Source organism: Schistocerca americana, chromosome X (assembly GCF_021461395.2).
Source record: "Schistocerca americana isolate TAMUIC-IGC-003095 chromosome X, iqSchAmer2.1, whole genome shotgun sequence".
Lineage (NCBI taxonomy): Eukaryota > Metazoa > Arthropoda > Insecta > Orthoptera > Acrididae > Schistocerca > Schistocerca americana.
In genome coordinates, this window is record NC_060130.1 from 73,740,051 (window position 1) to 73,884,229 (window position 144,179).

Here is a 144,179-nt window from a genome sequence, read left to right on the forward strand (position 1 = left end):
TGCAATTTCTGTGTTTCATCGTCAATAAGAAGGTCCAAGGGATACAGTAATCCTGAAGTGAAGCATAGGAATCTAAAACTGGACTCACAGGAGAGGTTCGAATCATAGAAAGTGAGAGTGTCGGTCCTGTTGTACTTAAGTCGGCATTGTGCCTTTTGTATTGAATTCGGATGCATTTTCTGTGTTTCATCGTGAATAAGAAGGTCCAAGGGATACAGTAAACCTGAAGTGTAGCATCGGAATCTAAAACTGGACTCACAGGAGATGTTCAAATCATAGAAAGTTAGAGTGTAAGTCCTCCTGTACTTAAGTCGGCATTGTGCCTTTTGTATTAAATTCGGATGCAATTTCTGTGTTTCATCGTCTATAAGAAGGTCCATGGGATAGAGTAAACCTGAAGTGAAGCATCGGTATCTAAAACTGGACTCACAGGAGAGGTTAAAATCATAGAAAGTTAGAGTGTCGGTCCTTTTGTACTGAAGTCGGAATTGTGATTTTTGTATTAAATTCGGATACAATTTCTGTGGTACGTCTTCAATAAGAAGTTCCAAGGGATAAAGTAAACCTGAAGTGAGGCATCGGAATCTAAGACTGGACACACAGGAGCGGTTGAAATCATAGAAAGTTAGAGTGTCAGTCCTCTTGTACTTAAGTCGGCACTCTGCCTTTTGTATTAAATTCGGATGCAGTTTCTGTGTTTCATCGTCAATAAGAAGGTCCAAAGGATACAGTAATCCTGAAGTGAAGCATAGGAATCTAAAGCTGGACTCACAGGAGAGGTTCATATCATAGAAAGTTAGAGTGTCAGTCCTCTTGTACTTAAGTCGGCATTGTGCCTTTTCTATTGAATTCGGATGCAATTTCTCTGTTTCATCGTCAATAAGAAGGTCCAAGGGATACAGTAAACCTAAAGTGAAGCATCGGAATCTAAAACTGGACTCAATGGAGACGTTCAAATCATAGAAAGTTAGAGTGTCAGTCCTCTTGTACTTAAGTCGGCATTGTGCATTTTTGTTTTAAATTTGAATGCAATTTCTATGTTTCATCGTCAATAAGAAGGTCGAGGTGTACAGTAAACCTGAAGTGAAGCATCGGAATCTAAAACTGGACTCAAAGGAGAGACAGTTAGCGTGACAGTCCTCTTGTACTTAAAACGGCACTGTGCCGTTTGTATTAAATTCGGATGCAATTTCTGTGTATCATCGTCAATTAGAAGGTCCAAGGGATACAGTAAACCTGAAGTGAGGCATCGGAATCTAAAACTGGACACACAGGAGAGGTTCGAATCATTGAGAGTTAGAGTGTCAGTCCCCTTGTACTTAAGTCGGCATTGTGCCTTTTGTGTTAAATTCGGATGCAATTTCCGTGTTTCATCGTAAATAAGAAGGTCCAAGGCATAAAGTAAACCTGCTGTGAAGCATCGGAAGCTAAAACAGGACACACAGGAGAGGTTCAAATCATAGAAAGTTAGAGTGTCAGTCCTCTTGTACTTCAATCGGCATTGCGCCTTTTGTATTAAATTCGGATGCAATATCAGTATTTCATCGTCAATAAGAAGATCCAAGGGATACAGTAAACCTGAAGTGAAGCATCGGAATCTAAAACTGGACACACCGGAGAGGTTCAAATCATAGAGAGTTACAGTGTCAGTCCTCTTGTACTAAAGTAGGCATTGTGCATTTTGTATTAAATTGGGAAGCAATTTCTGCGTTTTATCGTCAATAAGAACGTCCAAGGTATACACTAAACCTGAAGTGAAGCATCGGAATCTAAAACTGGGTTCACAGGAGAGGTTCAAAATCATTGAAAGTTTGAGTGTCAGTCCTCTTGTACTTTAGTCGGCATTGTGCATTTTGTATAATATTCGGATGCAATTTCTGTGTTTCATCGTCAATAAGAAGGTCCAAGGTATACAGTTAACCTGAAGTGAAGCATCGGAATCTAAAACTGGACTCACAGGAGAGGTTCAATTCATAGACAGTTAGAGTGTCAGTCCTCTTGTACTTAAGTCCGCATTGTGCCTTTAGTATTAAATTCGGATGCAATTTCTGTGTTTCATCGTCAATAAGAAGGTCCGAGCGATACAGTAAACCTGAAGTAAAGCATCGGAATCTAAAACTGGACTCACAGGAGAGTTTCGATCATAGAAAGTTAGAGTGTCAGTCCTCTTGTACTTAAGTCGTCATTGTGCTTTTGTATTAAATTCGGATGCAATTTCTGTGTTTCATCGTCAGTAAGAAGGTCCAAGGGATACAGTAAACCTGAAGGGAAACATCGGAATCTAAAACTGGACTCTGAAGAGCGGTTCAAATCAAAGAAAGTTAGAGTGTCAGTGCTCATGTACTTAAGTCGGCATTGTGCCTATTGTACTAAATTCCGATGCAATTTATGTGTTTCATCTTCAATAAGAAGGTCCAAGGGATACATTAAAAATGAAGTGAAGTACGGAATCCAAAACTGGACTCACAGGAGAGGTTCAAATCATAGAGAGTTAGAGTGTCAGTCCTCTGGTTCTTACGCCGGCATTGTGCCTTTTGTATTAAATTTGGATGCAATTTCTGTGTGTCATCGTCAACAAGAAAGTCCAAAGGATTTAGTAAACATGAAGTGTAGCATCGGAATCTGAAACTTTACTCACAGGAGAGGTTCAAATCATAGAAAGTTAGAGTGTCAGTCCTCTTGTACTTAAGTAGGCATTGTGCCTTTTGTATTACATTCGGATGCAATTTCTCTGTTTCATCGTCAGTAAGAAGGTCCAAGGGATACAGTAAACCTGAAGTGAAGCACCGGAATCTAAAACTGGACTCTGAGCAGCGGTTCAAATGAAAGAAATTTAGTGTGTCAGTGCTCTTGTACTTAAGTCGGCATTGTACCTATTGTATTAAATTCGGATGCAATTTATGTGTTTCATCTTCAATAAGAAGGGCCAAAAGATACAGTAAACATGAAGTGAAGTACGGAATCAAAAACTGGACTCACAGCAGAGGTTCAAATCATACAGAGTTAGAGTGTCAGTCCTCTTGTACTTAAGTCGGCATTGTGACTTTTGTATTAAATTCGGATGCAATTCCTGTGTTTCATCGTCAATAAGAAAAGTCCAAGTGATACAGTAAACCAGTAGTGAAGCATCGGAATATAAAACTGGACTCACAGGAGAGGTTCGAATCATAGAGAGTTAGAGTGTCAGTCCTCTTTTACTTAAGTCGGCATTGTGCCTTTTGTATTAAATTCGGATGCAATTTCTGTGTTTCATCGTCAATAAGAAGGTCCAAGGGATACAAAAAACCTGAAATGAAGCATCGGAAGCTAAAACAGGACACAAAGGAGAGGTTCAAATCATAGAAAGTTAGAGTGTCAGTCCTCTTGTACTTGAGTCGTCATTGTGCCTTTTGTATTAAATTCGGATGCAATTTCTGTGTTTCGTCGTCAATAAGAAGGTCCAAGGGATACAGTAAACCTGAAGTGAGGCATCGGAATCTATAACTGGACTCACAGAGGAGGTTCAAATCATAGAGAGTTAGAGTGTCTGTCCTCTTGTTCTTAAGTCGGCTTTGTGCCTTTTGTATTAAATTGGGAAGCAATTTCTCTGTGTCATCGTCAATAAGAAGGTCCAAGGGATACAGTAAACATGAAGTGAAGCATCGGAATCTAAAACTTTCCTCACAGGAGAGGTTCAAATCATAGAAAGTTAGAGTGTCAGTCCTCTTGTACTTAAGTCGGCATTGTGCCTTTTGTATTGAATTCGGATGCAATTTCTGTGTTTCATCGTCAATAAGAAGGTCCAAGGGATACAGTAAACCTGAAGTGAAGCATCGGAATCTAAAACTGGACTCACAGGAGAGGTTCAAATCATAGAAAGTAAGTGTGTCAGTCCTCTTGTACTTAAGTCGGCATTGTGCCTTTTGTATTAAATTCGGATGCAATTTCTGTGTTTCATCGTCAATAAGATGGTCCAAGGGATACAGTAAACCTAAAGTGAAGCATCGGAATCTATAACTGGACTCACAGGAGAGGTTCAAATCATAGAAAGTGACAGTGTCAGTCCTCCTGTTCTTAAGTCGGAATTATGCTTTTGTATTAACTTCGGATGCTATTTCTGTGATTCTTCGTCAATAAGGAGGTCCAAGGGATACAGTACACCTGAAGTGAAGCATCGGAATCTAAAACTGGACTCACAGGGGACGTTCAAATCATAGAAAGTTAGAGTGTTAGTCCTCTTGTACTTAAGTCGGCATTGTGCATTTTGTTTTAAATTTGAATGCAATTTCTGTGTTTCATCGTCAATAAGAATGTCGAGGTATACTGTAAACCTGAAGTGAAGCATCGGAATCTAAAACTGGACTCACAGGAGAGAAAGTTAGAGTGTCAGTCCTCTTGTACTTAAGTCGGCATTGTGCCTTTTGTATTAAATTCGGATGCAATTTCTGTGTATAATCGTCAATTAGAAGGTCCAAGGGATACAGTAAACCTGAAGTGAAGCATCGGTATCTAAAACTGGACTCACAGGAGAGGTTAAAATCATAGAAAGTTAGAGTGTCGGTCCTTTTGTACTGAAGTCGGAATTGTGATTTTTGTATTAAATTCGGATACAATTTCTGTGGTACGTCTTCAATAAGAAGTTCCAAGGGATAAAGTAAACCTGAAGTGAGGCATCGGAATCTAAGACTGGACACACAGGAGCGGTTGAAATCATAGAAAGTTAGAGTGTCAGTCCTCTTGTACTTAAGTCGGCACTCTGCCTTTTGTATTAAATTCGGATGCAGTTTCTGTGTTTCATCGTCAATAAGAAGGTCCAAAGGATACAGTAATCCTGAAGTGAAGCATAGGAATCTAAAGCTGGACTCACAGGAGAGGTTCATATCATAGAAAGTTAGAGTGTCAGTCCTCTTGTACTTAAGTCGGCATTGTGCCTTTTCTATTGAATTCGGATGCAATTTCTCTGTTTCATCGTCAATAAGAAGGTCCAAGGGATACAGTAAACCTAAAGTGAAGCATCGGAATCTAAAACTGGACTCAATGGAGACGTTCAAATCATAGAAAGTTAGAGTGTCAGTCCTCTTGTACTTAAGTCGGCATTGTGCATTTTTGTTTTAAATTTGAATGCAATTTCTATGTTTCATCGTCAATAAGAAGGTCGAGGTGTACAGTAAACCTGAAGTGAAGCATCGGAATCTAAAACTGGACTCAAAGGAGAGACAGTTAGCGTGACAGTCCTCTTGTACTTAAGTCGGCACTGTGCCGTTTGTATTAAATTCGGATGCAATTTCTGTGTATCATCGTCAATTAGAAGGTCCAAGGGATACAGTAAACCTGAAGTGAGGCATCGGAATCTAAAACTGGACACACAGGAGAGGTTCGAATCATTGAGAGTTAGAGTGTCAGTCCCCTTGTACTTAAGTCGGCATTGTGCCTTTTGTGTTAAATTCGGATGCAATTTCCGTGTTTCATCGTAAATAAGAAGGTCCAAGGCATAAAGTAAACCTGCTGTGAAGCATCGGAAGCTAAAACAGGACACACAGGAGAGGTTCAAATCATAGAAAGTTAGAGTGTCAGTCCTCTTGTACTTCAATCGGCATTGCGCCTTTTGTATTAAATTCGGATGCAATATCAGTATTTCATCGTCAATAAGAAGATCCAAGGGATACAGTAAACCTGAAGTGAAGCATCGGAATCTAAAACTGGACACACCGGAGAGGTTCAAATCATAGAGAGTTACAGTGTCAGTCCTCTTGTACTAAAGTAGGCATTGTGCATTTTGTATTAAATTGGGAAGCAATTTCTGCGTTTTATCGTCAATAAGAACGTCCAAGGTATACACTAAACCTGAAGTGAAGCATCGGAATCTAAAACTGGGTTCACAGGAGAGGTTCAAAATCATTGAAAGTTTGAGTGTCAGTCCTCTTGTACTTTAGTCGGCATTGTGCATTTTGTATTATATTCGGATGCAATTTCTGTGTTTCATCGTCAATAAGAAGGTCCAAGGTATACAGTTAACCTGAAGTGAAGCATCGGAATCTAAAACTGGACTCACAGGAGAGGTTCAATTCATAGACAGTTAGAGTGTCAGTCCTCTTGTACTTAAGTCCGCATTGTGCCTTTAGTATTAAATTCGGATGCAATTTCTGTGTTTCATCGTCAATAAGAAGGTCCGAGCGATACAGTAAACCTGAAGTAAAGCATCGGAATCTAAAACTGGACTCACAGGAGAGTTTCGATCATAGAAAGTTAGAGTGTCAGTCCTCTTGTACTTAAGTCGGCATTGTGCCTTTTGTATTAAATTCGGATGCAATTTCTGTGTATAATCGTCAATTAGAAGGTCCAAGGGATACAGTAAACCTGAAGTGAAGCATCGGTATCTAAAACTGGACTCACAGGAGAGGTTAAAATCATAGAAAGTTAGAGTGTCGGTCCTTTTGTACTGAAGTCGGAATTGTGATTTTTGTATTAAATTCGGATACAATTTCTGTGGTACGTCTTCAATAAGAAGTTCCAAGGGATAAAGTAAACCTGAAGTGAGGCATCGGAATCTAAGACTGGACACACAGGAGCGGTTGAAATCATAGAAAGTTAGAGTGTCAGTCCTCTTGTACTTAAGTCGGCACTCTGCCTTTTGTATTAAATTCGGATGCAGTTTCTGTGTTTCATCGTCAATAAGAAGGTCCAAAGGATACAGTAATCCTGAAGTGAAGCATAGGAATCTAAAGCTGGACTCACAGGAGAGGTTCATATCATAGAAAGTTAGAGTGTCAGTCCTCTTGTACTTAAGTCGGCATTGTGCCTTTTCTATTGAATTCGGATGCAATTTCTCTGTTTCATCGTCAATAAGAAGGTCCAAGGGATACAGTAAACCTAAAGTGAAGCATCGGAATCTAAAACTGGACTCAATGGAGACGTTCAAATCATAGAAAGTTAGAGTGTCAGTCCTCTTGTACTTAAGTCGGCATTGTGCATTTTTGTTTTAAATTTGAATGCAATTTCTATGTTTCATCGTCAATAAGAAGGTCGAGGTGTACAGTAAACCTGAAGTGAAGCATCGGAATCTAAAACTGGACTCAAAGGAGAGACAGTTAGCGTGACAGTCCTCTTGTACTTAAGTCGGCACTGTGCCGTTTGTATTAAATTCGGATGCAATTTCTGTGTATCATCGTCAATTAGAAGGTCCAAGGGATACAGTAAACCTGAAGTGAGGCATCGGAATCTAAAACTGGACACACAGGAGAGGTTCGAATCATTGAGAGTTAGAGTGTCAGTCCCCTTGTACTTAAGTCGGCATTGTGCCTTTTGTGTTAAATTCGGATGCAATTTCCGTGTTTCATCGTAAATAAGAAGGTCCAAGGCATAAAGTAAACCTGCTGTGAAGCATCGGAAGCTAAAACAGGACACACAGGAGAGGTTCAAATCATAGAAAGTTAGAGTGTCAGTCCTCTTGTACTTCAATCGGCATTGCGCCTTTTGTATTAAATTCGGATGCAATATCAGTATTTCATCGTCAATAAGAAGATCCAAGGGATACAGTAAACCTGAAGTGAAGCATCGGAATCTAAAACTGGACACACCGGAGAGGTTCAAATCATAGAGAGTTACAGTGTCAGTCCTCTTGTACTAAAGTAGGCATTGTGCATTTTGTATTAAATTGGGAAGCAATTTCTGCGTTTTATCGTCAATAAGAACGTCCAAGGTATACACTAAACCTGAAGTGAAGCATCGGAATCTAAAACTGGGTTCACAGGAGAGGTTCAAAATCATTGAAAGTTTGAGTGTCAGTCCTCTTGTACTTTAGTCGGCATTGTGCATTTTGTATTATATTCGGATGCAATTTCTGTGTTTCATCGTCAATAAGAAGGTCCAAGGTATACAGTTAACCTGAAGTGAAGCATCGGAATCTAAAACTGGACTCACAGGAGAGGTTCAATTCATAGACAGTTAGAGTGTCAGTCCTCTTGTACTTAAGTCCGCATTGTGCCTTTAGTATTAAATTCGGATGCAATTTCTGTGTTTCATCGTCAATAAGAAGGTCCGAGCGATACAGTAAACCTGAAGTAAAGCATCGGAATCTAAAACTGGACTCACAGGAGAGTTTCGATCATAGAAAGTTAGAGTGTCAGTCCTCTTGTACTTAAGTCGTCATTGTGCTTTTGTATTAAATTCGGATGCAATTTCTGTGTTTCATCGTCAGTAAGAAGGTCCAAGGGATACAGTAAACCTGAAGGGAAACATCGGAATCTAAAACTGGACTCTGAAGAGCGGTTCAAATCAAAGAAAGTTAGAGTGTCAGTGCTCATGTACTTAAGTCGGCATTGTGCCTATTGTACTAAATTCCGATGCAATTTATGTGTTTCATCTTCAATAAGAAGGTCCAAGGGATACATTAAAAATGAAGTGAAGTACGGAATCCAAAACTGGACTCACAGGAGAGGTTCAAATCATAGAGAGTTAGAGTGTCAGTCCTCTGGTTCTTACGCCGGCATTGTGCCTTTTGTATTAAATTTGGATGCAATTTCTGTGTGTCATCGTCAACAAGAAAGTCCAAAGGATTTAGTAAACATGAAGTGTAGCATCGGAATCTGAAACTTTACTCACAGGAGAGGTTCAAATCATAGAAAGTTAGAGTGTCATCCCTCTTGTACTTAAGTAGGCATTGTGCCTTTTGTATTACATTCGGATGCAATTTCTCTGTTTCATCGTCAGTAAGAAGGTCCAAGGGATACAGTAAACCTGAAGTGAAGCACCGGAATCTAAAACTGGACTCTGAGCAGCGGTTCAAATGAAAGAAATTTAGTGTGTCAGTGCTCTTGTACTTAAGTCGGCATTGTACCTATTGTATTAAATTCGGATGCAATTTATGTGTTTCATCTTCAATAAGAAGGGCCAAAAGATACAGTAAACATGAAGTGAAGTACGGAATCAAAAACTGGACTCACAGCAGAGGTTCAAATCATACAGAGTTAGAGTGTCAGTCCTCTTGTACTTAAGTCGGCATTGTGACTTTTGTATTAAATTCGGATGCAATTCCTGTGTTTCATCGTCAATAAGAAAAGTCCAAGTGATACAGTAAACCAGTAGTGAAGCATCGGAATATAAAACTGGACTCACAGGAGAGGTTCGAATCATAGAGAGTTAGAGTGTCAGTCCTCTTTTACTTAAGTCGGCATTGTGCCTTTTGTATTAAATTCGGATGCAATTTCTGTGTTTCATCGTCAATAAGAAGGTCCAAGGGATACAAAAAACCTGAAATGAAGCATCGGAAGCAAAAACAGGACACAAAGGAGAGGTTCAAATCATAGAAAGTTAGAGTGTCAGTCCTCTTGTACTTGAGTCGTCATTGTGCCTTTTGTATTAAATTCGGATGCAATTTCTGTGTTTCGTCGTCAATAAGAAGGTCCAAGGGATACAGTAAACCTGAAGTGAGGCATCGGAATCTATAACTGGACTCACAGAGGAGGTTCAAATCATAGAGAGTTAGAGTGTCTGTCCTCTTGTTCTTAAGTCGGCATTGTGCCTTTTGTATTAAATTGGGAAGCAATTTCTCTGTGTCATCGTCAATAAGAAGGTCCAAGGGATACAGTAAACATGAAGTGAAGCATCGGAATCTAAAACTTTCCTCACAGGAGAGGTTCAAATCATAGAAAGTTAGAGTGTCAGTCCTCTTGTACTTAAGTCGGCATTGTGCCTTTTGTATTGAATTCGGATGCAATTTCTGTGTTTCATCGTCAATAAGAAGGTCCAAGGGATACAGTAAACCTGAAGTGAAGCATCGGAATCTAAAACTGGACTCACAGGAGAGGTTCAAATCATAGAAAGTAAGTGTGTCAGTCCTCTTGTACTTAAGTCGGCATTGTGCCTTTTGTATTAAATTCGGATGCAATTTCTGTGTTTCATCGTCAATAAGATGGTCCAAGGGATACAGTAAACCTAAAGTGAAGCATCGGAATCTATAACTGGACTCACAGGAGAGGTTCAAATCATAGAAAGTGACAGTGTCAGTCCTCCTGTTCTTAAGTCGGAATTATGCTTTTGTATTAAATTCGGATGCTATTTCTGTGATTCTTCGTCAATAAGGAGGTCCAAGGGATACAGTACACCTGAAGTGAAGCATCGGAATCTAAAACTGGACTCACAGGGGACGTTCAAATCATAGAAAGTTAGAGTGTTAGTCCTCTTGTACTTAAGTCGGCATTGTGCATTTTGTTTTAAATTTGAATGCAATTTCTGTGTTTCATCGTCAATAAGAATGTCGAGGTATACTGTAAACCTGAAGTGAAGCATCGGAATCTAAAACTGGACTCACAGGAGAGAAAGTTAGAGTGTCAGTCCTCTTGTACTTAAGTCGGCATTGTGCCTTTTGTATTAAATTCGGATGCAATTTCTGTGTATAATCGTCAATTAGAAGGTCCAAGGGATACAGTAAACCTGAAGTGAAGCATCGGAAACTAAAACTGGACTCACAGGAGAGAAAGTTAGAGTGACAGTCCTCCTGTACTTAAGTCGGCATTGTGCCTTTTGTATTACATTCGGATGCAATTTCTGTGTATAATCGTCAATTAGAAGGTCCAAGGGATACAGTAAACCTGAAGTGAAGCATGGGAATCTAAAACTGGACTCACAGGAGAGGTTAAAATCATAGAAAGTTAGAGTGTCAGTCCTCTTGTACTTAAGTCGGCATTGTGCCTTTTGTATTAAATTAGGATGCAATTTCTGTGTATAATCGTCAAGTAGAAGGTCCAAGGGATACAGTAAACCTGAAGTGAAGCATCGGAAACTAAAACTGGACTCACAGGAGAGGTTCAAATCATAGAAAGTTAGAGTGTCAGTCCTCTTGTACTTAAGTCAGCATTGTAAATTTTTTTTAAAATTCAGATGCAATTTCTGTGTTTCATCGTCAATAAGAAGGTCCAAGGGTTACAGTAAACCTGAAGTGAAGCATCGGAAGCTAAAACAGGGCACACAGGAGAGGTTCAAATCATAGAAAGTTAGAGTGTCAGTACTCTTGTACTCAAATTGGCATTGCGCCTTTTGTATTAAATTCTGATGCAATATCTGCATTTCAACGTCAATAAGAAGATCCAAGGGATACAGTAAACCTGAAGTGAAGCATCGGAAAATAAAACTGGACACACATTAGAGGTTCAAATCATAGAAAGTTACAGTGTCAGTCCTCTTGTACTTAAGTCGGCATTGTACATTTTGTATTAAAATGGGATGCAATTTCTTTGTTTTATCGTCAATAAGAAGGTCCAAGGTATACAGTAAACCTGAAGTGAAGCATCGGAATCTAAAACTGGCCTCACAGGAGAGGTTCAAATCATAGAAAGTTTGAGTGTCAGTCCTCTTGTACTTAAGTCGACATTGTGATATTTCTATTAAATTCGGATGCAATTTCTGTGTTTCATCGTCAATAAGAAGGTCTAAGTGATACAGTAAACCTGTAGTAAAGCATCGGAATCTAAAACTGTACTAACAGGAGAGGTTCGAATAATAGAGAGTTAAAGGGTCAGTCCTCTAGTACTTAAGTCAGCATTGTGCCTTTTGTATTCAATTCGGATGCAATTACTGTGTTTCATCGTCAATATGAAGGTCCAAGGGAGTCAGTAAACCTGAAGTGAAGCATCGGAAGCTAAAACAGGGCACACAGGAGAGGTTCAAATCATAGAAAGTTATAGTGTCAGTGCTCTTGTACTTAAGTCGGCATTGTGCCTTTTGTATTAAATTCGGATGCAATTTCTGTGTTTCATCTCCAATAACAAGGTCCAAGGGATACTGTAAACCTGAAGTGAAGCATTGGAATCTAATACTGGACTTACTGGACAGGATCAAATCATAGAGAGTTAGAGTGTCATTAGTCTTGTACTAAAGTTGGCATTGTGCCTTGTGTAGTAAATTCGGATGCAATTTCTGTGTTTCATCGTCAATAGGAAGGTCCAAGTGATTCAGTAAACAAGACGTGAAGCATCGGAATCTAAAACTGGACGCACTGCAGAGGTTCAAATCATAGAAAGTTAGAGTGTCAGTCCTCTTGTACTTAAGTCGGCATTGTGCCTTTTGTATTACATTCGAATGCAATTACTGTGTTTCATCGCCAATAGGAAGGTCCAAGGGATACAGTAAACCTGAAGTGAAGCATCGGAATCTAAAAGTTGACTCAAAGGAGAGGTTCAAATCATAGAAAGTTAGAGTGTCAGTCCTCTTGTACTTAAATCAGCATTGTGCATTTTGTATTAAATTCGGATGCAATTTCTGTGTTTCATCGTCAATAAGAAGGTCCAAGGGATACAGTAAACCTAAAGTGAAGCATCGGAAGCTAAAACAGGGCACACAGGAGGGGTTCAAATCATAGAAAGTTAGAGTGTCAGTCCTCTTGTACTTAAATCGGCATTGCGCCTTTTGTATTAAATTCGGTTGCAATATCTGTATTTCATCGTCAATAAGAAGATCCAAGGGATACAGTAAACCTGAAGTGAAGCATCGGAAAGTAAAACTGGACACACAGGAGAGGTTCAAATCATAGAAAGTTACAGTGTCAGTCCTCTTGTACTTAAGTCGGCATTGTGCTTTTGTATTAAATTCGGATGCAATTTCTGTGTTTCTTCGCCAGTAAGGAGGTCCAAGGGATAGAGTAAACCTGAAGTGAAGCATCGGAATCTAAAACTGGACTCACAGGAGACGTTCAAATCATAGAAAGTTAGAGTGTCAATCCTCTTGTACTTAAGTCGGCATTGTGCCTTTTGTATTAAATTCGGTTTCAATTTCTGTGTTTCATCGTCAATAAGAAGGTCCAAGGGATACAGTAAACCTGAAGTGAAGCATCGGAATCTAATACTGGACTCACAGGAGAGGTTCAAATCATAGAAAGTTAGAGTGTCAGTCCTCTTGTACTTAAGTCGGCATTGTGCCTTTTGTATTAAATTCAGATGCAATTTCTGTGTTTCATCGTCAATAAGAAGGTCCAAGGGATACAGTAAACCTGAAGTGAAGCATCGGTATCTAAAACTGGACTCACAGGAGAGGTTCATTTCATAGAAAGTTAGAGTGTCAGTCCTCCTGTACTTAAGTCGGCATTGTGCCTTTTGTATTAAATTCGGATGCAATTTCTGTGTTTCATCTTCAATAAGAAGGTCCAAGGGATACAGTAAACCTGAAGTGAGGCGTCGGAATCTAAAACTGGACACACAGGAGCGGTTGAAATCATAGAAAGTTAGAGTGTCAGTCCTCTTGTACTTAAGTCGCCACTGTGCCTTTTGTATGAAATTTGGATGCAATTTCTGTGTTTCATCGTCAATACGATGGTCCAAGGGTTACAGTAAACCTGAAGTGAAGCATCGGAATCTAAAACTGGACTCACAGGAGAGGTTCAAATCATAGGAAGTTAGAGTGTCAGTCCTCTTGTACTTAAGTCGGCATTGTGCCTTTTGTATGAAATTTGGATGCAATTTCTGTGTTTCATCGTCAATAAGATAGGTCCAAGGGATACAGGAAACCTAAAGTGAAGAATCGGAATCTAAAACTGGACTCACAGGAGAGGTTCAAATCATAGAAAGTGAGAGTGTCAGTCCTCTTGTTCTTAAGTCGGCATTGTGCTTTTGTATTAAATTCGGATGCAATTTCTGTGTTTCGTCGTCAATAAGGAGGTCCAAGGGATACAGTAAACCTGAAGTGAAGCATCGGAATCTAAATGTGGACTCACAGGAGACGTTCAAATCATAGAAAGTTAGAGTGTCAGTCCTCTTGTACTTAAGTCGGCATTGTGCCTTTTGTATTAAATTCGGATGCAATTTCTGTGTTTCATCGTCAATAAGAAGGACAAAGGGAAACAGAAAACCTGAAGTGAAGCATCGGATTCTAAAACTGGACTCACAGGAGAGGTTTAAATCATAGAAAGTTAGAGTGTCAGTCCTCTTGTACTTAAGTCGGCATTGTGCCTTTTGTAGTAAACTCGGATGCAATTTCTGTGTTTGATCGTCAATAAGAAAGTCCAAGGGATACAGTAAACCTGAAGTGAAGCATCGGTATCTAAAACTGGACTCACAGGAGAGGTTTGTTTCATAGAAAGTTAGAGTGTCAGTCCTCTTGTACTTAAGTCGGCATTGTGCCTTTTGTATTAAATTCGGATGCAATTTCTGTGTTTCATCTTCAATAAGAAGGTCCAAGGGATACAGTAAACCTGAAGTGAGGCATCGGAAACTAAAACTGGACACACAGGAGCGGTTGAAATCAAAGAAAGTTAGATTGTCAGTCCTCTTATTCTTACGTCGCCACTGTGCCTTTTGTATTAAATTCGGCCTTCCTCGGGCATGGATGTGTGTGATGTCCTTAGGTTAGTTAGGTTTAACTAGTTCTAGGGGACTAATGACCTCAGCAGTTGAGTCCCATAGTGCTCAGAGCCATTTGAACCATTATTAAATTCGGATGCAATTTCTGTGTTTCATCGTCAATAAGAAGGTCCAAGGGATACAATAATCCTGAAGTGAAGCATTGGAATCTAAAACTGGACTCACATGAGAAGTTCGAATCATAGAAAGTGAGTGTGTCAGTCCTCTTGTACTTAAGTCGGTATTGTGCCTTTTGTATTGAATTCGGATGCAATTTCTTTGTTTCATCGTCAATAATAAGGTCCAAGGGATACAGTAAACCTGAAGTGAAGCATCGGAATCTAAAACTGGACTCACAGGAGAGGTTCAAATAATAGAAAGTGAGAGTGTCAGTCCTCTTGTACTTAAGTCGGCATTGTGCATTTTGTTATAAATTTGAATGCAATTTCTGTGTTTCATCGTCTATAAGAAGGTCCAAGGGATACAGTAAACCTGAAGTGAAGCATCGGAAGCTAATACAGGGCACACAGGAGAGGTCCAATTCATAGAAAGTTAGAGTGTCAGTCCTCTTGTACTTAAATCGGCATTGCGCCTTTTGTATTAAATTCGGATGCAATATCTGTATTTCATCGTCAATAAGAGGATCCAAGGGATACAGTAAACATGAAGTGAGGCATCGGAATCCAAAACTGGACTCACAGAGGAGATTCAAATCATAGAGAGTTAGAGTGTCAGTCCTCTTGCTCTTATGTCGGTATTGTGCCTTTTGTATTAAATTCGGATGGAATTTCTGTGTGTCATCGTCAATAAGAAGGTCCAAGGGATACAGTAAACATGAAGTGAAGCATCGGAATCTAAAACTTTACTCACAGGAGAGTTTCAAATCATAGAATGTTAGAGTGTCAGTCCTCTTGTACTTATGTCGGCATTGTGCCTTTTGTATTACATTCGGATGCGAATTCTGTGTTTCATCGTCAGTAAAAAGGTCCAAGGGATACAGTAAACCTGAAGTGAAGCATCGGAATCTAAAACTGGACTCTGAGGAGAGGTTCAAATCAAAGACAGTTAGAGCGTCAGCGCTCTTGTACTTAAGTCGGCATTGTGCCTATTGTATTATATTCGGATGCAATTTATGTGTTTCATCTTCAATAAGAAGGTCCAAGGGATACAGTAAACATGAAGTGATGGACGGAATCTAAAACTGGACTCACAGGAGAGGTTCAAATCATAGAGAGTTAAAGGGTCAGTCCTCTTGTACTTATGTCGGCATTGTGCCTTTTGTATTCAATTCGGATGCAATTACTGTGTTTCTTCGACAATAAGAAGGTCCAAGGGATTCAGTAAAGCTGAAGTGAAGCATCGGAAGCTAAAACAGGGCACACGGGAGAGGTTCAAATCACAGACAGTTAGAGTGTCAGTCCTCTTGTACTTAAGTCGGCATTGTGCCTTTTGCATTAAATTCGGATGCAATTTCTGTGTTTCATCTCCAATAAGAAAGTCCAAGGGATACTGTAAACCTGAAGTGAAGCATTCGAATCTAATACTGGACTTACTGGAGAGGATCAAATCATAGAGAGTTAGAGTGTCATTCCTCTTGTACTAAAGTTGGCATTGTGCCTTGTGTAGTAAATTCGGATGCAATTTCTGTGTTTCATCGTCTATAGGAAGGTCCAAGTGATACAGTAAACCAGACGTGAAGCATCGGAATCTAAATCTGGACTCACAGGTGATGTTCAAATCATACAAAGTTACAGTGTCAGTCCTCTTGTACTTAAATCGGCATTGTGCCTATTGTATTAAATTCGGATGCAATTTCTGAGTTTCATCGACAATAAGAAGGTTTAAGGGATACAGTAAACCTGAAGTGAAACATCGGAATCTAAAACTGGACTCACAGGAGAGGTTCAAATCATAGAAAGTTAGAGTGTCAGTTCTCTTGTACTTAAGTCGGCATTGTGCCTTTTGTATTAAATTCGGATGCAATTTCTGTGTTTCATCGTCAATAAGAAGATCCAAGGGATACAGTAAACCTGAAGTGAAGCATCGGAATCTAAAACTGGACGTACCGCAGAGGTTCAAATCATAGAAAGTTAGAGCGTCAGTCCTCTTGTGCTTAAGTCGGCATTGTGCCTTTTGTATTAAATTCGGATGCAATTACTGAGTTTCATTGCCAATAGGAAGGTCCAAGGGATACAGTAAACCTGAAGTGAAGCATCGGAATCTAAAACTTGACCTCAAAGGAGAGGTTCAAATCATAGAAAGTTAGAGTGTCAGTCCTCTTGTACTTAAGTCAGCATTGTAAATTTTTTTTTAAATTCAGATGCAATTTCTGTGTTTCATCGTCAATAAGAAGGTCCAAGGGTTACAGTAAACCTGAAGTGAAGCATCGGAAGCTAAAACAGGGCACACAGGAGAGGTTCAAATCATAGAAAGTTAGAGTGTCAGTACTCTTGTACTCAAATCGGCATTGCGCCTTTTGTATTAAATTCTGATGCAATATCTGCATTTCAACGTCAATAAGAAGATCCAAGGGATACAGTAAACCTGAAGTGAAGCATCGGAAAATAAAACTGGACACACATTAGAGGTTCAAATCATAGAAAGTTACAGTGTCAGTCCTCTTGTACTTAAGTCGGCATTGTACATTTTGTATTAAAATGGGATGCAATTTCTTTGTTTTATCGTCAATAAGAAGGTCCAAGGTATACAGTAAACCTGAAGTGAAGCATCGGAATCTAAAACTGGCCTCACAGGAGAGGTTCAAATCATAGAAAGTTTGAGTGTCAGTCCTCTTGTACTTAAGTCGGCATTGTGCCTTTTGTATTAAATTCGGATGCAATTCCTGTGTTTCATCTCCAATAACAAGGTCCAAGGGATACTGTAAACCTGAAGTGAAGCATTGGAATCTAATACTGGACTTACTGGACAGGATCAAATCATAGAGAGTTAGAGTGTCATTAGTCTTGTACTAAAGTTGGCATTGTGCCTTGTGTAGTAAATTCGGATGCAATTTCTGTGTTTCATCGTCAATAGGAAGGTCCAAGTGATTCAGTAAACAAGACGTGAAGCATCGGAATCTAAAACTGGACGCACTGCAGAGGTTCAAATCATAGAAAGTTAGAGTGTCAGTCCTCTTGTACTTAAGTCGGCATTGTGCCTTTTGTATTACATTCGAATGCAATTACTGTGTTTCATCGCCAATAGGAAGGTCCAAGGGATACAGTAAACCTGAAGTGAAGCATCGGAATCTAAAAGTTGACTCAAAGGAGAGGTTCAAATCATAGAAAGTTAGAGTGTCAGTCCTCTTGTACTTAAATCAGCATTGTGCATTTTGTATTAAATTCGGATGCAATTTCTGTGTTTCATCGTCAATAAGAAGGTCCAAGGGATACAGTAAACCTAAAGTGAAGCATCGGAAGCTAAAACAGGGCACACAGGAGGGGTTCAAATCATAGAAAGTTAGAGTGTCAGTCCTCTTGTACTTAAATCGGCATTGCGCCTTTTGTATTAAATTCGGTTGCAATATCTGTATTTCATCGTCAATAAGAAGATCCAAGGGATACAGTAAACCTGAAGTGAAGCATCGGAAAGTAAACTGGACACACAGGAGAGGTTCAAATCATAGAAAGTTACAGTGTCAGTCCTCTTGTACTTAAGTCGGCATTGTACATTTTGTATTAAATTGGGATGCAATGTCTTTGTTTTATCGTCAATAAGCAGGTCCAAGGTATACAGTAAACCTGAAGTGAAGCATCGGAAGCTAAAACAGGGCACACAGGAGAGGTTCAAATCATAGAAAGTTAGAGTGTCAGTCCTCTTGTACTTAAGTCGGCATTGTGCCTTTTGTATTAAATTCGGATGCAATTTCTGTGTTTCATCTCCAATAAGAAGGTCCAAGGGATACTGTAAACCTGATGTGAAGCGTTGGAATCTAATACTTGACTTACTGGAGAGGATCAAATCATAGAGAGTTAGAGTGTCATTCCTCTTGTACTTAAGTCGGCATTGTGCCTTTTGTAGTAAATTCGGATGCAAATTCTGCGTTTCATCGTCAATAAGAAGGTCCAAGTGATACAGTAAACCTGACGTGAAGCATCGGAATCTAAAACTGGACTCACAGGAGAGGTTCAAATCATAGTAAGTTAGAGTGTCAGTCCTCTTGTACTTAAGTCGGCATTGTGCCTTTTGTATTAAATTCGGATGCAATTTCTGAGTTTCATCGTCAATCAGAAGGTTTAAGGGATACAGTAAACCTGAAGTGAAACATCGGAATACAAAACTGCACTCACAGGAGAGGTTCAAATCATAGAAAGTTAGAGTGCCAGTGCTCTTGTGCTTAATTCGGCATTATGCCTTTTGTATTAAATTCGGATGCAATTTCTGTGTTTCATCGTCAATAAGAAGATCCGAGGGATACAGTAAACCTGAAGTGAAGCATCGGAATCTAAAACTGGACTCACCGCAGAGGTTCAAATCATAGAAAGTTAGAGTGTCAGTCCTCTTGTACTTAAGTCGCCATTGTGCCTTTTATATTAAATTCGGATGCAATTACTGTGTTTCATCGCCAATAGGAAAGTCCAAGGTATACAGTAAACCTGAAGTGAAGCATCGGAATCTAAAACTGGCCTCACAGGAGTGGTTCAAATCATAGAAAGCTTGAGTGTCAGTCCTCTTGTACTTAAGTCGACACTGTGCCTTTTCTATTAAATTCGGATGCAATGTCTGTGTTTCTTCGTCAATAAGACGGTCCAAGGGAAACCTGAAGTGAAGCATCGGAATCTAATACTGGTCTCACAGGAAAGGTTCAAAACAAAGAGAGTAACAAGAGTCGGTCTTTTCGTACTTAATTCGGCATTGTGCCTTTTGTATTAAATTCGGATGCAATTTCTGTGTTTCATCGTCAATAAGAAGGTCCAAGGGATACAGTAAACCTGAAGTGAAGCATCGGAATCTAAAACTGGACTCACAGGAGAGGTTCAAATCATAGAAATTTAGAGTGTCAGTTCTCTTGTACTTAAGTCGGCATTGTGCCTTTTGAATTTTATTCCGATGCAATTTCTGTGCTTCATCGACAATAAGAAGGTCCAAGGGATACAGTAAACCGGAAGTGAAGCATCGGAATCTAAAACTTGACTCACGGTAGAGGTTCGATGATAGTAATTTAGAGTGTCAGTCCTCTTGTACTTAAGTCGTCATTGTGCCTTTTGTATTAAATTCGGATGCTATTTCTGTGTTGCGTCGTCAATAAGAAGGTCCAAGGGATACAGTAAACATGAAGTGAGGCATCGGAATCTAAAACGGGACTCACAGAGGAGATTCAAATCATTGAGAGTTAGAGTGTCAGTCCTCTTGTTCTTATGTCAGTATTGTGCCTTTTGTATTAAATTCGGATGGAATTTCTGTGTGTCATCGTCAATAAGAAGGTCCAAGGGATACAGTAACCATGAAGTGAAGCATCGGAATCAAAAACTTTACTCACAGGAGAGGTTCAAATCATAGAATGTTAGAGTGTCAGTCCTCTTGTACTTATGTCGGCATTGTGCCTTTTGTATTACATTCTGATGCGATTTCTGTGTTTCATCGTCAGTAAGAAGGTACAAGGGATACAGTTAACCAGAAGTGAAGCATCGGAATCTAAAACTGGACTCTGAGGAGAGGTTCAAATCAAAGAAAGTTAGAGTGTCAGCGCTCTTGTTCTTAAGTCGGCAATGTGCCTATTGCATTATATTCGGATGCAATTTATGTGTTTCATCTTCAATAAGAAGGTCCAAGGGATACCGTAAACATGAAGTGAAGCACGGAATCTAAAACTGGACTCACAGGAGAGGTTCAAATCATAGAGAGTTAGAGTGTCAGTCCTATTGTACTTAAGTCGGCATTGTGCCTTTGTATTAAATTCGGATGCAATTTCTGTGTTTCATCGTCAATAAGTAGGTCCAAGTGATATAGTGAACCTGTAGTAAAGCATCGGAATCTAAAACTGTACTAACAGGAGAGGTTCGACTCATAGAGAGTTAAAGGGTGAATCCTCTTGTACGTAAGTCGGCATTGTGCCTTTTGTATTCAATGCGGATGCAATTACTGTGTTTCATCGTCAATAAGAAGGTCCAAGGGATTCAGTGAACCTGAAGTGAAGCATCGGAAGCTAAAACAGGGCACACAGGAGAGGTTCAAATCATAGAAAGTTAGAGTGTCAGTGCTCTTGTACTTCAGTCGGCATTGTGCCTTTTGTATTAAATTCGGATGCAATTTCTGTGTTTCATCTCCAATAAGAAGGTCCAGCGGATACTGTAAACCTGAAGTGAAGCATTGGAATCTAATACTGGACTTACTGGAGAGGATCAAATCATAGAGAGTTAGAGTGTCATTCCTCTTGTACTAAAGTTGGCATTGTGCCTTTTGTAGTAAATTCGGATGCAATTTCTGTGTTTCATCGTCAATAGGAAGGTACAAGTGATACAGTAAACCAGACGTGAAGCATCGGAATCTAAATCTGGACTCACAGGTGAGGTTCACATCATAGAAAGTTAGAGTGTCAGTTCTCTTGTACTTAAGTCGGCATTGTACCTTTTGTATTAAATTCGGATGCAATTTCTGTGTTTCATCGTCAATAAGAAGATCCAAGGGATACAGTAAACCTGAAGTGAAGCATCGGAATCTAAAACTGGACGCACCGCAGAGGTTCAAATCATAGATAGTTAGAGTGTCAGTCCTCTTGTACTTAAGTCGGCATTGTGCCTTTTGTATTAAATTCGGAAGCAATTACTGTGTTTCATCGCCAATAGGAAGGTCCAAGGGATACAGTACACCAGAAGTGAAGCATCGGAATCTAAAACTTGACTCTTAGGAGAGGTTCAAATCATAGAAAGTTAGAGCGTCAGTCCTCTTGTACTTAAGTCAGCATTGTGCATTTTGAATTAAATTTGGTTGCAATTTCTGTGTTTCATCGTCAATAAGAAGGTCCAAGGGATACAGTAAACCTGAAGTGAAGCATCGGAAGCTAAAATAGGGCACACAGGAGAGGTTCAAATCATAGAACGTTAGAGTGTCAGTCCTCTTGTACTTCAATCGGCATTGCGCCTTTTGTATTAAATTCGGATGCAATATCTGTATTTCATCGTCAATAAGAAGATCCAAGGGATACAGTAAACCTGAAGTGAAGCATCGGAAAATAAAACTGGACACACAGGAGAGGTTCAAATCATAGAAAGTTACAGTGTCAGTCCTCTTGTACTTAAGTCGGCATTGTACATTTTGTATTAAATTGGGATGCAATTTCTTTGTTTTATCGTCAATAAGAAGGTCCAAGGTATACAGTAAACCTGAAGTGAAGCATCGGAATCTAAAACTGGACTCACAGGAGAGGTTCAAATCATAGAAAGTTTGAGTGTCAGTCCTCTTGTACTTAAGTCGGCATTGTGCCTCTTCTATTAAATTCGGATGCAATGTCTGTGTTCCATCGTCAATAAGAAGGTCCAAGGGAAACCTGAAGTGAAGCATCGGAATCTAAAACTGGTCTCACAGGAAAGGTTGAAAACAAGGAGAGTAAGAAGAGTCGGTCTTTTCGTACTTAATTCGGCATTGTGTAATTTTTTTGTATTAAATTCGGATGCAATTTCTGTGTTTCATCGTCAATAAGAAGGTCTAAGGGATACAGTAAACCTGAAGTGAAGCATTGGAATCTAAAACTGGACTCACGGGTGAGGTTCAAATCATAGAAAGTTAGAGTGGCAGTCCTCTTGTACTTAAGTGGGCATTGTGCTTTTGTATTAAATTCGGATGTAATTTCTGAATTCCATCGTCAATAAGAAGGTCCAAGGGATACAGTAAACCTGATGTGAAGCATCGGAATCTAACACTGGACTCACAGGAGAGGTTCAAATCATAGAGAGTTAGAGTGTCAGTCCCCTTGTACTTAAGTGGGCATTGTGCCTTTTGTATTAAATTCGGATGCAATTTCTGTGTTTCATCGTCAATAAGAAGGGCCAAGGGATACAGTTAACCTGAAGTGAAGCATCGGATTGAAAAACTGGACTCACTGGAGTGGTTCAAATTATAGAAAGTTAGAGTGTCAGTCCTCTTGCACTTGAGTCGGCATTGCGCCTTTTGCTTTAAATTCGGATGCAATTTCTGTGTTTCATCGTCAATAAGAAGGTGCAAGGGATTCAGGAAACCTGAAGTGAAGCATCGGAATCTAAAACTGGACCTACAGGAGAGGTTCAAATCATAGAGAGTTAGATTGTCAGTCCTCTTGTACTTAGGTCGGCATTGTGACTTTTGTATTAAATTCGGGTGCGCATTCAGTGTTTCATCGTCAATAAGAAGGTCCAAGGGATACAGTAAACCTGAAGTGAAGCATCGGAATCTAAAACTGGACTCACAGGAGAGGTTCAAATCACAGAGATTTAGTGTGTCGGTCCTCTTGTACTTAAGTCGGCATTGTGCCTTTTGTATTAAATTCGGATGCAATTTCTGTGTTTCATCGTAAATAAGAAAGTCCAAGGGATACAGTAAACCTGAAGTGAAGCTTCGGAATCTAATACGGGACTCACAGGTGAGGTTCAAATCATAGAAAGTTAGAGTGTCAGTGCTCTTGTACTTAAGTCGGCATTGTGCCTTTTGTATTAAACTCGGATGCAATTTCTGTGTTTCATCTCCAATAAGAAAGTCCAAGGGATACTGTAAACCCGAAGTGAAGCATTCGAATCTAATACTCGACTTACTGGAGAGGATCAAATCATAGAGAGTTAGAGTGTCATTCCTCTTGCACTTAAGTCGGCATTGTGCCTTTTGTAGTAAATTCGGATGCAATTTCTGTGTTTCATTGTCAATAAGAAGGTCCAAGCGATACAGTAAACCTGACGTGAAGCATCGGAATCTAAAACTGGACTCACAGGAGAGGTTCAAATCATAGAATGTTAGAGTGTCAGTCCTCTTGTACTTAAGTCGGCATTGTGCCTTTTGTATTAAATTCGGATGCAATTTCTGAGTTTCATCGTCAATAAGAACGTTTAAGGGATACAGTAAACCTGACGTGAAGCATCGGAATCTAAAACTGGACTCACAGGAGAGGTTCAAATCATAGAAAGTTAGAGTGTCAGTCCTCTTGTACTTAAGTTGGCATTGTGCCTTTTGAATTAAATTCGGATGCAATTTCTGAGTTTCATCGTCAATAAGAAGGTCCATGGGATACACTAAACCTGAAGTGAAGCATCGGAAGCTAAAACAGGGCACGCAGGAGAGGTTCAAATAATAGAAAGTTAGAGTGTCAGTCCTATTGTACTTAAATCGGCATTGCGATTTTTGTATTAAATTCGGATGCAATATCTGTATTTCATCGTCAATAAGAAGATCCATGGGATACACTAAACCTGAAGTGAAGCATCGGAATATAAAACTGGACACATAGGAGAGGTTCAAATCATAGAAAGTTACAGTGTCAGTCCTCTTGTACTTAAGTCGGCATTGTACATTTTGTATTAAATTAGGATGCAATTTCTTTGTTTTATCGTCAATAAAAAGCTAATAGGTATACAGTAAACCTAAAGTGAAGCATCGGAATCTGAAACTGCACTCACAGGAGAGGTTCAAATCATAGAAAGGTTGAGTGTCAGTCCTCTTGTACTTAAGTCGACATTACGCCTTTTCTATTAAATTCGGATGCAATGTCTGTGTTTCATCGTCAATAAGAAGGTCCAAGGGAAACCTGAAGTGAAGCATCAGAATCTAATACTGGTCTCACATCAAAGGTTCAAAACAAGGAGAGTAAGAAGAGTCGGTCTTTTCGTACTTAATCCGGCATTGTGCCTTTTGTATTAAATTCGGATGCAATTTCTGTGTTTCATCGACAATAAGAAGGTCTAAGGGATACAGTAAACCTGAAGTGAAGCATTGGAATCTAAAACTGGACTCACAGGTAAGGTTCTAATCATAGAAAGTTAGAGTGTCAGTCCTCTTGTACTTAGGTCGGCATTGTGCTTTTGTATTAAATTCGGATGCAATTTCTGTGTTTCATCGTCAATAAGAAGGTCCAAGGGATACAGTAAACCTGAAGTGATGCATCGGAATCTAAAACTGGACTCACATGAGAGGTTCAAATCATACAAATTTAGAGTGCCAGTTCTCTTGTATTTAAGTCGGCATTGTGCCTTTTGAATTTAATTCCGATGCAATTTCTGTGCTTCATCGTCAATAAGAAGGTCCATGGGATACAGTAAACCTGAAGTAAAGCATCGGAATCTATAACTGGACTCACAGGAGAGGTTCAAAATAGAAAGTTAAAGTGTCAGTCCTCTTGTACTTAACTCCGCATTGTGCCTTTTGTATTAAATTCGGATGTAATTTCTGTGTTTCATCGTCAATAAGAAGGTCGAAGCGCTACAGTAAACCTGAAGTGAAGTATCGGAATCTAAAACTGGACTCAAAGGAGAGGTTCAAATCATAGAAAGTTAGAGTGTCAGTCCTCTTGTACTTAAGTCAGGATTGTGCCTTTTGTATTAAATTCAGATGCAATTTCTGTGTTTCATCGTCAATAAGAAGGTCCAAGGGATACAGTAAACCTGAAGTGAAGCATCGGAATCTGAAACTGGACTCACAGGAGAGGTTCGATGATAGTAATTTAGAGTGTCAGTCCTCTTGTACTTAAGTCATCATTGTGCCTTTTGTATTAAATTCGGATGCTATTTCTGTGTTTCGTCGTCAATAAGAAGGTCCAAGGGATACAGTAAACCTGAAGTGAGGCATCGGAATCTAAAACTGGACTCACAGAGGAGATTCAAATCATAGAGAGTTAGAGTGTCAGTCCTCTTGTACTTAAGTCGGCATTGTGCCTTTTGAATTATATTCGGATGCAATTTCTGTGTTTCATCGTCAATAAGAAGGTGAAAGGGATTCAGGAAACCTGAAGTGAAGCATCGGAATCTAAAACTGGACTCACAGGAGAGGTTCAAATCATAGAGAGTTAGATTGTCAGTCCTCTTGTACTTAGGTCGGCATTGTACATTTTGTATTAAATTCGGGTGCGCATTCAGTGTTTCATCGTCAATAAGAAGGTCCAAGGGATACAGTAAACCTGAAGTGAAGCATCGGAATCTAAAACTGGACTCACAGGAGAGGTTCAAATCACAGAGATTTAGTGTGTCGGTACTCTTGTACTTAAGTCGGCATTGTGCCTTTTGTATTAAATTCGGATGCAATTTCTGTGTTTCATCGTAAATACGAAAGTCCAAGGGTAACAGTAAACCTGAAGTGAAGCTTCGGAATCGAAAACGGGACTCACAGGTGAGGTTCAAATCATAGAAAGTTAGAGTGTCAGTGCTCTTGTACTTAAGTCGGCATTGTGCCTTTTGTATTAAATTCGGATGTAATTTCTGTGTTTCATCTCCAATAAGAAAGTCCAAGGGATACTGTAAACCTGAAGTGAAGCATTCGAATCTAATACTCGACTTACTGGAGAGGATCAAATCATAGAGAGTTAGAGTGTCATTCCTCTTGCACTTAAGTCGGCATTGTGCCTTTTGTAGTAAATACGGATGCAATTTCTGTGTTTCATCGTCAATAAGAAGGTCCAAGTGATACGGTAAAACTGACGTGAAGCATCGGAATCTAAAACTGGACTCACAGGAGAGGTTCAAATCATAGAAAGTTAGAGTGTCAGTCCTCTTGTACTTAAGTCGGCATTGTGCCTTTTGTATTAAATTCGGATGCAATTTCTGAGTTTCATCGTCAATAAGAAGGTTTAAGGGATACAGTAAACCTGAAGTGAAACATCGCGATCTAAAACTGCACTCACAGGAGAGGTTCAAATCATAGAAAGTTAGAATGTCAGTCCTCTTGTACTTAAGTTGGCATTGTGCCTTTTGAATTAAATTCGGATGCAATTTCTGTGTTTCATCGTCAATAGGAAGATCCATGGGATACAGTTAACCTGAAGTGAAGCATCGGAATCTAAAACTGGACTCACCGCAGAGGTTTAAATCATAGAAAGTTAGAGTGTCAGTCCTCTTGTACTTAAGTCGGCATTGTGCCTTTTGTATTAAATTCGGATGCAATTACTGTGTTTCATCGCCAATAGGAAGGTCCAAGGGATACAGTAAACCTGAAGTGAAGCATCGGAATCTAAAACTGGACTCAAAGCAGAGGTTCAAATCATAGAAAGTTAGAGTGTCTGTATTCTTGTACTTAAGTCAGCATTGTGCATTTTGTATTAAATTCGGATGCAATTTCTGTGTTTCATCGTCAATAAGAAGGTCCATGGGATACAGTAAACCTGAAGTGAAGCATCGGAAGCTAAAACAGGGCACACAGGAGAGGTTCAAATAATAGAAAGTTAGAGTGTCAGTCCTATTGTACTTAAATCGGCATTGCGCCTTTTGTATTAAATTCGGATGCAATATCTGTATTCCATCGTCAATAAGAAGATCCATGGGATACAGTAAACCTGAAGTGAAGCATCGGAATATAAAACTGGACACGTAGGAGAGGTTCAAATCATAGAAAGTTACAGTGTCAGTCCTCTTGTACTTAAGTCGGCATTGTACATTTTGTATTAAATTGGGATGCAATTTCTTTGTTTTATCGTCAATAAGAAGCTAACAGGTATACAGTAAACCTAAAGTAAAGCATCGGAATCTAAGACTGGACTCACAGGAGAGGTTCAAATCATAGAAAGTTTGAGTGTCAGTCCTCTTGTACTTAAGTCGACATTACGCCTTTTCTATTAAATTCGGATGCAATGTCTGTGTTTCATCGTCAATAAGAAGGTCCAAGGGAAACCTGAAGTGAAGCATCAGAATCTAATACTGGTCTCACAGCAAAGGTTCAGAACAAGGAGAGTAAGAAGAGTCGGTCTTTTCGTACTTATTCCGACATTGTGCCTTTTGTATTAAATTCGGATGCAATTTCTGTGTTTCATCGACAATAAGAAGGTCTAAGGGATACAGTAAACCTGAAGTGAAGCATTGGAATCTAAAACTGGACTCACAGGTGAGGTTCAAATCATAGAAAGTTAGAATGTCAGTCCTCTTGTAATTAGGTCGGCATTGTGCTTTTGTATTAAATTCGGATGCAATTTCTGTGTTTCATCGTCAATAAGAAGGTCCAAGGGATACAGTTAACCTGAAGTGATGCATCGGAATCTAAAACTGGACTCACAGGAGAGGTTCAAATCATACAAATTTAGAGTGCCAGTTCTCTTGTATTTAAGTCGGCATTGTGCCTTTTGAATTTAATTCCGATGCAATTTCTGTGCTTCATCGTCAATAAGAAGGTCCAAGGGATACAGTAAACCTGAAGTAAAGCATCGGAATCTATAACTGGACTCACAGGAGAGGCTCAAATCATAGAAAGTTAAAGTGTCAGTCCTCTTGTACTTAAGTCCGCATTGTGCCGTTGGTATTAAATTCGGATGCAATTTCTGTGTTTCATCGTCAATAAGAAGGTCCAAGCGATACAGTAAACCTGAAGTGAAGTATCGGAATCTAAAACTGGACTCAAAGGAGAGGTTCAAATCATAGAAAGTTAGAGTGTCAGTCCTCTTGTACTTAAGTCAGGATTGTGCCTTTTGTATTAAATTCAGATGCAATTTCTGTGTTTCATCGTCAATAAGAAGGTCCAGGGGATACAGTAAACCTGAAGTGAAGCATCGGAATCTGAAACTGGGCTCACAGGAGAGGTTCGATGATTGTAATTTAGAGTGTCAGTCCTCTTGTACTTAAGTCGTCATTGTGCCTTTTGTATTAAATTCGGATGCTATTTCTGTGTTTCGTCGTCAATAAGAAGGTCCAAGGGATACAGTAAACCTGAAGTGAGGCATCGGAATCTAAAACTGGACTCACAGAGGAGATTCAAATCATAGAGAGTTAGAGTGTCAGTCCTCTTGTACTTAAGTCGGCATTGTGCCTTTTGTATTAAATTCGGATGCAATTTCTGTGTTTCATCGTCAATAAGAAGGTGCAAGGGATTCAGGAAACCTGAAGTGAAGCATCGGAATCTAAAACTGGACTCACAGGAGAGGTTCAAATCATAGAGACTTAGATTCTCAGTCCTCTTGTACTTAGGTCGGCATTGTGCCTTTTGTATTAAATTCGGGTGCGCATTCAGTGTTTCATCGTCAATAAGAAGGTCCAAGGGATACAGTAAACCTGAAGTGAAGCATCGGAATCTAAAACTGGACTTACAGGAGAGGTTCAAATCACAGAGATTTAGTGTGTCGGTCCTCTTGTACTTAAGTCGGCATTGTGCCTTTTGTATTAAATTCGGATGCAATTTCTGTGTTTCATCGCAAATAAGAAAGTCCAAGGGATACAGTAAACCTGAAGTGAAGCTTTGGAATCTAAAACGGGACTCACAGGTGAGGTTCAAATCATAGAAAGTTAGAGGGTCAGTGCTCTTGTACTTAAGTCGGCATTGTGCCTTTTGTATTAAATTCGGATGCAATTTCTGTGTTTCATCTCCAATAAGAAAGTCCAAGGGATACTGTAAACCTGAAGTGAAGCATTCGAATCTAATACTCGACTTACTGGTGAGGATCAAATCATAGAGAGTTAGAGTGTCATTCTTCTTGCACTTAAGTCGGCATTGTGCCTTTTGTAGTAAATTCGGATGCAATTTCTGTGTTTCATCGTCAATAAGAAGGTCCAAGTGATACAGTAAACCTGACGTGAAGCATCGGAATCTAAATCTGGACTCACAGGAGAGGTTCAAATCATAGAAAGTTAGATTGTCAGTCCTCTTGTACTTAAGTCGGCATTGTGCCTTTTGTATTAAATTCGGATGCAATTTCTGAGTTTCATCGTCAATAAGAAGGTTTAAGGGATACAGTAAACCTGATGTGAAACATCGGAATCTAAAACTGCACTCACAGGAGAGGTTCAAATCATAGAAAGTTAGAGTGTCAGTCCTCTTGTACTTAAGTTGGCATTGTGCATTTTGAATTAAATTCGGATGCAATTTCTGTGTTTCATCGTCAATAAGAAGATCCATGGGATACAGTAAACCTGAAGTGAAGCATCGGAATCTAAAACTGGACTCACCGCAGAGGTTTAAATCATAGAAAGTTAGAGTGTCAGTCCTCTTGTACTTAAGTCGGCATTGTGCCTTTTGTATTAAATTCGGATGCAATTACTGTGTTTCATCGCCATTAGGAAGGTCCAAGGGATACAGTAAACCTGAAGTGAAGCATCGGAATCTAAAACTGGACTCAAAGGAGAGGTTCAAATCATAGAAAGTTAGAGTGTCAGTCCTCTTGTACTTAAGTCAGCATTGTGCATTTTGTATTAAATTCGGATGCAATTTCTGTGTTTCATCGTCAATAAGAAGGTCCAAGGGATACAGTAAACCAGAAGTGAAGCATCGGAAGCTAAAACAGGGCACACAGGAGAGGTTCAAATAATAGAAAGTTAGAGTGTCAGTCCTATTGTACTTAAATCGGCATTGCGTCTTTTGTATTAAATTCGGATGCAATATCTGTATTTCATCGTCAATAAGAAGATCCATGGGATACAGTAAACTTGAAGTGAAGCATCGGAATATAAAACTGGACACATAGGAGAGGTTCAAATCATAGAAAGTTACAGTGTCAGTACTCTTGTACTTAAGTCGGCATTGTACATTTTGTATTAAATTAGGATGCAATTTCTTTGTTTTATCGTCAATAAGAAGCTAATAGGTATACAGTAAACCTAAAGTGAAGCATCGGAATCTAAAACTGGACTCACAGGAGAGGTTCAAATCATAGAATGTTAAAGTGTCAGTCCTCTTGTACTTAAGTCCGCATTGTGCCTTTTGTATTAAATTCGGATGCAATTTCTGTGTTTCATCGTCAATAAGAAGGTCCAAGCGATACAGTAAACCTGAAGTGAAGTATCGGAATCTAAAACTGGACTCAAAGGAGAGGTTCAAATCATAGAAAGTTAGAGTGTCAGTCCTCTTGTACTTAAGTCAGGATTGTGCCTTTTGTATTAAATTCAGATGCAATTTCTGTGTTTCATCGTCAATAAGAAGGTCCAAGGGATACAGTAAACCTGAAGTGAAGCATCGGAATCTGAAACTGGACTCACAGGAGAGGTTCGATGATAGTAATTTAGAGTGTCATTCCTCTTGTACTTAAGTCGTCATTGTGCCTTTTGTATTAAATTCGGATGCTATTTCTGTGTTTCGTCGGCAATAAGAAGGTCCAAGGGATACAGTAAACCTGAAGTGAGGCATCGGAATCTAAAACTGGACTCACAGAGAAGATTCAAATCATAGAGAGTTAGAGTGTCAGTCCTCTTGTACTTAAGTCGGCAATGTGCCTTTTGTATTAAATTCGGATGCAATTTCTGTGTTTCATCGTCAATAAGAAGGTCCAAGTGATACAGTAAACCTGTAGTAAAGCATCGGAATCTAGAATTGGACTAACAGGAGAAGTTCGAATCATAGAGAGTTAAAGGGTCAGTCCTCTTGTACTTAAGTCAGCATTGTGCGTTTTGTATTCAATTCGGATGCAATTACTGTGTTTCATCGTCAATAAGAAGGTCCAAGGGATTCAGTAAACCTGAAGTGATGCATCGGAAGCTAAAACAGGGCACACAGGAGAGGTTCAAATCATAGAAAGTTAGAGTGTCAGTGCTCTTGTACTTAAGTCGGCATTGTGCCTTTTGTGTTAAATTCGGATGCAATTTCTGTGTTTCATCTCCAATAAGAAGGTCCAAGGGATACTGTAAACCTGAAGTGAAGCATTGGAATCTAATACTGGACATACTGGAGAGGATCAAATCATAGAGAGTTAGAGTGTCATTCCTCTTGTACTTAAGTTGGCATTGTGCCTTTTGTAGTAAATTCGGATGCAATTTCTGTGTTTCATCGTCAATAAGAAGGTCCAAGTGATACAGTAAACCTGACGTGAAGCATCGGAATCTATATCTGGATCCACAGGAGAGGTTCAAATCATAGAAAGTTAGAGTGTCAGTCCTCTTGTACTTAAATCGGCATTGTGCCTTTTGTACTAATTTCGGATGCAATTTCTGTATTTCATCGTCAATAAGAAGATCCAAGGGATACAGTAAACCTGAAGTGAAGCATCGGAATCTAAAACTGGACTCACCGCAGAGGTTCAAATCATAGAAAGTTAGAATGTCAGTGCTCTTGTACTTAAGTCGGCATTGTGCCTTTTGTTTTAATTCGGATGCAATTACAGTGTTTCATCGCCAATAGGAAGGTCCAAGGGATACAGAAAACCTGAAGTGAAGCATCGGAATCTAAAACTGGACTCAAAGCAGAGGTTCAAATCATAGAAAGTTAGGGTGTCAGTCCTCTTGTACTTAATTCAGCATTGTGCATTTTGTATTAAATTCGGATGCAATTTCTGTGTTTCATCGTCAATAAGAAGGTCCATGGGATACAGTAAACCTGAAGTGAAGCATCGGAAGCTAAAACAGGGCACACAGGAGAGGTTCAAATAATAGAAAGTTAGAGTGTCAGTCCTATTGTACTTAAATCGGCATTGCGCCTTTTGTATTAAATTCGGATGCAATATCTGTATTCCATCGTCAATAAGAAGATCCATGGGATACAGTAAACCTGAAGTGAAGCATCGGAATATAAAACTGGACACGTAGGAGAGGTTCAAATCATAGAAAGTTACAGTGTCAGTCCTCTTGTACTTAAGTCGGCATTGTACATTTTGTATTAAATTGGGATGCAATTTCTTTGTTTTATCGTCAATAAGAAGCTAACAGGTATACAGTAAACCTAAAGTAAAGCATCGGAATCTAAGACTGGACTCACAGGAGAGGTTCAAATCATAGAAAGTTTGAGTGTCAGTCCTCTTGTACTTAAGTCGACATTACGCCTTTTCTATTAAATTCGGATGCAATGTCTGTGTTTCATCGTCAATAAGAAGGTCCAAGGGAAACCTGAAGTGAAGCATCAGAATCTAATACTGGTCTCACAGCAAAGGTTCAAAACAAGGAGAGTAAGAAGAGTCGGTCTTTTCGTACTTATTCCGACATTGTGCCTTTTGTATTATATTCGGATGCAATTTCTGTGTTTCATCGACAATAAGAAAGTCTAAGGGATACAGTAAACCTGAAGTGAAGCATTGGAATCTAAAACTGGACTCACAGGTGAGGTTCAAATCATAGAAAGTTAGAATGTCAGTCCTCTTGTAATTAGGTCGGCATTGTGCTTTTGTATTAAATTCGGATGCAATTTCTGTGTTTCATCGTCAATAAGAAGGTCCAAGGGATACAGTTAACCTGAAGTGATGCATCGGAATCTAAAACTGGACTCACAGGAGAGGTTCAAATCATACAAATTTAGAGTGCCAGTTCTCTTGTATTTAAGTCGGCATTGTGCCTTTTGAATTTAATTCCGATGCAATTTCTGTGCTTCATCATCAATAAGAAGGTCCAAGGGATACAGTAAACCTGAAGTAAAGCATCGGAATCTATAACTGGACTCACAGGAGAGGCTCAAATCATAGAAAGTTAAAGTGTCAGTCCTCTTGTACTTAAGTCCGCATTGTGCCTTTGGTATTAAATTCGGATGCAATTTCTGTGTTTCATCGTCAATAAGAAGGTCCAAGCGATACAGTAAACCTGAAGTGAAGTATCGGAATCTAAAACTGGACTCAAAGGAGAGGTTCAAATCATAGAAAGTTAGAGTGTCAGTCCTCTTGTACTTAAGTCAGGATTGTGCCTTTTGTATTAAATTCAGATGCAATTTCTGTGTTTCATCGTCAATAAGAAGGTCCAGGGGATACAGTAAACCTGAAGTGAAGCATCGGAATCTGAAACTGGGCTCACAGGAGAGGTTCGATGATTGTAATTTAGAGTGTCAGTCCTCTTGTACTTAAGTCGTCATTGTGCCTTTTGTATTAAATTCGGATGCTATTTCTGTGTTTCGTCGTCAATAAGAAGGTCCAAGGGATACAGTAAACCTGAAGTGAGGCATCGGAATCTAAAACTGGACTCACAGAGGAGATTCAAATCATAGAGAGTTAGAGTGTCAGTCCTCTTGTACTTAAGTCGGCATTGTGCCTTTTGTATTAAATTCGGATGCAATTTCTGTGTTTCATCGTCAATAAGAAGGTGCAAGGGATTCAGGAAACCTGAAGTGAAACATCGGAATCTAAAACTGGACTCACAGGAGAGGTTCAAATCATAGAGAGTTAGATTCTCAGTCCTCTTGTACTTAGGTCGGCATTGTGCCTTTTGTATTAAATTCGGGTGCGCATTCAGTGTTTCATCGTCAATAAGAAGGTCCAAGGGATACAGTAAACCTGAAGTGAAGCATCGGAATCTAAAACTGGACTTACAGGAGAGGTTCAAATCACAGAGATTTAGTGTGTCGGTCCTCTTGTACTTAAGTCGGCATTGTGCCTTTTGTATTAAATTCGGATGCAATTTCTGTGTTTCATCGCAAATAAGAAAGTCCAAGGGATACAGTAAACCTGAAGTGAAGCTTTGGAATCTAAAACGGGACTCACAGGTGAGGTTCAAATCATAGAAAGTTAGAGGGTCAGTGCTCTTGTACTTAAGTCGGCATTGTGCCTTTTGTATTAAATTCGGATGCAATTTCTGTGTTTCATCTCCAATAAGAAAGTCCAAGGGATACTGTAAACCTGAAGTGAAGCATTCGAATCTAATACTCGACTTACTGGAGAGGATCAAATCATAGAGAGTTAGAGTGTCATTCTTCTTGCACTTAAGTCGGCATTGTGCCTTTTGTAGTAAATTCGGATGCAATTTCTGTGTTTCATCGTCAATAAGAAGGTCCAAGTGATACAGTAAACCTGACGTGAAGCATCGGAATCTAAATCTGGACTCACAGGAGAGGTTCAAATCATAGAAAGTTAGATTGTCAGTCCTCTTGTACTTAAGTCGGCATTGTGCCTTTTGTATTAAATTCGGATGCAATTTCTGAGTTTCATCGTCAATAAGAAGGTTTAAGGGATACAGTAAACCTGAAGTGAAACATCGGAATCTAAAACTGCACTCACAGGAGAGGTTCAAATCATAGAAAGTTAGAGTGTCAGTCCTCTTGTACTTAAGTTGGCATTGTGCATTTTGAATTAAATTCGGATGCAATTTCTGTGTTTCATCGTCAATAAGAAGATCCATGGGATACAGTAAACCTGAAGTGAAGCATCGGAATCTAAAACTGGACTCACCGCAGAGGTTTAAATCATAGAAAGTTAGAGTGTCAGTCCTCTTGTACTTAAGTCGGCATTGTGCCTTTTGTATTAAATTCGGATGCAATTACTGTGTTTCATCGCCATTAGGAAGGTCCAAGGGATACAGTAAACCTGAAGTGAAGCATCGGAATCTAAAACTGGACTCAAAGGAGAGGTTCAAATCATAGAAAGTTAGAGTGTCAGTCCTCTTGTACTTAAGTCAGCATTGTGCATTTTGTATTAAATTCGGATGCCATTTCTGTGTTTCATCGTCAATAAGAAGGTCCAAGGGATACAGTAAACCAGAAGTGAAGCATCGGAAGCTAAAACAGGGCACACAGGAGAGGTTCAAATAATAGAAAGTTAGAGTGTCAGTCCTATTGTACTTAAATCTTCATTGCGTCTTTTGTATTAAATTCGGATGCAATATCTGTATTTCATCGTCAATAAGAAGATCCATGGGATACAGTAAACTTGAAGTGAAGCATCGGAATATAAAACTGGACACATAGGAGAGGTTCAAATCATAGAAAGTTACAGTGTCAGTACTCTTGTACTTAAGTCGGCATTGTACATTTTGTATTAAATTAGGATGCAATTTCTTTGTTTTATCGTCAATAAGAAGCTAATAGGTATACAGTAAACCTAAAGTGAAGCATCGGAATCTAAAACTGGGCTCACAGGAGAGGTTCAAATCATAGAATGTTAAAGTGTCACTCCTCTTGTACTTAAGTCCGCATTGTGCCTTTTGTATTAAATTCGGATGCAATTTCTGTGTTTCATCGTCAATAAGAAGGTCCAAGCGATACAGTAAACCTGAAGTGAAGTATCGGAATCTAAAACTGGACTCAAAGGAGAGGTTCAAATCATAGAAAGTTAGAGTGTCAGTCCTCTTGTACTTAAGTCAGGATTGTGCCTTTTGTATTAAATTCAGATGCAATTTCTGTGTTTCATCGTCAATAAGAAGGTCCAAGGGATACAGTAAACCTGAAGTGAAGCATCGGAATCTGAAACTGGACTCACAGGAGAGGTTCGATGATAGTAATTTAGAGTGTCATTCCTCTTGTACTTAAGTCGTCATTGTGCCTTTTGTATTAAATTCGGATGCTATTTCTGTGTTTCGTCGGCAATAAGAAGGTCCAAGATATACAGTAAACCTGAAGTGAGGCATCGGAATCTAAAACTGGACTCACAGAGAAGATTCAAATCATAGAGAGTTAGAGTGTCAGTCCTCTTGTACTTAAGTCGGCAATGTGCCTTTTGTATTAAATTCGGATGCAATTTCTGTGTTTCATCGTCAATAAGAAGGTCCAAGTGATACAGTAAACCTGTAGTAAAGCATCGGAATCTAGAATTGGACTAACAGGAGAAGTTCGAATCATAGAGAGTTAAAGGGTCAGTCCTCTTGTACTTAAGTCAGCATTGTGCCTTTTGTATTCAATTCGGATGCAATTACTGTGTTTCATCGTCAATAAGAAGGTCCAAGGGATTCAGTAAACCTGAAGTGATGCATCGGAAGCTAAAACAGGGCACACAGGAGAGGTTCAAATCATAGAAAGTTAGAGTGTCAGTGCTCTTGTACTTAAGTCGGCATTGTGCCTTTTGTGTTAAATTCGGATGCAATTTCTGTGTTTCATCTCCAATAAGAAGGTCCAAGGGATACTGTAAACCTGAAGTGAAGCATTGGAATCTAATACTGGACATACTGGAGAGGATCAAATCATAGAGAGTTAGAGTGTCATTCCTCTTGTACTTAAGTTGGCATTGTGCCTTTTGTAGTAAATTCGGATGCAATTTCTGTGTTTCATCGTCAATAAGAAGGTCCAAGTGATACAGTAAACCTGACGTGAAGCATCGGAATCTATATCTGGATCCACAGGAGAGGTTCAAATCATAGAAAGTTAGAGTGTCAGTCCTCTTGTACTTAAATCGGCATTGTGCCTTTTGTACTAATTTCGGATGCAATTTCTGTATTTCATCGTCAATAAGAAGATCCAAGGGATACAGTAAACCTGAAGTGAAGCATCGGAATCTAAAACTGGACTCACCGCAGAGGTTCAAATCATAGAAAGTTAGAATGTCAGTGCTCTTGTACTTAAGTCGGCATTGTGCCTTTTGTTTTAATTCGGATGCAATTACAGTGTTTCATCGCCAATAGGAAGGTCCAAGGGATACAGAAAACCTGAAGTGAAGCATCGGAATCTAAAACTGGACTCAAAGCAGAGGTTCAAATCATAGAAAGTTAGGGTGTCAGTCCTCTTGTACTTAATTCAGCATTGTGCATTTTGTATTAAATTCGGATGCAATTTCTGTGTTTCATCGTCAATAAGAAGGTCCAGGGGATACAGTAAACCTGAAGTGAAGCATCGGAAGCTAAAACAGGGCACACAGGAGAGGTTCAAATCATAGAAAGTTAGAGTGTCAGGCCTCTTGTACTTAAATCGGCATTGCGCCCTTTGTATTAAATTCAGAAGCAATATCTGTATTTCATCGTCAATAGGAAGATCCAAATGATACAGTAAACCTGAAGTGAAGCATCGGAAAATAAAACTGGACACACAGGAGAGGTTCAAATCATAGAAAGTTACAGTGTCAGTCCTCTTGTACTTAAGTCGGCATTGTACATTTTGTATTAAATTGGGATGCTATTTCTTTGTTTTATGGTCAATAAGAAGGTCCAAGGTATACAGTAAACCTGAAGTGAAGCATCGGAATCTAAACCTGGACTCACAGGAGAGGTTCAAATCATAGAAAGTTTAAGTGTCAGTCCTATTGTACTTAAGCCGACATTGTGCCTTTTCTATTAAATTCGGATGCAATTTCTGTGTTTCATCGTCAATAAGAAGGTCTAAGGGATACAGTAAACCTGAAGTGAAGCATTGGAGTCTAAAACTGGACTCACAGGAGAGGTTCAAATCATAGAAAGTTAGAGTGTCAGTCCTCTTGTACTTAAGTCCGCATTGTGCCTTTTGTATTAAATTCGGATGCAATTTCTGTGTTTCACCGTCAATAAGAAGGTCCAAGCGATACAGTAAACCTGAAGTGAAGCATCGGAATCTAAAACTGGACTCAAAGGAGACGTTCAAATCATAGAAAGTTAAAGTGTCAGTCCTCTTGTACGTAACTCAGCATTGTGCCTTTTGTATTAAATTCAGATGCAATTTCTGTGTTTCATCGTCAATAAGAAGGTCCAAGGGATACAGTAAACCTGAAGTGAACCCTCGGAATCTAAAACTGGACTCACAGGAGGGGTTCGATGATAGTAATTTAGAGTGTCAGTCCTCTTGTACTTAAGTCGTCATTGTGCCTTTTGTATTAAATTCAGATGCTATTTCTGTGTTTCGTCGTCAATAAGAAGGTCCAAGGGATACAGTAAACGTGAAGTGAAGCATCGGAATCTAAAACTTTACTCACAGGAGAGGTTCAAATCATACAATGTTAGAGTGTCAGTCCTCTTGTACTTAAGTCGGCATTGTGACTTTTGTATTAAATTCGGATGCAATTTCTGTGTTTCATCGTCAATAAGAAGGTCCCAGGGATACAGTAAACCTGAAGTGAAGCATCGGAAGCTAAAACAGGGCACACAGGAGAGGTTCAAATCATAGAAAGTTAGAGTGTCAGTCCTCTTGTACTTAAATCGGCATTCCGCCTTTTGTATTAAATTCGGATGCAATATCTGTATTTCATCGTCAATAAGAAGATCCAAGGGATACAGTAAACCTGAAGTGAAGCATCGGAAAATAAAACTGGACACACAGGAGTGGTTCATATCGTAGAAAGTTACAGTGTCAGTCCTCTTGTACTTAAGTCGGCATTGTACATTTTGTATTAAATTGGGATGCAATTTCTTTGTTTTATCGTCAATAAGAAGGTCCAACGTATACAGTAAACCTGAAGTGAAGCATCGGAATCTAAAACTGGACTCACAGGAGAGGTTCAAATCATAGAAAGTTTGAGTGTCAGTCCTCTTGTACTTAAGTCGACATTGTGCCTTTTCTGTTAAATTCGGATGCAATGTCTGTGTTTCATCGTCAATAAGAGGGTCTAAGGTAAACCTGAAGTGAAGCATCGGAATCTAAAACTGGTCTCACAGGAAAGGTTCAAACCAAAAAGAGTAGGAAGAGTCGGTGTTTTCGTACTTGATTCGGCATTGTGCCTTTAGTATTAAATTCGGATGCCATTTCTGTGTTTCGTCGTCAATAAGAAGGTCCAAGGGATACAGTAAACCTGAAGTGAAGCATCGGAATCTAAAACTGGACCCACATCAGAGGTTCAAATCATAGAAATTTAGAGTGTCAGTTCTCTTGTACTTAAGTCGGCATTGTGCCTTTTGAATTTAATTCCGATGCAATTTCTGTGCTTCATCGTCAAGAAGAAGGTCCAAGGGATACAGTAAACCTGAAGTGAAGCATCGGAATTTAAAACTGGACTCACAGGAGAGGTTCAAATCATAGAAAGTTAGAGTGTCAGTCCTCTTGTACTTAAGTCGGCATTGTGCCTTTTGTATTACATTCGGATGCAATTTCTGTGTTTCATCGCCAGTAAGAAGATCCAAGGGATACAGTAAACCTGGAGTGAATCATCGGAATCTAAAACTGGAATCTGAGGAGCGGTTCAAATCAAAGAAAGTTAGAGTGTCAGTGCTCTTGTACTTAAGTCGGCATTGTGCCTATTGTATTAAATTCGGATGCAATTTATGTGTTTCATCTTCAATGAGAAGGTCCAAGGGATACAGGAAACATGAAGTGAGATACGGAATCTAAAACTGGACTCACAGGAGAGGTTCAAATCATAGAGGGTTAGAGTGTCAGTCCCCTTGTACTTAAGTCGGCATTGTGACATTTGTATTAAATTCGGATGCAATTTCTGTGTTTCATCGTCAATAAGAATGTCCAAGCGATACAGTAAACCTGAAGTGAAGCATCGGAATCTAAAACTGGACTCAAAGGAGAGGTTCAAATCATAGAAAGTTAGAGTGTCAGTCCTCTTGTACTTAAGTCAGCATTGTGCCTTTTGTATTAAATTCAGATGCAATTACTGTGTTTCATCGTCAATAAGAAGGTCCAAGGGATACAGTAAACTTAAAGTGAAGCATCGGAATCTAAAACTGGACTCACAGGAGAGGTTCGATCATAGAAATTTAGAGTGTCAGTCCTCTTGTACTTAAGTCGTCATTGTGCCTTTTGTACTAAATTCGGATGATATTTCTGTGTTTCGTCGTCAATAAGAGGGTCCAAGGGATACAGTAAACCTGAAGTGAGGCATCGGAATCTAAATCTGGACTCACAGAGGAGATTCAAATCATAGAGAGTTTGAGTGTCAGTGCTCTTGTTCTTAAGTCGGCATTGTTCCTTTTGTATTAAATTCGGATGCAAATTCTGTGTTTTATCGTCAATAAGAAGGTCCAAGGGATACAGTAAACCCTTTAGTGAAGCATCGGAATCTAAAACGGGACTCACAGCAGAGGTTCAAATCATAGAAAGTTAGAGTGTCAGTCCTCTTGTACTTAAGACGGTATTGTGCCTTTTGTATTATATTCGGATGCAATTTCTGTGTTTTATCGTCAATAAGAAGGTCCAAGGGATACAGTAAACCTGAAGTGAACCTTCGGAATCTAAAACTGGACTCACAGGAGATGTCCAAATCATAGAAATTTAGAGTGTCAGTCCTCTTGTACTTAAGTCGGCATTGTGCCTTTTGTATTAAATTCGGATGCAATTTCTGTGTTTCATAGTCAATAAGAAGGTCCAAGGGATACAGTAAAACTGAAGTGAAGCATCGGAATCTACAACTGGACTCACAGCAGAGGTTCAAATCACAGAAAGTTAGAGTGTCAGTCCTCTTGTGCTTAAGTCGGCATTGTGCCTTTGGTATTAAATTCGGATGCAATTTCTGTGTTTCATCGTCAATTAGAAGGTCCAAGGGATACAGTAAACCTGAAGTGAAGCATCAGAATCTAAGACTGGACTCACAGGAGAGTTTCAAATCATAGAAATTTAGAGTGTCAGTTCACTTGTACTTAAGTCGGCATTGTGCCTTTTGAATTTAATTCCGATGCGATTTCTGTGCTTCATCGTCACGAAGAAGGTCCACGGGATACAGTAAACCTGAAGTGAAGCATCGGAATTTAAAACTGGACTCACAGGAGTGGTTCAAATCGTAGAAAGTTAGAGTGTCAGTCCTCTTGTACTTAAGTCCGCATTGTGCCTTTTGTATTAATTTCAGATGCAATTTCTGTGCTTCATCGTCAATAAGACGGTCCAAGGGATACAGTAAACCTGAAGTGAAGCATCGGAATCTAAATCTGGACTCACAGGAGAGGTTCAAATCATAGAAAGAGAGCGTTAGTTCTCTTGTACTTAAGTCGGCATTGTTCCTTTTGTATTAAATTCGGATGCAATTTCTGTGTTTCATCGTCAATAAGAAGGTCCAAGGGATACAGTAAACCTGAAGTGAAGCATCGGAATCTAGAACTGGACTCACAGGTGAGGTTCAAATCATAGAGAGTTAGAGTGTCAGTCCTCTTGTACTTAAGTCGGCATTGTGCCTTTTGTATTACATTCGGATGCTATTTCTGTATTTCATCGTCAATAAGAAGGTCCAAGGAATAAAGTAAACCTGAAGTGAAGCATCGGAATCTAAAACTGGACTCACAGGAGAGGTTCAAATCATAGAATGTTAGAGTGTCAGTCCTCTTGTACTTATGTCGGCATTGTGCCTTTTGTATTAATTTCGGATGCAATTTCTGTGTTTCATCGTCATTAAGAAAGTCCAAGGGATACAGTAAACCTTAAGTGAAGCATCGGAATCTACAACTGAACTCACAGAGGAGGTTCAAATCATAGAGGGTTAGAGTAACAGTCCTCTTGTTCTTAAGTCGGCATTGTGCCTTTTGTATTAAATTTTAACGCAATTTCTGTGTATCATCGTCAATAAGAAGGTCCAAGGGATACAGCAAACATGAAGTGAAGCGTCGGAATCTAAAACTTTACTCACTGGAAAGGTTCAAATCATAGAAAGTTAGAGTGTCAGTCCTCTTGTACTTAAGTCGGTATTGTGCCTATTGTATTAAATTCGGATGCAATTTCTGTGTTTCATCGTCAATAAGAAGGTCCAAGGGATACAGTAAACCTAAAATGAAGCTTCGGAAGCTAAAACAGGACACACAGGAGAGGTTCAAATCATAGAAAGTTGGAGTGTCAGTCCTCTTGTACTTAAATCGGCATTGCGCCTTTTGTATTAAATTCGTATGCAATATCTGTATTTCATCGTCAATAAGAAGATCCAATTGATACAGTAAACCTGATGTGAAAGATCGCAAGCTAAAACTGGACACACAGGAGAGGTTCAAATCATAGAAAGTTATAGTGTCAGTCCTCTTGAACTTAAATCGGCATTGCGCCTTTTGTATTAAGTTCGTATGCAATATCTGTATTTCATCGTCAATAAGAAGATCCAAGGTATACAGTAAACCTGATGTGATGGATCGGAATCTAAAAGTGGACTCACAGGAGAGGTTCAAATCATAGAAATTTAGAGTGTCAGTCCTCTTGTACATAAGTCGGTATTGTGCCTATTGTATTAAATTCGGATGCAATTTCTGTGTTTCATCGTCAATAAGAAGGTCCAAGGGATACAGTAAACCTAAAATGAAGCATCGGAATCTAAAACTGGACACTGAGGAGAAGTTCAAATCAAAGAAGGTTAGAGTGTCAGTGCTCTTGTACTTATGTCGGCATTGTGCCTATTCTAATAAATTCGGATGCAATTTATGTTTTTCATCTTCAATAAGAAGGTCCAAGGGATACAGTAAACATGAAGTGAAGCACGGAATCTAAAACTGCACTCACTGGTGAGGTTCAAATCATAGTGATTTAGAGTGTCAGTCCTCTTGTACTTAAGTCGGCATTGTGCCTTTTGTATTAAATTCGGAAGCAATTTCTGTGTTTCATCGTCAATAAGAAGGTCCAAGTGATACAGTAAACCTGAAGTGAAGCATCGGAATCTAACACTGGACTCACAGGAGAGGTTCAAATCAGAGAAATTTAGAGTGTCAGTCCACTTGTACTTAAGTGGGCATTGTGCATTTTGTATTAAATTCGAATGCAATTTCTGATATCCATCGTCAATAAGAAGGTCCAAGGGATACAGTAAACCTGAAGTGAAGCATCAGAATCTATAACTTTCCTCACAGGAGAGGGTCAAATCATAGAAAGTTAGAGTGTCAGTCCTCTTGTACTTAAGTCAGCATTGTGCATTTTGTATTAAATTCAGATGCAATTTCTGTGTTTCGTCGTCAATAAGAAGGTCCAAGGGATACAGTAAACCTGAAGTGAAGCATCGGAATCTAACACTGGACTCACAGGAGAGGTTCAAATCATAGAAAGTTAGAGTGTCAGTCCTCTTGTTCTTAAGTCGGCATTGTGCCTTTTGTATTAAATTTGGATGCAATATCTGTGTGTCATCGTCAATAAGAAGGTCCAAGGGATACAGTAAACACGAAGTGAAGCATCGGAATCTAAAACTGGACTCACAGGAGAGGTTCAAATGATAGAAAGTTAGAGTGTCAGTCCTCTTGTACTTAAGTCGGCATTGTGCCTTTTATATTAAATTCGGATGCAATTTCTGTGTTTTATCGTCAATAAGAAGGTCCAAGGGATACAGTAAACCTCAAGTGAAGCATCGGAATCTAAAACGGGACTCACAGCAGAGGTTCAAATCATAGAAAGTTAGAGTGTCAGTCCTCTTGTACTTAAGTCGGTATTGTGCCTTTTGTATCAAATTCGGATGCAATTTCTGTGTTTTATCGTCAATAAGAAGGTCCAAGGGATACAGTAAACCTGAAGTGAACCTTCAGAATCTAAAACTGGACTCACAGGAGATGTCCAAATCATAGAAATTTAGAGTGTCAGTCCTCTTGTACTTAAGTCGGCATTGTGCCTTTTGTATTAAATTCGGATGCAATTTCTGTGTTTCATAGTCAATAAGAAGGTCCAAGGGATACAGTAAAACTGAAGTGAAGCATCGGAATCTACAACTGGACTCACAGCAGAGGTTCAAATCACAGAAAGTTAGAGTGTCAGTCCTCTTGTGCTTAAGTCGGCATTGTGCCTTTGGTAGTAAATTCGGATGCAATTTCTGTGTTTCATCGTCAATTAGAATGTCCAAGGGATACAGTAAACCTGAAGTGAAGCATCAGAATCTAAGACTGGACTCACAGGAGAGTTTCAAATCATAGAAATTTAGAGTGTCAGTTCACTTGTACTTAAGTCGGCATTGTGCCTTTTGACTTTAATTCCGATGCGATTTCTGTGCTTCATCGTCACGAAGAAGGTCCACGGGATACAGTAAACCTGAAGTGAAGCATCGGAATTTAAAACTGGACTCACAGGAGTGGTTCAAATCATAGAAAGTTAGAGTGTCAGTCCTCTTGTACTTAAGTCCGCATTGTGCCTTTTGTATTAATTTCAGATGCAATTTCTGTGCTTCATCGTCAATAAGACGGTCCAAGGGATACAGTAAACCTGAAGTGAAGCATCGGAATCTAAATCTGGACTCACAGGAGAGGTTCAAATCATAGAAAGAGAGTGTTAGTTCTCTTGTACTTAAGTCGGCATTGTTCCTTTTGTATTAAATTCGGATGCAATTTCTGTGTTTCATCGTCAATAAGAAGGTCCAAGGGATACAGTAAACCTGAAGTGAAGCATCGGAATCTAGAACTGGACTCACAGGTGAGGTTCAAATCATAGAGAGTTAGAGTGTCAGTCCTCTTGTACTTAAGTTGGCATTGTGCCTTTTGTATTACATTCGGATGCAATTTCTGTGTTTCATCGTCAATAAGAAGGTCCAAGGAATAAAGTAAACCTGAAGTGAAGCATCGGAATCTAAAACTGGACTCACAGGAGAGGTTCAAATCATAGAATGTTAGAGTGTCAGTCCTCTTGTACTTATGTCGGCATTGTGCCTTTTGTATTAATGTCGGATGCAAATTCTGTGTTTCATCGTCAATAAGAAGGTCCAAGGGATACAGTAAACCTGAAATGAAGCTTCGGAAGCTAAAACAGGACACACAGGAGAGGTTCAAATCATAGAAAGTTGGAGTGTCAGTCCTCTTGCACTAAAATCGGCATTGCGCCTTTTGTATTAAATTCGTATGCAATATCTGTATTTCATCGTCAATAAGAAGAACCAAGGGATACAGTAAACCTGATGTGATGGATCGGTATCTAAAACTGGACACACAGGAGAGGTTCAAATCATAGAAAGTTAGAGTGTCAGTCCTCTTGTACTTAAGTCGGCATTGTGCCTTTTGTATTACATTCGGATGCAATTTCTGTGTTTCATCGTCATTAAGAAGGTCCAAGGGATACAGTAAACCTTAAGTGAAGCATCGGAATCTAAAACTGGACTCTGAGGAGAAGTTCAAATCAAAGAAGGTTAGAGTGTCAGTGCTCTTGTACTTATGTCGGCATTGTGCCTATTGTATTAAATTCGGATGCAATTTATGTTTTTCATCTTCAATAAGAAGGTCCAAGGGATACAGTAAACATGAAGTGAAGCACGGAATCTAAAACTGCACTCACTGGTGAGGTTCAAATCATAGTGATTTATAGTGTCAGTCCTCTTGTACTTAAGTCGGCATTGTGCCTTTTGTATTAAATTCGGAAGTAATTTCTGTGTTTCATCGTCAATAAGAAGGTCCAAGTGATACAGTTAACCTGTAGTGAACCTTCGGAATCTAAAACTGGACTCACAGGAGATGTCAAAATCATAGAAATTTAGAGTGTCAGTCCTCTTGTACTTAAGTCGGCATTGTGCCTTTTGTATTAAATTCGGATGCAATTTCTGTGTTTCATAGTCAATAAGAAGGTCCAAGGGATACAGTAAAACTGAAGTGAAGCATCGGAATCTACAACTGGACTCACAGCAGAGTTTCAAATCACAGAAAGTTAGAGTGTCAGTCCTCTTGTGCTTAAGTCGGCATTGTGCCTTTGGTATTAAATTCGGATGCAATTTCAGTGTTTCATCGTCAATTAGAAGGTCCAAGGGATACAGTAAACTTGAAGTGAAGCATCAGAATCTAAGACTGGACTCAAAGGAGAGTTTCAAATCATAGAAATTTAGAGTGTCAGTTCACTTGTACTTAAGTTGGCATTGTGCCTTTTGAATTTAATTCCGATGCGATTTCTGTGCTTCATCGTCACGAAGAAGGTCCACGGGATACAGTAAACCTGAAGTGAAGCATCGGAATTTAAAACTGGACTCACAGGAGTGGTTCAAATCATAGAAAGTTAGAGTGTCAGTCCTCTTGTACTTAAGTCCGCATTGTGCCTTTTGTATTAATTTCTGATGCAATTTCTGTGCTTCATCGTCAATACGACGGTCCAAGGGATACAGTAAACCTGAAGTGAAGCATCGGAATCTAAATCTGGACTCACAGGAGAGGTTCAAATCATAGAAAGAGAGTGTTTGTTCTCTTGTACTTAAGTCGGCATTGTTCCTTTTGTATTAAATTCGGATGCAATTTCTGTGTTTCATCGTCAATAAGAAGGTCCAAGGGATACAGTAAACCTGAAGTGAAGCATCGGAATCTAGAACTGGACTCACAGGTGAGGTTCAAATCATAGAGAGTTAGAGTGTCAGTCCTCTTGTACTTAAGTCGGCATTGTGCCTTTCGTATTACATTCGAATGCAATTTCTGTGTTTCATCGTCAATAAGAAGGTCCAAGGAATAAAGTAAACCTGAAGTGAAGCATCGGAATCTAAAACTGGACTCACAGGAGAGGTTCAAATCATAGAATGTTAGAGTGTCAGTCCTCTTGTACTTATGTCGGCATTGTGCCTTTTGTATTAATTTCGGATGCAATTTCTGTATTTCATCGTCATTAAGAAAGTCCAAGGGATACAGTAAACCTGAAGTGAAGCATCGGAATCTAAAACTGAACTCACAGAGGAGGTTCAAATCATAGAGGGTTAGAGTGTCAGTCCTCTTGTTCTTAAGTCGGCATTGTGCCTTTTGTATTAAATTTTAATGCAATTTCTGTGTATCATCGTCAATAAGAAGGTCCAATTGATACAGCAAACATGAAGTGAAGCGTCGGAATCTAAAACTTTACTCACTGGAAAGGTTCAAATCATAGAAAGTTAGAGTGTCAGTCCTCTTGTACTTAAGTCGGTATTGTGCCTATTGTATTAAATTCGGATGCAATTTCTGTGTTTAATCGTCAATAAGAAGGTCCAAGGGATACAGTAAACCTGAAATGAAGCTTCGGAAGCTAAAACAGGACACACAGGAGAGGTTCAAAACATAGATAGTTGGAGTGACAGTCCTCTTGTACTTAAATCGGCATTGCGCCTTTTGTATTAAATTCGTATGCAATATCTGTATTTCATCGTCAATAAGAAGATCCAAGGGATACAGTAAACCTGATGTGAAGGATCGCAAGCTAAAACTGGACACACAGGAGAGGTTCAAATCATAGAAAGTTGGAGTGTCAGTCCTCTTGTACTTAAATCGGCATTGCGCCTTTTGTATTAAATTCGTATGCAATATCTGTATTTCATCGTCAATAAGAAGATCCAAGGGATACAGTAAACCTGATGTGATGGATCGGAATCTAAAACTGGACACACAAGAGAGGTTCAAATCATAGAAAGTTAGAGTGTCAGTCCTCTTGTACTTAAGTCGGCATTGTGCCTTTTGTATTACATTCGGATGCAATTTCTGTGTTTCATCGTCATTAAGAAGGTCCAAGGGATACAGTAAACCTGAAGTGAAGCATCGGAATCTAAAACTGGACTCTGAGGAGAAGTTCAAATCAAAGAAGGTTAGAGTGTCAGTGCTCTTGTACTTATGTCGGCATTGTGCCTATTGTATTAAATTCGGATGCAATTTATGTTTTTCATCTTCAATAAGAAGGTCCAAGGGATACAGTAATCATGAAGTGAAGCACGGAATCTAAAACTGCACTCACTGGTGAGGTTCAAATCATAGTGATTTAGAGTGTCAGTCCTCTTGTACTTAAGTCGGCATTGTGCCTTTTGTATTAAATTCGGAAGCAATTTCTGTGTTTCATCGTCAATAAGAAGGTCCAACTGATACAGTTAACCTGTAGTGAACCTTCGGAATCTAAAACTGGACTCACAGGGGATGTCAAAATCATAGAAATTTAGAGTGTCAGTCCTCTTGTACTTAAGTCGGCATTGTGCCTTTTGTATTAAATTCGGAATCAATTTCTGTGTTTCATATTCAATAAGAAGGTCCAAGGGATACAGTAAAACTGAAGTGAAGCAACGGAATCTACAACTGGACTCACAGCAGAGGTTCAAATCACAGAAAGTTAGAGTGTCAGTCCTCTTGTGCTTAAGTCGGCATTGTGCCTTTGGTATTAAATTCGGATGCAAATTCTGTGTTTCATCGTCAATTAGAAGGTCCAAGGGATACAGTAAACCTGAAGTGAAGCATCAGAATCTAAGACTGGACTCACAGGAGAGTTCCAAATCATAGAAATTTAGAGTGTCAGTTCACTTGTACTTAAGTCGGCATTGTGCCTTTTGAATTTAATTCCGATGCAATTTCTGTGCTTCATCGTCACGAAGAAGGTCCACGGGATACAGTAAACCTGAAGTGAAGCATCGGAATTTAAAACTGGACTCACAGGAGAGGTTCAAATCATAGAAAGTTAGAGTGTCAGTCCTCTTGTACTTAAGTCCGCATTGTGCCTTTTGTATTAATTTCAGATGCAATTTCTGTGCTTCATTGTCAATAAGACGGTCCAAGGGATACAGTAAACCTGAAGTGAAGCATCGGAATCTAAATCTGGACTCACAGGAGAGGTTCAAATCATAGAAAGAGAGTGTTAGTTCTCTTGTACTTAAGTCGGCATTGTTCCTTTTGTATTAAATTCGGATGCAATTTCTGTGTTTCATCGTCAATAAGAAGGCCCAAGGGATACTGTAAACCTGAAATGAAGCTTCGGAAGCTAAAACAGGTCACACAGGAGAGGTTCAAATCATAGAAAGTTGGAGTGTCGGTCCTCTTGTACTTAAATCGGCATTGCGCCTTTTGTATTAAATTCGTATGAAATATCTGTATTTCATCGTCAATAAGAAGATCCAAGGGATACAGTAAACCTGATGTGAAGGATCGCAAGCTAAAACAGGACACACAGGAGAGGTTCAAATCATAGAAAGTTGGAGTGTCAGTCCTCTTGTACTTAAATCGGCATTGTGCCTTTTGTATTAAATTCGTATGCAATATCTGTATTTCATCGTCAATAAGAAGATCCAAGGGATACAGTAAACCTGATGTGATGGATCGGAATCTAAAACTGGACACACAGGAGAGATTCAAATCATAGAAAATTAGAGTGTCAGTCCTCTTGTACATAAGTCGGCATTGTGCCTTTTGTATTAAATTCGGATGCAATTTCTGTGTTTCATCGTCAATAAGAAGGTCCAAGTGATACAGTTAACCTGTAGTGAAGCATCGGAATCTAAAACTGGACTCACAGGAGAGGTTCGAATCAAAGAGACTTAGAGGGTCAGTCCTCTTGTACTTAAGTCGGCATTGTGCCTTTTGTATTAAATTCGGATGCAATTTCTGTGTTTCATCGTCAATAAGAAGGTTCAAGGGATACTGTAAACCTAAAGTGAAGCATCGGAAGCTAAAACAGGGCACACAGGAGAGGTTCAAATCATAGAAAGTTAGAGTGTCAGACCTCTTGTACTTAAATCGGCATTGCGCCTTTTGTATTAAATTCGGATGCAATATCTGAATTTCAACGTCAATAAGAAGATCCAAGGGATACAGTAAACCTGAAGTGAAGCATCGGGATCTAAAACTGGACACACAGGAGAGGTTCAAATCATAGAAAGTTACAGTGTCAGTCGTCTTGTACTTAAGTCGGAATTGTGCATTTTGTATTAAATTCGAATGCAATTTCTGTGTTTCATCGTCAATAAGAGGTACCAAGGTATACAGTTATCCGGAAGTGCAGCATCGGAATCTAAAACTGGACTCACAGGAGAGGTTCAAATCATAGAAAATTAGAGTGTCAGTCCTCTTGTACTTAACTCGGCATTGTGCCTTTTGTATTACATTCGGATGCAATTTCTGTGTTTCATCGTCAATAAGAAGTTCGAAGCGATACAGTAAACCTGAAGTGAAGCATCGGAATCTAAAACTGGACTGAAAGGAGAGGTTCAAATCATAGAAAGTTAGAGTGTCAGTCCTCTCGTGCTTAAGTCAGCATTGTGCCTTTTGTATTAAACTCGAATGCAATATCTGATATCCATCGTCAATAAGAAGGTCCAAGGGATACAGTAAACCTGAAGTAAAGCATCAGAATCTAAAACTTTCCTCACAGGAGAGGGTCAAATCATAGAAAGTTAGAGTGTCAGTCCTCTTGTACTTAAGTCAGCATTGTGCCTTTTGTATTAAATTCAGATGCAATTTCTGTGTTTCGTCGTCAATAAGAAGGTCCAAGGGATACAGTAAACCTGAAGTGAAGCATCGGAATCTAACACTGGACTCACAGGAGAAGTTCAAATCATAGAAAGTTAGAGTGTCAGTCCTCTTGTTCTTAAGTCGGCATTGTGCCTTTTGTATTAAATTTGGATGCAATATCTGTGTGTCATCGTCAATAAGAAGGTCCAAGGGATACAGTAAACACGAAGTGAAGCATCAGAATCTAAAACTGGACTCACAGGAGAGGTTCAAATGATAGAAAGTTAGAGTGTCAGTCCTCTTGTACTTAAGTCGGCATTGTGCCTTTTATATTAAATTCGGATGCAATTTCTGTGTTTTATCGTCAATAAGAAGGTCCAAGGGATACAGTAAACCTCAAGTGAAGCATCGGAATCTAAAACGGGACTCACAGCAGAGGTTCAAATCATAGAAAGTTAGAGTGTCAGTCCTCTTGTACTTAAGTCGGTATTGTGCCTTTTGTATTAAATTCGGATGCAATTTCTGTGTTTCATCGTCAATAAGAAGGTCCAAGGGATACAGTAAACCTGAAGTGAACCTTCGCAATCTAAAACTGGACTCACAGGAGATGTCCAAATCATAGAAGTTTAGAGTGTCAGTCCTCTTGTACTTAAGTCGGTATTGTGCCTATTGTATTAAATTCGGATGCAATTTCTGTGTTTAATCGTCTATAAGAAGGTCCAAGGGATACAGTAAACCTGAAATGAAGCTTCGGAAGCTAAAACAGGACACACAGGAGAGGTTCAAAACATAGAAAGTTGGAGTGACAGTCCTCTTGTACTTAAATCGGCATTGCGCCTTTTGTATTAAATTCGTATGCAATATCTGTATTTCATCGTCAATAAGAAGATCCAAGGGATACAGTAAACCTGATGTGAAGGATCGCAAGCTAAAACTGGACACACAGGAGAGGTTCAAATCATAGAAAGTTGGAGTGTCAGTCCTCTTGTACTTAAATCGGCATTGCGCCTTTTGTATTAAATTCGTATGCAATATCTGTATTTCATCGTCAATAAGAAGATCCAAGGGATACAGTAAACCTGATGTGATGGATCGGAATCTAAAATTGGACACACAAGAGAGGTTCAAATCATAGAAAGTTAGAGTGTCAGTCCTCTTGTACTTAAGTCGGCATTGTGCCTTTTGTATTACATTCGGATGCAATTTCTGTGTTTCATCGTCATTAAGAAGGTCCTAGGGATACAGTAAACCTGAAGTGAAGCATCGGAATCTAAAACTGGACTCTGAGGAGAAGTTCAAATCAAAGAAGGTTAGAGTGTCAGTGCTCTTGTACTTATGTCGGCATTGTGCCTATTGTATTAAATTCGGATGCAATTTATGTTTTTCATCTTCAATAAGAAGGTCCAAGGGATACAGTAATCATGAAGTGAAGCACGGAATCTAAAACTGCACTCACTGGTGAGGTTCAAATCATAGTGATTTAGAGTGTCAGTCCTCTTGTACTTAAGTCGGCATTGTGCCTTTTGTATTAAATTCGGAAGCAATTTCTGTGTTTCATCGTCAATAAGAAGGTCCAACTGATACAGTTAACCTGTAGTGAACCTTCGGAATCTAAAACTGGACTCACAGGGGATGTCAAAATCATAGAAATTTAGAGTGTCAGTCCTCTTGTACTTAAGTCGGCATTGTGCCTTTTGTATTAAATTCGGAATCAATTTCTGTGTTTCATATTCAATAAGAAGGTCCAAGGGATACAGTAAAACTGAAGTGAAGCAACGGAATCTACAACTGGACTCACAGCAGAGGTTCAAATCACAGAAAGTTAGAGTGTCAGTCCTCTTGTGCTTAAGTCGGCATTGTGCCTTTGGTATTAAATTCGGATGCAAATTCTGTGTTTCATCGTCAATTAGAAGGTCCAAGGGATACAGTAAACCTGAAGTGAAGCATCAGAATCTAAGACTGGACTCACAGGAGAGTTCCAAATCATAGAAATTTAGAGTGTCAGTTCACTTGTACTTAAGTTGGCATTGTGCCTTTTGAATTTAATTCCGATGCAATTTCTGTGCTTCATCGTCACGAAGAAGGTCCACGGGATACAGTAAACCTGAAGTGAAGCATCGGAATTTAAAACTGGACTCACAGGAGAGGTTCAAATCATAGAAAGTTAGAGTGTCAGTCCTCTTGTACTTAAGTCCGCATTGTGCCTTTTGTATTAATTTCAGATGCAATTTCTGTGCTTCATCGTCAATAAGACGGTCCAAGGGATACAGTAAACCTGAAGTGAAGCATCGGAATCTAAATCTGGACTCACAGGAGAGGTTCAAATCATAGAAAGAGAGTGTTAGTTCTCTTGTACTTAAGTCGGCATTGTTCCTTTTGTATTAAATTCGGATGCAATTTCTGTGTTTCATCGTCAATAAGAAGGCCCAAGGGATACTGTAAACCTGAAATGAAGCTTCGGAAGCTAAAACAGGTCACACAGGAGAGGTTCAAATCATAGAAAGTTGGAGTGTCGGTCCTCTTGTACTTAAATCGGCATTGCGCCTTTTGTATTAAGTTCGTATGAAATATCTGTATTTCATCGTCAATAAGAAGATCCAAGGGATACAGTAAACCTGATGTGAAGGATCGCAAGCTAAAACAGGACACACAGGAGAGGTTCAAATCATAGAAAGTTGGAGTGTCAGTCCTCTTGTACTTAAATCGGCATTGTGCCTTTTGTATTAAATTCGTATGCAATATCTGTATTTCATCGTCAATAAGAAGATCCAAGGGATACAGTAAACCTGATGTGATGGATCGGAATCTAAAACTGGACACACAGGAGAGAATCAAATCATAGAAAATTAGAGTGTCAGTCCTCTTGTACATAAGTCGGCATTGTGCCTTTTGTATTAAATTCGGATGCAATTTCTGTGTTTCATCGTCAATAAGAAGGTCCAAGTGATACAGTTAACCTGTAGTGAAGCATCGGAATCTAAAACTGGACTCACAGGAGAGGTTCGAATCAAAGAGACTTAGAGGGTCAGTCCTCTTGTACTTAAGTCGGCATTGTGCCTTTTGTATTAAATTCGGATGCAATTTCTGTGTTTCATCGTCAATAAGAAGGTTCAAGGGATACTGTAAACCTAAAGTGAAGCATCGGAAGCTAAAACAGGGCACACAGGAGAGGTTCAAATCATAGAAAGTTAGAGTGTCAGACCTCTTGTACTTAAATCGGCATTGCGCCTTTTGTATTAAATTCGGATGCAATATCTGAATTTCAACGTCAATAAGAAGATCCAAGGGATACAGTAAACCTGAAGTGAAGCATCGGGATCTAAAACTGGACACACAGGAGAGGTTCAAATCATAGAAAGTTACAGTGTCAGTCGTCTTGTACTTAAGTCGGAATTGTGCATTTTGTATTAAATTCGAATGCAATTTCTGTGTTTCATCGTCAATAAGAGGTACCAAGGTATACAGTTATCCGGAAGTGCAGCATCGGAATCTAAAACTGGACTCACAGGAGAGGTTCAAATCATAGAAAATTAGAGTGTCAGTCCTCTTGTACTTAACTCGGCATTGTGCCTTTTGTATTACATTCGGATGCAATTTCTGTGTTTCATCGTCAATAAGAAGTTCGAAGCGATACAGTAAACCTGAAGTGAAGCATCGGAATCTAAAACTGGACTGAAAGGAGAGGTTCAAATCATAGAAAGTTAGAGTGTCAGTCCTCTCGTACTTAAGTCAGCATTGTGCCTTTTGTATTAAACTCGAATGCAATATCTGATATCCATCGTCAATAAGAAGGTCCAAGGGATACAGTAAACCTGAAGTAAAGCATCAGAATCTAAAACTTTCCTCACAGGAGAGGGTCAAATCATAGAAAGTTAGAGTGTCAGTCCTCTTGTACTTAAGTCAGCATTGTGCCTTTTGTATTAAATTCAGATGCAATTTCTGTGTTTCGTCGTCAATAAGAAGGTCCAAGTGATACAGTAAACCTGAAGTGAAGCATCGGAATCTAACACTGGACTCACAGGAGAAGTTCAAATCATAGAAAGTTAGAGTGTCAGTCCTCTTGTTCTTAAGTCGGCATTGTGCCTTTTGTATTAAATTTGGATGCAATATCTGTGTGTCATCGTCAATAAGAAGGTCCAAGGGATACAGTAAACACGAAGTGAAGCATCAGAATCTAAAACTGGACTCACAGGAGAGGTTCAAATGATAGAAAGTTAGAGTGTCAGTCCTCTTGTACTTAAGTCGGCATTGTGCCTTTTATATTAAATTCGGATGCAATTTCTGTGTTTTATCGTCAATAAGAAGGTCCAAGGGATACAGTAAACCTCAAGTGAAGCATCGGAATCTAAAACGGGACTCACAGCAGAGGTTCAAATCATAGAAAGTTAGAGTGTCAGTCCTCTTGTACTTAAGTCGGTATTGTGCCTTTTGTATTAAATTCGGATGCAATTTCTGTGTTTCATCGTCAATAAGAAGGTCCAAGGGATACAGTAAACCTGAAGTGAACCTTCGCAATCTAAAACTGGACTCACAGGAGATGTCCAAATCATGGAAGTTTAGAGTGTCAGTCCTCTTGTACTTAAGTCGGCATTGTGCCTTTTGTATTAAATTCGGATGCAATTTCTGTGTTTCATAGTCAATAAGAAGGTCCAAGGGATACAGTAAAACTGAAGTGAAGCATCGGAATCTACAACTGGACTCACAGCAGAAGTTCAAATCACAGAAAGTTAGAGTGTCAGTCCTCTTGTGCTTAAGTCGGCATTGTGCCTTTGGTATTAAATTCGGATGCAATTTCTGTGTTTCATCGTCAATTAGAAGGTCCAAGGGATACAGTAAACCTGAAGTGAAGCATCAGAATCTAAGACTGGACTCACAGGAGAGTTTCAAATCATAGAAATTTAGAGTGTCAGTTCACTTGTACTTAAGTCGGCATTGTGCCTTTTGAATTTAAATCCGATGCGATTTCTGTGCTTCATCGTCACGAAGAAGGTCCACGGGATACAGTAAACCTGAAGTGAAGCATCGGAAATTAAAACTGGACTCACAGGAGTGGTTCAAATCATAGAAAGTTAGAGTGTCAGTCCTCTTGTACTTAAGTCCGCATTGTGCCTTTTGTATTAATTTCAGATGCAATTTCTGTGCTTCATCGTCAATAAGAAGGTCCAAGGGATACAGTAAACCTCAAGTGAAGCATCGGAAGCTAAAACAGGACACACAGGAGAGGTTCAAATCATAGAAAGTTGGAGTGTCGGTCCTCTTGTACTTAAATCGGCATTGCGCCTTTTGTATTAAATTCGTATGAAATATCTGTATTTCATCGTCAATAAGAAGATCCAAGGGATACAGTAAACCTGATGTGAAGGATCGCAAGCTAAAACAGGACACACAGGAGAGGTTCAAATCACAGAAAGTTGGAGTGTCAGTCCTCTTGTACTTAAATCGGCATTGCGCCTTTTGTATTAAATTCGTATGCAATATCTGTATTTCATCGTCAATAAGAAGATCCAAGGGATACAGTAAACCTGATGTGATGGATCGGAATCTAAAACTGGACACACAGGAGAGATTCAAATCATAGAAAATTAGAGTGTCAGTCCTCTTGTACTTAAGTCGGCATTGTGCCTTTTGTATTAAATTCGGATGCAATTTCTGTGTTTCATCGTCAATAAGAAGGTCCAAGTGATACAGTTAACCTGTAGTGAAGCATCGGAATCTAAAACTGGACTCACAGGAGAGGTTCGAATCAAAGAGAGTTAGAGGGACAGTCCTCTTGTACTTAAGTCGGCATTGTGCCTTTTGTATTAAATTCGGATGCAATTTCTGTGTTTCATCGTCAATAAGAAGGTTCAAGGAATACTGTAAACCTCAAGTGAAGCATCGGAATCTAAAACGGGACTCACAGCAGAGGTTCAAATCATAGAAAGTTAGAGTGTCAGTCCTCTTGTACTTAAATCGGCATTGCGCCTTTGTATTAAATTCGTATGCAATATCTGTATTTCATCGTCAATAAGAAGATCCAAGGGATACAGTAAACCTGATGTGATGGATCGGAATCTAAAACTGGACACACAGGAGAGATTCAAATCATAGAAAATTAGAGTGTCAGTCCTCTTGTACTTAAGTCGGCATTGTGCCTTTTGTATTAAATTCGGATGCAATTTCTGTGTTTCATCGTCAATAAGAAGGTCCAAGTGATACAGTTAACCTGTAGTGAAGCATCGGAATCCAAAACTGGACTCACAGGAGAGATTCAAATCATAGAGAGTTTGAGTGTCAGTCCTCTTGTTCTTAAGTCGGCATTGTTCCTTTTGTATTAAATTCGGATGCAAATTCTGTGTTTTATCGTCAATAAGAAGGTCCAAGGGATACAGTAAACCTCAAGTGAAGCATCGGAATCTAAAACGGGACTCACAGCAGAGGTTCAAATCATAGAAAGTTAGCGTGTCAGTCCTCTTGTACTTAAGTCGGTATTGTGCCTTTTGTATTAAATTCGGATGCAATTTCTGTGTTTTATCGTCAATAAGAAGGTCCAAGGGATACAGTAAACCTGAAGTGAACCTTCGGAATCTAAAACTGGACTCACAGGAGATGTCCAAATCATAGAAATTTAGAGTGTCAGTCCTCTTGTACTTAAGTCGGCATTGTGCCTTTTGTATTAAATTCGGATGCAATTTCTGTGTTTCATAGTCAATAAGAAGGTCCAAGGGATACAGTAAAACTGAAGTGAAGCATCGGAATCTACAACTGGACTCACAGCAGAGGTTCAAATCACAGAAAATTAGAGTGTCAGTCCTCTTGTGCTTAAGTCGGCATTGTGCCTTTGGTATTAAATTCGGATGCAATTTCTGTGTTTCATCGTCAATTAGAAGGTCCAAGGGATACAGTAAACCTGAAGTGAAGCATCAGAAACTAAGACTGGACTCACAGGAGAGTTTCAAATCATAGAAAGTTACAGTGTCAGTCGTCTTGTACTTAAGTCGGAATTGTGCATTTTGTATTAAATTCGAATGCAATTTCTGTGTTTCATCGTCAATAAGAAGTACCAAGGTATACAGTTATCCGGACGTGCAGCATCGGAATCTAAAACTGGACTCACAGGAGAGGTTCAAATCATAGAAAATTAGAGTGTCAGTCCTCTTGTACTTAAGTCGGCATTGTGCCTTTTGTATTAAATTCGGATGCAATTTCTGTGTTTCATCGTCAATAAGAAGGTCGAAGCGATACAGTAAACCTGAAGTGAAGCATCGGAATCTAAAACTGGACTCAAAGGAGAGGTTCAAATCATAGAAAGTTAGAGTGTCAGTCCTCTCGTACTTAAGTCAGCATTGTGCCTTTTGTATTAAATTCAGATGCAATTTCTGTGTTTCTTCGTCAATAAGAAGCTCCAAGGGATACAGTAAACCTGAAGTGAAGCATCGGAATCTAACACTGGACTCACAGGAGAGGTTCAAATCAGAGAAATTTAGAGTGTCAGTCCACTTGTACTTAAGTGGGCATTGTGCATTTTGTATTAAATTCGAATGCAATTTCTGATATCCATCGTCAATAAGAAGGTCCAAGGGATACAGTAAACCTGAAGTGAAGCATCAGAATCTATAACTTTCCTCACAGGAGAGGGTCAAATCATAGAGAGTTAGGGTGTCAGTCCTCTTGTACTTAAGTCAGCATTGTGCATTTTGTATTAAATTCAGATGCAATTTCTGTGTTTCGTCGTCAATAAGAAGGTCCAAGGGATACAGTGAACCTGAAGTGAAGCATCGGAATCTAACACTGGACTCACAGGTGAGGTTCAAATCATAGAAAGTTAGAGTGTCAGTCCTCTTGTTCTTAAGTCGGCATTGTGCCTTTTGTATTAAATTTGGATGCAATATCTGTGTGTCATCGTCAATAAGAAGGTCCAAGGGATACAGTAAACACGAAGTGAAGCATCGGAATCTAAAACTGGACTCACAGGAGAGGTTCAAATGATAGAAAGTTAGAGTGTCAGTCCTCTTGTACTTAAGTCGGCATTGTGCCTTTTATATTAAATTCGGATGCAATTTCTGTGTTTTATCGTCAATAAGAAGGTCCAAGGGATACAGTAAACCTCAAGTGAAGCATCGGAATCTAAAACGGGACTCACAGCAGAGGTTCAAATCATAGAAAGTTAGAGTGTCAGTCCTCTTGTACTTAAGTCGGTATTGTGCCTTTTGTATCAAATTCGGATGCAATTTCTGTGTTTTATCGTCAATAAGAAGGTCCAAGGGATACAGTAAACCTGAAGTGAACCTTCGGAATCTAAAACTGGACTCACAGGAGATGTCCAAATCATAGAAATTTAGAGTGTCAGTCCTCTTGTACTTAAGTCGGCATTGTGCCTTTTGTATTAAATTCGGATGCAATTTCTGTGTTTCATAGTCAATAAGAAGGTCCAAGGGATACAGTAAAACTGAAGTGAAGCATCGGAATCTACAACTGGACTCACAGCAGAGGTTCAAATCACAGAAAGTTAGAGTGTCAGTCCTCTTGTGCTTAAGTCGGCATTGTGCCTTTGGTAGTAAATTCGGATGCAATTTCTGTGTTTCATCGTCAATTAGAATGTCCAAGGGATACAGTAAACCTGAAGTGAAGCATCAGAATCTAAGACTGGACTCACAGGAGAGTTTCAAATCATAGAAATTTAGAGTGTCAGTTCACTTGTACTTAAGTCGGCATTGTGCCTTTTGACTTTAATTCCGATGCGATTTCTGTGCTTCATCGTCACGAAGAAGGTCCACGGGATACAGTAAACCTGAAGTGAAGCATCGGAATTTAAAACTGGACTCACAGGAGTGGTTCAAATCATAGACAGTTAGAGTGTCAGTCCTCTTGTACTTAAGTCCGCATTGTGCCTTTTGTATTAATTTCAGATGCAATTTCTGTGCTTCATCGTCAATAAGACGGTCCAAGGGATACAGTAAACCTGAAGTGAAGCATCGGAATCTAAATCTGGACTCACAGGAGAGGTTCAAATCATAGAAAGAGAGTGTTAGTTCTCTTGTACTTAAGTCGGCATTGTTCCTTTTGTATTAAATTCGGATGCAATTTCTGTGTTTCATCGTCAATAAGAAGGTCCAAGGGATACAGTAAACCTGAAGTGAAGCATCGGAATCTAGAACTGGACTCACAGGTGAGGTTCAAATCATAGAGAGTTAGAGTGTCAGTCCTCTTGTACTTAAGTTGGCATTGTGCCTTTTGTATTACATTCGGATGCAATTTCTGTGTTTCATCGTCAATAAGAAGGTCCAAGGAATAAAGTAAACCTGAAGTGAAGCATCGGAATCTAAAACTGGACTCACAGGAGAGGTTCAAATCATAGAATGTTAGAGTGTCAGTCCTCTTGTACTTATGTCGGCATTGTGCCTTTTGTATTAATGTCGGATGCAAATTCTGTGTTTCATCGTCAATAAGAAGGTCCAAGGGATACAGTAAACCTGAAATGAAGCTTCGGAAGCTAAAACAGGACACACAGGAGAGGTTCAAATCATAGAAAGTTGGAGTGTCAGTCCTCTTGTACTAAAATCGGCATTGCGCCTTTTGTATTAAATTCGTATGCAATATCTGTATTTCATCGTCAATAAGAAGAACCAAGGGATACAGTAAACCTGATGTGATGGATCGGTATCTAAAACTGGACACACAGGAGAGGTTCAAATCATAGAAAGTTAGAGTGTCAGTCCTCTTGTACTTAAGTCGGCATTGTGCCTTTTGTATTACATTCGGATGCAATTTCTGTGTTTCATCGTCATTAAGAAGGTCCAAGGGATACAGTAAACCTTAAGTGAAGCATCGGAATCTAAAACTGGACTCTGAGGAGAAGTTCAAATCAAAGAAGGTTAGAGTGTCAGTGCTCTTGTACTTATGTCGGCATTGTGCCTATTGTATTAAATTCGGATGCAATTTATGTTTTTCATCTTCAATAAGAAGGTCCAAGGGATACAGTAAACATGAAGTGAAGCACGGAATCTAAAACTGCACTCACTGGTGAGGTTCAAATCATAGTGATTTATAGTGTCAGTCCTCTTGTACTTAAGTCGGCATTGTGCCTTTTGTATTAAATTCGGAAGCAATTTCTGTGTTTCATCGTCAATAAGAAGGTCCAAGTGATACAGTTAACCTGTAGTGAACCTTCGGAATCTAAAACTGGACTCACAGGAGATGTCAAAATCATAGAAATTTAGAGTGTCAGTCCTCTTGTACTTAAGTCGGCATTGTGCCTTTTGTATTAAATTCGGATGCAATTTCTGTTTTTCATAGTCAATAAGAAGGTCCAAGGGATACAGTAAAACTGAAGTTAAGCATCGGAATCTACAACTGGACTCACAGCAGAGTTTCAAATCACAGAAAGTTAGAGTGTCAGTCCTCTTGTGCTTAAGTCGGCATTGTGCCTTTGGTATTAAATTCGGATGCAATTTCTGTGTTTCATCGTCAATTAGAAGGTCCAAGGGATACAGTAAACCTGAAGTGAAGCATCAGAATCTAAGACTGGACTCAAAGGAGAGTTTCAAATCATAGAAATTTAGAGTGTCAGTTCACTTGTACTTAAGTTGGCATTGTGCCTTTTGAATTTAATTCCGATGCGATTTCTGTGCTTCATCGTCACGAAGAAGGTCCACGGGATACAGTAAACCTGAAGTGAAGCATCGGAATTTAAAACTGGACTCACAGGAGTGGTTCAAATCATAGAAAGTTAGAGTGTCAGTCCTCTTGTACTTAAGTCCGCATTGTGCCGTTTGTATTAATTTCTGATGCAATTTCTGTGCTTCATCGTCAATACGACGGTCCAAGGGATACAGTAAACCTGAAGTGAAGCATCGGAATCTAAATCTGGACTCACAGGAGAGGTTCAAATCATAGAAAGAGAGTGTTTGTTCTCTTGTACTTAAGTCGGCATTGTTCCTTTTGTATTAAATTCGGATGCAATTTCTGTGTTTCATCGTCAATAAGAAGGTCCAAGGGATACAGTAAACCTGAAGTGAAGCATCGGAATCTAGATCTGGACTCACAGGTGAGGTTCAAATCATAGAGAGTTAGAGTGTCAGTCCTCTTGTACTTAAGTCGGCATTGTGCCTTTCGTATTACATTCGAATGCAATTTCTGTGTTTCATCGTCAATAAGAAGGTCCAAGGAATAAAGTAAACCTGAAGTGAAGCATCGGAATCTAAAACTGGACTCACAGGAGAGGTTCAAATCATAGAATGTTAGAGTGTCAGTCCTCTTGTACTTATGTCGGCATTGTGCCTTTTGTATTAATTTCGGATGCAATTTCTGTATTTCATCGTCATTAAGAAAGTCCAAGGGATACAGTAAACCTGAAGTGAAGCATCGGAATCTAAAACTGAACTCACAGAGGAGGTTCAAATCATAGAGGGTTAGAGTGTCAGTCCTCTTGTTCTTAAGTCGGCATTGTGCCTTTTGTATTAAATTTTAATGCAATTTCTGTGTATCATCGTCAATAAGAAGGTCCAATTGATACAGCAAACATGAAGTGAAGCGTCGGAATCTAAAACTTTACTCACTGGAAAGGTTCAAATCATAGAAAGTTAGAGTGTCAGTCCTCTTGTACTTAAGTCGGTATTGTGCCTATTGTATTAAATTCGGATGCAATTTCTGTGTTTAATCGTCAATAAGAAGGTCCAAGGGATACAGTAAACCTGAAATGAAGCTTCGGAAGCTAAAACAGGACACACAGGAGAGGTTCAAAACATAGAAAGTTGGAGTGACAGTCCTCTTGTACTTAAATCGGCATTGCGCCTTTTGTATTAAATTCGTATGCAATATCTGTATTTCATCGTCAATAAGAAGATCCAAGGGATACAGTAAACCTGATGTGAAGGATCGCAAGCTAAAACTGGACACACAGGAGAGGTTCAAATCATAGAAAGTTGGAGTGTCAGTCCTCTTGTACTTAAATCGGCTTTGCGCCTTTTGTATTAAATTCGTATGCAATATCTGTATTTCATCGTCAATAAGAAGATCCAAGGGATACAGTAAACCTGATGTGATGGATCGGAATCTAAAACTGGACACACAAGAGAGGTTCAAATCATAGAAAGTTAGAGTGTCAGTCCTCTTGTACTTAAGTCGGCATTGTGCCTTTTGTATTACATTCGGATGCAATTTCTGTGTTTCATCGTCATTAAGAAGGTCCAAGGGATACAGTAAACCTGAAGTGAAGCATCGGAATCTAAAACTGGACTCTGAGGAGAAGTTCAAATCAAAGAAGGTTAGAGTGTCAGTGCTCTTGTACTTATGTCGGCATTGTGCCTATTGTATTAAATTCGGATGCAATTTATGTTTTTCATCTTCAATAAGAAGGTCCAAGGGATACAGTAATCATGAAGTGAAGCACGGAATCTAAAACTGCACTCACTGGTGAGGTTCAAATCATAGTGATGTAGAGTGTCAGTCCTCTTGTACTTAAGTCGGCATTGTGCCTTTTGTATTAAATTCGGAAGCAATTTCTGTGTTTCATCGTCAATAAGAAGGTCCAAGTGATACAGTTAACCTGTAGTGAACCTTCGGAATCTAAAACTGGACTCACAGGGGATGTCAAAATCATAGAAATTTAGAGTGTCAGTCCTCTTGTACTTAAGTCGGCATTGTGCCTTTTGTATTAAATTCGGAATCAATTTCTGTGTTTCATATTCAATAAGAAGGTCCAAGGGATACAGTAAAACTGAAGTGAAGCAACGGAATCTACAACTGGACTCACAGCAGAGGTTCAAATCACAGAAAGTTAGAGTGTCAGTCCTCTTGTGCTTAAGTCGGCATTGTGCCTTTGGTATTAAATTCGGATGCAATTTCTGTGTTTCATCGTCAATTAGAAGGTCCAAGGGATACAGTAAACCTGAAGTGAAGCATCAGAATCTAAGACTGGACTCACAGGAGAGTTCCAAATCATAGAAATTTAGAGTGTCAGTTCACTTGTACTTAAGTCGGCATTGTGCCTTTTGAATTTAATTCCGATGCAATTTCTGTGCTTCATCGTCACGAAGAAGGTCCACGGGATACAGTAAACCTGAAGTGAAGCATCGGAATTTAAAACTGGACTCACAGGAGAGGTTCAAATCATAGAAAGTTAGAGTGTCAGTCCTCTTGTACTTAAGTCCGCATTGTGCCTTTTGTATTAATTTCAGATGCAATTTCTGTGCTTCATCGTCAATAAGACGGTCCAAGGGATACAGTAAACCTGAAGTGAAGCATCGGAATCTAAATCTGGACTCACAGGAGAGGTTCAAATCATAGAAAGAGAGTGTTAGTTCTCTTGTACTTAAATCGGCATTGTTCCTTTTGTATTAAATTCGGATGCAATTTCTGTGTTTCATCGTCAATAAGAAGGCCCAAAGGATACTGTAAACCTGAAATGAAGCTTCGGAAGCTAAAACAGGACACACAGGAGAGGTTCAAATCATAGAAAGTTGGAGTGTCGGTCCTCTTGTACTTAAATCGGCATTGCGCCTTTTGTATTAAATTCGTATGAAATATCTGTATTTCATCGTCAATAAGAAGATCCAAGGGATACAGTAAACCTGATGTGAAGGATCGCAAGCTAAAACAGGACACACAGGAGAGGTTCAAATCATAGAAAGTTGGAGTGTCAGTCCTCTTGTACTTTAATCGGCATTGTGCCTTTTGTATTAAATTCGTATGCAATATCTGTATTTCATCGTCAATAAGAAGATCCAAGGGATACAGTAAACCTGATGTGATGGATCGGAATCTAAAACTGGACACACAGGAGAGATTCAAATCATAGAAAATTAGAGTGTCAGTCCTCTTGTACATAAGTCGGCATTGTGCCTTTTGTATTAAATTCGGATGCAATTTCTGTGTTTCATCGTCAATAAGAAGGTCCAAGTGATACAGTTAACCTGTAGTGAAGCATCGGAATCTAAAACTGGACTCACAGGAGAGGTTCGAATCAAAGAGACTTAGAGGGTCAGTCCTCTTGTACTTAAGTCGGCATTGTGCCTTTTGTATTAAATTCGGATGCAATTTCTGTGTTTCATCGTCAATAAGAAGGTTGAAGGAATACTGTAAACCTAAAGTGAAGCATCGGAAGCTAAAACAGGGCACACAGGAGAGGTTCAAATCATAGAAAGTTAGAGTGTCAGACCTCTTGTACTTAAATCGGCATTGCGCCTTTTGTATTAAATTCGGATGCAATATCTGAATTTCAACGTCAATAAGAAGATCCAAGGGATACAGTAAACCTGAAGTGAAGCATCGGGATCTAAAACTGGACACACAGGAGAGGTTCAAATCATAGAAAGTTACAGTGTCAGTCGTCTTGTACTTAAGTCGGAATTGTGCATTTTGTATTAAATTCGAATGCAATTTCTGTGTTTCATCGTCAATAAGAGGTACCAAGGTATACAGTTATCCGGAAGTGCAGCATCGGAATCTAAAACTGGACTCACAGGAGAGGTTCAAATCATAGAAAATTAGAGTGTCAGTCCTCTTGTACTTAACTCGGCATTGTGCCTTTTGTATTACATTCGGATGCAATTTCTGTGTTTCATCGTCAATAAGAAGTTCGAAGCGATACAGTAAACCTGAAGTGAAGCATCGGAATCTAAAACTGGACTCAAAGGAGAGGTTCAAATCATAGAAAGTTAGAGTGTCAGTCCTCTCGTACTTAAGTCAGCATTGTGCCTTTTGTATTAAACTCGAATGCAATATCTGATATCCATCGTCAATAAGAAGGTCCAAGGGATACAGTAAACCTGAAGTAAAGCATCAGAATCTAAAACTTTCCTCACAGGAGAGGGTCAAATCATAGCAAGTTAGAGTGTCAGTCCTCTTGTACTTAAGTCAGCATTGTGCCTTTTGTATTAAATTCAGATGCAATTTCTGTGTTTCGTCGTCAATAAGAAGGTCCAAGGGATACAGTAAACCTGAAGTGAAGCATCGGAATCTAACACTGGACTCACAGGAGAAGTTCAAATCATAGAAAGTTAGAGTGTCAGTCCTCTTGTTCTTAAGTCGGCATTGTGCCTTTTGTATTAAATTTGGATGCAATATCTGTGTGTCATCGTCAATAAGAAGGTCCAAGGGATACAGTAAACACGAAGTGAAGCATCGGAATCTAAAACTGGACTCACAGGAGAGGTTCAAATGATAGAAAGTTAGAGTGTCAGTCCTCTTGTACTTAAGTCGGCATTGTGCCTTTTATATTAAATTCGGATGCAATTTCTGTGTTTTATCGTCAACAAGAAGGTCCAAGGGATACAGTAAACCTCAAGTGAAGCATCGGAATCTAAAACGGGACTCACAGCAGAGGTTCAAATCATAGAAAGTTAGAGTGTCAGTCCTCTTGTACTTAAGTCGGTATTGTGCCTTTTGTATTAAATTCGGATGCAATTTCTGTGTTTCATCGTCAATAAGAAGGTCCAAGGGATACAGTAAAACTGAAGTGAACCTTCGCAATCTAAAACTGGACTCACAGGAGATGTCCAAATCATAGAAGTTTAGAGTGTTAGTCCTCTTGTACTTAAGTCGGCATTGTGCCTTTTGTATTAAATTCGGATGCAATTTCTGTGTTTCATAGTCAATAAGAAGGTCCAAGGGATACAGTAAAACTGAAGTGAAGCATCGGAATCTACAACTGGACTCACAGCAGAAGTTCAAATCACAGAAAGTTAGAGTGTCAGTCCTCTTGTGCTTAAGTCGGCATTGTGCCTTTGGTATTAAATTCGGATGCAATTTCTGTGTTTCATCGTCAATTAGAAGGTCCAAGGGATACAGTAAACCTGAAGTGAAGCATCAGAATCTAAGACTGGACTCACAGGAGAGTTTCAAATCATAGAAATTTAGAGTGTCAGTTCACTTGTACTTAAGTCGGCATTGTGCCTTTTGAATTTAAATCCGATGCGATTTCTGTGCTTCATCGTCACGAAGAAGGTCCACGGGATACAGTAAACCTGAAGTGAAGCATCGGAAATTAAAACTGCACTCACAGGAGTGGTTCAAATCATAGAAAGTTAGAGTGTCAGTCCTCTTGTACTTAAGTCCGCATTGTGCCTTTTGTATTAATTTCAGATGCAATTTCTGTGCTTCATCGTCAATACGACGGTCCAAGGGATACAGTAAACCTGAAGTGAAGCATCGGAATCTAAATCTGAACTCACAGGAGAGGTTCAAATCATAGAAAGAGAGTGTTAGTTCTCTTGTACTTAAGTCGGCATTGTTCCTTTTGTATTAAATTCGGATGCAATTTCTGTGTTTCATCGTCAATAAGAAGGTCCAAGGGATACAGTAATCCTGAAGTGAAGCATCGGAATCTAGAACTGGACTCACAGGTGAGGTTCAAATCATAGAGAGTTAGAGTGTCAGTCCTCTTGTACTTAAGTCGGCATTGTGCCTTTTGTATTACATTCGGATGCAATTTCTGTGTTTCATCGTCCATAAGAAGGTCCAAGGAATAAAGTAAACCTGAAGTGAAGCATCGGAATCTAAAACTGGACTCACAGGAGAGGTTCAAATCATAGAATGTTAGAGTGTCAGTCCTCTTGTATTTATGTCGGCATTGTGCCTTTTGTATTAATTTCGGATGCAATTTCTGTGTTTCATCGTCATTAAGAAAGTCCAAGGGATACAGTAAACCTGAAGTGAAGCATCGGAATCTAAAACTGAACTCACAGAGGAGGTTCAAATCATAGAGGTTTAGAGTGTCAGTCCTCTTGTTCTTAAGTCGGCATTGTGCCTTTTGTATTAAATTTTAATGCAATTTCTGTGTATCATCGTCAATAAGAAGGTCCAAGGGATACAGCAAACATGAAGTGAAGCGTCGGAATCTAAAACTGGACTCAAAGGAGAGGTTCAAATCATAGAAAGTTAGAGTGTCAGTCCTCTCGTACTTAAGTCAGCATTGTGCCTTTTGTATTAAACTCGAATGCAATATCTGATATCCATCGTCAATAAGAAGGTCCAAGGGATACAGTAAACCTGAAGTAAAGCATCAGAATCTAAAACTTTCCTCACAGGAGAGGGTCAAATCATAGCAAGTTAGAGTGTCAGTCCTCTTGTACTTAAGTCAGCATTGTGCCTTTTGTATTAAATTCAGATGCAATTTCTGTGTTTCGTCGTCAATAAGAAGGTCCAAGGGATACAGTAAACCTGAAGTGAAGCATCGGAATCTAACACTGGACTCACAGGAGAAGTTCAAATCATAGAAAGTTAGAGTGTCAGTCCTCTTGTTCTTAAGTCGGCATTGTGCCTTTTGTATTAAATTTGGATGCAATATCTGTGTGTCATCGTCAATAAGAAGGTCCAAGGGATACAGTAAACACGAAGTGAAGCATCGGAATCTAAAACTGGACTCACAGGAGAGGTTCAAATGATAGAAAGTTAGAGTGTCAGTCCTCTTGTACTTAAGTCGGCATTGTGCCTTTTATATTAAATTCGGATGCAATTTCTGTGTTTTATCGTCAACAAGAAGGTCCAAGGGATACAGTAAACCTCAAGTGAAGCATCGGAATCTAAAACGGGACTCACAGCAGAGGTTCAAATCATAGAAAGTTAGAGTGTCAGTCCTCTTGTACTTAAGTCGGTATTGTGCCTTTTGTATTAAATTCGGATGCAATTTCTGTGTTTCATCGTCAATAAGAAGGTCCAAGGGATACAGTAAAACTGAAGTGAACCTTCGCAATCTAAAACTGGACTCACAGGAGATGTCCAAATCATAGAAGTTTAGAGTGTTAGTCCTCTTGTACTTAAGTCGGCATTGTGCCTTTTGTATTAAATTCGGATGCAATTTCTGTGTTTCATAGTCAATAAGAAGGTCCAAGGGATACAGTAAAACTGAAGTGAAGCATCGGAATCTACAACTGGACTCACAGCAGAAGTTCAAATCACAGAAAGTTAGAGTGTCAGTCCTCTTGTGCTTAAGTCGGCATTGTGCCTTTGGTATTAAATTCGGATGCAATTTCTGTGTTTCATCGTCAATTAGAAGGTCCAAGGGATACAGTAAACCTGAAGTGAAGCATCAGAATCTAAGACTGGACTCACAGGAGAGTTTCAAATCATAGAAATTTAGAGTGTCAGTTCACTTGTACTTAAGTCGGCATTGTGCCTTTTGAATTTAAATCCGATGCGATTTCTGTGCTTCATCGTCACGAAGAAGGTCCACGGGATACAGTAAACCTGAAGTGAAGCATCGGAAATTAAAACTGGACTCACAGGAGTGGTTCAAATCATAGAAAGTTAGAGTGTCAGTCCTCTTGTACTTAAGTCCGCATTGTGCCTTTTGTATTAATTTCAGATGCAATTTCTGTGCTTCATCGTCAATACGACGGTCCAAGGGATACAGTAAACCTGAAGTGAAGCATCGGAATCTAAATCTGAACTCACAGGAGAGGTTCAAATCATAGAAAGAGAGTGTTAGTTCTCTTGTACTTAAGTCGGCATTGTTCCTTTTGTATTAAATTCGGATGCAATTTCTGTGTTTCATCGTCAATAAGAAGGTCCAAGGGATACAGTAATCCTGAAGTGAAGCATCGGAATCTAGAACTGGACTCACAGGTGAGGTTCAAATCATAGAGAGTTAGAGTGTCAGTCCTCTTGTACTTAAGTCGGCATTGTGCCTTTTGTATTACATTCGGATGCAATTTCTGTGTTTCATCGTCCATAAGAAGGTCCAAGGAATAAAGTAAACCTGAAGTGAAGCATCGGAATCTAAAACTGGACTCACAGGAGAGGTTCAAATCATAGAATGTTAGAGTGTCAGTCCTCTTGTATTTATGTCGGCATTGTGCCTTTTGTATTAATTTCGGATGCAATTTCTGTGTTTCATCGTCATTAAGAAAGTCCAAGGGATACAGTAAACCTGAAGTGAAGCATCGGAATCTAAAACTGAACTCACAGAGGAGGTTCAAATCATAGAGGTTTAGAGTGTCAGTCCTCTTGTTCTTAAGTCGGCATTGTGCCTTTTGTATTAAATTTTAATGCAATTTCTGTGTATCATCGTCAATAAGAAGGTCCAAGGGATACAGCAAACATGAAGTGAAGCGTCGGAATCTAAAACTTTACTCACTGGAAAGGTTCAAATCATAGAAAGTTAAAGTGTCAGTCCTCTTGTACTTAAATCGGCATTGTGCCTTTTGTATTAAATTCGTATGCAATATCTGTATTTCATCGTCAATAAGAAGATCCAAGGGATACAGTAAACCTGAAGTGAAGCATCGGAATCTAGAACTGGACTCACAGGTGAGGTTCAAATCATAGAGAGTTAGAGTGTCAGTCCTCTTGTACTTAAGTCGGTATTGTGCCTATTGTATTAAATTCGGCTGCAATTTCTGTGTTTCATCGTCAATAAGAATGTCCAAGGGATACAGTAAACCTGAAATGAAGCTTCGGAAGCTAAAACAGGACACACAGGAGAGGTTCAAATCATAGAAAGTTGAATTGTCAGTCCTCTTGTACTTAAATCGGCATTGCGCCTTTTGTATTAAATTCGTATGCAATATCTGTATTTCATCGTCAATAAGAAGATCCAAGGGATACAGTAAACCTGATGTGAAGGATCGCAAGCTAATACTGGACACACAGGAGAGGTTCAAATCATAGAAAGTTGGAGTGTCAGTCCTCTTGTACTTAAATCGGCATTGCGCCTTTTGTATTAAATTCGTATGCAATATCTGTATTTCATCGTCAATAAGAAGATCCAAGGGATACAGTAAACCTGATGTGATGGATCGGAATCTAAAACTGGACACACAGGGGAGGTTCAAATCATAGAAAGTTAGAGTGTCAGTCCTCTTGTACTTAAGTCGGCATTGTGCCTTTTGTATTACATTCGGATGCAATTTCTGTGTTTCATCGTCATTAAGAAGGTCCAAGGGATACAGTAAACCTGAAGTGAAGCATCGGAATCTAAAACTGGACTCTGAGGAGAAGTTCAAATCAAAGAAGGTTAGAGTGTCGGTGCTCTTGTACTTATGTCGGCATTGTGCCTATTGTATTAAATTCGGATGCAATTTCTGTGTTTCATATTCAATAAGAAGGTCCAAGGGATACAGTAAAACTGAAGTGAAGCATCGGAATCTACAACTGGACTCACAGCAGAGGTTCAAATCACAGAAAGTTAGAGTGTCAGTCCTCTTGTGCTTAAGTCGGCATTGTGCCTTTGGTATTAAATTCGGATGCAATTTCTGTGTTTCATCGTCAATTAGAAGGTCCAAGGGATAGAGTAAACCTGAAGTGAAGCATCAGAATCTAAGACTGGACTCACAGGAGAGTTCCAAATCATAGAAATTTAGAGTGTCAGTTCACTTGTACTTAAGTCGGCATTGTGCCTTTTGAATTTAATTCCGATGCAATTTCTGTGCTTCATCGTCACGAAGAAGGTCCACGGGATACAGTAAACCTGAAGTGAAGCATCGGAATTTAAAACTGGACTCACAGGAGAGGTTCAAATCATAGAAATTTAGAGTGTCAGTCCTCTTGTACTTAAGTCCGCATTGTGCCTTTTGTATTAATTTCAGATGCAATTTCTGTGCTTCATCGTCAATAAGACGGTCCAAGGGATACAGTAAACCCGAAGTGAAGCATCGGAATCTAAATCTGGACTCACAGGAGAGGTTCAAATCATAGAAAGAGAGTGTTAGTTCTCTTGTACTTAAGTCGGCATTGTTCCTTTTGTATTAAATTCGGATGCAATTTCTGTGTTTCATCGTCAATAAGAAGGTCCAAGGGATACTGTAAACCTGAAATGAAGCTTCGGAAGCTAAAACAGGACACACAGGAGAGGTTCAAATCATAGAAAGTTGGAGTGTCAGTCCTCTTGTACTTAAATCGGCATTGTGCCTTTTGTATTAAATTCGTATGCAATATCTGTATTTCATCGTCAATAAGAAGATCCAAGGGATACAGTAAACCTGATGTGACGGATCGGAATCTAAAACTGGACACACAGGAGAGATTCAAATCATAGAAAATTAGAGTGTCAGTCCTCTTGTACTTAAGTCGGCATTGTGCCTTTTGTATTAAATTCGGATGCAATTTCTGTGTTTCATCGTCAATAAGAAGTTCCAAGTGATACAGTTAACCTGTAGTGAAGCATCGGAATCTAAAACTGGACTCACAGGAGAGGTTCGAATCAAAGAGACTTAGAGGGTCAGTCCTCTTGTACTTAAGTCGGCATTGTGCCTTTTGTATTAAATTCGGATGCAATTTCTGTGTTTCATCGTCAATAAGAAGGTTCAAGGAATACTGTAAACCTAAAGTGAAGCATCGGAAGCTAAAACAGGGCACACAGGAGAGGTTCAAATCATAGAAAGTTAGAGTGTCAGACCTCTTGTACTTAAATCGGCATTGCGCCTTTTGTATTAAATTCGGATGCAATATCTGAATTTCAACGTCAATAAGAAGATCCAAGGGATACAGTAAACCTGAAGTGAAGCATCGGAATCTAAAACTGGACACACAGGAGAGGTTCAAATCATAGAAAGTTACAGTGTCAGTCGTCTTGTACTTAAGTCGGAATTGTGCATTTTGTATTAAATTCGAATGCAATTTCTGTGTTTCATCGTCAATAAGAGGTACCAAGGTATACAGTTATCCGGAAGTGCAGCATCGGAATCTAAAACTGGACTCACAGGAGGGGTTCAAATCATAGAAAATTAGAGTGTCAGTCCTCTTGTACTTAACTCGGCATTGTGCCTTTTGTATTAAATTCGGATGCAATTTCTGTGTTTCATCGTCAATAAGAAGGTCGAAGCGATACAGTAAACCTGAAGTGAAGCATCGGAATCTAAAACTGGACTCAAAGGAGAGGTTCAAATCATTAAAAGTTAGAGTGTCAGTCCTCTCGTACTTAAGTCAGCATTGTGCCTTTTGTATTAAATTCAGATGCAATTTCTGTGTTTCGTCGTCAATAAGACTGTCCAAGGGATACAGTAAACCTGAAGTGAAGCATCGGAATCTAACACTGGACTCACAGGAGAATTTCAAATCATAGAAAGTTAGAGTGTCAGTCCTCTTGTTCTTAAGTCGGCATTGTGCCTTTTGTATTAAATTTGGATGCAATATCTGTGTGTCATCGTCAATAAGAAGGTCCAAGGGATACAGTAAACACGAAGTGAAGCATCGGAATCTAAAACTGGACTCACAGGAGAGGTTCAAATGATAGAAAATTAGAGTGTCAGTCCTCTTGTACTTAAGTCGGCATTGTGCCTTTTATATTAAATTCGGATGCAATTTCTGTGTTTTATCGTCAATAAGAAGGTCAAAGGGATACAGTAAACCTCAAGTGAAGCATCGGAATCTAAAACGGGACTCACAGCAGAGGTTCAAATCATAGAAAGTTAGAGTGTCAGTCCTCTTGTACTTAAGTCGGTATTGTGCCTTTTGTATTAAATTCGGATGCAATTTCTGTGTTTTATCGTCAATAAGAAGGTCCAAGGGATACAGTAAACCTGAAGTGAACCTTCGGAATCTAAAACTGGACTCACAGGAGATGTCCAAATCATAGAAATTTAGAGTGTCAGTCCTCTTGTACTTATGTCGGCGTTGTGCCTTTTGTATTAAATTCGGATGCAATTTCTGTGTTTCATAGTCAATAAGAAGGTCCAAGGGATACAGTAAAACTGAAGTGAAGCATCGGAATCTACAACTGGACTCACAGCAGAAGTTCAAATCACAGAAAGTTAGAGTGTCAGTCCTCTTGTGCTTAAGTCGGCATTGTGCCTTTGGTATTAAATTCGGATGCAATTTCTGTGTCTCATCGTCAATTAGAAGGTCCAAGGGATACAGTAAACCTGAAGTGAAGCATCAGAATCTAAGACTGGACTCACAGGAGAGTTTCAAATCATAGAAATTTAGAGTGTCAGTTCACTTGTACTTAAGTCGGCATTGTGCCTTTTGAATTTAAATCCGATGCGATTTCTGTGCTTCATCGTCACGAAGAAGGTCCACGGGATACAGTAAACCTGAAGTGAAGCATCGGAATTTAAAACTGGACTCACAGGAGTGGTTCAAATCATAGAAGGTTAGAGTGTCAGTCCTCTTGTACTTAAGTCCGCATTGTGCCTTTTGTATTAATTTCAGATGCAATTTCTGTGCTTCATCGTCAATAAGACGGTCCAAGGGATACAGTAAACCTGAAGTGAAGCATCGGAATCTAAATCTGAACTCACAGGAGAGGTTCAAATCATAGAAAGAGAGTGTTAGTCCTCTTGTACTTAAGTCGGCATTGTTCCTTTTGTATTAAATTCGGATGCAATTTCTGTGTTTCATCGTCAATAAGAAGGTCCAAGGGATACAGTAAACCTGAAGTGAAGCATCGGAATCTGGAACTGGACTCACAGGTGAGGTTCAAATCATAGAGAGTTAGAGTGTCAGTCCTCTTGTACTTAAGTCGGCATTGTGCCTTTTGTATTACATTCGGATGCAATTTCTGTGTTTCATCGTCCATAAGAAGGTCCAAGGAATAAAGTAAACCTGAAGTGAAGCATCGGAATCTAAAACTGGACTCACAGGAGAGGTTCAAATCATAGAATGTTAGAGTGTCAGTCCTCTTGTACTTATGTCGGCATTGTGCCTTTTGTATTAAATTTTAATGCAATTTCTGTGTATCATCGTCAATAAGAAGGTCCAAGGGATACAGCAAACATGAAGTGAAGCGTCGGAATCTAAAACTTTACTCACTGGAAAGGTTCAAATCATAGAAAGTTAGAGTGTCAGTCCTCTTGAACTTAAATCGGCATTGCGCCTTTTGTATTAAATTCGTATGCAATATCTGTATTTCATCGTCAATAAGAAGATCCAAGGGATACAGTAAACCTGAAGTGAAGCATCGGAATCTAGAACTGGACTCACAGGTGAGGTTCAAATCATAGAGAGTTAGTGTGTCAGTCCTCTTGTACTTAAGTCGGTATTGTGCCTATTGTATTAAATTCGGATGCAATTTCTGTGTTTCATCGTCAATAAGAAGGTCCAAGGGATACAGTAAACCTGAAATGAAGCTTCGGAAGCTAAAACAGGACACACAGGAGAGGTTCAAATCATAGAAAGTTGGAGTGTCAGTCCTCTTGTACTTAAATCGGCATTGCGCCTTTTGTATTAAATTCGTATGCAATATCTGTATTTCATCGTCAATAAGAAGATCCAAGGGATACAGTAAACCTGATGTGAAGGATCGCAAGCTAAAACTGGACACACAGGAGAGGTTCAAATCATAGAAAGTTGGAGTGTCAGTCCTCTTGTACTTAAATCGGCATTGCGCCTTTTGTATTAAATTCGTATGCAATATCTGAATTTCATCGTCAATAAGAAGATCCAAGGGATACAGTAAACCTGATGTGATGGATCGGAATCTAAATCTGGACACACAGGAGAGGTTCAAATCATAGAAAGTTAGAGTGTCAGTCCTCTTGTACTTAAGTCGGCATTGTGCCTTTTGTATTACATTCGGATGCAATTTCTGTGTTTCATCGTCATTAAGAAGGTCCAAGGGATACAGTAAACCTGAGGTGAAGCATCGGAATCTAAAACTGGACTCTGAGGAGAAGTTCAAATCAAAGAAGGTTAGAGTGTCAGTGCTCTTGTACTTATGTCGGCATTGTGCCTATTGTATTAAATTCGGATGCAATTTATGTTTTTCATCTTCAATAAGAAGGTCCAAGGGATACAGTAAACATGAAGTGAAGCACGGAATCTAAAACTGCACTCACTGGTGAGGTTCAAATCATAGTGATTTATAGTGTCAGTAATCTTGTACTTAAGTCGGCATTGTGCCTTTTGTATTAAATTCGGAAGCAATTTCTGTGTTTCATCGTCAATAAGAACGTCCAAGTGATACAGTTAACCTGTAGTGAACCTTCGGAATCTAAAACTGGACTCACAAGAGATTTCAAAATCATAGAAATTTAGAGTGTCAGTCCTCTTGTACTTAAGTCGCCATTGTGCCTTTTGTATTAAATTCGGATGCAGATTCTGTGTTTCATAGTCAATACGAAGGTCCAAGGGATACAGTAAAACTGAAGTGAAGCATCGGAATCTACAACTGGACTCACAGCAGAGGTTCAAATCACAGAAAGTTAGAGTGTCAGTCCTCTTGTGCTTAAGTCGGCATTGTGCCTTTGGTATTAAATTCGGATGCAATTTCTGTGTTTCATCGTCAATTAGAAGGTCCAAGGGATACAGTAAACCTGAAGTGAAGCATCAGAATCTAAGACTGGACTCACAGGAGAGTTCCAAATCATAGAAATTTAGAGTGTCAGTTCACTTGTACTTAAGTCGGCATTGTGCCTTTTGAATTTAATTCCGATGCAATTTCTGTGCTTCATCGTCACGAAGAAGGTCCACGGGATACAGTAAACCTGAAGTGAAGCATCGGAATTTAAAACTGGACTCACAGGAGAGGTTCAAATCATAGAAAGTTAGAGTGTCAGTCATCTTGTACTTAAGTCCGCATTGTGAATTTTGTATTAATTTCAGATGCAATTTCTGTGCTTCATCGTTAATAAGACGGTCCAAGGGATACAGTAAACCTGAAGTGAAGCATCGGAATCTAAATCTGGACTCACAGGAGAGGTTCAAATCATAGAAAGAGAGTGTTAGTTCTCTTGTACTTAAGAAGGCATTGTTCCTTTTGGATTAAATTCGGATGCAATTTCTGTGTTTCATCGTCAATAAGAAGGTCCAAGGGATACTGTAAACCTGAAGTGAAGCATCGGAATCTAGAACTGGACTCACAGGTGAGGTTCAAATCATAGAGAGTTAGAGTGTCAATCCTCTTGTACTTAAGTCGGCATTGTGCCTTTTGTATTACATTCGGATGCAATTTCTGTGTTTCATCGTCAATAAGAAGGTCCAAGGAATAAAGTAAACCTGAAGTGAAGCATCGGAATCTAAAACTGGACTCACAGGAGAGGTTCAAGTCATAGAATGTTAGAGTGTCAGTCCTCTTCTACTTATGCCGGCATTGTGCCTTTTGTATTAATTTTGGATGCAATTTCTGTGTTTCATCGTCAATAAGAAAGTCCAAGGGATACAGTAAACCTGAAGTGAAGCATTGGAATCTAAAACTGAACTCACAGAGGAGATTCAAATCATAGAGGGTTAGAGTGTCAGTCCTCTTGTTCTTAAGTCGGCATTGTGCCTTTTGTATTAAATTTTAATGCAATTTCTGTGCTTCATCGTCACGAAGAAGGTCCACGGGATACAGTAAACCTGAAGTGAAGCATCGGAATTTAAAACTGGACTCACAGGAGAGGTTCAAATCATAGAAAGTTAGAGTGTCAGTCATCTTGTACTTAAGTCCGCATTGTGCCTTTTGTATTAATTTCAGATGCAATTTCTGTGCTTCATCGTTAATAAGACGGTCCAAGGGATACAGTAAACCTGAAGTGAAGCATCGGAATCTAAATCTGGACTCACAGGAGAGGTTCAAATCATAGAAAGAGAGTGTTAGTTCTCTTGTACTTAAGACGGCATTGTTCCTTTTGTATTAAATTCGGATGCAATTTCTGTGTTTCATCGTCAATAAGAAGGTCCAAGGGATACTGTAAACCTGAAGTGAAGCATCGGAATCTAGAACTGGACTCACAGGTGAGGTTCAAATCATAGAGAGTTAGAGTGTCAATCCTCTTGTACTTAAGTCGGCATTGTGCCTTTTGTATTACATTCGGATGCAATTTCTGTGTTTCATCGTCAATAAGAAGGTCCAAGGAATAAAGTAAACCTGAAGTGAAGCATCGGAATCTAAAACTGGACTCACAGGAGAGGTTCAAATCATAGAATGTTAGAGTGTCAGTCCTCTTGTACTTATGCCGGCATTGTGCCTTTTGTATTAATTTTGGATGCAATTTCTGTGTTTCATCGTCAATAAGAAAGTCCAAGGGATACAGTAAACCTGAAGTGAAGCATCGGAATCTAAAACTGAACTCACAGAGGAGGTTCAAATCATAGAGGGTTAGAGTGTCAGTCCTCTTGTTCTTAAGTCGGCATTGTGCCTTTTGTATTATATTTTAATGCAATTTCTGTGTGTCATCGTCAATAAGAAGGTCCAAGGGATACAGCAAACATGAAGTGAAGCGTCGGAATCTAAAACTTTACTCACTGGAAAGGTTCAAATCATAGAAAGTTAGAGTGTCAGTCCTCTTGTACTTAAGTCGGTATTGTGCCTATTGTATTAAATTCGGATGCAATTTCTGTGTTTCATCGTCAATAAGAAGGTTCAAGGAATACTGTAAACCTAAAGTGAAGCATCGGAAGATAAAACAGGACACACAGGAGAGGTTCAAATCATAGAAAGTTAGAGTGTCAGTCATCTTGTACTTAAATCGGCATTGCGCCTTTTGTATTAAATTCGGATGCAATATCTGTATTTCAACGTCAATAAGAAGATCCAAGGGATACAGTAAACCTGAAGGGAAGCATCAGAATCTAAAACTGGACACACAGGAGAGGTTCAAATCATAGAAAGTTACAGTGTCAGTCGTCTTGTACTTAAGTCGGAATTGTGCATTTTGTATTAAATTCGAATGCAATTTCTGTGTTTCATCGTCAATAAGAAGGTCCAAGGTATACAGTTATCCGGAAGTGAAGCATCGGAATCTAAAACTGGACTCACAGGAGAGGTTCAAATCATAGAAAATTAGAGTGTCAGTCCTCTTGTACTTAAGTCGGCATTGTTGCTTTTGTATTAAATTCGGATGCAATTTCTGTGTTTCATCGTCAATAAGAAGGTCGAAGCGATACAGTAAACCTGAAGTGAAGCATCGGAATCTAAAACTGGACTCAAAGGAGAGGTTCAAATCATAGAAAGTTAGAGTGTCAGTCCTCTTGTACTTAAGTCAGCATTGTGCCTTTTGTATTAAATTCAGATGCAATTTCTGTGTTTCTTCGTCAATAAGAAGGTCCAAGGGATACAGTAAACCTGAAGTGAAGCATCGGAATCTAACACTGGACTCACAGGAGAGGTTCAAATCAGAGAAAGTTAGAGTGTCAGTCCTCTTGTACTTAAGTGGGCATTGTGCATTTTGTATTGAATTCGAATGCAATTTCTGATATCCATCGTCAATAAGAAGGTCCAAGGGATACAGTAAACCTGAAGTGAAGCATCGGAATCTAAAACTTTCCTCACAGGAGAGGGTCAAATCATAGAAAGTTAGAGGGTCAGTCCTCTTGTACTTAAGTCAGCATTGTGCCTTTTGTATTAAATTCAGATGCAATTTCTGTGTTTCGTCGTCAATAAGAAGGTCCAAGGGATACAGTAAACCTGAAGTGAAGCATCGGAATCTAAAACTGGACTCACAGGAGAGGTTCAAATCATAGAATGTTAGAGTGTCAGTCCTCTTGTACTTATGCCGGCATTGTGCCTTTTGTATTAATTTTGGATGCAATTTCTGTGTTTCATCGTCAATAAGAAGGTCGAAGCGATACAGTAAACCTGAAGTGAAGCATCGGAATCTAAAACTGGACTCTAAGGAGAGGTTGAAATCAAAGAAAGTTAGAGTGTCAGTGCTCTTGTACTTAAGTCGGCATTGTGCCTATTGTATTAAATTCGGATGCAATTTATGCTTTTCATCTTCAATAAGAAGGTCCAAGGGATACACTAAACATGAAGTGAAGCACGGAATCTAAAACTGGACTCACAGGAGAGGATCAAATCATAGTGATTTAGAGTGTCAGTCCTCTTGTACTTAAGTGGGTATTGTGCCTTTTGTATAAAATTCGGAAGCAATTTCTGTGTTTCATCGTCAATAAGAAGGTCCAAGTGATACAGTTAACCTGTAGTGAAGCATCGGAATCTAAATCTGGACTCACAGGAGAGGTTCGAATCTAAGAGAGTTAGAGTGTCTGTCCTCTTGTACTTAAGTCGGCATTGTGCCTTTTGTATTAAATTCGGATGTAATTTCTGTGTTTCATCGTCAATAAGAAGGTTCAGGGGATACTGTAAACCTGAAGTAAAGCATCAGAAGATAAAACAGGACACACAGGAGAGGTTCAAATCATAGAAAGTTAGAGTGTCAGTAATCTTGTACTTAAATCGGCATTGCGCCTTTTGTATTAAATTCGGATGCAATATCTGTATTTCATCGTCAATAAGAAGGTCCAAGGGATACAGTAAACCTGAAATAAAGCATCGGAATTTAAAACTGGACACACAGGAGAGGTTCAAATCATAGAAAGTTACAGTGCCAGTCCTCTTGTACTTAAGTCGGCATTGTGCATTTTGTATTAAATTGGGATGCAATTTCTGTGTTTTATCGTCAATAAGAAGGTCCAAGGTATACAGTAAATCTGAAGTGAAGCATCGGAATCTAAAACTGGACTCACAGGAGAGGTCCAAATCATAGAAAGTTTGAGTGTCAGTCCTCTTGTACTTAAGTCGGAATTGTGCATTTTGTATTAAATTCGGATGCAATTTCTATGTTTTATCGTCAATAAGAAGGTCCAAGGTATTCAGTTAACCTGAAGTGATGCATCGGAATCTAAAACTGGACTCACAGGAGAGGTTCAAATCATAGAAAGTTAGAGTGTCAGTCCTCTTGTACTTAAGTGGGCATTGTGCCTTTTGTATTAATTTCGGATGCAATTTCTAAATTCCATCGTCAATACGAAGGTCCAAGGGATACAGTAAACTTGAAGTGAAGCATCGGAATCTAACACTGGACTCACAGGAGAGGTTCAAATCATAGAGAGTCAGAGTGTCAGTCCTCTTGTACTGAAGTGGGCATTGTGCCTCTTGTATTAAATTCGGATGCAATTTCTGTGTTTCATCGTCAATAAGAAGGGCCAAGGGATACAGTAAACCTGAAGTGAAGCATCGGATTCTAAAACTGGACACACTGGAGAGGTTCAAATTATAGAAGGTTAGAGTGTCAGTCCTCTTGTACTTGAGTCGGCATTGCGCCATTTGCTTTAAATTCGGATGCATTTTCTGTGTTTCATCGTCAATAAGAAGGTGCAAGGGATACAGTAAACCTAAAGTGAAGCATCGGAATCTAAAATTGGACTCACAGGAGAGGTTCAAATCATAGGGAGTTAGATTGTCAGTCCTCTTGTACTTAGGTCGGCATTGTGCCTTTTGTATTAAATTAGGTTGCACATTCAGTGTTTCATCGTCAGTAAGAAGGTCCAAGGGATACAGTAAACCTGAAGTGATGCATCGGAATCTAAAACTGGACTCACAGGAGAGGTTCAAATCACAGAGATTTAGTGTGTCGGTCCTCTTGTCCTTAAGTCGGCATTGTGCCTTTTGTATTAAATTCGCATGCAATTTCTGTGTTTCATCGTAAATAAGAAGGTCCAAGGGATACAGTAAACCTGAAGTGAAGCTTCCGAATCTAAAACGGGACTCACAGGAGAGGTTCAAATCATAGACAGTTAGAGTGTCAGTGCTGTTGTACATAAGTCGGCATTGTGCCTTTTGTATTAAATTCGGATGCAATTTCTGTGTTTCATCTCCAATACGAAGGTCCAAGGGATACTGTAAACCTGAAGTGAAGCAATGGAATCTAATACTGGACTTACTGGAGAGGATCAGATCATAGAGAGTTAGAGTGTCAGTCCTCTTGTACTTAAGTCGGCATTGTGCCATTTGTATTAAATTCGGATGCAATTTCTGTGTTTCATCGTCAATAAGAAGATCCAAGGGATACAGTAAACCTGAAGTGAAGCATCGGAATCTAAGACTGGACTCACCGCAGAGGTTCATATCATAGAAAGTTAGAGTCTCAGTCCTCTTGTACTTAAGTCGGCATTGTGCCTTTAGTATTAAATTCGGATGCAATTACTGCGTTTCATCGCCAATAAGAAGGTCCAAGGGATACAGTAAACCTGAAGTGAGGAATGGGAATCTAAAACTGCACTCAAAGGAGAGGTTCAAAACATAGGAAATTAGAGTGTCAGTCCTCTTGTACTTAAGTCAGCATTGTGCCTTTTGTATTAAATTCAGATGCAATTTCTGTGTTTCTTCGTCAATAAGAAGGTCCAAGGGATACAGTAAACCTGAAGTGAAGCATCGGAATCTAACACTGGACTCACAGGAGAGGTTCAAATCAGAGAAAGTTAGAGTGTCAGTCCTCTTGTACTTAAGTGGGCATTGTGCATTTTGTATTGAATTCGAATGCAATTTCTGATATCCATCGTCAATAAGAAGGTCCAAGGGATACAGTAAACCTGAAGTGAAGCATCGGAATCTAAAACTTTCCTCACAGGAGAGGGTCAAATCATAGAAAGTTAGAGGGTCAGTCCTCTTGTACTTAAGTCAGCATTGTGCCTTTTGTATTAAATTCAGATGCAATTTCTGTGTTTCGTCGTCAATAAGAAGGTCCAAGGGATACAGTAAACCTGAAGTGAAGCATCGGAATCTAACACTGGACTCACAGGAGAGGTTCAAGTCACAGAAAGTTAGAGTGTCAGTCCTCTTGTTCTTAAGTCGGCATTGTGCCTTTTGTATTAAATTTGGATGCAATATCTGTGTGTCATCGTCAATAAGAAGGTCCAAGGGATACAGTAAACACGAAGTGAAGCTTCGGAATCTAAAACTGGACTCACAGGAGAGGTTCAAATCATAGAAAGTTACAGTGTCAGTCGTCTTGTACTTAAGTCGGAATTGTGCATTTTGTATTAAATTCGAATGCAATTTCTGTGTTTCATCGTCAATAAGAAGGTCCAAGGTATACAGTTATCCGGAAGTGAAGCATCGGAATCTAAAACTGGACTCATAGGAGAGGTTCAAATCATAGAAAATTAGAGTGTCAGTCCTCTTGTACTTAAGTCGCCATTGTTCCTTTTGTATTAAATTCGGATGCAATTTCTGTGTTTCATCGTCAATAAGAAGGTCGAAGCGATACAGTAAACCTGAAGTGAAGCATCGGAATCTAAAACTGGACTCTAAGGAGAGGTTGAAATCAAAGAAAGTTAGAGTGTCAGTGCTCTTGTACTTAAGTCGGCATTGTGCCTATTGTAATAAATTCGGATGCAATTTATGCTTTTCATCTTCAATAAGAAGGTCCAAGGGATACACTAAACATGAAGTGAAGCACGGAATCTAAAACTGGACTCACAGGAGAGGATCAAATCATAGTGACTTAGAGTGTCAGTCCTCTTGTACTTAAGTGGGTATTGTGCCTTTTGTATAAAATTCGGAAGCAATTTCTGTGTTTCATCGTCAATAAGAAGGTCCAAGTGATACAGTTAACCTGTAGTGAAGCATCGGAATCTAAATCTGGACTCACAGGAGAGGTTCGAATCTAAGAGAGTTAGAGTGTCTGTCCTCTTGTACTTAAGTCGGCATTGTGCCTTTTGTATTAAATTCGGATGCAATTTCTGTGTTTCATCGTCAATAAGAAGGTTCAGGGGATACTGTAAACCTGAAGTAAAGCATCAGAAGATAAAACAGGACACACAGGAGAGGTTCAAATCATAGAAAGTTAGAGTGTCAGTAATCTTGTACTTAAATCGGCATTGCGCCTTTTGTATTAAATTCGGATGCAATATCTGTATTTCATCGTCAATAAGAAGGTCCAAGGGATACAGTAAACCTGAAATAAAGCATCGGAATTTAAAACTGGACACACAGGAGAGGTTCAAATCATAGAAAGTTACAGTGCCAGTCCTCTTGTACTTAAGTCGGCATTGTGCATTTTGTATTAAATTGGGATGCAATTTCTGTGTTTTATCGTCAATAAGAAGGTCCAAGGTATTCAGTTAACCTGAAGTGAAGCATCGGATTCTAAAACTGGACACACTGGAGAGGTTCAAATTATAGAAGGTTAGAGTGTCAGTCCTCTTGTACTTGAGTCGGCATTGCGCCATTTGCTTTAAATTCGGATGCATTTTCTGTGTTTCATCGTCAATAAGAAGGTGCAAGGGATACAGTAAACCTAAAGTGAAGCATCGGAATCTAAAACTGGACTCACAGGAGAGGTTCAAATCATAGGGAGTTAGATTGTCAGTCCTCTTGTACTTAGGTCGGCATTGTGCCTTTTGTATTAAATTAGGTTGCACATTCAGTGTTTCATCGTCAGTAAGAAGGTCCACGGGATACAGTAAACCTGAAGTGATGCATCGGAATCTAAAACTGGACTCACAGGAGAGGTTCAAATCACAGAGATTTAGTGTGTCGGTCCTCTTGTCCTTAAGTCGGCATTGTGCCTTTTGTATTAAATTCGCATGCAATTTCTGTGTTTCATCGTAAATAAGAAGGTCCAAGGGATACAGTAAACCTGAAGTGAAGCTTCCGAATCTAAAACGGACTCACAGGAGAGGTTCAAATCATAGACAGTTAGAGTGTCAGTGCTGTTGTACATAAGTCGGCATTGTGCCTTTTGTATTAAATTCGGATGCAATTTCTGTGTTTCATCTCCAATACGAAGGTCCAAGGGATACTGTAAACCTGAAGTGAAGCAATGGAATCTAATACTGGACTTACTGGAGAGGATCAGATCATAGAGAGTTAGAGTGTCAGTCCTCTTGTACTTAAGTCGGCATTGTGCCATTTGTATTAAATTCGGATGCAATTTCTGTGTTTCATCGTCAATAAGAAGATCCAAGGGATACAGTAAACCTGAAGTGAAGCATCGGAATCTAAGACTGGACTCACCGCAGAGGTTCATATCATAGAAAGTTAGAGTGTCAGTCCTCTTGTACTTAAGTCGGCATTGTGCCTTTAGTATTAAATTCGGATGCAATTACTGCGTTTCATCGCCAATAAGAAGGTCCAAGGGATACAGTAAACCTGAAGTGAGGAATGGGAATCTAAAACTGCACTCAAAGGAGAGGTTCAAAACATAGGAAATTAGAGTGTCAGTCCTCTTGTACTTAAGTCAGCAATGTGCCTTTTGTATTAAATTCGGATGCAATTTCTGTGTTTCATCGTCGATAAGAAAGTCCAAGGTATACAGTAAACCTGAAGTGAAGCATCGGAATCTAAAACTGGACTCACAGGAGAGGTTCAAATCATAGAGAGTTCGAGTGTCAGTCCTCTTGTACTTAAGTCGCATTATGCCTTTCGTATTAAATTCGGATGCAATTTATGTTTTTCATCGTCGATAAGAAAGTCCAAGGTATACAGTAAACCTGAAGTGAAGCATCGGAATCTAAAACTGGACTCACAGGAGAGGTTCAAATCATAGAAAGTTAGAGTGTCAGTCCTCTTGTACTTAAGTTGGCATTGTGCCTTTTGTATTAAATTTGGATGCAATTTCTGTGTTTCATCGTCAATAAGAAGGTCCAAGGGATACAGTAATCCTGAAGTGAAGCATCGGAAACTAAAACTGGACTCAAAGGAGAGGTTCAAATCATAGAGAGTTAGAGTTCAGACCACTTGTACTTACGTGGGCATTGTGCCTTTTGTATTAAATTCGGATGCAATTTCTGTGTTTCATCGTCAATAAGAAGGTCCAAGTGATACAGTAAACCTGAAGTGAAGCATCGGAATCTAAAACCGGACTCACTGGAGAGGTTCAAATCATAGAGAGTTAGAATGTCAGTCCTCTTGTACATAAGTCGGCATTGTCCCTTTTGTGTTAAATTCGGATGCAATATCTGTGTTTCATCGTCAGTAGGCAGAGCCAAGGGATAAAGTAAACCAGAAGTGAAGCATCGGAAACTAAAACTGGACTCACAGGAGTGGTTCAAATCATAGAAATTTTGTGTGTTGGTCCTCTTGTACTTAAGTCGCCATTGTGCCATTTGTATTAAATTCGCACGCAATTTCTGTATATCATCGTAAATAAGAATGTCCAAGGGATACAGTAAACCTGAAGTGAAGCATCGGAATCTAAAACTGGACTCACAGGAGAGGTTCAAATCATAGAAAGTTAGAGTGTCAGTGCTCTTGTACTTAAGTCGACATTGTGCCTTTCGTATTAAATTCGGATGCAATTTCTGTGTTTCATCGAAAATAAGAGGGTCCAAGGGATACAGTAAACCTGAAGTGAAGCATCGGAATCTAAAACTGGACTCACATTAGGGGTTCAAATCATAGAGAGTTAGAATGTCAGTCCTGTTGTACTTAAGTGGGCATTGTGCCTTTTGTATTAAATTCGGATGCAATTTCTGTGTTTCATCGTCAATACGAAGGTCCAAGGGATACAGTAAACCTGAAATGAAGCATCGGATTCTAAAACTGGACTCACAGGAGAGGTTCAAATTATCGAAAGTTAGAGTGTCAGTCCTCTCGTACTTATGTCGTCATTATGCCTTTTGTATAAAATTCGGATGCAATTTCTGTGTTTCGTCGTCAATAAGAAGGTCCTAGGGATACAGTCAACCTGAAGTGTAGCATCGGAATCTAAAACTGGACTAACAGGAGTGGTTCAAATCATAGAGAGTTAGAGTGTCAGTCCTCTTGTACTTAAGTCGGCATTGTGCCTTTTGTATTAAATTCGGATGCAATTTCTGTGTTTCATCGTCAATAAGAAGGTCCAAGGTATACAGTAAACCTGAAGTGAAGCATCGGAATGTAGAACTGGACTCAAAGGAGAGGTTCAAATCATAGAAAGTTAGAGTGTCAGTACTCTTGTACTGAAGTCAGCATTGAGTCTATTGTATTAAATTCGAATGCAGTTTCTGTGTTTCATCGCCAATAAGAAATTCCAAGGGATACAGTAAACCTGAAGTGAAGCATCGGAATCTAAAACTGGACTCACAGGAGAGGTTCAAATTATAGAGAGTTAGAGTGTCATTGCTCTTGTACTTAAGTCGGCATTGTGCCTTTAGTATTAAATTCGGATGTAATTACTGCGTTTCATCGCCAATAAGAAGGTCCAAGGGATACAGTAAACCTGAAGTGAAGCATCGGAATCTAAAACTGGACTCAAAGGAGAGGTTCAAATCATAGAAAATTAGAGTGTCAGTCCTCTTGTACTTAAGTCAGCATTGTGCCTTGTGTATTAAATTCGGATGCAATTTCTGTGTTTTATCGTCAATCAGAGGGTCCAAGGTATATAGTAATCCTGAAGTGAAGCATCGGAATCTAAAACTGGACTCACATTAGAGGTTCAAATCATAGAGAGTTAGAATGTCAGTCCTGTTGTACTTTAGTGGGCATTGTGATTTTTGTATTAAATTCGGATGCAATTTCTGTGTTTCATCGTCAATAAGAAGGTCCAAGATATACGGTAAACCTGAAATGAAGCATCGGATTCTAAAACTGGACTCACAGGAGAGGTTCAAATCATAAAAGGTTAGAGTGTCAGTCCTCTCGTACTTATGTCGTCATTGTGCCTTTTGTATAAAATTCGGATGCAATTTCTGTGTTTCGTCGTCAATAAGAAGGTCCTAGGGATACAGTAAACCTGAAGTGTAGCATCGGAATCTAAAACTGGACTCCCAGGAGTGGTTCAAATCATAGAGAGATAGCGTGTCAGTCCTCTTGCACTTAAGTCGGCATTGTGCCTTTTGTATTAAATTCGGATGCAATTTCTGTGTTTCATCGTCAATAAGAAGGTCCAAGGGATACAGTAAACCTGAAGTGAAGCATCGGAATCTAGAACTGGGCTCAAAGGAGAGGTTCAAATCATAGAAAGTTAGAGTGTCAGTACTCCTCTACTAAAGTCAGCATTGAGTCTTTTGTATTAAATTCGGATGCAGTTTCTGTGTTTCATCGCCAATAAGAAATTCCAAGGGATATAGTAAACCTGAAGTGAAGCATCGGAATCTAAAACTGGACTCACAGGAGAGGTTCAAATTATAGAGAGTTAGAGTGTCAGTCCTCTTGTACTTAAGTCGGCATTATGCCTTTCGTATTAAATTCGAATGCAATTCCTGTTTTTCATCGTCGATAAGAAAGTCCAAGGTATAAAGTAAACCTGAAGTGAAGCATCGGAATCTAAAACTGGACTCACAGGAGAGGTTCAAATCATAGAAAGTTAGAAAGTCAGTCCTCTTGTACTTAAGTCGGCATTGTGCCTTTTGTATTAAATTCGGATGCAATTTCTGTGTTTCATCGTCAATCAGAGGGTCCAAGGTATATAGTAAACCTGAAGTGAAGCATCGGAATCTAAAACTGGACTCACAGGAGAGGTTCAAATCATAGAGAGTTCGAGTGTCAGTCCTCTTGTACTTAAGTCGGCATTATGCCTTTCGTATTAAATTCGGATGCAATTTCTGTTTTTCATCGTCGATAAGAAAGTCCAAGGTATAAAGTAAACCTGAAGTGAAGCATCGGAATCTAAAACTGGACTCACAGGAGAGGTTCAAATCATAGAAAGTTAGAAAGTCAGTCCTCTTGTACATAAGTCGGCATTGTGCCTTTTGTGTTAAATTCGGATGCAATATCTGTGTTTCATCGTCAATAGGCATAGCCAAGGGATACAGTAAACCAGAAGAGAAGCATCGGAACCTAAAACTGGACTCACAGGAGAGGTTCAAATCATAGAAAGTTAGAGTGTCTGTGCTCTTGTACTTAAGTCGACATTGTACCTTTCATATTAAATTCGGATGCAATTTCTGTGTTTCATCGAAAGTAAGAGGGTCCAAGGGATACAGTAAACCTGAAGTGAAGCATCGGAATCTAAAACTGGACTCATATTAGAGGTTCAAATCATAGAGACTTAGAGTGTCAGTCCTCTTGTACTTAAGTCGTCTTGTGCCTTTTGTATTTAATTCGGATGCAATTTCTGTGTTTCATCGTCAATAAGAAGGTCCAAGGGATACAGCAAACCTGAATTGAAGCATCGGATTCTAAAACTGGACTCACAGGAGAGGTTCAAATCATAGAAAGTTAGAATGTCAGTCCTCTCGTACTTATGTCGTCATTGTGCCTTTTGCATAAAATTCGGATGTAATTTCTGAGTTTCGTCGTCAATAAGACGGTCCTAGGGATACAGTAAACCTGAAGTGTAGCATCGGAACCTAAAACTGGACTCCCAGGAGTGGTTCAAATCATAGAGAGTTAGAGTGTCAGTCCTCTAGTACTTAAGTCGGCATTGTGCCTTTTGTATTAAATTCGGATGCAATTTCTGTGTTTCATCGTCAATAAGAAATTCCAAGGGATACAGTAAACCTGAAGTGAAGCATCGGAATCTAAAACTGGACTCACAGGCGAGGTTCAAATCATAGAAAGTTAGAGTGTCCGTCCACTTGTACTTAAGTTGGCATTGTGCCTTTTATATTAAATTTGGATGCAATTTCTGTGTTTCATCGTCAATAAGAAGGTCCAAGGGATACAGTAAACCTGAAGTGAAGCATCGGAAACTAAAACTGGACTCAAAGGAGAGGTTCAAATCATAGAGAGTTCGAGTGTCAGTCCTCTTGTACATAAGTCGCATTATGCCTTTCGTATTAAATTCGGATGCAATTTTTGTGTTTCATCGTCAATAAGAAGGTCCAAGTGATACAGTAAACCTGAAGTGAAGCATCGGAATATAAAACCGGACTCACTGGAGAGGTTCAAATCATAGAGAGTTCGAGTGTCAGTCCTCTTGTACATAAGTCGGCATTGTGCCTTTTGTGTTAAATTCGGATGCAATATCTGTGTTTCATCGTCAATAGGCAGAGCCAAGGGATACAGTAAACCAGAAGTGAAGCATCGGAATCTAAAACTGGACTCACAGGAGAGGTTCAAATCATAGAAAGTTAGAGTGTCAGTGCTTTTGTACTTAAGTCGACATTGTGCCTTTCATATTAAATTCGGATGCAATTTCTGTGTTTCATCGAAAATAAGAGGGTCCAAGGGATACAGTAAACCTGAAGTGAAGCATCGGAATCTAAAACTGGACTCACATTAGAGGTTCAAATCATAGAGACTTAGTGTGTCAGTCCTCTTGTACTTAAGTCGGCTTTGCCTTTTGTATTTAATTCGGATGCAATTTCTGTGTTTCATCGTCAATAAGAAGGTCCAAGGGATACAGTAAACCTGAATTGAAGCATCGGATTCTAAAACTGGAATCACAGGAGAGGTTCAAATCACAGAAAGTTAGAGTGTCAGTCCTCTCGTACTTATGTCGTCATTGTGCCTTTTGCATAAAATTCGGATGCACTTTCTGAGTGTCGTCGTCAATAAGACGGTCCTAGGGATACAGTAAACCTGAAGTGTAGCATCGGAAACTAAAACTGGACTCCCAGGAGTGGTTCAAATCATAGAGAGTTAGAGTGTCAGTCCTCTTGTACATAAGTCGGCATTGTCCCTTTTGTGTTATTTCGGATGCAATATCTGTGTTTCATCGTCAATAGCCAGAGCCAAGGGATACAGTAAACCAGAAGTGAAGCATCGGAAACTAAAACTGGACTCACAGGAGAGGTTCAAGTCATAGAAATTTAGTGTGTCGGTCCTCTTGTACTTAAGTCGCCATTGTGCCTTTTGTATTAAATTCGGACGCAATTTCTGTATATCATCGTAAATAAGAATGTCCAAGGGATACTGTAAACCTGAAGTGAAGCATCGGAATCTAAAACTGGACTCACAGGAGAGGTTCAAATCATAGAAAGTTAGAGTGTCAGTTTTCTTGTACTTAAGTCGACATTGTGCCTTTCGTATTAAATTCGGATGCAATTTCTTTGTTTCATCGAAAATAAGAGGGTCCAAGGGCTACAGTAAACCTGAAGTGAAGCATCGGAATCTAAAACTGGACTCACATTAGAGGTTCAAATCATAGAGAGTTAGAATTTCAGTCCTTTTGTACTTAAGTGGGCATTGTGCCTTTTGTATTAAATTCGGATGCAATTTCTGTGTTTCATCGTCAATAAGAAGGTCCAAGGGATACAGTAAACCTGAAATGAAGCATCGGATTCTAAAACTGGACTCACAGGAGAGGTTCAAATCATAGAAAGTTAGAGTGTCAGTCCTCTCGTACTTATGCCGTCATTGTGCCTTTTGTATAAAATTCGGATGCATTTTCTGTGTTTCGTCGCCAATAAGAAGGTCCTAGGGATGCAGTAAACCTGAAGTGTAGCATCGGAATCTAAAACTGGACTATCAGGAGTGGTTCAAATCATAGAGAGTTAGAGTGTCAGTCCTCTTGTAATTAAGTCGGCATTGTGCCTTTTGTATTAAATTCCGATTCAATTTCTGTGTTTCATCGTCAATAAGAAGGTCCAGGGGATCCAGTAAACCTGAAGTGAAGCATCGGATTCTAGAACTGGACTCAAAGGAGAGGTTCAAATCATAGAAAGTTAGAGTGTCAGTACTCTTGTACTTAAGTCAGCATTGAGTCTTTTGTATTAAATTCGAATGCAGTTTCTGTGTTTCATCGCCAATAAGAAATTCCAAGGGATACAGTAAACCTGAAGTGAAGCATCGGAATATAAAACTGGACTCACAGGAGAGGTTCAAATTATAGAGAGTTAGAGTGTCAGTCCTCTTGTACTTAAGTCGGCATTATGCCTTTCGTATTAAATTCGGATGCAATTTCTGTTTTTCATCGTCGATAAGAAAGTCCAAGGTATACAGTAAACCTGAAGTGAAGCATCGGAATCTAAAACTGGACTCACCGCAGAGGTTCAAATCATAGAAAGTTAGAGTGTCAGTCCTCTTGTACTTAAGTCGGCATTGTGCCTTTAGTATTAAATTCGGATGCAATTACTGCGTTTCATCGCCAATAAGAAGGTCCAAGGGATACAGTAAACCTGAAGTGAAGCATCGGAATCTAAAACTCGACTCAAAGGAGAGGTTCAAATCATAGAAAATTAGAGTGTCAGTCCTCTTGTACTTAAGTCAGCATTGTGCCTTTTGTATTAAATTCGGATGCAATTTCTGTGTTTCATCGTCAATAAGAAGTCCCAAGGGATACAGTAAACCTGAAGTGAAGCATCGGAATCTAAAACTGGACTCACAGGAGAGGTTCAAATAGTGGAAAGTTAGAGTGTCAGTCCTCTTGTACTTAAGTCGGCATTGTGCCTTTTGTATTGAATTCGGATGGAATTTCTGTGTTTCATCGTCAATCAGAGGGTCCAAGGTATATAGTAAACCTGAAGTGAACCATCGGAATCTAAAACTGGACTCACAGGAGAATTTCAAATCATTGAGAGTTCGAGTGTCAGTCCTCTTGTACTTAAGTCGGCATTATGCCTTTCGTATTAAATTCGGATGCAATTTCTGTTTTTCATCGTCGATAAGAAAGTCCAAGGTATACAGTAAACCTGAAGTGAAGCATCGGAATCTAAAACTGGACTCATATTAGATGTTCAAATAATAGAGACTCAGAGTGTCAGTCCTCTTGTACTTAAGTCGGCTTGTGCCTTTTGTATTTAATTCGGATGCAATTTCTGTGTTTCATCGTCAATAAGAATGTCCAAGGGATACAGTAAACCTGAATTGAAGCATCGGATTCTAAAACTGGACTCACAGGACAGGTTCAAATCATAGAAAGTTAGAGTGTCAGTCCTCTCGTACTTATGTCGTCATTGTGCCTTTTGCATAAAATTCGGATGCAATTTCTGAGTTTCGTCGTCAATAAGACGGTCCTAGGGATACAGTAAACCTGAAGTGTAGCATCGGAATCTAAAACTGGACTCCCAGGAGTGGTTCGAATCATAGACAGTTAGAGTGTCAGTCCTCTAGTACTTAAGTCGGCATTGTGCCTTTTGTATTTAATTCGGATGCAATTTCTGTGGTTCATCGTCAATAAGAAGGTACAAGGGATACAGTAAACCTGAAGTGAAGCATCGGAATCTAGAACTGGACTCAAAGGAGAGGTTCCAATCATAGAAAGTTAGAGTGTCAGTACTCTTGTACTTAAGTCAGCATTGAGTCTTTTGTATTAAATTCGAATGCAGTTTCTGTGTTTCATCGCCAATAAGAAATTCCAAGGGATACAGTAAACCTGAAGTGAAGCATCGGAATATAAAACTGGACTCACAGGAGAGGTTCAAATTATAGAGTGTTAGAGTGTCAGTCCTCTTGTACTTAAGTCGGCATTATGCCTTTCGTATTAAATTCGGATGCAATTTCTGTTTTTCATCGTCGATAAGAAAGTCCAAGGTATACAGTAAACCTGAAGTGAAGCATCGGAATCTAAAACTGGACTCACCGCAGAGGTTCAAATCATAGAAAGTTAGAGTGTCAGTCCTCTTGTACTTAAGTCGGCATTGTGCCTTTAGTATTAAATTCGGATGCAATTACTGCGTTTCATCGCCAATAAGAAGGTCCAAGGGATACAGTAAACCTGAAGTGAAGCATCGGAATCTAAAACTCGACTCAAAGGAGAGGTTCAAATCATAGAAAATTAGAGTGTCAGTCCTCTTGTACTTAAGTCAGCATTGTGCCTTTTGTATTAAATTCGGATGCAATTTCTGTGTTTCATCGTCAATAAGAAGTCCCAAGGGATACAGTAAACCTGAAGTGAAGCATCGGAATCTAAAACTGGACTCACAGGAGAGGTTCAAATAGTGGAAAGTTAGAGTGTCAGTCCTCTTGTACTTAAGTCGGCATTGTGCCTTTTGTATTGAATTCGGATGGAATTTCTGTGTTTCATCGTCAATCAGAGGGTCCAAGGTATATAGTAAACCTGAAGTGAACCATCGGAATCTAAAACTGGACTCACAGGAGAATTTCAAATCATTGAGAGTTCGAGTGTCAGTCCTCTTGTACTTAAGTCGGCATTATGCCTTTCGTATTAAATTCGGATGCAATTTCTGTTTTTCATCGTCGATAAGAAAGTCCAAGGTATACAGTAAACCTGAAGTGAAGCATCGGAATCTAAAACTGGACTCATATTAGATGTTCAAATAATAGAGACTCAGAGTGTCAGTCCTCTTGTACTTAAGTCGGCTTGTGCCTTTTGTATTTAATTCGGATGCAATTTCTGTGTTTCATCGTCAATAAGAATGTCCAAGGGATACAGTAAACCTGAATTGAAGCATCGGATTCTAAAACTGGACTCACAGGACAGGTTCAAATCATAGAAAGTTAGAGTGTCAGACCTCTCGTACTTATGTCGTCATTGTGCCTTTTGCATAAAATTCGGATGCAATTTCTGAGTTTCGTCGTCAATAAGACGGTCCTAGGGATACAGTAAACCTGAAGTGTAGCATCGGAATCTAAAACTGGACTCCCAGGAGTGGTTCAAATCATAGAGAGTTAGAGTGTCAGTCCTCTAGTACTTAAGTCGGCATTGTGCCTTTTGTATTTAATTCGGATGCAATTTCTGTGGTTCATCGTCAATAAGAAGGTACAAGGGATACAGTAAACCGGAAGTGAAGCATCGGAATCTAGAACTGGACTCAAAGGAGAGGTTCCAATCATAGAAAGTTAGAGTGTCAGCACTCTTGTACTTAAGTCAGCATTGAGTCTTTTGTATTAAATTCATATGCAATTTCTGTGTTTCATCGTCAATAAGAAATTCCAAGGGATACAGTAAACCTGAAGTGAAGCATCGTAATCTAAAACTGGACTCACACGAGAGGTTCAAATCATAGAAAGTTAGAGTGTCAGTCCTCTTGTACTTAAGTGGGCATTGTGCCTTTTGTATTAAATTCGGATGCAATTTCTGTGTTTCATCGTCAATAAGAAGGTCCAAGTGATACAGTAAACCTGAAGTGAAGCATCGGAATCTAAAACCGGACTCACTGGAGAGGTTCAAATCATAGAGAGTTAGAGTGTCAGTCCTCTTGGACATAAGTCGGCATTGTGCCTTTTGTGTTAAATTCGGATGCAATATCTGTGTTTCATCGTCAATAGGCAGAGCCAAGGGATACAGTAAACCAGAAGTGAAGCATCGGAATCTAAAACTGGACTCACAGGAGAGGTTCAAATCATAGAAAGTTAGAGTGTCAGTGCTCTTGCACTTAAGTCGACATTGTGCCTTTCATATTAAATTCGGATGCAATTTCTGTGTTTCATCGAAAATAAGAGGGTCCAAGGGATACAGTAAACCTGAAGTGAAGCATCGTTATCTAAAACTGGACTCACATTAGAGGTTCAAATCATAGAGACTTAGAGTGTCAGTCCTCTTGTACTTAAGCCGGCTTGTGCCTTTTGTATTTAATTCGGATGCAATTTCTGTGTTTCATCGTCAATAAGAAGGTCCAAGGGATACAGTAAACCTGAATTGAGGCATCGGATTCTAAAACTGGACTCACAGGAGAGGTTCAAATCATAGAAAGTTAGAGTGTCAGTCCTCTCGTACATATGTCGTCATTGTGCCTTTTGCATAAAATTCGGATGCACTTTCTGAGTTTCGTCGTCAATAAGACGGTCCTAGGGATACAGTAAACCTGAAGTGAAGCATCGGAATCTAAAACTGGACTCACAGGAGAGGTTCAAATCATAGAAAGTTAGAGTGTCAGTCCTCTTGTACTTATGTTGGCATTCTGCCTTTTGTATTAAATTTGGATGCAATTTCTGTGTTTCATCGTCAATCAGAGGGTCCAAGGTATATAGTAAACCTGAAGTGAAGCATCGGAATCTCAAACTGGACTCACAGGAGAGGTTCAAATCATAGAGAGTTATAGTGTCAGTCCTCTTGTACATAAGTCGGCATTGTCCCTTTTGTGTTAAATTCGGATGCAATATCTGTGTTTCATCGTCAATAGCCAGAGCCAAGGGATACAGTAAACCAGAAGTGTAGCATCGGAAACTAAAACTGGACTCACAGGAGAGGTTCAAATCATAGAAATTTAGTGCGTCGGTCCTCTTGTACTTAAGTCGCCATTGTGCCTTTTGTATTAAATACGGACGCAATTTCTGTATATCATCGTAAATAAGAAAGTCCAAGGTATACAGTAAACCTGAAGTGAAGCATCGGAATCTAAAACTGGACTCACCGCAGAGGTTCAAATCATAGAAAGTTAGAGTGTCAGTCCTCTTGTACTTAAGTCGGCATTGCGCCTTTAGTATTAAATTCGGATGCAATTACTGCGTTTCATCGCCAATAAGAAGGTCAAAGGGATACAGTAAACCTGAAGTGAAGCATCGGAATCTAAAACTGGACTCAAAGGAGAGGTTCAAATCATAGAAAATTAGGGTGTCAGTCCTCTTGTACTTAAGTCAGCATTGTGCCTTTTGTATTAAATTCGGATGCAATTTCTGTGTTTCATCGTCAATAAGAAGTCCCAAGGGATACAGTAAACCTGAAGTGAAGCATCGGAATCTAAAACTGGACTCACAGGAGAGGTTCAAATAGTAGAAAGTTAGAGTGTCAGTCCTCTTGTACTTAAGTCGGCATTGTGCCATTTGTAATGAATTCGGATGGAATTTCTGTGTTTCATCGTCAATCAGAGGGTCCAAGGTATATAGTAAACCTGAAGTGAAGCATCGGAATCTAAGACTGGACTCACAGGAGAGGTTCAAATCATTGAGAGTTCGAGTGTCAGTCCTCTTGTACTTAAGTCGGCATTATGCCTTTCGTATTAAATTCGGATGCAATTTCTGTTTTTTATCGTCGATAAGAAAGTCCAAGGTATACAGTAAACCTGAAGTGAAGCATCGGAATCTAAAACTGGACTCACAGGAGAGGTTCAAATCATAGAAAGTTAGGGTGTCAGTCCTCTTGTACTTAAGTTGGCATTGTGCCTTTTGTATTAAATTTGGACGCAATTTCTGTGTTTCATCGTCAATAAGAAGGTCCAAGGGATACAGTAAACCTGAAGTGAAGCATCGGAATCTAAAACTGGACTCACATTAGAGGTTCAAATCATAGAGAGTTGGAATGTCAGTCCTGTTGTACTTAGGTGGGCATTGTGCCTTTTGTATTAAATTCGGATGCAATTTCTGTGTTTCATCGTCAATAAGAAGGTCCAAGGGATACAGTAAACCTGAAATGTAGCATCGGATTCTAAAACTGGACTCACAGGAGAGGTTCAAATCATAGAAAGTTAGAGTGTCAGTCCTCTCGTACTTATGTCGTCATTGTGCCTTTTGTATAAAATTCGGATGCAATTTCTGTGTTTCGTCGTCAATAAGAAGGTCCTAGGGATACAGTAAACCTGAAGTGTAGCATCGGAATCTAAAACTGGACTCCCAGGAGTGGTTCAAATCATAGAGAGTTAGAGTGTCAGTACTCTTGTACTTAAGTCAGCATTGAGTCTTTTGTATTGAATTCGGATGCAGTTTCTGTGTTTCATCGCCAATAAGAAATTCCAAGGGATACAGTAAACCTGAAGTGAAGCATCGGAATCTAAAACTGGACTCACAGGAGAGGTTCAAATTATAGAGAGTTAGAGTGTCAGTCCTCTTGTACTTAAGTCGGCATTATGCCTTTCGTATTAAATTCGGATGCAATTTCTGTTTTTCATCGTCGATAAGAAAGTCCAAGGTATACAGTAAACCTGAAGTGAAGCATCGGAATCTAAAACTGGACTCACAGGAGAGGTTCAAATCATAGAAAGTTAGAGTGTCAGTCCTCTAGTACTTAAGTCGGCATTGTGCCTTTTGTATTTAATTCGGATGCAATTTCTGTGGTTCATCGTCAATAAGAAGGTCCAAGGGATACAGTAAACCTGAAGTGAAGCATCGGAATCTAGAACTCTACTCAAAGGAGAGGTTCAAATCATAGAAAGTTAGAGTGTCAGTACTCTTGTACTTAAGTCAGCATTGAGTCTTTTGTATTAAATTCATATGCAATTTCTGTGTTTCATCGTCAATAAGAAATTCCAAGGGATACAGTAAACCTGAAGTGAAGCATCGGAATCTAAAACTGGACTCACAGGAGAGGTTCAAATCATAGAAAGTTAGAGTGTCAGTCCTCTTGTACTTAAGTTGGCATTGTGACTTTTATATTAAATTTGGATGCAATTTCTGTGTTTCATCGTCAATAAGAAGGTCCAAGGGATACAGTAAACATGAAGTGAAGCATCGGAAACTAAAACTGGACTCAAAGGAGAGGTTCAAATCATAGAGAGTTAGAGTTTTGACCACTTGTACTTAAGTGGGCATTGTGCCCTTTGTATTAAATTCGGATGCAATTTCTGTGTTTCATCGTCAATAAGAAGGTCCAAGTGATACTGTAAACCTGAAGTGAAGCATCGGAATCTAAAACCGGACTCACTGGAGAGGGTCAAATCATAGAGAGTTAGAGTGTCAGTCCTCTTGGACATAAGTCGGCATTGTGCCTTTTGTGTTAAATTCGGATGCAATATCTGTGTTTCATCGTCAATAGGCAGAGCCAAGGGATACTGTAAACCAGAAGTGAAGCGTCGGAATCTAAAACTGGACTCACAGGAGAGGTTCAAATCATAGAAAGTTAGAGTGTCAGTGCTCTTGTACTTAAGTCGACATTGTGCCTTTCATATTAAATTCGGATGCAATTTCTCTGATTCATCGAAAATAAGAGGGTCCAAGGGATACAGTAAACCTGAAGTGAAGCATCGGAATCTAAAACTGGACTCACATTAGAGGTTCAAATCATAGAGACTTAGAGTGTCAGTCCTCTTGTACTTAAGTCGGCTTGTGCCTTTTGTATTTAATTCGGTTGCAATTTCTGTGTTTCATCGTCAATAAGAAGGTCCAAGGCATACAGTAAACCTGAATTGAAGCATCGGATTCTAAAACTGGACTCACAGGAGAGGTTCAAATCATAGAAAGTTAGAGTGTCAGTCCTCTCGTACTTATGTCGTCTTTGTGCCTTTTGCATAAAATTCGGATGCACTTTCTGAGTTTCGTCGTCAATAAGACGGTCCTAGGGATACAGTAAACCTGAAGTGTAGCATCGGAAACTATAACTGGACTCCCAAGAGTGGTTCAAATCATAGAGAGTTAGAGTGTCAGTCCTCTTGTACTTAAGTCGGCATTGTGCCTTTTGTATTAAATTCGGATGCAATTTCTGTGTTTCATCGTCAATAAGAAGGTCCAAGGGATACAGTAAACCTGAAGTGAAGCATCGGAATCTAGAACTGGACTCAAAAGAGAGGTTCAAATCATAGAAAGTTAGAGTGTCAGTACTCTTGTACTTAAGTCAGCATTGAGTCTTTTGTATTAAATTCGGATGCAATTTCTGTGTTTCATCGTCAATAAGAAATTCCAAGGGATACAGTAAACCTGAAGTGAAGCATCGGAATCTAAAACTGGACTCACTGGACAGGTTCAAATCATAGAAAGTTAGAGTGTCAGTCCTCTTGTACTTAAGTTGGCATTCTGCCTTTTGTATTAAATTTGGATTCAATTTCTGTGTTTCATCGTCAATAAGAAGGTCCAAGGGATACAGTAAACCTGAAGTGAAGCATCGGAAACTAAAACTGGACTTAAAGGAGAGGTTCAAATCTTAGAGAGTTAGAGTTCAGACCACTTGTACTTAAGTGGGCATTGTGCCTTTTGTATTAAATTCGGATGCAATTTCTGTATTTCATCGTCAATCAGAGGGTCCAAGGTATATAGTAAACCTGAAGTGAAGCATCGGAATCTCAAACTGGACTCACAGGAGAGGTTCAAATCATAGAGAGTTAGAGTGTCAGTCCTCTTGTACTTAAGTCGGCATTGTGCCTTTTGTATTAAATTCGGATTCAATTTCTGTGTTTCATCGTCAATAAGAAGGTCCAGGGGATACAGTAAACCTGAAGTGAAGCATCGGAATCTAGAACTGGACTCAAAGGAGAGGTTCAAATCATAGAAAGTTAGAGTGTCAGTACTCTTGTACTTAAGTCAGCATTGAGTCTTTTGTATTAAATTCGAATGCAGTTTCTATGTTTCATCGCCAATAAGAAATTCCAAGGGATACAGTAAACCTGAAGTGAAGCATCGGAATCTAAAACTGGACTCACAGGAGAGGTTCAAATTATAGAGAGTTAGAGTGTCATTCCTCTTGTACTTAAGTCGGCATTATGCCTTTCGAATTAAATTCGGATGCAATTTCTGTTTTTCATCGTCGATAAGAAAGTCCAAGGTATACAGTAAACCTGAAGTGAAGCATCGGAATCTAAAACTGGACTCACCGCAGAGGTTCAAATCATAGAATGTTAGAGTGTCAGTCCTCTTGTACTTAAGTCGCCATTGTGCCTTTAGTATTAAATTCGGATGCAATTACTGCGTTTCATCGCCAATAAGAAGGTCCAAGGGATACAGTAAACCTGAAGTGAAGCATCGGAATCTAAAACTGGACTCACAGGAGAGGTTCAAATCGTAGAAAGTTAGAGTGTCAGTCCTCTTGTACTTGAGTCGGCATTGAGCCTTTTGTATTAAATTCGGATGGAATTTCTGTGTTTCATCGTCAATCAGAGGGTCCAAGGTATATAGTAAACCTCAAGTGAAGCATGGGAATCTAAAACTGGACTCACAGGAGAAGTTCAAATCATAGAGAGTTCGAGTGTCAGTCCTCTTATACTTAAGTCGGCATTATGCCTTTCGTATAAATTCGGATGCAATTTCTGTTTTTCATCGTCGATAAGAAAGTCCAAGGTATACAGTAAACCTGAACTGAAGCATCGGAATCTAAAACTGGACTCACAGGAGAGGTTCAAATCATAGAAAGTTAGAGTGTCAGTCCTCTTGTACTTAAGTCGGCATTGTGCCTTTAGTATTAAATTCGGATGCAATTACTGCGTTTCATCGCCAATAAGATGGTCCAAGGGATACAGTAAACCTGAAGTGAAGCATCGGAATCTAAAACTGGACTCACAGGAGAGGTTCAAATCGTAAAAAGTTAGAGTGTCAGTCCTCTTGTACTTAAGTTGACATTGTGCCTTTTGTATTAAATTTGGATGCAATTTCTGTGTTTCATCGTCAATAAGAAGGTCCAAGGGATACAGTAAACCTGAAGTGAAGCATCGGAATCTAGAACTGGACTCAAAGGAGAGGTTCAAATCATACAAAGTTAGAGTGTCAGTACTCTTGTACTTAAGTCAGCATTGAGTCTTTTGTATTAAATTCATATGCAATTTCTGTGTTTCATCGTCAATAAGAAATTCCAAGGGATACAGTAAACCTGAAGGGAAGCATCGGAATCCAAAACTGGACTCACAGGAGAGGTTCAAATCATAGAAAGTTAGAGTGTCAGTCCTCTTGTACTTAAGTTGGCATTGTGAATTTTATATTAAATTTGGATGCAATTTCTGTGTTTCATCGTCAATAAGAAGGTCCAAGGGATACAGTAAACCTGAAGTGAAGCATCAGAAACTAAAACTGGACTCAAAGGAGAGGTTCAAATCATAGAGAGTTAGAGTTTTGACCACTCGTACTTAAGTGGGCATTGTGCCTTTTGTATTAAATTCGGATGCAATTTCTGTGTTTCATCGTCAATAAGAAGGTCCAAGTGATACTGTAAACCTGAAGTGAAGCATCGGAATCTAAAACCGGACTCACTGGAGAGGTTCAAATCATAGAGAGTTAGAGTGTCAGTCCTCTTGGACATAAGTCGGCATTGTACCTTTTGTGTTAAATTCGGATGCAATATCTGTGTTTCATCGTCAATAGGCAGAGCCAAGGGATACAGTAAACCAGAAGTGAAGCGTCGGAATCTAAAACTGGACTCACAGGAGAGGTTCAAATCATAGAAAGTTAGAGTGTCAGTGCTCTTGTACTTAAGTCGACATTGTGCCTTTCATATTAATTTCGGATGCAATTTCTCTGATTCATCGAAAATAAGAGGGTCCAAGGGATACAGTAAACCTGAAGTGAAGCATCGGAATCTAAAACTGGACTCACATTAGAGGTTCAAATCATAGAGACTTAGAGTGTCAGTCCTCTTGTACTTAAGTCGGCTTGTGCCTTTTGTATTTAATTCGGTTGCAATTTCTGTGTTTCATCGTCAATAAGAAGGTCCAAGGCATACAGTAAACCTGAATTGAAGCATCGGATTCTAAAACTGGACTCACAGGAGAGGTTCAAATCATAGAAAGTTAGAGTGTCAGTCCTCTCGTACTTATGTCGTCTTTGTGTCTTTTGCATAAAATTCGGATGCACTTTCTGAGTTTCGTCGTCAATAAGACGGTCCTAGGGATACAGTAAACCTGAAGTGTAGCATCGGAAACTATAACTGGACTCCCAAGAGTGGTTCAAATCATAGAGAGTTAGAGTGTCAGTCATCTTGTACTTAAGTCGGCATTGTGCCTTTTGTATTAAATTCGGATGCAATTTCTGTGTTTCATCGTCATTAAGAAGGTCCAAGGGATACAGTAAACCTGAAGTGAAGCATCGGAATCTAGAACTGGACTCAAAAGAGAGGTTCAAATCATAGAAAGTTAGAGTGTCAGTACTCTTGTACTTAAGTCAGCATTGAGTCTTTTGTATTAAATTCGGATGCAATTTCTGTGTTTCATCGTCAATAAGAAATTCCAAGGGATACAGTAAACCTGAAGTGAAGCATCGGAATCTAAAACTGGACTCACTGGACAGGTTCAAATCATAGAAAGTTAGAGTGTCAGTCCTCTTGTACTTAAGTTGGCATTCTGCCTTTTGTATTAAATTTGGATTCAATTTCTGTGTTTCATCGTCAATAAGAAGGTCCAAGGGATACAGTAAACCTGAAGTGAAGCATCGGAAACTAAAACTGGACTTAAAGGAGAGGTTCAAATCTTAGAGAGTTAGAGTTCAGACCACTTGTACTTGAGTGGGCATTGTGCCTTTTGTATTAAATTCGGATGCAATTTCTGTGTTTCATCGTCAATCAGAGGGTCCAAGGTATATGGTAAACCTGAAGTGAAGCATCGGAATCTCAAACTGGACTCACAGGAGAGGTTCAAATCATAGAGAGTTAGAGTGTCAGTCCTCTTGTACATAAGTCGGCATTGTCCCTTTTGTGTTAAATTCGGATGCAATATCTGTGTTTCATCGTCAATAGCCAGAGCCAAGGGATACAGTAAACCAGAAGTGTAGCATCGGAAACTAAAACTGGACTCACAGGAGAGGTTCAAATCATAGACATTTAGTGCGTCGGTCCTCTTGTACTTAAGTCGCCATTGTGCCTTTTGTATTAAATTTGGACGCAATTTCTGTATATCATCGTAAATAAGAATGTCCAAGGGATACAGTAAACCTGAAGTGAAGCATCGGAATCTGAAACTGGACTCACAGGAGAGTTTCAAATCATAGAATGTTAGAGTGTCAGTTCTCTTGTACTTAAGTCGACATTGTGCCTTTCGTATTAAATTCGGATGCAATTTCTGTGTTTCATCGAAAATAAGAGGGTCCAACGGCTACAGTAAACCTGAAGTGAAGCATCGGAAACTAAAACTGGACTCACATTAGTGGTTCAAATCATACAGAGTTAGAATGTCAGTCCTGTTGTACTTAAGTGGGCATTGTGCCTTTTGTATTAAATTCGGATGCAATTTCTGTGTTTCATCGTCAATAAGAAGGTCCAAGGGATACAGTAAACCTGAAATGAAACATCGGATTCTAAAACTGGACTCACAGGAGAGGTTCAAATCATAGAAAGTTAGAGTGTCAGTCCTCTAATACTTATGCCGTCATTGTGCCTTTTGTATAAAATTCGGATGCATTTTCTGTGTTTCGTCGTCAATAAGAAGGTCCTAGGGATACAGTAAACCTGAAGTGTAGCATCGGAATCTAAAACTGGACTCCCAGGAGTGGTTCAAATCATAGAGAGTTAGAGTGTCAGTCCTCTTGTACTTAAGTCGGCATTGTGCCTTTTGTATTAAATTTGGATTCAATTTCTGTGTTTCATCGTCAATAAGAAGGTCCAGGGGATACAGTAAACCTGAAGTGAAGCATCGGAATCTAAAACTGGACTCACAGGAGAGGTTCAAATTATAGAGAGTTAGAGTGTCATTCCTCTTGTACTTAAGTCGGCATTATGCCTTTCGTATTAAATTCGGATGCAATTTCTGTTTTTCATCGTCGATAAGAAAGTCCAAGGTATACAGTAAACCTGAAGTGAAGCATCGGAATCTAAAACTGGACTCACCGCAGAGGTTCAAATCATAGAATGTTAGAGTGTCAGTCCTCTTGTACTTAAGTCGCCATTGTGCCTTTAGTATTAAATTCGGATGCAATTACTGCGTTTCATCGCCAATAAGAAGGTCCAAGGGATACAGTAAACCTGAAGTGAAGCATCGGAATCTAAAACTGGACTCACAGGAGAGGTTCAAATCGTAGAAAGTTAGAGTGTCAGTCCTCTTGTACTTGAGTTGGCATTATGCCTTTCGTATAAATTCGGATGCAATTTCTGTTTTTCATCGTCGATAAGAAAGTCCAAGGTATACAGTAAACCTGAAGTGAAGCATCGGAATCTAAAACTGGACTCACAGGAGAGGTTCAAATCATAGAAAGTTAGAGTGTCAGTCCTCTTGTACTTAAGTCGGCATTGTGCCTTTAATATTAAATTCGGATGCAATTACTGCGTTTCATCGCCAATAAGATGGTCCAAGGGATACAGTAAACCTGAAGTGAAGCATCGGAATCTAAAACTGGACTCACAGGAGAGGTTCAAATCGTAAAAAGTTAGAGTGTCAGTCCTCTTGTACTTAAGTTGGCATTGTGCCTTTTGTATTAAATTTGGATGCAATTTCTGTGTTTCATCGTCAATAAAAAGGTCCAAGGGATACAGTAAACCTGAAGTGAAGCATCGGAATCTAGAACTGGGCTCAAAGGAGAGGTTCAAATCATAGAAAGTTAGAGTGTCAGTACTCTTGTACTTAAGTCAGCATTGAGTCTTTTGTATTAAATTCGGATGCAGTTTCTGTTTTCATCGCCAATAAGAAATTCCAAGGGATACAGTAAACCTGAAGTGAAGCATCGGAATCTAAAACTGGACTCACAGGAGAGGTTCAAATTATAGTGAGTTAGAGTGTCAGTCTTCTTGTACTTAAGTCGGCATTATGCCTTTCGTATTAAATTCGGATGCAATTTCTGTTTTTCATCGTCGATAAGAAAGTCCAAGGTATACAGTTAACCTGAAGTGAAGCATCGGAATCTAAAACTGGACTCACAGGAGAGGTTCAAATCATAGAAAGTTAGAGTGTCAGTCCTCTTGTACTTAAGTCGGCATTGTGCCTTTTGTATTAAATTCGGATGCAATTTCTGTGTTTCATCGTCAATCAGAGGGTCCATGGTATATAGTAAACCTGAAGAGAAGCATCGGAATCTCAAACTGGACTCACAGGAGAGGTTCAAATCATAGAGAGTTCGAGTGTCAGTACTCTTGTACTTAAGTCGGCATTATGCCTTTCGTATTAAATTCGGATGCTATTTCTGTTTTTCATCGTCGATAAGAAAGTCCAAGGTATCCAGTAAACCTGATGTGAAGCATCGGAATCTAAAACTGGACTCACAGGAGAGGTTCAAATCATAGAAAGTTAGAGTGTCAGTCCTCTTGTACTTAAGTTGGCATTGTGCCTTTTGTATTAAATTTGGATGCAATTTCTGTGTTTCATTGTCAATAAGAAGGTCCAAGGGACACAGTAAACCTGAAGTGAAGCATCGGAAACTAAAACTGGACTCACAGGAGAGGTTCAAATCATAGAGAGTTAGAGTGTCAGTCCTCTTGTACTTAAGTCGGCATTGTGCCTTTTGTATTAAATTCGGATGCAATTACTGCGTTTCATCGCCAATAAGAAGGTCCAAGGGATACAGTAAACCTGAGGTGAAGCATCGGAATCTAAAACTGGACTCACAGGAGAGGTTCAAATCGTAGAAAGTTAGAGTGTCAGTCCTCTTGTACTTGAGTCGGCACTGTGCCTTTTGTATTAAATTCGGATGGAATTTCTGTGTTTCATCGTCAATCAGAGGGTCCAAGGTATATAGTAAACCTCAAGTGAAGCATGGCAATCTAAAACTGGACTCACAGGAGAGGTTCAAATCATAGAGAGTTCGAGTGTCAGTCCTCTTATACTTAAGTCGGCATTGTGCCTTTAGTATTAAATTCGGATGCAATTACTGCGTTTCATCGCCAATAAGATGGTCCAAGGGATACAGTAAACCTGAAGTGAAGCATCGGAATCTAAAACTGGACTCACAGGAGAGGTTCAAATCGTAGAAAGTTAGAGTGTCAGTCCTCTTGTACTTAAGTTGGCATTGTGCCTTTTGTATTAAATTTGGATGCAATTTCTGTGTTTCATCGTCAATAAGAAGGTCCAAGGGATACAGTAAACATGAAGTGAAGCATCGGAATCTAAAACTGGACTCACATTAGAGGTTCAAATCATAGAGAGTTAGAATGTCAGTCCTGATGTACTTAAGTGGGCATTGTGCCTTTTGTATTAAATTCGGATGCAATTTCTGTGTTTCATCGTCAATAAGAAGGTCCAAGGGATACAGTAAACCTGAAATGAAGCATCGGATTCTAAAACTGGACTCACAGGAGAGGTTCAAATCATAGAAAGTTAGAGTGTCAGTCCTCTCGTACTTATGTCGTCATTGTGCCTTTTGTATAAAATTCGGATGCAATTTCTGTGTTTCGTCGTCAATAAGAAGGTCCTAGGGATACAGTAAACCTGAAGTGTAGCATCGGAATCTAAAACTGGACTCCCAGGAGTGGTTCAAATCATAGAGAGTTAGAGTGTCAGTCCTCTTGTACTTAAGTCGGCATTGTGCCTTTTGTATTAAATTCGGATGCAATTTCTGTGTTTCATCGTCAATAAGATGGTCCAAGGGATACAGTAAACCTGAAGTGAAGCATCGGAATCTAGAACTGGGCTCAAAGGAGAGGTTCAAATCATAGAAAGTTAGAGTGTCAGTACTCTTGTACTTAAGTCAGCATTGAGTCTTTTGTATTAAATTCGGATGCAGTTTCTGTGTTTCATCGCCAATAAGAAATTCCAAGGGATACAGTAAACCTGAAGTGAAGCATCGGAATCTAAAACTGGACTCACAGGAGAGGTTCAAATTATAGAGAGTTAGAGTGTCAGTCCTCTTGTACTTAAGTCGGCATTATGCCTTTCGTATTAAATTCGGATGCAATTTCTGTTTTTCATCGTCGATAAGAAAGTCCAAGGTATACAGTAAACCTGAAGTGAAGCATCGGAATCTAAAACTGGACTCACAGGAGAGGTTCAAATCATAGAAAGTTAGAGCGTCAGTCCTCTTGTACTTAAGTCGGCATTGTGCCTTTTGTATTAAATTCGGATGCAATTTCTGTGTTTCATCGTCAATCAGAGGGTCCAAGGTATATAGTAAACCTGAAGAGAAGCATCGGAATCTCAAACTGGACTCACAGGAGAGGTTCAAATCATAGAGAGTTCGAGTGTCAGTCCTCTTGTACTTAAGTCGGCATTATGCCTTTCGTATTAAATTCGGATGCTATTTCTGTTTTTCATCGTCAATAAGAAGGTCCAAGTGATACAGTAAACCTGAAGTGAAGCATCGGAATCTAAAACCGGACTCACTGGAGAGGTTCAAATCATAGAGAGTTAGAGTGTCAGTCCTCTTGTACATAAGTCGACATTGTGCCTTTTGTGTTAAATTCGGATGCAATATCTGTGTTTCATCGTCAATAGGCAGAGCCAAGGGATACAGTAAACCAGAAGTGAAGCATCGGAATCTAAAACTGGACTCACAAGAGAGGTTCAAATCATAGAAAGTTAGAGTGTCAGTGCTCTTGTACTTAAGTCGACATTGTGCCTTTCATATAAAATTCGGATACAATTTCTGTGTTTCATCGAAAATAAGAGGGTCCAAGGGATACAGTAAACCTGAAGTGAAGCATCGGAATCTAAAACTGGACTCACATTAGAGGTTCAAATCATAGAGACTTAGAGTGTCAGTCCTCTTGTACTTAAGTCGGCATTGTGCCTTTTGTATTAAATTCGGATGCAATTACTGCGTTTCATCGCCAATAAGAAGGTCCAAGGGATACAGTAAACCTGAAGTGAAGCATCGGAATCTAAAACTGGACTCACAGGAGAGGTTCAAATCGTAGAAAGTTAGAGTGTCAGTCCTCTTGTACTTAAGTCGCCATTGTGCCTTTTGTATTAAATTCGGACGCAATTTCTGTATATCATCGTAAATAAGAATGTCCAAGGGATACAGTAAACCTGAAGTGAAGCATCGGAATCTGAAACTGGACTCACAGGAGAGTTTCAAATCATAGAATGTTAGAGTGTCAGTTCTCTTGTACTTAAGTCGACATTGTGCCTTTCGTATTAAATTCGGATGCAATTTCTGTGTTTCATCGAAAATAAGAGGGTCCAACGGCTACAGTAAACCTGAAGTGAAGCATCGGAATCTAAAACTGGACTCACATTAGTGGTTCAAATCATAGAGAGTTAGAATGTCAGTCCTGTTGTACTTAAGTGGGCATTGTGCCTTTTGTATTAAATTCGGATGCAATTTCTGTGTTTCATCGTCAATAAGAAGGTCCAAGGGATACAGTAAACCTGAAATGAAACATCGGATTCTAAAACTGGACTCACAGGAGAGGTTCAAATCATAGAAAGTTAGAGTGTCAGTCCTCTAATACTTATGCCGTCATTGTGCCTTTTGTATAAAATTCGGATGCATTTTCTGTGTTTCGTCGTCAATAAGAAGGTCCTAGGGATACAGTAAACCTGAAGTGTAGCATCGGAATCTAAAACTGGACTCCCAGGAGTGGTTCAAATCATAGAGAGTTAGAGTGTCAGTCCTCTTGTACTTAAGTCGGCATTGTGCCTTTTGTATTAAATTTGGATTCAATTTCTGTGTTTCATCGTCAATAAGAAGGTCCAGGGGATACAGTAAACCTGAAGTGAAGCATCGGAATCTAAAACTGGACTCACAGGAGAGGTTCAAATTATAGAGAGTTAGAGTGTCATTCCTCTTGTACTTAAGTCGGCATTATGCCTTTCGTATTAAATTCGGATGCAATTTCTGTTTTTCATCGTCGATAAGAAAGTCCAAGGTATACAGTAAACCTGAAGTGAAGCATCGGAATCTAAAACTGGACTCACCGCAGAGGTTCAAATCATAGAATGTTAGAGTGTCAGTCCTCTTGTACTTAAGTCGCCATTGTGCCTTTAGTATTAAATTCGGATGCAATTACTGCGTTTCATCGCCAATAAGAAGGTCCAAGGGATACAGTAAACCTGAAGTGAAGCATCGGAATCTAAAACTGGACTCACAGGAGAGGTTCAAATCGTAGAAAGTTAGAGTGTCAGTCCTCTTGTACTTGAGTTGGCATTATGCCTTTCGTATAAATTCGGATGCAATTTCTGTTTTTCATCGTCGATAAGAAAGTCCAAGGTATACAGTAAACCTGAAGTGAAGCATCGGAATCTAAAACTGGACTCACAGGAGAGGTTCAAATCATAGAAAGTTAGAGTGTCAGTCCTCTTGTACTTAAGTCGGCATTGTGCCTTTAATATTAAATTCGGATGCAATTACTGCGTTTCATCGCCAATAAGATGGTCCAAGGGATACAGTAAACCTGAAGTGAAGCATCGGAATCTAAAACTGGACTCACAGGAGAGGTTCAAATCGTAAAAAGTTAGAGTGTCAGTCCTCTTGTACTTAAGTTGGCATTGTGCCTTTTGTATTAAATTTGGATGCAATTTCTGTGTTTCATCGTCAATAAAAAGGTCCAAGGGATACAGTAAACCTGAAGTGAAGCATCGGAATCTAGAACTGGGCTCAAAGGAGAGGTTCAAATCATAGAAAGTTAGAGTGTCAGTACTCTTGTACTTAAGTCAGCATTGAGTCTTTTGTATTAAATTCGGATGCAGTTTCTGTTTTCATCGCCAATAAGAAATTCCAAGGGATACAGTAAACCTGAAGTGAAGCATCGGAATCTAAAACTGGACTCACAGGAGAGGTTCAAATTATAGTGAGTTAGAGTGTCAGTCTTCTTGTACTTAAGTCGGCATTATGCCTTTCGTATTAAATTCGGATGCAATTTCTGTTTTTCATCGTCGATAAGAAAGTCCAAGGTATACAGTTAACCTGATGTGAAGCATCGGAATCTAAAACTGGACTCACAGGAGAGGTTCAAATCATAGAAAGTTAGAGTGTCAGTCCTCTTGTACTTAAGTCGGCATTATGCCTTTTGTATTAAATTCGGATGCAATTTCTGTGTTTCATCGTCAATCAGAGGGTCCATGGTATATAGTAAACCTGAAGAGAAGCATCGGAATCTCAAACTGGACTCACAGGAGAGGTTCAAATCATAGAGAGTTCGAGTGTCAGTACTCTTGTACTTAAGTCGGCATTATGCCTTTCGTATTAAATTCGGATGCTATTTCTGTTTTTCATCGTCGATAAGAAAGTCCAAGGTATCCAGTAAACCTGATGTGAAGCATCGGAATCTAAAACTGGACTCACAGGAGAGGTTCAAATCATAGAAAGTTAGAGTGTCAGTCCTCTTGTACTTAAGTTGGCATTGTGCCTTTTGTATTAAATTTGGATGCAATTTCTGTGTTTCATTGTCAATAAGAAGGTCCAAGGGACACAGTAAACCTGAAGTGAAGCATCGGAAACTAAAACTGGACTCACAGGAGAGGTTCAAATCATAGAGAGTTAGAGTCTCAGTCCTCTTGTACTTAAGTCGGCATTGTGCCTTTTGTATTAAATTCGGATGCAATTACTGCGTTTCATCGCCAATAAGAAGGTCCAAGGGATACAGTAAACCTGAGGTGAAGCATCGGAATCTAAAACTGGACTCACAGGAGAGGTTCAAATCGTAGAAAGTTAGAGTGTCAGTCCTCTTGTACTTGAGTCGGCACTGTGCCTTTTGTATTAAATTCGGATGGAATTTCTGTGTTTCATCGTCAATAGGCAGAGCCAAGGGATACAGTAAACCAGAAGTGAAGCGTCGGAATCTAAAACTGGACTCACAGGAGAGGTTCAAATCATAGAAAGTTAGAGTGTCAGTGCTCTTGTACTTAAGTCGACATTGTGCCTTTCATATTAATTTCGGATGCAATTTCTCTGATTCATCGAAAATAAGAGGGTCCAAGGGATACAGTAAACCTGAAGTGAAGCATCAGAAACTAAAACTGGACTCAAAGGAGAGGTTCAAATCATAGAGAGTTAGAGTTTTGACCACTCGTACTTAAGTGGGCATTGTGCCTTTTGTATTAAATTCGGATGCAATTTCTGTGTTTCATCGTCAATAAGAAGGTCCAAGTGATACTGTAAACCTGAAGTGAAGCATCGGAATCTAAAACCGGACTCACTGGAGAGGTTCAAATCATAGAGAGTTAGAGTGTCAGTCCTCTTGGACATAAGTCGGCATTGTACCTTTTGTGTTAAATTCGGATGCAATATCTGTGTTTCATCGTCAATAGGCAGAGCCAAGGGATACAGTAAACCAGAAGTGAAGCGTCGGAATCTAAAACTGGACTCACAGGAGAGGTTCAAATCATAGAAAGTTAGAGTGTCAGTGCTCTTGTACTTAAGTCGACATTGTGCCTTTCATATTAATTTCGGATGCAATTTCTCTGATTCATCGAAAATAAGAGGGTCCAAGGGATACAGTAAACCTGAAGTGAAGCATCGGAATCTAAAACTGGACTCACATTAGAGGTTCAAATCATAGAGACTTAGAGTGTCAGTCCTCTTGTACTTAAGTCGGCTTGTGCCTTTTGTATTTAATTCGGTTGCAATTTCTGTGTTTCATCGTCAATAAGAAGGTCCAAGGCATACAGTAAACCTGAATTGAAGCATCGGATTCTAAAACTGGACTCACAGGAGAGGTTCAAATCATAGAAAGTTAGAGTGTCAGTCCTCTCGTACTTATGTCGTCTTTGTGTCTTTTGCATAAAATTCGGATGCACTTTCTGAGTTTCGTCGTCAATAAGACGGTCCTAGGGATACAGTAAACCTGAAGTGTAGCATCGGAAACTATAACTGGACTCCCAAGAGTGGTTCAAATCATAGAGAGTTAGAGTGTCAGTCATCTTGTACTTAAGTCGGCATTGTGCCTTTTGTATTAAATTCGGATGCAATTTCTGTGTTTCATCGTCATTAAGAAGGTCCAAGGGATACAGTAAACCTGAAGTGAAGCATCGGAATCTAGAACTGGACTCAAAAGAGAGGTTCAAATCATAGAAAGTTAGAGTGTCAGTACTCTTGTACTTAAGTCAGCATTGAGTCTTTTGTATTAAATTCGGATGCAATTTCTGTGTTTCATCGTCAATAAGAAATTCCAAGGGATACAGTAAACCTGAAGTGAAGCATCGGAATCTAAAACTGGACTCACTGGACAGGTTCAAATCATAGAAAGTTAGAGTGTCAGTCCTCTTGTACTTAAGTTGGCATTCTGCCTTTTGTATTAAATTTGGATTCAATTTCTGTGTTTCATCGTCAATAAGAAGGTCCAAGGGATACAGTAAACCTGAAGTGAAGCATCGGAAACTAAAACTGGACTTAAAGGAGAGGTTCAAATCTTAGAGAGTTAGAGTTCAGACCACTTGTACTTGAGTGGGCATTGTGCCTTTTGTATTAAATTCGGATGCAATTTCTGTGTTTCATCGTCAATCAGAGGGTCCAAGGTATATGGTAAACCTGAAGTGAAGCATCGGAATCTCAAACTGGACTCACAGGAGAGGTTCAAATCATAGAGAGTTAGAGTGTCAGTCCTCTTGTACATAAGTCGGCATTGTCCCTTTTGTGTTAAATTCGGATGCAATATCTGTGTTTCATCGTCAATAGCCAGAGCCAAGGGATACAGTAAACCAGAAGTGTAGCATCGGAAACTAAAACTGGACTCACAGGAGAGGTTCAAATCATAGACATTTAGTGCGTCGGTCCTCTTGTACTTAAGTCGCCATTGTGCCTTTTGTATTAAATTTGGACGCAATTTCTGTATATCATCGTAAATAAGAATGTCCAAGGGATACAGTAAACCTGAAGTGAAGCATCGGAATCTGAAACTGGACTCACAGGAGAGTTTCAAATCATAGAATGTTAGAGTGTCAGTTCTCTTGTACTTAAGTCGACATTGTGCCTTTCGTATTAAATTCGGATGCAATTTCTGTGTTTCATCGAAATTAAGAGGGTCCAACGGCTACAGTAAACCTGAAGTGAAGCATCGGAAACTAAAACTGGACTCACATTAGTGGTTCAAATCATACAGAGTTAGAATGTCAGTCCTGTTGTACTTAAGTGGGCATTGTGCCTTTTGTATTAAATTCGGATGCAATTTCTGTGTTTCATCGTCAATAAGAAGGTCCAAGGGATACAGTAAACCTGAAATGAAACATCGGATTCTAAAACTGGACTCACAGGAGAGGTTCAAATCATAGAAAGTTAGAGTGTCAGTCCTCTAATACTTATGCCGTCATTGTGCCTTTTGTATAAAATTCGGATGCATTTTCTGTGTTTCGTCGTCAATAAGAAGGTCCTAGGGATACAGTAAACCTGAAGTGTAGCATCGGAATCTAAAACTGGACTCCCAGGAGTGGTTCAAATCATAGAGAGTTAGAGTGTCAGTCCTCTTGTACTTAAGTCGGCATTGTGCCTTTTGTATTAAATTTGGATTCAATTTCTGTGTTTCATCGTCAATAAGAAGGTCCAGGGGATACAGTAAACCTGAAGTGAAGCATCGGAATCTAAAACTGGACTCACAGGAGAGGTTCAAATTATAGAGAGTTAGAGTGTCATTCCTCTTGTACTTAAGTCGGCATTATGCCTTTCGTATTAAATTCGGATGCAATTTCTGTTTTTCATCGTCGATAAGAAAGTCCAAGGTATACAGTAAACCTGAAGTGAAGCATCGGAATCTAAAACTGGACTCACCGCAGAGGTTCAAATCATAGAATGTTAGAGTGTCAGTCCTCTTGTACTTAAGTCGCCATTGTGCCTTTAGTATTAAATTCGGATGCAATTACTGCGTTTCATCGCCAATAAGAAGGTCCAAGGGATACAGTAAACCTGAAGTGAAGCATCGGAATCTAAAACTGGACTCACAGGAGAGGTTCAAATCGTAGAAAGTTAGAGTGTCAGTCCTCTTGTACTTGAGTTGGCATTATGCCTTTCGTATAAATTCGGATGCAATTTCTGTTTTTCATCGTCGATAAGAAAGTCCAAGGTATACAGTAAACCTGAAGTGAAGCATCGGAATCTAAAACTGGACTCACAGGAGAGGTTCAAATCATAGAAAGTTAGAGTGTCAGTCCTCTTGTACTTAAGTCGGCATTGTGCCTTTAATATTAAATTCGGATGCAATTACTGCGTTTCATCGCCAATAAGATGGTCCAAGGGATACAGTAAACCTGAAGTGAAGCATCGGAATCTAAAACTGGACTCACAGGAGAGGTTCAAATCGTAAAAAGTTAGAGTGTCAGTCCTCTTGTACTTAAGTTGGCATTGTGCCTTTTGTATTAAATTTGGATGCAATTTCTGTGTTTCATCGTCAATAAAAAGGTCCAAGGGATACAGTAAACCTGAAGTGAAGCATCGGAATCTAGAACTGGGCTCAAAGGAGAGGTTCAAATCATAGAAAGTTAGAGTGTCAGTACTCTTGTACTTAAGTCAGCATTGAGTCTTTTGTATTAAATTCGGATGCAGTTTCTGTTTTCATCGCCAATAAGAAATTCCAAGGGATACAGTAAACCTGAAGTGAAGCATCGGAATCTAAAACTGGACTCACAGGAGAGGTTCAAATTATAGTGAGTTAGAGTGTCAGTCTTCTTGTACTTAAGTCGGCATTATGCCTTTCGTATTAAATTCGGATGCAATTTCTGTTTTTCATCGTCGATAAGAAAGTCCAAGGTATACAGTTAACCTGAAGTGAAGCATCGGAATCTAAAACTGGACTCACAGGAGAGGTTCAAATCATAGAAAGTTAGAGTGTCAGTCCTCTTGTACTTAAGTCGGCATTGTGCCTTTTGTATTAAATTCGGATGCAATTTCTGTGTTTCATCGTCAATCAGAGGGTCCATGGTATATAGTAAACCTGAAGAGAAGCATCGGAATCTCAAACTGGACTCACAGGAGAGGTTCAAATCATAGAGAGTTCGAGTGTCAGTACTCTTGTACTTAAGTCGGCATTATGCCTTTCGTATTAAATTCGGATGCTATTTCTGTTTTTCATCGTCGATAAGAAAGTCCAAGGTATCCAGTAAACCTGATGTGAAGCATCGGAATCTAAAACTGGACTCACAGGAGAGGTTCAAATCATAGAAAGTTAGAGTGTCAGTCCTCTTGTACTTAAGTTGGCATTGTGCCTTTTGTATTAAATTTGGATGCAATTTCTGTGTTTCATTGTCAATAAGAAGGTCCAAGGGACACAGTAAACCTGAAGTGAAGCATCGGAAACTAAAACTGGACTCACAGGAGAGGTTCAAATCATAGAGAGTTAGAGTGTCAGTCCTCTTGTACTTAAGTCGGCATTGTGCCTTTTGTATTAAATTCGGATGCAATTACTGCGTTTCATCGCCAATAAGAAGGTCCAAGGGATACAGTAAACCTGAGGTGAAGCATCGGAATCTAAAACTGGACTCACAGGAGAGGTTCAAATCGTAGAAAGTTAGAGTGTCAGTCCTCTTGTACTTGAGTCGGCACTGTGCCTTTTGTATTAAATTCGGATGGAATTTCTGTGTTTCATCGTCAATCAGAGGGTCCAAGGTATATAGTAAACCTCAAGTGAAGCATGGCAATCTAAAACTGGACTCACAGGAGAGGTTCAAATCATAGAGAGTTCGAGTGTCAGTCCTCTTATACTTAAGTCGGCATTGTGCCTTTAGTATTAAATTCGGATGCAATTACTGCGTTTCATCGCCAATAAGATGGTCCAAGGGATACAGTAAACCTGAAGTGAAGCATCGGAATCTAAAACTGGACTCACAGGAGAGGTTCAAATCGTAGAAAGTTAGAGTGTCAGTCCTCTTGTACTTAAGTTGGCATTGTGCCTTTTGTATTAAATTTGGATGCAATTTCTGTGTTTCATCGTCAATAAGAAGGTCCAAGGGATACAGTAAACATGAAGTGAAGCATCGGAATCTAAAACTGGACTCACATTAGAGGTTCAAATCATAGAGAGTTAGAATGTCAGTCCTGATGTACTTAAGTGGGCATTGTGCCTTTTGTATTAAATTCGGATGCAATTTCTGTGTTTCATCGTCAATAAGAAGGTCCAAGGGATACAGTAAACCTGAAATGAAGCATCGGATTCTAAAACTGGACTCACAGGAGAGGTTCAAATCATAGAAAGTTAGAGTGTCAGTCCTCTCGTACTTATGTCGTCATTGTGCCTTTTGTATAAAATTCGGATGCAATTTCTGTGTTTCGTCGTCAATAAGAAGGTCCTAGGGATACAGTAAACCTGAAGTGTAGCATCGGAATCTAAAACTGGACTCCCAGGAGTGGTTCAAATCATAGAGAGTTAGAGTGTCAGTCCTCTTGTACTTAAGTCGGCATTGTGCCTTTTGTATTAAATTCGGATGCAATTTCTGTGTTTCATCGTCAATAAGATGGTCCAAGGGATACAGTAAACCTGAAGTGAAGCATCGGAATCTAGAACTGGGCTCAAAGGAGAGGTTCAAATCATAGAAAGTTAGAGTGTCAGTACTCTTGTACTTAAGTCAGCATTGAGTCTTTTGTATTAAATTCGGATGCAGTTTCTGTGTTTCATCGCCAATAAGAAATTCCAAGGGATACAGTAAACCTGAAGTGAAGCATCGGAATCTAAAACTGGACTCACAGGAGAGGTTCAAATTATAGAGAGTTAGAGTGTCAGTCCTCTTGTACTTAAGTCGGCATTATGCCTTTCGTATTAAATTCGGATGCAATTTCTGTTTTTCATCGTCGATAAGAAAGTCCAAGGTATACAGTAAACCTGAAGTGAAGCATCGGAATCTAAAACTGGACTCACAGGAGAGGTTCAAATCATAGAAAGTTAGAGCGTCAGTCCTCTTGTACTTAAGTCGGCATTGTGCCTTTTGTATTAAATTCGGATGCAATTTCTGTGTTTCATCGTCAATCAGAGGGTCCAAGGTATATAGTAAACCTGAAGAGAAGCATCGGAATCTCAAACTGGACTCACAGGAGAGGTTCAAATCATAGAGAGTTCGAGTGTCAGTCCTCTTGTACTTAAGTCGGCATTATGCCTTTCGTATTAAATTCGGATGCTATTTCTGTTTTTCATCGTCAATAAGAAGGTCCAAGTGATACAGTAAACCTGAAGTGAAGCATCGGAATCTAAAACCGGACTCACTGGAGAGGTTCAAATCATAGAGAGTTAGAGTGTCAGTCCTCTTGTACATAAGTCGACATTGTGCCTTTTGTGTTAAATTCGGATGCAATATCTGTGTTTCATCGTCAATAGGCAGAGCCAAGGGATACAGTAAACCAGAAGTGAAGCATCGGAATCTAAAACTGGACTCACAAGAGAGGTTCAAATCATAGAAAGTTAGAGTGTCAGTGCTCTTGTACTTAAGTCGACATTGTGCCTTTCATATAAAATTCGGATACAATTTCTGTGTTTCATCGAAAATAAGAGGGTCCAAGGGATACAGTAAACCTGAAGTGAAGCATCGGAATCTAAAACTGGACTCACATTAGAGGTTCAAATCATAGAGACTTAGAGTGTCAGTCCTCTTGTACTTAAGTCGGCATTGTGCCTTTTGTATTAAATTCGGATGCAATTACTGCGTTTCATCGCCAATAAGAAGGTCCAAGGGATACAGTAAACCTGAAGTGAAGCATCGGAATCTAAAACTGGACTCACAGGAGAGGTTCAAATCGTAGAAAGTTAGAGTGTCAGTCCTCTTGTACTTAAGTCGCCATTGTGCCTTTTGTATTAAATTCGGACGCAATTTCTGTATATCATCGTAAATAAGAATGTCCAAGGGATACAGTAAACCTGAAGTGAAGCATCGGAATCTGAAACTGGACTCACAGGAGAGTTTCAAATCATAGAATGTTAGAGTGTCAGTTCTCTTGTACTTAAGTCGACATTGTGCCTTTCGTATTAAATTCGGATGCAATTTCTGTGTTTCATCGAAAATAAGAGGGTCCAACGGCTACAGTAAACCTGAAGTGAAGCATCGGAATCTAAAACTGGACTCACATTAGTGGTTCAAATCATACAGAGTTAGAATGTCAGTCCTGTTGTACTTAAGTGGGCATTGTGCCTTTTGTATTAAATTCGGATGCAATTTCTGTGTTTCATCGTCAATAAGAAGGTCCAAGGGATACAGTAAACCTGAAATGAAACATCGGATTCTAAAACTGGACTCACAGGAGAGGTTCAAATCATAGAAAGTTAGAGTGTCAGTCCTCTAATACTTATGCCGTCATTGTGCCTTTTGTATAAAATTCGGATGCATTTTCTGTGTTTCGTCGTCAATAAGAAGGTCCTAGGGATACAGTAAACCTGAAGTGTAGCATCGGAATCTAAAACTGGACTCCCAGGAGTGGTTCAAATCATAGAGAGTTAGAGTGTCAGTCCTCTTGTACTTAAGTCGGCATTGTGCCTTTTGTATTAAATTTGGATTCAATTTCTGTGTTTCATCGTCAATAAGAAGGTCCAGGGGATACAGTAAACCTGAAGTGAAGCATCGGAATCTAAAACTGGACTCACAGGAGAGGTTCAAATTATAGAGAGTTAGAGTGTCATTCCTCTTGTACTTAAGTCGGCATTATGCCTTTCGTATTAAATTCGGATGCAATTTCTGTTTTTCATCGTCGATAAGAAAGTCCAAGGTATACAGTAAACCTGAAGTGAAGCATCGGAATCTAAAACTGGACTCACCGCAGAGGTTCAAATCATAGAATGTTAGAGTGTCAGTCCTCTTGTACTTAAGTCGCCATTGTGCCTTTAGTATTAAATTCGGATGCAATTACTGCGTTTCATCGCCAATAAGAAGGTCCAAGGGATACAGTAAACCTGAAGTGAAGCATCGGAATCTAAAACTGGACTCACAGGAGAGGTTCAAATCGTAGAAAGTTAGAGTGTCAGTCCTCTTGTACTTGAGTTGGCATTATGCCTTTCGTATAAATTCGGATGCAATTTCTGTTTTTCATCGTCGATAAGAAAGTCCAAGGTATACAGTAAACCTGAAGTGAAGCATCGGAATCTAAAACTGGACTCACAGGAGAGGTTCAAATCATAGAAAGTTAGAGTGTCAGTCCTCTTGTACTTAAGTCGGCATTGTGCCTTTAATATTAAATTCGGATGCAATTACTGCGTTTCATCGCCAATAAGATGGTCCAAGGGATACAGTAAACCTGAAGTGAAGCATCGGAATCTAAAACTGGACTCACAGGAGAGGTTCAAATCGTAAAAAGTTAGAGTGTCAGTCCTCTTGTACTTAAGTTGGCATTGTGCCTTTTGTATTAAATTTGGATGCAATTTCTGTGTTTCATCGTCAATAAAAAGGTCCAAGGGATACAGTAAACCTGAAGTGAAGCATCGGAATCTAGAACTGGGCTCAAAGGAGAGGTTCAAATCATAGAAAGTTAGAGTGTCAGTACTCTTGTACTTAAGTCAGCATTGAGTCTTTTGTATTAAATTCGGATGCAGTTTCTGTTTTCATCGCCAATAAGAAATTCCAAGGGATACAGTAAACCTGAAGTGAAGCATCGGAATCTAAAACTGGACTCACAGGAGAGGTTCAAATTATAGTGAGTTAGAGTGTCAGTCTTCTTGTACTTAAGTCGGCATTATGCCTTTCGTATTAAATTCGGATGCAATTTCTGTTTTTCATCGTCGATAAGAAAGTCCAAGGTATACAGTTAACCTGATGTGAAGCATCGGAATCTAAAACTGGACTCACAGGAGAGGTTCAAATCATAGAAAGTTAGAGTGTCAGTCCTCTTGTACTTAAGTCGGCATTGTGCCTTTTGTATTAAATTCGGATGCAATTTCTGTGTTTCATCGTCAATCAGAGGGTCCATGGTATATAGTAAACCTGAAGAGAAGCATCGGAATCTCAAACTGGACTCACAGGAGAGGTTCAAATCATAGAGAGTTCGAGTGTCAGTACTCTTGTACTTAAGTCGGCATTATGCCTTTCGTATTAAATTCGGATGCTATTTCTGTTTTTCATCGTCGATAAGAAAGTCCAAGGTATCCAGTAAACCTGATGTGAAGCATCGGAATCTAAAACTGGACTCACAGGAGAGGTTCAAATCATAGAAAGTTAGAGTGTCAGTCCTCTTGTACTTAAGTTGGCATTGTGCCTTTTGTATTAAATTTGGATGCAATTTCTGTGTTTCATTGTCAATAAGAAGGTCCAAGGGACACAGTAAACCTGAAGTGAAGCATCGGAAACTAAAACTGGACTCACAGGAGAGGTTCAAATCATAGAGAGTTAGAGTCTCAGTCCTCTTGTACTTAAGTCGGCATTGTGCCTTTTGTATTAAATTCGGATGCAATTACTGCGTTTCATCGCCAATAAGAAGGTCCAAGGGATACAGTAAACCTGAGGTGAAGCATCGGAATCTAAAACTGGACTCACAGGAGAGGTTCAAATCGTAGAAAGTTAGAGTGTCAGTCCTCTTGTACTTGAGTCGGCACTGTGCCTTTTGTATTAAATTCGGATGGAATTTCTGTGTTTCATCGTCAATCAGAGGGTCCAAGGTATATAGTAAACCTCAAGTGAAGCATGGCAATCTAAAACTGGACTCACAGGAGAGGTTCAAATCATAGAGAGTTCGAGTGTCAGTCCTCTTATACTTAAGTCGGCATTGTGCCTTTAGTATTAAATTCGGATGCAATTACTGCGTTTCATCGCCAATAAGATGGTCCAAGGGATACAGTAAACCTGAAGTGAAGCATCGGAATCTAAAACTGGACTCACAGGAGAGGTTCAAATCGTAGAAAGTTAGAGTGTCAGTCCTCTTGTACTTAAGTTGGCATTGTGCCTTTTGTATTAAATTTGGATGCAATTTCTGTGTTTCATCGTCAATAAGAAGGTCCAAGGGATACAGTAAACATGAAGTGAAGCATCGGAATCTAAAACTGGACTCACATTAGAGGTTCAAATCATAGAGAGTTAGAATGTCAGTCCTGATGTACTTAAGTGGGCATTGTGCCTTTTGTATTAAATTCGGATGCAATTTCTGTGTTTCATCGTCAATAAGAAGGTCCAAGGGATACAGTAAACCTGAAATGAAGCATCGGATTCTAAAACTGGACTCACAGGAGAGGTTCAAATCATAGAAAGTTAGAGTGTCAGTCCTCTCGTACTTATGTCGTCATTGTGCCTTTTGTATAAAATTCGGATGCAATTTCTGTGTTTCGTCGTCAATAAGAAGGTCCTAATGATACAGTAAACCTGAAGTGTAGCATCGGAATCTAAAACTGGACTCCCAGGAGTGGTTCAAATCATAGAGAGTTAGAGTGTCAGTCCTCTTGTACTTAAGTCGGCATTGTGCCTTTTGTATTAAATTCGGATGCAATTTCTGTGTTTCATCGTCAATAAGATGGTCCAAGGGATACAGTAAACCTGAAGTGAAGCATCGGAATCTAGAACTGGGCTCAAAGGAGAGGTTCAAATCATAGAAAGTTAGAGTGTCAGTACTCTTGTACTTAAGTCAGCATTGAGTCTTTTGTATTAAATTCGGATGCAGTTTCTGTGTTTCATCGCCAATAAGAAATTCCAAGGGATACAGTAAACCTGAAGTGAAGCATCGGAATCTAAAACTGGACTCACAGGAGAGGTTCAAATTATAGAGAGTTAGAGTGTCAGTCCTCTTGTACTTAAGTCGGCATTATGCCTTTCGTATTAAATTCGGATGCAATTTCTGTTTTTCATCGTCGATAAGAAAGTCCAAGGTATACAGTAAACCTGAAGTGAAGCATCGGAATCTAAAACTGGACTCACAGGAGAGGTTCAAATCATAGAAAGTTAGAGCGTCAGTCCTCTTGTACTTAAGTCGGCATTGTGCCTTTTGTATTAAATTCGGATGCAATTTCTGTGTTTCATCGTCAATCAGAGGGTCCAAGGTATATAGTAAACCTGAAGAGAAGCATCGGAATCTCAAACTGGACTCACAGGAGAGGTTCAAATCATAGAGAGTTCGAGTGTCAGTCCTCTTGTACTTAAGTCGGCATTATGCCTTTCGTATTAAATTCGGATGCTATTTCTGTTTTTCATCGTCGATAAGAAAGTCCAAGGTATCCAGTAAACCTGATGTGAAGCATCGGAATCTAAAACTGGACTCACAGGAGAGGTTCAAATCATAGAAAGTTAGAGTGTCAGTCCTCTTGTACTTAAGTTGGCATTGTGCCTTTTGTATTAAATTTGGATGCAATTTCTGTGTTTCATTGTCAATAAGAAGGTCCAAGGGACACAGTAAACCTGAAGTGAAGCATCGGAAACTAAAACTGGACTCACAGGAGAGGTTCAAATCATAGAGAGTTAGAGTGTCAGACCACTTGTACTTAAGTGGGCATTGTGCCTCTTGTATTAAATTCGGATGCAATTTCTGTGTTTCATCGTCAATAAGAAGGTCCAAGTGATACAGTAAACCTGAAGTGAAGCATCGGAATCTAAAACCGGACTCACTGGAGAGGTTCAAATCATAGAGAGTTAGAGTGTCAGTCCTCTTGTACATAAGTCGACATTGTGCCTTTTGTGTTAAATTCGGATGCAATATCTGTGTTTCATCGTCAATAGGCAGAGCCAAGGGATACAGTAAACCAGAAGTGAAGCATCGGAATCTAAAACTGGACTCACAAGAGAGGTTCAAATCATAGAAAGTTAGAGTGTCAGTGCTCTTGTACTTAAGTCGACATTGTGCCTTTCATATAAAATTCGGATACAATTTCTGTGTTTCATCGAAAATAAGAGGGTCCAAGGGATACAGTAAACCTGAAGTGAAGCATCGGAATCTAAAACTGGACTCACATTAGAGGTTCAAATCATAGAGACTTAGAGTGTCAGTCCTCTTGTACTTAAGTCGGCATTGTGCCTTTTGTATTAAATTCGGATGCAATTACTGCGTTTCATCGCCAATAAGAAGGTCCAAGGGATACAGTAAACCTGAAGTGAAGCATCGGAATCTAAAACTGGACTCACAGGAGAGGTTCAAATCGTAGAAAGTTAGAGTGTCAGTCCTCTTGTACTTGAGTCGGCATTGTGCCTTTTGTATTAAATTCGGATGGAATTTCTGTGTTTCATCGTCAATCAGAGGGTCCAAGGTATATAGTAAACCTCAAGTGAAGCATGGGAATCTAAAACTGGACTCACAGGAGAGGTTCAAATCGTAGAAAGTTAGAGTGTCAGTCCTCTTGTACTTAAGTTGGCATTGTGCCTTTTGTATTAAATTTGGATGCAATTTCTGTGTTTCATCGTCAATAAGAAGGTCCAAGTGATACAGTAAACCTGAAGTGAAGCATCGGAATCTAAAACTGGACTCACATTAGAGGTTCAAATCATAGAAAGTTAGAGTGTCAGTCCTCTCGTACTTATGTCGTCATTGTGTCTTTTGTATAAAATTCGGATGCAATTTCTGTGTTTCGTCGTCAATAAGAAGGTCCTAGGGATACAGTAAACCTGAAGTGTAGCATCGGAATCTAAAACTGGACTCCCAGGAGTGGTTCAAATCATAGAGAGTTAGAGTGTCAGTCCTCTTGTACTTAAGTCGGCATTGTGCCTTTTGTATTAAATTCGGATGCAATTTCTGTGTTTCATCGTCAATAAGAAGGTCCAAGGGATACAGTAAACCTGAAGTGAAGCATCGGAATCTAGAACTGGGCTCAAAGGAGAGGTTCAAATCATAGAAAGTTAGAGTGTCAGTACTCTTGTACTTAAGTCAGCATTGAGTCTTTTGTATTAAATTCGGATGCAGTTTCTGTGTTTCATCGCCAATAAGAAATTCCAAGGGATACAGTAAACCTGAAGTGAAGCATCGGAATCTAAAACTGGACTCACAGGAGAGGTTCAAATCATAGAGAGTTCGAGTGTCAGTCCTCTTATACTTAAGTCGGCATTATGCCTTTCGTATTAAATTCGGATGCAATTTCTGTTTTTCATCGTCGATAAGAAAGTCCAAGGTATACAGTAAACCTGAAGTGAAGCATCGGAATCTAAAACTGGACTCAAAGGAGAGGTTCAAATCATAGAAAGTTAGAGTGTCAGTCCTCTTGTACTTAAGTTGGCATTGTGCCTTTTGTATTAAATTTGGATGCAATTTCTGTGTTTCATCGTCAATAAGATGGTCCAAGGGATACAGTAAACCTGAAGTGAAGCATCGGAATCTAAAACTGGACTCACATTAGAGGTTCAAATCATAGAGAGTTAGAATGTCAGTCCTGTTGTACTTAAGTGGGCATTGTGCCTTTTGTATTAAATTCGGATGCAATTTCTGTGTTTCATCGTCAATAAGAAGGTCCAAGGGATACAGTAAACCTGAAATGAAACATCGGATTCTAAAACTGGACTCACAGGAGAGGTTCAAATCATAGAAAGTTAGAGTGTCAGTCCTCTCGTACTTATGTCGTCATTGTGCCTTTTGTATAAAATTCGGATGCAATTTCTGTGTTTCGTCGTCAATAAGAAGGTCCTAGGGATACAGTAAACCTGAAGTGTAGCATCGGAATCTAAAACTGGACTCCCAGGAGTGGTTCAAATCATAGAGAGTTAGAGTGTCAGTCCTCTTGTACTTAAGTCGGCATTGTGCCTTTTGTATTAAATTCGGATGCAATTTCTGTGTTTCATCGTCAATAAGAAGGTCCAAGGGATACAGTAAACCTGAAGTGAAGCATCGGAATCTAGAACTGGGCTCAAAGGAGAGGTTCAAATCATAGAAAGTTAGAGTGTCAGTACTCTTGTACTTAAGTCAGCATTGAGTCTTTTGTATTAAATTCGGATGCAGTTTCTGTGTTTCATCGCCAATAAGAAATTCCAAGGGATACAGTAAACCTGAAGTGAAGCATCGGAATCTAAAACTGGACTCACAGGAGAGGTTCAAATTATAGAGAGTTAGAGTGTCAGTCCTCTTGTACTTAAGTCGGCATTATGCCTTTTGTATTAAATTCGGATGCAATGTCTGTTTTACATCGTCGATAAGAACGTCCAAGGTATACAGTAAACCTGAAGTGAAGCATCGGAATCTAAAACTGGACTCACAGGAGAGGTTCAAATCATAGAAAGTTAGAGTGTCAGTCCTCTTGTACTTAAGTCGGCATTGTGCCTTTTGTATTAAATTCGGATGCAATTTCTGTGTTTCATCGTCAATCAGAGGGTCCAAGGTATATAGTAAACCTGAAGTGAAGCATCGGAATCTCAAACTGGACTCACAGGAGAGGTTCAAATCATAGAGAGTTCGAGTGTCAGTCCTCTTGTACTTAAGTCGGCATTATGCCTTTCGTATTAAATTCGGATGCTATTTCTGTTTTTCATCGTCGATAAGAAAGTCGAAGGTATCCAGTAAACCTGATGTGAAGCATCGGATTCTAAAACTGGACTCACAGGAGAGGTTCAAATCATAGAAAGTTAGAGTGTCAGTCCTCTTGTACTTAAGTTGGCATTGTGACTTTTGTATTAAATTTGGATGCAATTTCTGTGTTTCATTGTCAATAAGAAGGTCCAAGGGACACAGTAAACCTGAAGTGAAGCATCGGAAACTAAAACTGGACTCACAGGAGAGGTTCAAATCATAGAGAGTTAGAGTGTCAGACCACTTGTACTTAAGTGGGCATTGTGCCTTTTGTATTAAATTCGGATGCAATTTCTGCGTTTCATCGTCAATAAGAAGGTCCAAGTGATACAGTAAACCTGAAGTGAAGCATCGGAATCTAAAACCGGACTCACTGGAGAGGTTCAAATCATAGAGAGTTAGAGTGTCAGTCCTCTTGTACATAAGTCGACATTGTGCCTTTTGTGTTAAATTCGGATGCAATATCTGTGTTTCATCGTCAATAGGCAGAGCCAAGGGATACAGTAAACCAGAAGTGATGCATCGGAATCTAAAACTGGACTCACAGGAGAGGTTCAAATCATAGAAAGTTAGAGTGTCAGTGCTCTTGTACTTAAGTCGACATTGTGCCTTTCATATTAAATTCGGATGCAATTTCTGTGTTTCATCGAAAATAAGAGGGTCCAAGGGATACAGTAAACCTGAAGTGAAGCATCGGAATCTAAAACTGGACTCACATTAGAGGTTCAAATCATAGAGACTTAGGGTGTCAGTCCTCTTGTACTTAAGTCGGCATTGTGCCTTTTGTTTTAAATTCGGATGCAATTTCTGTGTTTCATCGTCAATCAGAGGGTCCAAGGTTTATAGTAAACCTGAAGTGAAGCATCGGAATCTAAAACTGGACTCACAGGAGAGGTTCAAATCATAGAGAGTTCGAGTGTCAGTCCTCTTGTACTTAAGTCGGCATTATGCCTTTCGTATTAAATTCGGATGTAAATTCTGTTTTTCATCGTCGATAAGAAAGTTTAAGGTATACAGTAAACCTGAAGTGAAGCATCGGAATCTAAAACTGGACTCACAGGAGAGGTTCAAATCATAGAAAGTTAGAGTGTCAGTCCTCGTGTACTTAAGTTGGCATTGTGCCTTTTGTATTAAATTTGGATGCAATTTCTGTGTTTCATCGTCAATAAGAAGCTCCAAGGGATACAGTAAACCTGAAGTGAACCATCGGAATCTAAAACTGGACTCACATTAGAGGTTCAAATCATAGAGAGTTAGAATGTCAGTCCTGTTGTACTTAAGTGGGCATTGTGCCTTTTGTATTAAATTCGGATGAAATTTCTGTGTTTCATCGACAATAAGAAGGTCCAAGGGATACAGTAAACCTGAAGTGAAGCATCGGAATCTAGAACTGGGCTCAAAGGAGAGGTTCAAATCATAGAAAGTTAGAGTGTCAGTACTCTTGTACTTAAGTCAGCATTGAGCCTTTTGTATTACATTCGGATGCAGTTTCTGTGTTTCATCGCCAATAAGAAATTCCAAGGGATACAGTAAACCTGAAGTGAAGCATCGGAATCTAAAACTGGACTCACAGGAGAGGTTCAAATTATAGAGAGTTAGAGTGTCAGTCCTCTTGTACTTAAGTCGGCATTATGCCTTTCGTATTAAATTCGGATGCAATTTCTGTTTTGCATCGTCGATAAGAAAGTCCAAGGGATACAGCAAACCTGAAGTGAAGCATCGGAATCTAAAACTGGACTCACAGGAGAGGTTCAAATCGTAGAAAGTTAGAGTGTCAGTCCTCTAGTACTTGAGTCGGCATTGTGCCTTTTGTATTAAATTCGGATGGAATTTCTGTGTTTCATCGTCAATCAGAGGGTCCAAGGTATATAGTAAACCTCAAGTGAAGCATGGGAATCTAAAACTGGACTCACAGGAGAGGTTCAAATCATAGAGAGTTCGAGTGTCAGTCCTCTTATACTTAAGTCGGCATTATGCCTTTCGTATTAAATTCGGATGCAATTTCTGTTTTTCATCGTCGATAAGAAAGTCCAAGGTATACAGTAAACCATAAGTGAAGCATCGGAATCTAAAACTGGACTCACAGGAGAGGTTCAAATCATAGAAAGTTAGAGTGTCAGTCCTCTTGTACTTAAGTTGGCATTGTGCCTTTTGTATTAAATTCGGATGCAATTTCTGTGTTTCATCGTCAATAAGAAGGTCCAAGGGATACAGTAAACCTGAAATGAAGCATCGGATTCTAAAACTGGACTCACAGGAGAGGTTCAAATCATAGAAAGTTAGAGTGTCAGTCCTCTCGTACTTATGTCGTCATTGTGCCTTTTGTATAAAATTCGGATGCAATTTCTGTGTTTCGTCGTCAATAGGAAGGTCCTAGGGATACAGTAAACCTGAAGTGTAGCATCGGAATCTAAAACTGGACTCCCAGGAGTGGTTCAAATCATAGAGAGTTAGAGTGTCAGTCCTCTTGTACTTAAGTCGGCATTGTGCCTTTTGTATTAAATTCGGATGCAATTTCTGTGTTTCATCGTCAATAAGAAGGTCCAAGGGATACAGTAAACCTGAAGTGAAGCATCGGAATCTAGAACTGGGCTCAAAGGAGAGATTCAAATCATAGAAAGTTAGAGTGTCAGTCCTTTTGTACTTAAGTTGGCATTGTGACTTTTGTATTAAATTTGGATGCAATTTCTGTGTTTCATTGTCAATAAGAAGGTCCAAGGGACACAGTAAACCTGAAGTGAAGCATCGAAAACTAAAACTGGACTCACAGGAGAGGTTCAAATCATAGAGAGTTAGAGTGTCAGACCACTTGTACTTAAGTGGGCATTGTGCCTTTTGTATTAAATTCGGATGCAATTTCTGTGTTTCATCGTCAATAAGAAGGTCCAAGTGATACAGTAAACCTGAAGTGAAGCATCGGAATCTAAAACCGGACTCACTGGAGAGGTTCAAATCATAGAGAGTTAGAGTGTCAGTCCTCTTGTACATAAGTCGACATTGTGCCTTTTGTGTTAAATTCGGATGCAATATCTGTGTTTCATCGTCAATAGGCAGAGCCAAGGGATACAGTAAACCAGAAGTGAAGCATCGGAATCTAAAACTGGACTCACAGGAGCGGTTCAAACCATAGAAAGTTAGAGTGTCAGTGCTCTTGTACTTAAGTCGACATTGTGCCTTTCATATTAAATTCGGATGCAATTTCTGTGTTTCATCGAAAATAAGAGGGTCCAAGGGATACAGTAAACCTGAAGTGAAGCATCGGAATCTAAAACTGGACTCACATTAGAGGTTCAAATCATAGAGACTTAGGGTGTCAGTCCTCTTGTACTTAAGTCGGCATTGTGCCTTTTGTATTAAATTCGGATGCAATTTCTGTGTTTCATCGTCAATCAGAGGGTCCAAGGTATATACTAAACCTGAAGTGAAGCATCGGAATCTAAAACTGGACTCACAGGAGAGGTTCAAATCATAGAGAGTTCGAGTGTCAGTCCTCTTGTACTTAAGTCGGCATTATGCCTTTCGTATTAAATTCGGATGTAAATTCTGTTTTTCATCGTCGATAAGAAAGTTTAAGGTATACAGTAAACCTGAAGTGAAGCATCGGAATCTAAAACTGGACTCACAGGAGAGGTTCAAATCATAGAAAGTTAGAGTGTCAGTCCTCGTGTACTTAAGTTGGCATTGTGCCTTTTGTATTAAATTTGGATGCAATTTCTGTGTTTCATCGTCAATAAGAAGGTCCAAGGGATACAGTAAACCTGAAGTGAACCATCGGAATCTAAAACTGGACTCACATTAGAGGTTCAAATCATAGAGAGTTAGAATGTCAGTCCTGTTGTACTTAAGTGGGCATTGTGCCTTTTGTATTAAATTCGGATGAAATTTCTGTGTTTCATCGACAATAAGAAGGTCCAAGGGATACAGTAAACCTGAAGTGAAGCATCGGAATCTAAAACTGGACTCACAGGAGAGGTTCAAATTATAGGGAGTTAGAGTGTCAGTCCTCTTGTACTTAAGTCGGCATTATGCCTTTTGTATTAAATTCGGATGCAATTTCTGTGTTTCATCGTCAAAAAGGAGGTCCAAGGGATACAGTAAACCTGAAGTGAAGCATCGGAATCTAAAACTGAACTCACAGGAGGGGTTCAAATCATAGAAAGTTAGAGTGTCAGTCCTCTTGTACTTAAGTTGGCATTGTGCCTTTTGTATTAAATTTGGATGCAATTTCTGTGTTTCATCGTCAATAAGAAGGTCCAAGGGATACAGTAAACCTGAAGTGAAGCATCGGAATCTAAAACTGGACTCACATTAGAGATTCAAATCATAGAGAATTAGAGTGTCAGTCCTCTTGTACTTAAGTGGGCATTGTGCCTTTTGTATTAAATTCGGATGCAATTTCTGTGGTTTGTCGTCAATAAGAAGGTCCTAGGGATACAGTAAACCTGAAGTGTAGCATCGGAATCTAAAACTGGACTCCCAGGAGAGTTTCAAATCATAGAGAGTAAGAGTGTCAGTCCTCTTGTACTTAAGTCGGCATTGTGCCTTTTGTATTAAATTCGGTTGCACATTCTGTGTTTCATCGTCAATAAGACGGTCCAATGGATACAGTAAACCTGAAGTGAAGCATCGGAATCTAAAACTGGACTCACAGGAGAGGTTGAAATCATAGAAAGTTAGAGTGTCAGTCCTCTTGTACTTAAGTCGGCATTGTGCCTTTTGTATTAAATTCGGATGCAATTTCTGTGTTTCATCGTCAATAAGAAGGTCCAAGGGATACAGTAAACCTGAAGTGAAGCATCGGAATCTAAAACTGGACTCACATTAGAGATTCAAATCATAGAGAGTTAGAGTGTCAGTCCTCTTGTACTTAAGTGGGCATTGTGCCTTTTGTATTAAATTCGGATGCAATTTCTGTGGTTTGTCGTCAATAAGAAGGTCCTAGGGATACAGTAAACCTGAAGTCTAGCATCGGAATCTAAAACTGGACTCCCAGGAGAGTTTCAAATCATAGGGAGTTAGAGTGTCAGTCCTCTTGTACTTAAGTCGGCATTGTGCCTTTTGTATCAAATTCGGATGCAATTTCTGTGTTTTATCGTCAATAAGAAGGTCCAAGGGATACAGTATTCCTGAAGTGAAGCATCGGATTCTAAAACTGGATTCACAGGAGAGGTTCAAATCATAGAAAATTAGAGTGTCAGTCCTCTTGTACTTAAGTCGGCATTGTGCCTTTTGTACTACATTCGTAATGCAATTTCTGTGTTTCATCGTCAATAAGAAGGTCCAAGGGATACAGTAAACCTGAGGTGAAGCATCGGAATCTAAAACTGGACTCACAGGAGAGGTTTTAATCATAGAGAGTTAGAGTGTCAGTCCTCTTGTATGTAAGTCGGCATTGTGCCTTTTGTAATAAATTCATATGCAATTTCTGGGTTTCATCGTCAATAAAGAGGTCCAAGGGATACAGTAAACCTGATGTGAGGCATCGGAATCTAAAACTGGACTCACAGGAGAGGTTCAAATCATAGAGAGTTAGAGTGTCAGTCCTCTTGTACGTAAGTCGGCATTGTGCCTTTTGTATTAAATTCGGTTGCACGTTCTGTGTTTCATCGTCAATAAGAAGGTCCAAGGGATACAGTAAACCTGAAGTGAAGCATCTGAATCTAAAACTGGACTCCCAGGGAAGGTTCAAATCATAGAAATTTAGTGTGTCGGTCCTCTTCTACTTAAGTCGCCATTGTGCCTTGTGTATTAAATTCGGACGCATTTTCTGTTTTTCATTGTAAACAAGAATGTCCAAGGGATACAGTAGACCTGAAGTGAAGCATCGGAATCTAAAACTGGACTCACAGGAGTGGTTCAAATCATAGAGAGTTAGAGTGTCAGTCCTCTTGTATTTAAGTCGGCATTGTTCCTTTTGTATTAAATTCGGATGCAATTTCTGTGTTTCATCGTCAATAAAGAGGTCCAAGGGATACAGTAAACCTGATGTGAGGCATCGGAATCTAAAACTGGACTCACAGGAGAGGTTCAAATCATAGAGAGTTAGAGTGTCAGTCCTCTTGTACGTAAGTCGGCATTGTGCCCTTTGTATTAAATTCGGTTGCACATTCTGTGTTTCATCGTCAATAAGAAGGTCCAAGGGATACAGTAAACCTGAAGTAAAGCATCTGAATCTAAAACTGGACTCACAGGGGAGGATCAAATCATACAAATTTAGTGTGTTGGTCCTCTTGTACTTAAGTCGCCATTGTGCCTTTTGTATTAAATTCGGACGCATTTTCTGTTTTTCATCGTAAATAAGAATGTCCAAGGAATACAGTAAACCTGAAGTGAAGCAACGAAATCTAAAACTGGACTCACAGGAGAGGTTCAAATCATAGAAAGTTAGAGTGTCAGTGTTCTTGTACTTAAGTCGACATTGTGCCTTTCGTATTAAATTCGGATGCAATTTCTGTGTTTCATCGTCAATAAGAGGGTACAAGGGATACAGTAACCCTGAAATGAAGCATCGGATTCTAAAACTGGACTCACAGGAGAGGTTCAAATCATAGAAAGTTAGAGTGTCAGTCCTCTCGTACTTAAGTTGTCATTGTGCCTTTAGTATAAAATTCGGATGAAATTTCTGTTTTTCTTCGTAAATAAGAATGTCCAAGGGATACAGTAAACCTGAAGTGAAGCATCGGAATCTAAAACTGGACTCCCAGGAGAGGTTCAAATCATAGAGAGTTAGAGTGTCAGTCCTCTTGTATTTAAGTCGGCATTGTTCCTTTTGTATTAAATTCGGATGCAATTTCTGAGTTTCATCGTCAATAAGAGGGTACAAGGGATACAGTAAACCTGAAGTGAAGCATCGGAATCTAAAACTGGACTCACATTAGAGGTTCAAATCATAGAGGGTTGGAGTGTCAGTCCTCTTGTACTTAAGTGGGCATTGTGCCTTTTGTATTAAATTCGGATGCAATTTCTGTGTTTCATCGTCAATAAGAAGGTCCCAGGGATACAGTAACCCTGAAATGAAGCATCGGAATCTAAAACTGGACTCACAGGCGAGGTTCAAATCATAGAAAGTTAGAGTGTCAGTCCTCTGGTACTTAAGTCGTCATTGTGCCTTTTGTATAAAGTTCGGATGAAATTTCTGTGTGTCGTCGTCAATAAGAAGGTCCAAAGTATACAGTAACCTGAAGTGAAGCATCGGACTCTAAAACTGGACTCACAGGAGAGGTTCAAATCATAGAAAGTTAGAGTGTCAGTCCTGTTGTACTTAAGTCGAAATTGTGCTTTTTGTATTAAATTCGGATGCAATTTCTGTGTTTCATCGTCAATTAGAAGGTCCAAGGGATACAGTAATCCTGAAGTGATGCATCGCATTCTAAAACTGGACTCACAGGAGAGGTTCAAATCATAGAAAATTAGAGTGTCAGTCCTCTTGTACCTAAGTCGGCATTGTGCCCTTTGCATTAAATTCGGATGCAATTTCTGTGTTTCATCGTCAATAAGAAGGTCCAAGTGATACAGTAAACCTGAAGTGAAGCATCGGAATCTAAAACTGGACTCACAGGAGAGGTTCAAATCATAGAAAGTTAGAGTGTCAGTCCTCTTGTACTTAAGTCGGCATTGTGCCTGTTGTATTAAATTCGGATGCAATTTCTGTGTTTCATCGTCAATAAGAGGGTCCGAGGGATACAGTAAACCTGAAATGAAGCATCGGAATCTAAAACTGGACTCACAGGAGAGGTTCAAATTGTAGAGAGTTAGTGTGTCAGTCCTCTTGTACTTAAGTCGGTATTATGCCTTTTGTATTAAATTGTGATGCAATTTCTGTGTTTCATCGTCATTAAGAAGGTCCTAGGGATACAGTAAACCTGAAGTGAAGCATCGGAATCTAAAACTGGACTCACAGGAGAGGTTCAAATCATAGAAAGTTAGAGTGTCAGTCTTCTTGTACTTAAGTCGGCATTGTGCCTTTTGTATTAAATTCGGATGCAATTTCTGTGTTTCATCGTCTATTAGAAGGTCCAAGGGTACAGTTAACCTGGTTCAAATCGTAGAGAGTTAGAGTGTCAGTCCTCTTGTATTTAAGTCGGCATTGTGCCTTTTGTACTAAATTCGGATGCAATTTCTGTGTTTCATCGTCAATAAAGAGGTCCAAGGGATACAGTAAACCTGATGTGAAGCATCGGAGTCTAAAACTGGACTCACAGGAGAGGTTCAAATCATAGAAAGTTAGAGTGTCAGTCCTCCTGTACTTAAGTCGGCATTGTGCCTTTTGTATTACATTCGGATGCAATTTCTGTCTTTCATCGTCAATATGAAGGTCCAAGGGATACAGTAAACCTGAAGTGAAGCATCGGAATCTAAAACTGGACTCACAGGAGTGGTTCAAAACATAGAGTGTTAGAGTGTCAGTCCTCCTGTATTTAAGTCTTCATTGTTCCTTTTGTATTAAATTCGGATGCAATTTCTGTGTTTCATCGTCAATAAAGAGCTCCAAGGGATACTGTAGACCTGATGTGAGGCATCGGAATCTAAAACCGGACTCACAGGAGAGGTTCAAACCATAGAGAGTTAGAGTGTCAGTTCTCTTGTACGTAAGTCGGCATTGTGCCCTTTGTATTAAATTCGGTTGCACATTCTGTGTTTCATCGTCAATAAGAAGGTCCAAGGGATACAGTAAACCTGAAGTGAAGCATCTGAATCTAAAACTGGACTCACAGGGGAGGTTCAAATCATAGAAATTTAGTGTGTCGGTCCTCTTGTACTTAAGTCGCCATTGTGCCTTTCGTATTAAATTCGGACGCATTTTCTGTTCTTCATCGTAAATAAGAATGTCCAAGGAATACAGTAAACCTGAAGTGAAGCATCGAAATCTAAAACTGGACTCACATTAGAGGTTGAAATCATAGAGAGTTGGAGTGTCAGTCCTCTTGTACTTAAGTGGGCATTGTGCCTTTTGTATCAAATTCGGATGCAATTTCTGTGTTTCATCGTCAATAAGAAGGTCCAAGGGATACAGTAACCCTGAAATGAAGCATCGGATTCTAAAACTGGACTCACAGGAGAGGTTCAAATCATAGAAAGTTAGAGTGTCAGTCCTCTCGTACTTAAGTCGTCATTGTGCCTTTTGTATAAAATTCGGATGCAATTTCTGTGTTTCGTCGTCAATAAGAAGGTCCTAGGGATCCAGCAAACCTGAAGTGTAGCATCGGAATCTAAAACTGGACTTCCAGGAGACGTTCAAATCATAGAGAGTTAGAGTGTCAGTCCTCTTGTACTTAAGTCGGCATTGTGCCTTTTGTATTAAATTGGGTTGCACATTCTGTGTTTCATCGTCAATAAAAAGGTCCAATGGATACAGTAAACCTGAAGTGAAGCATCGGACTCTAAAACTGGACTCACAGGAGAGGTTCAAATCATAGAAAGTTAGAGTGTCAGTCCTCTTGTACTGAAGTCGGCATTGTGCCCTTTGTATTAAATTCGGATGTAATTTCTGTGTTTCATCGTCAATAAGAAGGTCCAAGTAAACAGTAAACCTGAAGTGAAGCATCGGAATCTAAAACTGGACTCACAGGAGAGGTTCAAATCATAGAAAGTTAGAGTGTCAGTCCTCTTGTACTTAAGTCGGCATTGTGCTTTTGGTATTAAATTCGGATGCATTTTCTGTGTTTCATCGTCATTAAGAATGTCCTAGGGATACAGTAAACCTGATGTGAAGCATCGGAATCTAAAACTGGACTCACAGGAGAGGTTCAAATCATAGAAAGTTAGAGTGTCAGTCCTCTTGTACTTAAGTCGGCATTGTGCCTTTTGTATTAAATTCGGATGCAATTTCTGTGTTTCATCGTCAATAAGAGGGTACGAGGGATACAGTAAACCTGAAATGAAGCATCGGAATCTAAAACTGGACTCACAGGAGAGGTTCAAATTGTAGAGAGTTAGAGTGTCAGTCCTCTTGTACTTAAGTCGGCATTATGCCTTTTGTATTAAATTCTGATGCAATTTCTGTGTTTCATCGTCATTAAGAAGGTCCTAGGGATACAGTAAACCTGAAGCGAAGCATCGGAATCTAAAACTGGACTCACAGGAGAGGTTCAAATCATAGAAAGTTAGAGTGTCAGTCCTCTTGTACTTAAGTCGGCATTGTGCCTTTTGTATTAAATTCGGATGCAATTTCTGTGTTTCATCGTCAATAAAGAGGTCCAAGGGATACTGTAAACCTGATGTGAGGCATCTGAATCTAAAACTGGACTCACAGGAGAGGTTCAAACCATAGAGAGTTAGAGTGTCAGTTCTCTTGTACGTAAGTCGGCATTGTGCCCTTTGTATTAAATTCGGTTGCACATTCTGTGTTTCATCGTCAATAAGAAGGTCCAAGGGATACAGTAAACCTGAAGTGAAGCATCTGAATCTAAAACTGGACTCACAGGGGAGGTTCAAATCATAGAAATTTAGTGTGTCGGTCCTCTTGTACTTAAGTCGCCATTGTGCCTTTTGTATTAAATTCGAACGCACTTTCTGTTTTTCATCGTAAATAAGAATGTCCAAGGAATACAGTAAACCTGAAGTGAAGCATCGAAATCTAAAACTGGACTCACAGGAGAGGTTCAAATCATAGAAAGTTAGAGTGTCAGTGCTCTTGTACTTAAGTCGACATTGTGCCTTTCGTATTAAATTCGGATGAAATTTCTGTGTTTCATCGTCAATAAGAGGGTACAAGGGATACAGTAAACCTGAAGTGAAGCATCAGAATCTAAAACTGGACTCACATTAGAGGTTGAAATCATAGAGAGTTGGAGTGTCAGTCCTCTTGTACTTAAGTGGGCATTGTGCCTTTTGTATTAAATTCGGATGCAATTTCTGTGTTTCATCGTCAATAAGAAGGTCCAAGGGATACAGTAACCCTGAAATGAAGCATCGGATTCTAAAACTGGACTCACAGGATAGGTTCAAATCATAGAAAGTTAGAGTGTCAGTCCTCTCGTACTTAAGTCGTCATTGTGCCTTTTGTATAAAATTCGGATGCAATTTCTGTGTTTCGTCGTGAATAAGAAGGTCCTAGGGATCTAGCAAACCTGAAGTGTAGCATCGGAATCTAAAACTGGACTTCCAGGAGAGGTTCAAATCATAGAGAGTTAGAGTGTCAGTCCTCTTGTACTTAAGTCGATATTGTGCCTTTTGTATTAAATTGGGTTGCACATTCTGTGTTTCATCGTCAATAAAAAGGTCCAATGGATACAGTAAACCTGAAGTGAAGCATCGGACTCTAAAACTGGACTCACAGGAGAGGTTCAAATCATAGAAAGTTAGAGTGTCAGTCCTCTTGTACTGAAGTCGGCATTGTGCCCTTTGTATTAAATTCGGATGTAATTTCTGTGTTTCATCGTCAATAAGAAGGTCCAAGTAAACAGTAAACCTGAAGTGAAGCATCGGAATCTAAAACTGGACTCACAGGAGAGGTTCAAATCATAGAAAGTTAGAGTGTCAGTCCTCTTGTACTTAAGTCGGCATCGTGCTTTTGGTATTAAATTCGGATGCATTTTCTGTGTTTCATCGTCAATAAGAGGGTCCGAGGGATACAGTAAACCTGAAATGAAGCATCGGAATCTAAAACTGGACTCACAGGAGAGGTTCAAATTGTAGAGAGTTAGAGTGTCAGTCCTCTTGTACTTGAGTCGGCACTATGCCTTTTGTATTAAATTCGGATGCAATTTCTGTGTTTCATCGTCATTAAGAACGTCCTAGGGATACAGTAAACCTGAAGTGAAGCATCGGAATCTGAAACTGGACTCACAGGAGGGGTTCAAATCATAGAAAGTTAGAGTGTCAGTCCTCTTGTACTTAAGTCGGCATTGTGCCTGTTGTATTAAATTCGGATGCAATTTCTGTGTTTCATCGTCAATAAGAGGGTCCGAGGGATACAGTAAACCTGAAATGAAGCATCGGAATCTAAAACTGGACTCACAGGAGAGATTCAAATTGTAGAGAGTTAGAGTGTCAGTCCTCTTGTACTTGAGTCGGCACTATGCCTTTTGTATTAAATTCGGATGCAATTTCTGTGTTTCATCGCCATTATGAACGTCCTAGGGATACAGTAAACCTGAAGTGAAGCATCGGAATCTAAAACTGGACTCACAGGAGAGGTTCAAACCATAGAAAGTTAGAGTGTCAGTCCTCTTGTACTTAAGTCGGCATTGTGCCTGTTGAATTAAATTCTGATGCAATTTCTGTGTTTCATCGTCAATAAGAGGGTACGAGGGATACAGTAAACCTGAAATGAAGCATCGGAATCTAAAACTGGACTCACAGGAGAGGTTCAAATTGTAGAGAGTTAGAGTGTCAGTCCTCTTGTACTTAAGTCGGTATTATGCCTTTTGTATTAAATTCTGATGCAATTTCTGTGTTTCATCGTCATTAAGAAGGTCCTAGGGATACAGTAAACCTGAAGTGAAGCATCGGAATCTAAAACTGGACTCACAGGAGAGGTTCAAATCATAGAAAGTTAGAGTGTCAGTCCTCTTGTACTTAAGTCGGCATTGTGCCTTTTGTATTACATTCGGATGCAATTTCTGTCTTTCATCGTCAATATGAAGGTCCAAGGGATACAGTAAACCTGAAGAGAAGCATCGGAATCTAAAACTGGACTCACAGGAGTGGTTCAAAATATAGAGTGTTAGAGTGTCAGTCCTCTTGTATTTAAGTCGGCATTGTTCCTTTTGTATTAAATTCTGATGCAATTTCTGTGTTTCATCGTCAATAGAGAGGTCCAAGGGATACTGTAAACCTGAAGTGAAGCATCGAAATCTAAAACTGGACTCACAGGAGAGGTTCAAATCATAGAAACTTAGAGTGTCAGTGCTCTTGTACTTAAGTCGACATTGTGCCTTTCGTATTAAATTCGGATGAAATTTCTGTGTTTCATCGTCAATAAGAGGGTACAAGGGATACAGTAAACCTGAAGTGAAGCATCAGAATCTAAAACTGGACTCACATTAGAGGTTGAAATCATAGAGAGTTGGAGTGTCAGTCCTCTTGTACTTAAGTGGGCATTCTGCCATTTGTATTAAATTCGGATGCAATTTCTGTGATTCATCGTCAATAAGAAGGTGCAAGGGATACAGTAAAACTGAAATGAAGCATCGGATTCTAAAACTGGACTCACAGGAGAGGTTCAAATCATAGAAAGTTAGAGTGTCAGTCCTCTCGTACTTAAGTCGTCATTGTGCCTTTTGTATAAAATTCGGATGCAATTTCTGTGTTTCGTCGTCAATAAGAAGGTCCTAGGGATACAGCAAACCTGAAGTGTAGCATCGGAATCTAAAACTGGACTTCCAGGAGAGGTTCAAATCATAGAGAGTTAGAGTGTCAGTCCTCTTGTACTTAAGTCGGCATTGTGCCTTTTGTATTAAATTGGGTTGCACATTCTGTGTTTCATCGTCAATAAAAAGGTCCAATGGATACAGTAAACCTGAAGTGAAGCATCGGACTCTAAAACTGGACTCACAGGAGAGGTTCAAATCATAGAAAGTTAGAGTGTCAGTCCTCTTGTACTTAAGTCGGCATTGTGCTTTTGGTATTAAATTCGGATGCAATTTCTGTGTTTCATCGTCAGTAAGAAGGTCCAAGGGATACAGTAATCCTGAAGTGAAGCATCGCATTCTAAAACTGGACTCACAGGAGAGGTTCAAATCATAGAAAATTAGAGTGTCAGTCGTCTTTTACTTAAGTCGGCATTGTGCCCTTTGTATTAAATTCGGATGCAATTTCTGTGTTTCATCGTCAATAAGAAGGTCCAAGTAAACAGTAAACCTGAAGTGAAGCATCGGAATCTAAAACTGGACTCACAGGAGAGGTTCAAATCATAGAAAGTTAGAGTGTTAGTCCTCTTGTACTTAAGTCGGCATTGTGCCTGTTGTATTAAATTCGGATGCAATTTCTGTGTTTCATCGTCAATAAGAGGGTCCGAGGGATACAGTAAACCTGAAATGAAGCATCGGAATCTAAAACTGGACTCACAGGAGAGGTTCAAATTGTAGAGAGTTAGAGTGTCAGTCCTCTTGTACTTGAGTCGGCACTATGCCTTTTGTATTAAATTCGGATGTAATTTCTGTGTTTCATCGTCATTAAGAACGTCCTAGGGATACAGTAAACCTGAAGTGAAGCATCGGAATCTAAAACTGGACTCACAGGAGAGGTTCAAATCATAGAAAGTTAGAGTGTCAGTCCTCTTGTACTTGAGTCGGCATTGTGCCTGTTGTATTAAATTCGGATGCAATTTCTGTGTTTCATCGTCAATAAGAGGGTACGAGGGATACAGTAAACCTGAAATGAAGCATCGGAATCTAAAACTGGACTCACAGGAGAGGTTCAAATTGTAGAGAGTTAGAGTGTCAGTCCTCTTGGACTTAAGTCGTCATTGTGCCTTTTGTATTAAATTCGGATGAAATTTCTGTGTTTCATCGTCAATAAGAGGGTACAAGGGATACAGTAAACCTGAAGTGAAGCATCAGAATGTAAAACTGGACTCACATAAGAGGTTGAAATCATAGAGAGTTGGAGTGTCAGTCCTCTTGTACTTAAGTGGGCATTGTGCCTTTTGTATTAAATTCGGATGCAATTTCTGTGTTTCATCGTCAATAAGAAGGTCCAAGTAAACAGTAAACCTGAAGTGAAGCATCTGAATCTAAAACTGGACTCACAGGGGAGGTTCAAATCATAGAAATTTAGTGTGTCGGTCCTCTTGTACTTAAGTCGCCATTGTGCCTTTTGTATTAAATTCGGACGCATTTTCTGTTTTTCATCGTAAATAAGAATGTCCAAGGAATACAGTAAACCTGAAGTGAAGCATCGAAATCTAAAACTGGACTCACAGGAGAGGTTCAAATCATAGAAAGTTAGAGGGTCAGTGCTGTTGTACTTAAGTCCACATTGTGAATTTCGTATTACATTCGGATGAAATATCTGTGTTTCATCGTCAATTAGAGGGTACAAGGGGTACAGTAAACCTGAAGTGAAGCATCAGAATCTAAAACTGGACTCACATTAGAGGTTGAAATTATAGAGAGTTGGAGTGTCAGTCCTCTTGTACTTAAGTGGGCATTGTGCCTTTTGTATTAAATTCGGATGCAATTTCTGTGTTTCATCGTCAATATGAAGGTCCAAGGGATACAGTAACCCTGAAATGAAGCATCGGATTGTAAAACTGGACTCACAGGGGAGGTTCAAATCATAGAAAGTCAGAGTGTCAGTCCTCTCGTACTTAAGTCGTCATTGAGCCTTTTGTATAAAATTCGGATGCAATTTCTGTGTTTCGTCGTCAATAAGAAGGTCCTAAGGATACAGCAAACCTGAAGTGTAGCATCGGAATCTAAAACTGGACTTCCAGGAGAGGTTCAAATCATAGAGAGTTAGAGTGTCAGTCCTCTTGTACTTAAGTCGGCATTGTGCCTTTTGTATTAAATTGGGTTGCACATTCTGTGTTTCATCGTCAATAAAAAGGTCCAATGGATACAGTAAACCTGAAGTGAAGCATCGGACACTAAAACTGGACTCACAGGAGAGGTTCAAATCATAGAAAGTTAGAGTGTCAGTCCTCTTGTACTTAAGTCGGCATTGTGAACTTTGTATTAAATTCGGATGCAATTTCTGTGTTTCATCGTCAATAAGAAGGTCCAAGTAAACAGTAAACCTGAAGTGAAGCATCGGAATCTAAAACTGGACTCCCTGGAGAGGTTCAAATCATAGAGAGTTAGAGTGTCAGTCCTCTTGTACATAAGTCCGCATTGTGCCTTTTGTATTAAGTTCGGATGCAATTTGTGTGTTTCATCGTTAATAAGAAGGTCCATGGTATACAGTTAACCTGAAGTGAAGCATCGGTATCTAAAACTAGACTCACAGGAGAGGTTCAAATCATAGAAAGTTAGAGTGTCAGTCCTCTTGCACTTAAGTCGGCATTGTTCCTTTTGTATTAAATTCGGATGCAATTTCTGTGTTTCATCGTCAATAAGAAATTCCAAAGGATACAGTAAACCTGAAGTGAAGCATCGGAATCTAAAACTGGACTCAACGGAGAGGCTCATATCATAGAAAGTTTGAGTGTCAGTTCTCTTGTACTTAAGTCAGCATTGTGCCTTTTGTATTAAATTCGGATGCAATATCTGTGTTTCATCGTCAATAAGAAGATCCAAGGGATACAGTAAACCTGATGTGAAGCATCGGAATCTAAAACTGGTCTCACAGGAGAAGTTCAAATCATAGAAAGTTAGGGTGTCAGTCCTCTTGTACTTAAGTCGGCATTGTGCCTGTTGTATTAAATTCGGATGCAATTTCTGTGTTTCATCGTCAATAAGCGGGTCCGAGGGATACAGTAAACCTGAAAAGAAGCATCGGGATCTAAAACTGGACTCACAGGAGAGGTTCAAATTGTAGAGAGTTAGAGTGTCAGTGCTCTTGTACTTAAGTCGGCATTATGCCTTTTGTATTAAATTCGGATGCAATTTCTGTGTTTCATCGTCATTAAGAAGGTCCAAGGGATACAGTAAAACTGAAGTGAAGCATCGGAATCTAAAACTGGACTCACAGGAGAGGTTCAAATGATAGAAAGTTAGAGTGTCAGTCTTCTTGTACTTAAGTTGGCATTGTGCCTTTTGTATTGAATTTGGATGTAATTTCTGTGTTTCATCGTCAATAAGAAGGTCCAAGGGATACAGTAAACCTGAAGTGAAGCATCGGAATCTAAAACTGGACTCACATTAGAGGTTCAAATCAAAGTGAGTTAGTGTGTCAGTCCTCTTGTACTTAAGTGGGCATTGTGCCTTTTGTATCAAATTCGGATGCAATTTCTGTGTTTCATCGTCGATAAGAAGGTCCAAGGGATACAGTGTACCTGTAGTGAAGCATCGGATTTTAAGACTGGACTCTAAGGAAGGTTCAAATCATAGAAAGTTAGAGTGTCAGTCCTCTCGTACTTAAGTCGCCATTGTTCCTTTTGTATAAAATTCGGATGCAATTTCTGTGTTTCGTCGTCAATAAGAAGGTCCTAGGGATACAGTAAACCTGAAGTGTAGCATCGGAATCGTAAACTGGACTCACATTAAAGGTTCAAATCATATAGAGTTAGAGTGTCAGTCCTCTTGTACGTAAGTGGGCATTGTGCATTTTGTATTAAATTCGGATGCAATTTCTGTGTTTCGTTGTCAATAAGAAGGTCCAAAGGATACAGTAAACCTGAAGTGAAGCAGCGGATTCTAATATTGGACTCACAGGAGAGGACCAAATCATAGAAAGTTAGAGTGTCAGTCCTCTCGTACTTAAGTCGTCATTGTGCCTTTTGTATAAAATTCGGATGCAATTTCTGTGTTTCGTCATCAATAAGAAGGTCCTAGGGATACAGTAAACCTGAAGTGTAGCATCGGAATCTAAAACTGGACTCCCAGGAGAGGTACAAATCATAGAGAGTTTAAGTGTCAGTCCTCTTGCACTTAAGTCGGCATTGTGCCTTTTGTATTAAATTCGGTTGCACATTCTGTGTTTCATCGTCAATAAGAAGGTCCAATGGATACAGTAAACCTGAAGTGAAGCATCGGAATCTAAAACTGGACTCACAGGAGAGGTTCAAATCATACAAAATTAGAGTGTCAGTCCTCTTGTACTTAAGTCGGCATTGTGCCTTTTGTATTAAATTCGGATGCTATTTCTGTGTTTCATCGTCAATTAGAAGGTCCAAGAAAGACAGTAAACCTGAAGTGAAGCATCGGAATCTAAAACTGGTCTCACAGGTGAGGTTCAAATCATAGACAGTTAGAGTGTCAGTCCTCTTGTATTTAAGTTCGGCATTGTGCCTTTTGTATTAAATTCGGATGCAATTTCTGTGTTTGATCGTCAATAAGGCGGTCCAATGGATACAGTAAACCTGAAATGAAGCATCGGAATCTAAAACTGGACTAACAGGAGAGGTTCAAATCATAGAAAGTTAGAGTGTCAGTCCTCTTGTACTTAAGTCGGCATTGTGCCTTTTGTATTAAATTCGGATGCAATTTGTGTGTTTCATCGACAATAAGAAGGTCCAAGGGATACATAAATCCTGAAGTGAAGCATCGGATTCTAAAACTGGACTTACAGGAGAGGTTCAAATCATAGAAATTTAGAGTGTCTGTCCTCTTGTACTTAAGTCGGCATTGTGCCTTTTGTATTAAATTCTGATGCAATTTTTGTGTTTCATCGTCAATTAGAAGGTTCAAGGGATACAGTACACCTGAAGTGAAGCATCGGGATCTAAGACTGGACTCACAGTAGAGGTTCAAATCATAGAGAGTTAGAGTGTCAGTCCTCTTGTATTTAAGTCGGCATTAAGCCTTTTGTATTAAATTCGGATGCAATTTCTGTGTTTCATCGTCAATAAGAAGGCCCAAGGGATACTGTAAACCTGATGTGAAACATCGGAATCTAAAACTGGACTCACAGGAGAGGTTCAAATCATAGAGAGTTAGAGTGTCAGTCCTCCTGTACTTAAGTGGGCATTGTGCCTTTTGTATTAAATTCGGATGCAATTTCTGTGTTTCATCGTCAATAAGAAGGTCCACGCGATACAGTAAACCTGAGGTGAAGCATCGGAATCTAAAACTGGTCTAACAGGAGAGGTTCAAATCATAGAGAGTTATGGTGTCAGTCCTCTTGTACTTAGGTCGGCCTTGTGCCTCTTGTATTAAATTCGGGTGCAACTTCTGTGTTTCATCGTCAATAAGAAGGTCCATGGGATACTGTAATCCTGAAGTGTAGCATCGGATTCTAAAACTGGACTCACAGGAGAGGTTCAAATCGTAGAGAGTTAGAGTGTCTATCCTCTCGTACTTAAGTCGGCATTGTGATTTTTTTTTAAAAATTCAATTGCAATTTCTGTGTTTCGTCGTCAGTAAGAGGGTCCAAGGGATACAGTAAACCTGAAGTCAAGCATCGGAATCTAAAACTGGACTCACACAAGAGGTTCAAATCATAGAAAGTTAGTGTGTCAGTCCTCTTGTACTTAAGTCGGCATTGTGCCTTTTGTATTAAACTTGGAAGCAATTTCTGTGTATCATCGTCAATAAGAAGGTCCAAGGGATACAGTAAACCTGAAGTGAAGCATCGGAATCTAAACCTGGACTCACAGGAGAGGTTAAAATCATAGATAGTTAGAGTGTCAGTCCTCTTGTACTTTAGCCGGCATTGTGCCTTTTGTATTGAATTTGGATGCAATATCTGTGTTTCATCGTCAATAAGAAGGTCCAAGGGATACAGTAAACCTGAAGTGAAGCATCGGAATCTAAAACTGGACTCACATTAGAGGTTCAAATCAAAGAGAGTTAGTGTGTCAGTCCTCTTGTACTTAAGTGGGCATTGTGCCTTTTGTATTATATTCGGATGCAATTTCTGTGTTTCATCGTCAATAAGAAGGTCCAAGGGATACAGTAAACCTGAAGTGAAGCATCGGATTTTAAAACTGGACTCAAAGGAATGGTTCAAATCATAGAAAGTTAGAGTGTCAGTCCTCTTGTACTTAAGTCGGCATTGTGCCTTTTGTATTAAATTCGGCTGCAATTTGTGTGTTTCATCGTCAATAAGAAGGTCCAAGGATACAGTAATCCTGAAGTGAAGCATCGGATTCTAAAACTGGATTTACAGGAGAGGTTCAAATCATAGAAAATTAGAGTGTCTATCCACTTGTACTTAAGTCGGCATTGTGCATTTTGTATTAAATTCGGATGCAATATCTGTGTTTCATCGTCAATTAGAAGGTCCAAGGGATACAGTACACCTGAAGTGAAGCATCGAGATCTAGAACTGGACTCACAGGAGAGGTTCAAATCATAGAAAGTTAGAGTGTCAGTCCTCTTGTACTTAAGTCGGCATTGTGCTTTTTGTATTAAATTCGGAAGCAATTTCTGTGATTTATCGTGAATAAGAAGGTCCAAGGGATACAGTAATCCTGTAGTGAAGCATCGCATTCTAAAACTGGACTCACAGGAGAGGTTCAAATCATAAAAAATTTGAGTGTCAGTCCTCTTGTACTTAAGACGGCATTGTGCCTTTTGTATTAAATTCGGGCGCAATTTCTGTTTTTCATCGTAAATAGGAATGTCCAAGGGATACAGTAAACCTGAAGTGAAGCATCGGAATCTAAAACTGGACTCACTGGAGAGGTTCAAATCATAAAAAGTTAGAGTGTCAGTGCTCTTGTACTTAAGTCGACTTTGT